The sequence below is a fragment of the Xiphophorus hellerii genome, chromosome 6, assembly GCF_003331165.1.
Source record: "Xiphophorus hellerii strain 12219 chromosome 6, Xiphophorus_hellerii-4.1, whole genome shotgun sequence".
Taxonomy (NCBI): domain Eukaryota; kingdom Metazoa; phylum Chordata; class Actinopteri; order Cyprinodontiformes; family Poeciliidae; genus Xiphophorus; species Xiphophorus hellerii.
Window position 1 is genome coordinate 17,113,973 of NC_045677.1, and position 144,179 is coordinate 17,258,151.

Below are 144,179 nucleotides of genomic sequence, written 5' to 3' on the forward strand. Positions count from 1 at the left end.
TCTGTAAACTTATGTGGTATTCTTGGAATATATCCTTTCTTCTCTTCATCTGATTTACATATTTATTGATAACAGTCAGGCAAAAATAATAAAGCTAAAAGCTGGATTTTTTTTTTTAAAGGAATAGTTGACAAAAGGAAAAGTGGAACACACCACTTAAAAAGAGATTTACTCTGATGAGTTCAGCTTCACTGGCCAACCATTACTGATTTTTCCTTAAGATCTTAAAATAAAAACATTAATCATATATTTCAATTTTCTCTCTATGAGCCACTGTTAAATATTTCTAATTCTATTAGAGTAGAGTTGATATCACCTTGTGTTTAAGAAAGAGAATGTGTGGTAGTACAAGGGTTTACTCATTTTTTAAAACAAATCATTATAAAGTTGGGATTCTCATTTGTCTTTGGTATTACATATACTTAGTGATAAATGTTGGAGACTTTAAGGAATAGTCTCTATTTATAGGGAAGGAAAGTGTAGGTGAGAAATGTGGACTCTTACCATCACTTGGAGATTTCCAGATGGTTGCCTGCATTTCCAAATCAAACATCTCACATAAAAAAATTAGGTCAAAAAATCTGTGAACCACAACAAATTTGGAGTACTCCATTTCATCATATTTACTGAAGCTCTTGTTCTCCCTTATCCATCTCAATAAACAATCAATATGGACCTTTGGAAACTTAAGTTCCCTATTAAATATAAGACTGAATGAAAGTTTAAAGTTTTTTATCAGAAGTAGGAATGTTTGAAGAATTTTGTTTTCAGGAAACATTGACATTTGATATGGTATTGAAAGAGAAATAGGAAGAAAGGCAGTTGTAATAAGAAGTAGGCTGCAGTCCAGACAGACCTGGTGTGGCCCTTTCTCACTGACATCCTGAGCAGGAAGCTCTGCTGCTTTGGCCCCTGTGTCACAAACCCTCTGAGACGAGCTCCTCATGCAGCACTTATTAACCTACTGCTTTCTCTTTCCTAAAATATCTTCAAGCCATTCAAATTTACTTTGGTCTCTAAGTCTTCCATGTTTGCTAATTTTTCTTCCCATGATTGCCTTCCATTCCATGCACTCCATCACTTATCTCCCACACCTGCCTGTCATGGTTCCAAATGTATATCATACACCAAATACTTGCAGGTATCCACCAGACGTGTAGGATAATGAGCAAAGGGAAAATCCCATCACTAGTTCAATAAATCACCATTCACATGATTGTTCCTCAAATAGTTCTTAACGAAGCTCTAAGTGAATAAACTGGCTGGAGCATTTAAACAGCAGTAAGATAAAAACCTGTAATAGATATGTTAAGGAAGGAGTGTGTGCGGGTACCAAGCACACAGTGGTAAGCGACTCAGTTTAGCATTACAGCGGTGGCTCCCTGTGGGCCTTTCCCTTGCTATAGCAGCAACCTGAGGAATTGCAGGCTCCAAGAAAACGCTGGAAAAAGACGAGTAAGAACAAAAGAGAACCAGGCTGCGCCACTGAAATATGCTCACTGCAAGCCCCTGAGAGTAATTTACATTCAAACTTGAACAAATTTTAAAGATTGTTGCTGAGAAATTAGACATTTCCTATGGATTATATCTTTTACTAATACATTAACCTGTACTGTGTACTGTTTTTACACCCATGTTGTTAAAATTGGCTTGGCCATCAAAAACTATGAGGAAGCAGGAGTAGACATGACTGCCATAAATTGTTATTTTGCTTTCTGCTTTTACTCACATCTATTCATCCTCTACTGTTGTTATCTCCCCTCTGCATGCTTGTTTAGCACAGCAGGACTCCTCTGGGAGAACAAACCCTCACCGGAGGGAATGTAGCAGTCCCACAGTCCACTCTCCTTCCCCCACTGTGTCTGCCCACTTCGGTTCCAGTGCGTTCCTGCCTCTGTGTGCCCCGTCAGTCTGCCATGTGACCTGGTGGCTGATAAGACCAGAAGCCCCCGCAGTGCCCACTGGCTGGTGCCAGCACTTCCCGTGCACACAAAGTCAGTTATGTTGTGTTTCACAGATGGGAAAGGTGATCAAAAACAGCTAACTTACTTAAAAACAAAAACTAAAAACGGAGACAAAAGGTTATGCTGGCTGCATAGCTTCTTGTAGCTCTCTTACCTTGAGATTAATTAAGACTTAAGACTTTATCCTGATTTTTGCAAACTAGCAGCAAAATTATAATGCTTCTACAATATTAAAATTCTTGACCACAAGGTTTTATACTATAATTTTGTTGTAAAATTAAGAATTTATAAGATACGTAACATCAGATAAATGTACAAAAATCAAATAGCAGTAAGTACACTTTCTTTTTTGTTTTTGTTTTTTATTGTGAGGATGAGAAAGCTTTACGTTTTACTTTTAAGATTGTAAAAAAATATAAAATAAAACATACATATCTGTGTATTTATTTTGTCAATTACTACTATTACCATTGTGTGCAATGCACCTGGCACACAGTAGCAGCAACGTCCCACCACGTTCCTGATGGTCAGTAACTGACCTACACAAATATGCCATGCGAGTGCGATGCACATCCATAGCTACAAATTTTACTATATAATGAGAAAGGAAAACAAAACCTGCCTACTTAAAGGGAACTTTCCTCTTGCCTGTTACCAGACTCGGGTCCTGTGTCTCTGACATCCAGAGGAGTAGATGGAGTGACAACATTTGATACATTTCCACTCTTTCTGGTAAATGTTGCAATGAGATTCAAAAGTTTGAAAGTCAGTTCACTCATTTTTCAATGAACCAATCAAACCATCTTTATCTTTATTTATTCATTGTAAAGTAACCAGTGTGCTTCACAGGTAAAACAAGCAAAATAGTGAAATTAAAAAAATAAACACACAATGAATGAAATAAGAAATAAAGGCAAAAGAAAATGTAACATAAGCATCTTAATTTTAATTCAGCTACCCAGAATTAAAAGCCAAAAAAACCAGATTTGTTTTTCTTGGCTTTTAATTCTGGGTAGCTGAATTAAACAAAATTATTTGTTTATTTGATTAAATTGATTGAAATTTAATCAATAAACTAATTGATTAAATTTGAGTTTAGGGTGTTTGTGCATTCCCTCATATAGATGAGCTCAGATGTTTGTTGTTGTTTTTTTTCCCCTAAATTTTGTTGACAATAAAAGAGGAAAAAATCAAAAGTAAAGTGATTTGAATGAAACATTTTTTTTAACTCAAAGGAAAATCTCAAGGTACGCTCAACATGGACACCTACAGTTTCTAGGCAAGTATGTAATTTTTTTTCTTCTTCTTTTTTAGAGTTAGTGGATACAGCTTATATTCTGCTGTACTCAGTAGTGTGGAAATTATGAATTACCTCAAATCCAGGAGAGAACTTGTACTGATTCAGACATGTTTTTAATGTAGCACATTCTTGTAATTTCATAGCTGTAGTGGGTGTATACAAATATAATTAATTTACTGATTTATTTTCCTGACACATTTTCAGTGTAAGATTTAAAATGAGCATTTTGTTATGAGTAAAACATATTAAATGTTTTACATTGAGAACAAAATAGGCCACTTCTAAAACATTTTTACATCATACATGTGTTTACATACCACCTCTTTTATTCACCTAATGATTAACTCAAACATTACCCCTGTCAGTGGAGTGCGTGCGCTGTCTGGCACAGCTGAGAATATTCCTTGTTACCATTTGTCTGGACGCATGTAAAAAGGCTCATCAATCTTCTTTAGGAACTGCTCAGAGTTTGTATGAAAAACAGCTGGGCTTTGCCAGGCTGACTCATGGGATGGAAACAAAGAAAAGTTGCATGTAGTCAGTCCAACACAACCTCACAGAGACAGAAGATGGAGACACAGTCAGGTTCATCCAGAGGGGCTCTGGTTGGCTGCCTGAAACGTTTAGAATATGAGACCTCTGCTGTGGCATGAAGAAGGAGCGATCGAGTTTAGCACACTGATTTCTTCCGGCCAACCCATAATAAAACATTTAGAAGTTCATTAGATATTTGAAGGTTGATTTGTGTGACAACAGCAAAATGCACGGTGTGTAGAAGATAAGCTCATGACTCACTGTACAATCCATCTTCTACAGGGAAAGTACTGAAGGAAAACATTGAGAAGTCTCAGCAGCAAGACGGATATTGACTTCACTTTTGATCCACCTTCCCTAGCTGTTCTTGGCTCTGGAAAATAATTAGGTCAGCTACCATAACAAGAAAAGGTGAGACCTAAGTTGGACTTAAAAGTGTGTCCATGTTGAAAGCATGATATAATTCACGAGAGGAAGGAAGAACTGGCATTCTGACTGGTGTTTCATAAACAAATTCCGGGGCAAAGCTGAAGAAGGAAAGCTGGTGAATTTTTCCATGAGTCCCACCAGAGCTGACAATGTGTGCATCTGAGTGTAACGGAGAATTATGAGTCTGTGCGCATGAAATTACGTGTGTTTGTGTGTGGCTGAGAGAGGTGCTATGACCTCGGTCAAGTCACTTGACTTCTCTGCACCTCAGCCTCCCCCAGCTGAATCAACACATCCCCCCTCTCAAGCAGTACAGGCAGGCGGTGGGTCGACAGTGTGTCAGGAGCTTGGCTTCAGCCCATCGCACAGAAACTGACTGGGTGTTTGTGTGAGTTTTAGGTGGAGGGCATATAGGATGGTTGCACCCTTCACCACATCTCCACTCTGCGGAATTTAGCTTATTCCTCTCCACCCTCCAGCCCCCCATTGGCAACCAGGCCCTGAATAAACAAACAGCTGGGGTCAGGGCCAAAAGCAATCAGCACCATTGGGTTCCTCCTAATGGATAGCCCTGTTTGCTGACAGGTGGTTTATTTGTGCCTTGAAATTGATGTGGAATCAGCGGAAATCATTTTCATGAATTCCAGCACCATGGCTGTTTTACCCATAATTTCATTTGATTTAAAAGTTATGTGGTATATACAGCAGTTACACAAGCAAGAACAGCATCCAGCATATTCAAATCTTCTACGTAGCTATTGGCATCAACCAGTTGGCAAAGACAGAAGCACAGAAGCTAAACAATGTTATGCACTCTTAGCTACAGAAGAATACAGAAACTCGTGCCTCCATTGAAATTGATGCTATTTTCAAATCTTTCATAATTAGGAGCTTAACTAATTTAATTAGTGAGATTTCAGCATTTTTAGGAGGAATTGTTCCAAGAATGTTTGAGATACTACAAAGAAAAATAATCTTATACATAATATTCTGAACATATATGGACAAAATGACAACATGGGGATACAAATTGGCCAAATGATAAATTGAACCAGACCAACTAGACAAATGTTACTTTGAAGAGAAATCCTGTGTCATTTAATTCCTTCAGCAACTTCTGCCGTAAAATCTATTCACACACCATTAAAATAAACCAGGAAAAACTGCAGTTTCATTTCTTAGCGGAATGCATTGTTAAAAATTGTCAATTATTTAAAGCAAAATCATATAAACTTAAATGATTTATGACTTTCCCAAAGCTGAACATTAAATTAAATTCTTAAGTGGGAATATAAACAGCAAACATCAAGAACTGGGCTTTCATTTGGAAAACAAATTAAATTCCTTATTTTTTCCATCAAATGTCTTGGCAGTTTGATGCTCTCTTCTATTGTATTTTTTCCTGGCTTATTACACAGAGAAGCCGGAATAGGATGTGGGTGGAGAAGGATAGAGTGGAAAAAGTGCAGCTTGAAAGATGTGGTTGTCTAGACAAAATGCAGAGATGGACCTTATATCAGTTTTTGATTGTATAATGAAAACATTGAGTCAAACAAATTACAATGTAGAAAAAGTGGAAAAAAATACAATTACTCAATTTTTTTCCACATTTTCTCCTCTAATTTAACATATATGAGATAAGGAGCATTATTTCCACTTTCATTTTTGACACAACAGGAAGAAATTTACTCACTGCTCTTAAGTATCTGTTAAACAGCACTGCATGATTCATTTATTTCCACTGGGTTCTATTTTCAGTGGATTTTAATGTCAAAGCCCTTGTGCTTTGACATTAAAAAGAAAAAGCGACTTTGCTAATCCTCACTGAATCTTTAATATCTCTACAGCAGCAAATACATCTTGGAAAAGGAAGAATGAATAAGCCCCTTTGTTTTATTATTATTTCTGGCGCAGGGAAGCACATATGTCTGTGCAGTGCTGACCGAAGGTCTATACCCAGATGGCAATGGTGCTACGACTTATTGTACAACAAACACATCTTTCATGCTTTCTAGCCAGCAGCAGCCTCAATGTGGCCTGGGATCTTGGCCAAACAATGCATTACCTCTCACCGCATAACTTGTACTGCTTCCATTTCTTCTTATTTAGCCCTAATCTGAACAGGAGAATTCCAGTGCCTGGGCTGATTTACTGTCTGGGGGACACCTCGACCTTATTGCCATGGAATACACGGAAGTAACACTAAGATAAAGCACAGACAGATGTTCTTCCTCACAACCTTATTTATTACAAAGAAAAGCCAAAATCAAAAGCTTGTAGAAAATTATGTGCTTGCAATTGAAAGAAACATTTCTAAACTTTGAAGCCTGGGGGCCCCTGACTGGCTTGGGCGTGTGGTTCTGTACAGTTTGTCTTCTGACGGCTGGCAGAAGGGGAAAAAAATAACCTGGCACAGGTCTGCACTCCACAAAAAAAAGCAGTCAATAACAGGAACTCAATCAAACTGCACTGGTTTCCGGTAAGCTATGCACTCTGGACTGCCTGGTCTGACAGACCCTGGCTTGCTGAAATACTTTTGGCAGCAGCTTTCCCCCTACCACAGCAAGGAGAGCTTTCAGCTGTCTGTGTTGTGCCACACTCATTTGTACCTCGTCTGATTGTGGTTTTCTTGTTTTATTCAGCTGGGTCAAAAAAATTTGCCTATTGCGATGATGTCTAGTGAGGCCGACACTCAAGACAAGTAAAAGGAGCCATACGTTTTTAAACTGCATATACCGTTATTTACACAACATTTCCACAGTTATGTTCAGGCTGCAGCATAATGCATAGAATTATTTCCATGTTCGAAATATGCAAAAAAAAAAATCAAGAACAGAACAGGGTAGGCACAAGGTGGGCCAGATTGAAGCCGAAAGTTGCCAAAATGTATTTGGAATCTGCAGCAACACATAACACATTGTGCACAAAAGACAAATGTAGTGATTGTAACGTCTCCTTGTTGAATTTAAGTGTAGAGTACAGATTTATATGGACGTGTGCACTGCAAAAATACAAAGTCTTACCAAGTATTTCTGGTCTAGTTTCTTGTATAAATATCTTAGTACACTTTAAATATGACAAAATTGACTTACAAGTAAATTTTCAACGTGATATAGGAGGCTGTTTTATTTAAATAATTCCTTAATATTGGTTAAAAAAAAGTAGAAAGTGCTTTTTCATCAGAATTGAGGAATTATTTATTCTCCCATATCTTGCTTAAAAGATAATTTCATGTTTATTTTGTCTTATTTCAAGCATATTTGCACTAGAAACAAGATCAAAAATACTTGGTAGGATTTTATGGTTTTGCAGTGTACCCAATTAAAGAGAAGGAAGTCGGGAGAACTGTGGCCTGAGCGCAGTAGCTAGGAGAACAATCTGACCAATTCTACAGTGGTGAATGTACAAAGCCTGACATTTAAAAAACAAATTACTGATGCTGCAAACAGAATCCCTGCTATGGCTGTGACCAGAATTGTTACTGTGATGTGGGCAGAAATGTGCAAGCACATCAACTAATAATCTAGTTTGATATTAACAATTCTTTCCTACAATGCTACTAGTCTATAAAGAATTTTTAAATAGTAAAATAAAATATTCACACCATTTTTCCACAGTAACTTTCTCTTTAGTGATGTGTTAAATACATATATAGTGATATATATTAAATAATATCTAAGCTTCTCTCATACCACAACCGTGCTACACCTCAAACATTTCCACAACATCTTAGCATGTTCTTGTGCAGTATTTAGCAGCGACTTGCAAATAAATGATTTTTCTCTTTCTGGTATCAAAAGCTGAAGTTTGTACAAGGTGGAACATCATCATGCATAGCATTTCTTTACATGAAAATTGGAGGTCAAAAAAAGGTTTTAGTTTCACTTGGAGGTGCCCATGGCAACTAATGTCACAGTCAGTAAACCTCTAGATTGACAAGCAATGTTGGTTTTCCATGCTTGGTTTCCAAAGAGTTTGTCATCATCTCCACCTTGTTTAGTCTACATGTCACTGTCTATCAGTTCACTGTAACACCTAAATATCCCTTTTTTTCCACAGATGCCATTCAAGAAACCGTGTTTTCAAAATCAGATGGAGCTTGCAGGAGTGTTTTCAGGTGATGAGGAGATGCAATAACTGATGGAATCTGTTAGGTACCATCAAAAGGTCATGTAATGGGACGTTATAACTAACGAAAAACTATGTGTAAGATGAAAAGCTGTCTTTTATGTTTATATTTTTAAACTGCTGCATTATTACATTTTACTGTGACTTTACAAACTGTCCTTACAACAAACTCAACAAATGTACGCCATTCATTTAGGATAATAAACTAAGCCTATTAGTTTGTGAATGATAATAAACTAAGTCTATTAGTTTGTAAATGATAATAAACGAAGCCTATTAGTTCGTAAACATGATGAAAAACATTATTATTATTACAATATTGCATTTCTTACAAATAGTTTCAAAAGATTTTGATTTAAACTTAATTACACATGTTGGTTCAGTAAAACTTTTGGCTATTCTCATTCCTAAAGTGTAACTTCCCCCCTAGGCCTGCTTCCTCAGGCTCCCCCCTGAAGAAGCATAATAAATTTGATGAAGGTTATATAGATTACAGATCTTCCAAAAACTTTCAGCTCCTAGTTATTATAATCAGGGCTTTGGGCATGGACTCCTGAGGCTCTTAGCAAGTTCCAGAAAGTTAATTACATCTACGCATGAGATGTATGTAGGCGCCACCCTCTGGCAGAACAACTAATCTGCACTTAGCAACAGTTTAATATCACCAAATATTTTCCAGCTACTTTCATGCTGTTGTACTTTGATTCCCACTTCTTCCTTCCAACACGATAAAAGAAACATAATCAGTCGACCAGAGGAGATGAAGATGGGATGAAGCTTTCACAACTGCCCCACCGCATCACCTCCAACATACACAGACATGTGGACCACCACCCTTTCTGTGTACACTTTCTCACACTCTTTCTCGCCCTGCCGTGTTTACAGCCTGGGCTTCAGACTAATTGAATAAGCAGCGACCCAGTGGATGGCCTCTCCAAGGGATTAGGATATGATCTCAAAAGAGCACTCCTCTGAGGGCAAACACAGCCAATCTAGAGCCATTTCATGCTCTGTGCTTCAGCACGCAAATGACCTACACACAGAGAGAGAGAGAGAGAACCAGAGAAAGGTAATTCATGCATGCTTTAAATTCTGGTCTGACTTTTATGAAACACAGCTGTTTTTCTTCTATGTCTTCTCTTTGCCTCCCAAAAATGTTGCATGATACTATTAAATATCGCACGACACCCAGATTCAACAAACATTACCAGTTACATCTTGCATATTTTGAATTAGCTTTTGTATTAAATAATTACTTGAAATGATTAATTAAGTGGAGTTTTTAGAGCAACTACAGAGTGGTTTTATACCTAATCACCTAACTGGATGCAAACATCCTAAAAGGAATCATAATTTTGTTGCAAAATTGTGTGTATTTAGAACATGAACCCACTTATTATACCATAGCTATACACAACTAAGGTGGTAAAAATGAATTCTAAGATATAAGATTTTTTTTTATCTTAACTTCATTGTGAAGATAGTTTCAATCTAATCATTGTCTTTTTTATGTTTCTCTTGCTGTTTCTCACCTGTTGCTCCAGATTGAATTCAGAAACATTGTGCTATATTTAAAATAATTTCTGTAAATTGTTGGACTTACAGGAAGTAACAATTTACTTCCTGAGGATCAAATATTATGAAATGTTATGACATGTATATTTGTGTATATTTTCATCTAGTTTGCCTGTAATATAAAATGAAGTGTTTTAAGTGTATTGTAATGGAGTAAACATTTTTATTGCTTCAATAATCCTCTTTAAGCAGAATTTTATTTTTGTTCACTTTTGTTGAACAAGGGGTTCCACAGGGTTCTGTTCTTTATCTTGTAATTTTATGTATGTCATCTCTAAATCCTTTCTCTTCCTTTTTTCTCTTTGAAGCACCTTGGACTTTTTTGACATGTTTTGAGGTGCTATATAAGATTACTTACTTTCTGTAAGTAATTTACAGAAATTTACAGAAATCTCTTGCTGTAAAGGAAGGAAGATTTATGTCTGCCTTCCTTATTTCCAGCTGTCTGTTAGGGTTGTGGCTTCCCATGCAGTGGTGAATCCCTCCCCCTCCCCACACCTTCTCCCCCAACCTCTCAACAGGAAGCATGCCATTAGTCTACCAGAACTACTGTTGCTGTCAAAATGTGAGAAGGGAGTACATCTATTAGATACATATATTTCCTAATAATCTTTGCTTTCTGTTTTGGCACATTAAATAGAGACAAAACCCAGATGCCTGGTTCTGAATCTAGGAAAACAAGGACTAAGTATGCTACACTGGATGTGGATTCTGAACGAAAATAATGAAAAAGTAATTGGTGGAAAAAACTTCTTCTCAAAGGACAATTCAACTAAAGACACAGTTTCCTGTTGTGGTTAGCTGTGGCTGCAGTTAGTTTTTTCATTTGTTTTGACTGCTGATTTTATTTGTTCATATTGGTTTTTACTTTATTTGAACAGTTGCTCTAATGAGTGATTTTTTTTGGAAGCTTTCAGATTATTTTTCCTATAAACAAAACACATTTCTGTGAGTCAGTTACAAATTCTTCATGTTACTTCACCCCATTTATCTTTATCATGAGTGTTGGTTGGAAGCTCTTTAGCGGAGGGGGTCTCTGTTCCCCACAGAAAGGCCTGTTTGATTCCTTAAGTAGCAGAGGGAACAGTGCAGGAAAGATTTGTAATAAAACCTACTCAGGTAAATCACTTCTCAACCTGTCATCACCCCCAGGGTTAATATTATTGGAAACAGGTCCTATGTGTAACATGTGGATATTTGCTGCTCATTTGACAGTCCTGTTAGCTCAAATTTTATTTTAGAAATGCTTCTTAAACTATGTTATTTGTCAAAAATAGTTTAGGATATTTCATCAAAATGATCAATACTTTCCTGGAAAGTCTTTCAAACAGATTTAAATTTAGAAAATGTATATGTGCCAGCACATTTACAAAATGTAGGTATTGTGCCAACTGTATGATTTCCACATGGATGTATGAGAAAGCATTTGCCCAACTATTTTGTATGATTTTGTTCACATTTTAATATCAGACAAAAAAAACCTAAGAAACTACAACACCATTTTTAATTATAATTTTATTTATTGAGGTAAGAAACTTGGACTTATGAAAAGTAACTGTCTGTTATAGTGTTTTGTTTCACTATAATAAAATCTGCCAGGGGTATGAATAATTTTGGACCTGTATGTAGGTAGCCATGTCACACAGTTAAGAGTAAGTGCACATCTTTTAAAATACTGAATACTGCTTTAACAAATTAATAACAAATGGAATTCCTATATCGTGTAATCATAAAGACACTCATTGTGTGTGTTGCTTATCTTAAAAATAGTAACGTTATTGTCACAATAACAATGCTCCAAAAGGCTGCTGATGTGGTTAGCACTGTTTCTATGAGCCATTTCAGAAAGAGACATAAAGATTTTTTTTTTCTTTAACGGAATCATATTTTGAATTTACTAATGTTTCTAAACAAAACTTTCACCTCTAATGCATGTGCAAAAAATTCTAATACTAAATATTTAATTGAGACAAAGAGGAGAAACTATCAGTAAGTAAATCTCAGATTCTTTGAAACATCATTCTACAGGATTTGTATTAATTATTATTATTATTATTATTATTATTATTATTATTATTATTATTATTATTATTATGTTGGTGCTTGAAGGTAAGTTTGGGGATAAGTGAATAAAACGTGATTTTTGGTTTCAGCAGTATTCATTCAGAAGACATTTGAGTAACTTTTCTGTCTGGCCAAATGCCTTACTCACTAAGCTATGTTTCTGGGCAGTCCATTGTTTGTATGAGCTCTGAATCTGCAAGCTTTAATGGCTTTCCTCTTTCCCTAGGCAGGTCGGAGAGTCTGCTGACTCCACATTCTCATCCCTCGATCCCCTTTCCTTCATCCCTCCATCTCCCTGTGTCCTGTTTACTCTCTGCAGGCCTGCGGCCATACCACCTAGAGACTCTTCAGACCACCAAGGTCCTGGTGGCAGCCCTGGATTGGTCACTGAAGGCTCTTGCCATGGGAACAATAGAGAAAGGTGCTACACTGGGTGGGGGAATGGTGCTGCTGGCGGCTTTGTGGTGTGTTTTTTTAATACATATTTGAATATACATTGCTTGACGTAAAGTATATGTTGCTCCACTTTGGGGAGAATTGACCTCTTATGGTTTTTCTGCTCTGGTATTTGAGATTTAAAGCTTTATGGTGACTGATAACCATCTCAGATCCATCAAACCATTATGAGAAATAAATCGGATTTTACAGGGATGTTAGAGAAATCTAAAGAAGATGTTTCGCCCTCCAGTCACACAGACATTGAGTAAAGAAAATCTTCTTGTGGATTCTAGTGTTACATTTAGTTTTAGCTCTTGTTGGCAGGAGGTTTTCATACCATCCTTCTTAAATTTCCCTTATACCCAAGAAAGTAATGGGAGATGTTATTTTTGACACTCTGAGAAAGCTGGAGGGAGATTACATGTTGGCCTAGAAATTTCCCTGGAGTCTTTTCAGAGCATGGGTCGCCCTCTGCTGGTCGGGGACTACTTTTCCCTCTTTTCCCTGTCAGCAACGATGTGGTCAGTTTGCGCCACAAAAGCAAGCATGGCGAGCGCCATCATGGCATTCATTTTGCATGGGTGGTCCTCCTTTACATTGTTGAACCCAATAAAAGTACTTTTTTTTTTTTTTCAAATGTGCAAAAAAAGCCCTACTCCAAATTTGGGCAATAAAATGATTTCTGCTCGGGTTAGTCTGTCTGTGACCCATTAAAGCAAACAACACTGGCCAAGCAGCACAGGCCGTTTGTGCTCTGGGGGTTTTCTTAAAAAGAACATTGGCAGGAGATTGTTTTCCTTCCAAAAAAGCTGCCATTGTGGAGAGCTGAGGGAGATGTTTTGGCCTTGTTGCTCTTTTAAGGAGTCAGACTGACTATGAGAAAATTGAATTCCTGGAAAACAAGGCATGGAATACAGGTACGTATGTTTTAGCCACAAGGGGGAAAAAAACTGCTTTACTAATTTTCTCCTGAGTTTTGCAAAAGTGAGATCCTGTTTAAGGCAGTCAGCAGGGTGTTTTCCCAATGCAGGATTGTGCTGAGGTGGCCTCCAGCTCTCCCTTTCTGACTGTGAAAAGGGTTGCTCATATACATTAGGAAAAAAGCAAAGTATACCGCTTAGACTTAAAAGGGTTCATTAAGGATTTTTAAATGATATTCTGTAACCAATTGTAGACAACTGAAATTGTGTATTCAGTAGGAGCAAGTAATAAATCCAGATTAGTTGAGTAATGCTAGCAGGAAGTCTAAACTGGATTTTTACAAATGTTTAGCTTGGTTCTTTGATCCATAAATTATTCTATGCTCTATATTTGTTTCCATTTTTTTAATGATTAAATTTTGATTGTGTGAGTTTTGTACAATTTTTGACAGTTGGCGATGATTAAGGCATCACTTGGGACCACTTCTCATTTAAATAAATTTTTTATTCATTGGAAGATGTTTGCCCCATGGTCTGTCATAGAAATGTCAGACAATATATTTCTCAAATTTAACAGTGTGTGAGCATTTTGTCTTTTGAATTCTACTGTCTTAAAGCACACCTATTCTGGAAACTAACATAGCAGTTTATATAAACACTATATAATTAATGTTTCTACTGTCATCACATTTGCATATGGAAGTTATTTAGAAGGCTAAAGAAATACAAAAGAGGTAAAGCTGTGGGTGGTGCGATAGTACCTTCCTGGATGAGACACATACTAAGAATGTTGGTTGCAAAACATTTTCAGTCAAAGTGACACAGCCTTAAATTTATATCTGGTTGGACATACTTTTCTGGAACCAGAAACATGATACTGGAACATGATACTTATGTTGCAGTATCATGGTCTGACTCAAACAGAAAAATCGTTGGTGGCACAATTCCCCCACCCCCATTCACTGTGTAATGCTTGCCTTCCATGTAAGTACCTACCCAGCCCAATGCAAACATGACAATGGTTTTGAGGTTTTATAAAGTCACATCTGCTCATAGTATTCTGTCATTTTTCCAAATGGTATTGTTTTAAGACAATTGAAATCCATATTGACTCAAGGTTTCCTTCAGCCACCTGGATTTGTGTCAAATGAAGACACTAAGAAAGGTATCTCAGCAAGTAAAATATTACCTACTCATGAGCTTTTAGTAAATCATCACTTAAAAATTTTTGAACTATCCCTTTAATTTATTTGTTTGTATTTAATGTGAGGGGGAAAAAATCCTATTATAGAACTTCATAATTGTTCAGCATAACATCAATTTTTGGTTAATTTATAATCTAAAATCTCCTTTGTTTACCCTCCAAGGAACAGGGTCAAAGTGTATGTTGGTTTAAGATTTTGTATCCCCACCAAAAGAAGGAAACACAAAGTAAAAAACAAGAATCTAAAAATGGTCTTTTCAGTTGAAACATAGGAGAGTATTGCTTTCAAGTCTCTACAAAAAGGATTATTTTAGCTGAAACAAAACCTGGAACAGTAAGGGCAAAATGGGTGGCATTGTGGCTCTAAGTTGAAAGTGTTTGTGCACAGTCTTCAAGAGCTTGACAGGCACAGGATATATATGGGCCATTGTTAGGTTCTTCAAGTGCTAACTCGGTGATGCAGCAACCACACGAACCTCTGCCCACAAACCCACACATACATATTTCTCCATTACACTAGCACAAGTCAGGGGGCTTAACAACAAATATTTTTTTAAATAGTTTGCTTTAATTATTGTTGCTTATGATGTTTTCCTTTTGTAATTGCTTACATGGTAGAAATAAAAATAGATATAAATATAGAAATAGAAAAATCCTTTATTGTTCCACAGTTGGGAAATCCAATATGAGGTTAACTCATCATATTGTCAACACGAAAAAAAAACATTTTTGAAAGAAATCCACAAGATGTCAATATTACACTTTTATTGCATGCTAAATACACATAAAAACAATATTTTCCTTAATAGATTTTTTTTCTTCTTCTTGCTAGGCTTCATGTTGTTGAATTGTGTCAATGAAAAGCAAAGAGGATAAGGTGATCTACCTTTACAGGCCTATATTAAACTAGCTACATCTTCCTTAATAAAGCTAATTGCAATCACATCAGGCAAAAAGTGATATGTTAGCTGAATTAACTTTGACTACTTGTGTTTTTTTTAACTAAACTCACTTAAAGCTTTCATATTTATTAGTTCTCCAACAAATGATGTTGTTTCAGCTAAAACAAATTACATTTTGCAAAGTTGCATCCTTTACTACAACTTTTACTTTTGTTGTTAGGTTAAGTAAATTCAAATTTGTCATTGGGTTCCAGTTTTTTTATTTGGTTTTATTATTAAACCTCTTCTGACCTGGGCAGGTTATATGGAAAACTTTGTGTTGATCTATCAAGTCCAATCCCAGTAAAATCTGTAGAAGTTTGTTGTAAAATTGAGAAAAAGTTCAAGGAAAGACATTTTTTGCAAGGCACTGCAAGTCTTCTTACAACTGATTTTTTATTTATTTATTTTTCCTAATTTAATTAGCTTATTTATCATAACTCTCATTCAAAAACAATTCTTTAAAACATGTCAGCAAGAATGTGAACTACCATCCAAAGCTCCCCTGAATAGACACAGGCACAGTAAATCTTTCTTTTTTTTTTTTTTTTGCTTGCACCGTCTGCCACACAACACATAAAATTTCTGCCTGAAAATGGGCTCTTTGTGTGGTCAAGTGAATATGGCCTGAAGAATGAACCGCAGCACTGTGACTCTTTTCCTGTTTCTCCATTCTAAAAGCAGACTGGCCTTAAACGAAGACAGGCTTAGAATTGCCAAGACCGAGGGCAAACCACTGAAGAATTTTTAGTTTTGGTCAGGTATCAGTTATCTCAGAAAGTAGCTTATAAATCGATGTTTTTCTCTTAAATAAAGTAGCTTGAGAATGATGCAAAGGCAAATATGTTCTAATTCAATTATTGTTATTAATAATTCTTTCATAACTATTATTAATAACAATTAATTATCTTTTTTTTTTTACATTTAACAAAATACATCCATCAAATCATTGCATCTTTCACCTCACCTCTCTGTCTTGCCCTCATCTCTTAATTTTCAGATTTATGTCTTTTATCTCCTGTTTCAAACTCCACCGTGGGAAACATTTCACACTACAAAAGCAGCAGCCTTACTGGTTGCCATTTTGTTGCCTTTTTCTGTGTTTTTGTTGGCCAGACTTGCTGTTTTTGGGAGTCAGGCAGAGACCAGACCAAGGATCTTTTATCCCCCTCATTGCAGTCCCTACGGCAGGGGAATGGCAGCTTGGCCCATCGATCACAGTGCACTGGGAGGGAGGACAAACTCCGTGGGTGGGATGGGAGAACATAATTGAGAGATGTAGGATATGGATGTACGAGTTTTCATGTTAGCTTGAATGTTGTATAATATATGTGTGTGTATCATGTGCGGATTCTGTGTTCAACACAGTGGACAAGGCGAGGCAAGACTAAGGTGAGCCAATGAAGCGTGGCAGAAGCAGAAGAAGTAGATGTTTGCATGGACACAAGGTCAAGAGGGAACTCATTTGTCTGACTGCAGAAATTCAAACAGATAAGTACACAGGCAGCATGCTCTTACAATCATTCAGACACATACGCTTCGCATTCACAAAACGCACACATTTATTTTGTTTGAACAAGACTCTTGGCTCCATTTAGTACCTTCAGCAAAGACTCCCCAGTATGAGTTATTGCATAAAAGAGTGAATCACATACATACACAAAGAGTTGAAGCATCGCGCCTCTTCAGACAACAGAGGTCTCTCAGCAGGGCTGGCAGAATGAACAGAGACCCCATGCAGGCTGAAGGATGAACCAGAGGGATGGATAAACACAAATGCAATGGAAATGGCCCCACTGTAGGACCGCCTGTCCAGTAGTAAGGCCCAACCCGGAGGTGATATGAAGCCAAGCAGATGACCCAGCAGTGGGGGACCTCTGAGATCATTAAAGGCTTCAAGCGCAGCCATTTGATCAGAGTGGAAACCACTGAATGAAAACATTGGCTACAGCAAGTTGTTGTGCTTTCTCCCCTCGTCTGGGAATTAATCTGCAGGTGGGTGGGAGCTATTTTCATTTTGGAAGTCAAGCTTCACTATTATTGGGTAAAAGTACAAACTCCATATTGGCTGCATGAAACTGTACTAATGCTGATCATTTGTCAGGGTCTTTGTTTCAAAAACCTGAAATACAAAACTCTTTGGCCAGTTAACCAGGGCAAATATTTTGTCTCACAGAAACCTAATCGTGTGTTCAATAAAACATATATGTTCGAGTATGAGCGGTCAAAATGTGAAAGCATAGAAAGAGGTAGTGCATATGAACATATATTGATAAACCAGCTTTAACTTTGTTTTCAAGTGTATTTTAAATCTCTTATCTCTATTTTGGGGAATTTCCTTAAGGGTTAAATATTCATCTATGTGGAAATTGAGTTACATTTGAAATGCCAATGTCATTGTTCCAAGTCATTTCTTGTAAGCTTATTTTCTAAAAAGTTAAATCCCATTTTTAAAAGAAAACAATTCATAGCCTAAATCCATTGCCATTGAATAATAACCTAACTAAAAACCAAGTAAATAACAAAAAGCCAGCTGACATCTATGCAAGTGACAGTGTGACCCAAGTTCAGTGTTTTTACACTCCAGATGCTGCAAACAACATCTGAATGTTTCACAAGGTTAAATCAACTAACTGTTCTGTGTTTGGTGGCTATTTTACTATTGTTTTCTTCACGCATACCTGTCGTGAAAATTCAACCACACAAACCGAGCAGCAGCAGCTTGAAACTGTCTATGATTATTGATATTGATATCAGCGATAGCCAGGTGTGAATTCTCTCGGGAAAACTGTGAGAGGATAATTGGACGTTTTTATTGGCGACAGGCCTCGGCAGTGTAAAAAACAGATCAGTCACTCAGCGTGTTTCCACCACTGGATGTGATGACACGTGTAGTGCTATTAACTGAACATAAACGTGGTCTGGTCCCTACACCACCCCACCCTCCTCCTGCTCAAATCAGAACCACCTGCTCAGGGCCCTGAGAACTGCCTGGTCCTCTCTGCGTAGCTCCTGTGAGAGAGAGCACCGCTTGTTTGGACAAACGTCAGGGCCAGCTCCAGGGGCTCTCACATGAAACGAAGAGCACAGAGAGGGAATCTCGCCCTTCATGTAGCCTTTTTCAACCCCGAGCCTCATCTCTCCCCTTTTGAGCTGGACCCAATATTTTTTAATTACATCCAGGAAACTCCTGTTACAAAGGACACTTTCTTAGCGGGTCTGGTGGGAGGTTGTGTGGAGTTCTGGGGGTCACCCTTTACTTTTTTTTCTGAGTATGTGTGGGTGGTAGGTGTATCAGCTAACAAACTCTGGAGTTTTCCACCTGGAGATCCAGGTTAACACTGAGAACTTTATTTCCCAAACCTAGAAAGGCACCGGTTGTTGAAAGACACAGACAAAAATCAACTGCACAAAAATGCTGCAGCTGCTTCTCCACATTTCCTCTAGTCGCACTATGTTTTAATACTTACAAAATTTATTGCATTATGGAGATTTATTACAAAGAGTTTTGTTCACTTCTAGGTTTTTTGCTGTTGTGGTCTCTAACTGACAGGAACACAAGCACTATTTGTTATCTTTTGGTCCAATAAGTCCATCTGGTTTTGATTTGGCTCCTTGTAATCTCCCTCAGAGATGTGGATGGAGGGGACTTACAGGCAAAGCAGAGTGGTGGAGGGGCAGATCTTTTTTTTTTCTCCTCTTAAATTGGATTTCTCACCATTCCAAAGTGGGCCTTGGACCTGAGGAAGGAGCAATAGCTGGCACTTAGCTTTGAACCCTTGGGCTTAGCAGAAAGAAAAAAGCAGGAACAAAAGGAGAGGGAAAATTCCTCTGGATAAATCAGTATCACCTGTTTTGCTCCACAATCAGCATGTTCTGAGTCAGATTCTCTTTGCCGTTATTTGTTTATACAGGAATAAGTGAACTCTCTCTGAACCATCATAAACATGAAAGCTTTGGTTTCTGATGAATTAAATGATGTGTGAAACAGATGAATCCTAGACTAAACAAACAGTTACAGGTTGGAAATGTTTGTGGAAAGATTTAGAAATTTCTCCTCCCAGTGTTATATTAACATTTTGTCATAACTGTTTGTTTGCAATACCCATACACAACAGCAGGAGTCAGTAGATCAGTATAAACTTTGTCAGGGTTTGCAGTACGTCACTTAATTCTTGTAATTATCTGCAATTGTTTTGAGTCTGTTTGTAACAGAGTGAAACCAGTATTATTTAATAAATTTTAGCTTTCATAGGATTTTTAAATTTTTATTTTACTAGTCATATTTATTCACGCATTAAATTTGACTGTTTGTATCTCAGCTGCTTGCGTCAGGCCACCAAACACATTTGAAGTACAATAAGACTTCTACAAACTCTTTGACAACACGTAATTTCTTACATCTTCAATGCAAAATAACAAACAAGAAGCAGGAACTCAACAGATTTCCATCAAACCAAGACATTACTTATTTGCAGCACAAATACTTCAAACAAGGAAAGTTGGTAACCTCCAGTTTTATCCCATTTGAAAAGGTTTATGGGGAGGAACGCCTTCTGAATTTGTTTTTTTATGAAGAGAATGTAGCTCCCTATGATCTCCAGGTCAAGCTGGTAAAAATAAAGTTTATTTCATAGTAAGACAACAGAAAACAAGGTAGGCCTTTTCGGGTGAAACCTTAGGTATAATTCAAGCTTGACTAAACATCGACAGTAAGTCATAAGAATGATTATTAATAATTTAATGAAAAAAACCTGAATGGTTTTGGACAAATATAGAATATAAGTCAAAAAGTTCTAATCAGACTCAATCTGATTATAATGTACTGTATATTGAATTATATACATCGTCCTAATATATGTAAATTAAACCAGTATTCCCATATCTGGGCCCCACGGCGGTATATAGCAGCCTAGTTTTTGTCAGATTGCCCCAGGGCAGCTATAGTTACAATCAAGTAGTTGGCCAGCCACCATCAACATGTGAAGGGATGTGTGTGTGTATGGGGGGGTGTGCGTGCGGGTGTGGGTGTGTGTGTGTGTGTGTGAATGACGGGGTGTAGTGTGAAGTGTTTTGGTGCCCTCTGGACTTGATAAAATATACAAGAAGAGGCCATTTATTGTTTTTAAACGTCAGGTCAATTTTGAATTGTGACAAATTGTCCAAATCTGCAATATAGATTAAGCTCATGACAAAAATGTATTTTGTCTGGCAATATTATCTTCAAAAAATAAAAGAAGGAAAAACAAACTGTTTAAAATGGTTTGTTTAATGGGATTGTGCACACTTACAATTACATGCTGACTTTGTTAACACTCAGTGACGACACCTTTAATTTACAAGCAAATAGCGCTCTGACAATAATTAAAACATTCATCAAGGTAAACTAAAACTACATAAATGTTCTATGAATGAGTAGTGGATTATTTTTAGTTTGTGAGCCTTCACAGAAGGCATTTCGAATGTTTTGGGGGGTTTTCATACATAAATCTACAAAAGCATTGGTGCAACCAAAAAGACTCCAGAGGCAGGCTAGCCAGATAGTACTGTTAAAAAATAAAAGTAAAAAAAAAAATAATTGACTGTGTGAGTCACATTTAGACTTTAAAAGTGGGCAAAACACAAAGCTAGTCATGCAATAAAAACTAAACTAGTAAATTAAGGTGGTAAGACATAAACTGTGTTTGCTGAAGTACGTTTTCTAAAGTTACATGTTTGTTCAGAAATCAGACATGGAAGACATGAAGAGACTTGACCATACAATCTGTCCACCAAACAAGATTGGTGAATTATCGTTTAAATAAATAATATTATAAAGTGCAGGTACTACATATTCTGACAGCAGACATACAAATATCACCACAATCAGTACATTTTTAATTTAAGGGCCACATTCTTTTATTCTAAAATCATATCTACAGACTAAAAGGAATATTTATGATTTAGGTAAGTTTACAGTTATTACTTTTATACACAGCACACTACACATTTAAGGTTTGTAAAAAGAAAGCCTCAAAGTAAAAACTATCTTTTAATGCTATATCGTAGTCTCACAGTAAACTATTTGAGCTTTTCTTTTGTCGTGTCCTGATTTATGAAGATCGACACACATTGGCTTTACGTAAATGGAATGCTCACTTGTCTTGTCTATTTTGAATAGTGGCTCAGAAAAAAAGCACCTCCTTGTTGCATATATCGTTTGGGAAAGATGAAGTCAGGGATTCCTTATTTAAAATGTCCATCAAGTCCTTCATCACTTGATTGGAAAAGGGCAGGATAAAATTTTGAGAAATACTTTAGTTACCTTTTATTTCTTTGAATTGTTGAAAATATTAATGAATATTGCATTAGTGGTTGTGCTTAAGTCCTTTTTTATGTATTTTTTCCCATTGAACAACTATATTCATAGAAAAGGCTAGATTGTTCTAAAAGGTTTAATATGACCAACATACATCTGCCTTACTTCAATGGTATGTTCTTTCGAATTTTGATGAGTAGCAACAAGAGAGATCCCTCACTTTGTCACATTACATCCAAACCACAGGAAACATGATGTTTTGGATTACTATTTAAAGTCTCTTCTATGCTGTGATCAACCTAAAAAAATATATCAGTGTATAAATATCAATATACTCAAGTGTAAGTTGTACAGTAACAATTTGGTTACATCCACAAGATGTACTTTGATTACAGGTCAGATTTTCCTAATATTTGTCATGTGAAATTATGCTATAGCAACAAAAGATGTGCTTTTCTCAGACATACTTTTAGGGTTGCTATGTTGACAAAGGAGTTAAAAATAGATGTGCACTGTTATGCAGTAACAGCAATAGACCTTTTCTTAGCATGTCTAAGTCTTTTGCAAAAAAAAGAAAGCCACACAAAACATTTTTGCCACATTTTAGCTAGATATAAACCAAAGTAAGTAGTATTTGAAAGTGAAGCCTCAAGCCAGTCATGCACTTCTAATGAAAGCAAAGATGGCACGCAAATCAGCCTCAAGTATATAATACATAATGGTTCATCAGATACTTATAGCACCATTTTTTAGATACTAAAATAAGGACAGAAACTAGTAAAATTCATAAAGTACATCCCTATGGCAGATCCCTGACAACATTTTAGAAATGAATAAACGTTATGGACTTTACAAAAGCTGCATGACGGGAGTGTTTCCACAAATATCTATTTGAATAAACAAGAAAGGATAATGCGTGGCTTTACAAATTAGTAATGTGAAGAAACTAAACCAGGTGAGAGTACATTTCACATTCTTAGAACATACGGGATCACACGTAACCTGAAAATCAATCCACATCTCAGGTGCTTCAGTTGGATTTGGAGAAGTCTAGAAGATTTCACTGACAAAAAGGGTTGGTCCAAGTTGCCACATCAGGAGCCATCTCGTTCTTGTCCAGATCTAAAAAGAACCATTGAGAAGGTTAGTTTCCGGAGGTCTAGTAATGTCAGAATAAAATTTAAGAAATGCTTCCCCCTTGTGGATAGATGGATGGATGGATCACTTTCAACTTTACCTTATATATCAATCAGGGGTACGCATGATGATCTGCGTGATCTGCACATATTTTTCTGTCAAAAAATTTAAAAAATCGTGTAAAAAATATTTTATAAATATTAAGCAGCATCAAAGTGCAATATAAACACTTATTATAGAATTTGCTATGTCTCTGTCTTTTTGTCTGTCTGTTATACATATACATGTAAGCATTCCACATTTTTAAATATCATTTAATATTTATTCTTTTTTTACTAATCCATTTGTAAGATAATGATAAAAGTAATCTAATTTTGACGTAATCACCCGACACTCTCCATCTTAAAAATACATTTAAAGTCAAATCATAAGTCTTTCATAAGATTTGGAAGAATTAAAGATAATTCATGACCCACAGTTGTTTTTCAGTCATTTTTCTCTACCTTTGTAAAAAGACGATGATGTAGAACAGAGTCGGATAGCCATGGATGCCTTAATGCCTCACAGGCTCCCATCCTCCAGCTGATGACAAATGTAAGACAAAAATACGTTTCACATTTTAAATTCTCACCAGATATTAAAAATTCCAGATCATACAGAGACACAATGCACTTACGTTTTATTTATAACAAGGAGCCTAGTGATAAAGTCTTTTGCTTCCACTGAAGTATCTGCAAACTCCTGTTCCTCAAAGTTCCACCGACCAGCCAAGATGTTGTTTAAAGTCTGATTGTCATCATCGCCAAGGAAGGGACACAAACCGCTCAGGCTAGCATTTAAAGAGAAGGAAGGTTTACCGGTGATTTGAGCACAGCTGAGCATGAATTTGCGTCTTTACTTACAGCATGTAAGTTATGACACCAAGGCTCCACATGTCTGTGTTGAACGACACAAAATCGTAGTTGACGACCTCAGGAGCTAGAAACTCTGGAGTTCCAAAATTCACCTTTAATTTCTCCCGTGGTTTATATCTGAAACAGGACATGGTTTTTCAATCCAGGGACATTTTGCATATTCAAAATACCAATGAAACATTTAGTAAATCAGAAATAGGAACTTACATCCTAGCGAGGCCAAAATCAATTATCTTAATCTTGTTGGTCACTCTGCTCACACACAAAATGTTTTCTGGCTTGAAAGATCAGGAAAAGTAAAAAAGAAGACCTTTAAATTACTTCCAGTAAATAAAACTATGCCACAGACCTTTTTCTATTAGTTATTCATTTTAGCTAGAAAAGGAACAGTCATCGTTAAAAGAGCCATTTCTGACCCCATTTAAAAAAATAGAATTTATATAGAGCAGCAAAAAACATTTTTGATTTGACATAAAAAAAAGACAAAGTAAAATGTTTTATTTTGAAATCTAAGAAAATTTAATTTAGGTCTGTTTATACTTTCAGATTTTAGAACAAACTTAATGAACAAACTTTTGAAAGGATTAAAATCTTAGCATTTTGTAGAATGAGTCCAGCTGAGAGAGCCTTTTGCTGTAGTCTATATAAAATTATTATTTACATAGTTTAAAGTTAAGAAACATTAAATTACTTTTCAAAGCTTTGTACAATTAAGGACCATTGTAGATATTCTACGGAAATACTGCATAAAAACAAAGAGAACCACTTAAACCACCCTTTTTTATTGCCTTTATTAGTAAAAACATTTCTTATTTGGGTTTGTAAATGCCACAGAGTGGGAGCCAAAAAGCCATATCTGACTCTGGAGCCACAGGTTGAAGAGCCATGAGCTAGACATTTGATTTTAAATATCTTCTTAATTAAAGTAAATAAATGATGTGCATACTTTATAAATTCAAATGTAGTGACCCAGTGTATATTTGCCAAAAAATCTTGAATAACATTGATAATGCAGTGCAATCTTTACTATTATAAGGTAGCAGAACTTTTCCATAACAACATCTGTTTCTCAAAGTTTATGCAGAGATTCCTCACCTATATTGTTTGTGTTTATCGTTGTTACCTTTAAATCTAGATGCAGTATCGACATTTTGTGCATATGCTGAAGGCCCTCGCAGATCTGTCGGATGAACACCACAGCATCCAACTCCATCAAAGTGTAGTTTTCATCAATAATCCTGTCAAAGAGTTCTCCTCCACCAACACTGATAGTAAAGACAAATGCAAAAACAAATTACATATGCAACAAAAAGTGTAAGCATTTTGCTTTAAAAAAAATCCCTCAATGCAACCTATAGTAAATTAAATTAATAATTATTATATTAAAAATTTTAATATTGAGTTGGTATGTCCTCTTAATTTATACACATTACATACATGTACTGGAATTCTAAAAAAAAAAAAAAAAAGGTATCATACTATTCAAGTACAAGGATGATGTCATTCCTTGACTCATAAGCTGCATAGAGCTGGATCAGGTTGGCATGGTCCAGATTATTCATGACCTGGATCTCATTCTTCACCACGTCCTACCGAAAACACAGGCACAGAAAGATGCAGAGGCAGACAGGAAGACGCACAGATGCAGGACACAAACAGATACACAAACATAAAATGAGAGGTGTCAGCTGTTCTCTGCGATCGGAGACTAGGTCTGGTCTAGGTCAGTTATTTTCTCACTGTGGTGAGAAGTATTCCCTTTGCCTCTGTTCCAGGAGAGGCCTAACAACATTCTAGTAAGTACTAAAAACTGTAACGGCCCCCTGGTTTTTTTATATCACACGTGGCTTAGTTCTCATGGTAGGAGTTAAAATAGACTTGCTAAGCGTCATGGCAACGTGTCTCAGGTGTCGTACCTTTTCTTTCTGGCTTCGAGCTTTAATGACTTTTGCTGCCAAAGTGAGACCTGAGGAGTTTTCTACACATTTGTGCACCTGACCGAACCGGCCCCTGTAGGAAGAGTGGGAGAAAGAACAATTGGCTTCCTGTTGCTGCACAGACAGCCAGTTGTTCTAGGCCATGCAAATTATGCATTGCAGCAGTAAAGAATCACTTAATAATGGGACATTGACAGTGGAGTGCATCTTTCCCATGAGAAATCAAGAATTGATCTTTCCTTCTGGAAAGTGTTGCGGTTAATCTGCTATTTTATTCAAACTGAGCCAGGCCGCGCCTCTTCTTTGAAGGCCCGGATTAACACCTAGTGATTAGCTACCAGCTGGCGCTGTGGATCCAGTATCACATACCAGTCAGTCTTCGTGTAAAAATAACTGCCATGACTCTGGAGTTATGAACCATTGAGGAGAGGAAGAGAAAGGGTGGAGGAAGAGGACAATTACACAATGGGCCCTAAATCTGGAATTGATCTTTATATGGTTTTTGTTCAGCACTAATGCAAGATTTTTACCTATTTATTTTTGGTAAGTAGAAAAGAGGAGCAGCACTCACCCGCCTAGGACCTCTTGCCAGTTGATTGTGTAAAAGTTTCTGATCTGGTTTGGCTTAGCAGACACAATGCGATGATTAAAAGGAGCTGCAGGAGGAGGAGTGGTATCTAAAAAAGGCCGGGGAGACAATCAAAATTATATCTTTTTTCTTCTAAGTTATAAATAAGGCGTAACATACATGTCTCACTAATAATCAGCTGCTGTTGACTTTTTAAAGTATTCATGCAACCATTGTTGCACTGGCATATCATGTACAAATTTCTTGTAATAAATAATTACAGATAGAGTTGTTGTCTGTGTATTGTTTATGAAAGCAGACAGCTTGAATTCAGGTCTCAGGTTCCAGACTGTGCTCTTCTCTGAATTTCCATTTGTTGAACTGTAGAATCCAGATCAAGTGTGCTGGAAATCTCAGTGAAGAATCATTATTGCATTAATACATTGTAAATTTTAACCCAAAAAGTATATAATCAGATTAAAAAGATAAATATTACATATTACTGGATAAAAGAGAAAAATATATATTACATAATCTACTGCATTCAGATAGATGAATAGTAAATCCCAGACATTTACTACTGTATTATTTACTTCCAGAACCTTTAGAGATGCATGTCTAAATGTGTCTTTGGAAGTTTGTTTTCCTCTTTTTTAAGTTGTTATTTATTATTATTCTATTCCTGTTGTAAAGCTATTAAAAATTATAAAAGTTTATTTTAAGATAGCATTTAACCTTTATTCCAGAGGATAATAATGATTTATGAGTCAGAAATGAATGCTCCTGATCATTTTTTGTTTTTTTCTATTATTTTATTTAGTGCAAGATTCACATCTTGGTCATGTTGATATGCTTTCAGTTTTCACTTGAGGACCACCTAACTCTCTTGATCACTTGTGTAACTCTGAAGTGGTTGATTCAATTTTATTCATATCTTGTTTATTGACATATTTAATATTTTTGAAATCAAATGATAGTGACACATTCTCCCTTGCTTTAGTCTCGTTTCCACTTCCTCAGAGCTCAGTTTTACATTGCAAGTAGACTTCTACATCAATAGTACAGTTACTGTAAGCAAAATAAATAGTGTGCAAAGTGTTTTATTTATCGAAGCTTTACAAACAATATACGTCCTAACTTTCAGGATAATGAAGAGAAAGTTCTAGTCATCAGTCTCATTAGCACCAGCCTTCACTGGCATTGTCCTGCTATTTAAGAAGAGGGACGTGACTCACCGATGAAGAACCGCTCACTTTGATCGTCATCTGTCGTTTTTTCATCAGCATTCTCCAGTTTCCCCTTCTCCAACTTTTCTTTAAGGTTGAACTGGATTTGAATCCCATCTGCCGTGAAGCTAGCCCAGTCTTCATGCTCAGAGCTCTCATCATTATCCTCTTTCTGCGTTTCTTCTCTTTCCTCCTTCTTGTCTTGTTCTGTCTCAGTGATCTGGTCCTGCTCAGTCTCTGTGCATGGTGTTGCTTCTTTGAGGTCATCGCTGTAGATTGAAGTTGATGGGTTTTATAGGTTTGTTTAGTTCTGTGACTTTATATACTTTGCAAATTTAGATAAGAAAAATTGGATGCAAATGTGTCAAAAAAGCACCAAAACAAAACCAACATAGCCTCTACAGCATGAATTTGAAAGAAAAAAATGAAATAATGAAACTGGCAGGTTAAGGTTAATTGCAAACAAAACCAGAGCAGCAAAGAAAACATCTGTTTTAATCAGTGATTCATATCTGCATTCAACTATTTTGTTTGAGAAAACAAAATAGTTATAAATTGTTCTATAAGAAGGAAGTTTACCAAAACCTAAGACCCTGTGCAGAAATGTAGATTGACTTATTGCCACAGGAGTAGTGATAGGTAAATACAATCGTACCTGGTAGCAATCTCTTCTTTTTTATCTACATCGGAAGAGGGCATCTCGGAGACTTCTATTTGCTCTTCAGAAGCAGAAATATTTTCTTTCTGTTGTTCCTTGGGAACTTCAGGCTTTTCTTCTTCTGCTTTCTTTTGCACTACATCATCCACTGGCACTGCTTTTTCCTTAGTTTCCTCTTCCTCTATTTGCTCCTCAGTAACACCTTTAGCCTCACGTTCCTCAGCCACAGTAGCTTGGGAATCTTCATGCACATAGTCCACCAGGTTGCAAGCGGGGGCCTGTGGTTGCTCGTCTTTAGGGGTCACCCCAGACTCCAGATCCAGCTGCAGAAACAACTGACCCATTTTTTCTGTGTTCTCTTTGTTTAATTTCTGCACTTCTTCAAGAAGCAAAGCCTGCTTCTTTGGTGAAATATTACCTACAAAAAAAAAAAAAGAATTTGAATTAAGTGTCTGACTCACAGTATATAATTTATACCTCTTCCATAAATAAGGAAGTCAGAAATAATTTTTAATTAAGGTTGCACTGATTTTGAGATTGGTTTCTGAGCTAGGATTTGACTGCTGCAAGAATTAACCATTATATTCTATTTCTTTAAGTACCTGCTGCATCTGGCGGCTTCATCTTCTTTTGAGCTTTGAGGCTCTTCTGGCCCAAACATGGTTTTTCTGCCCCATCTTTGCTCTTGTAATCTTTCCCCTGTGAAAAAATAAATAAATAATTATTAGATCTTGTAGCCTGGACAATATCTGCACTACATCAATTTTGATGTTTGCTACTATGTTATTTATCTTTGCTTGTCAGATGTATGTTTGTCCAAAACAAAAATTCAGAAATCTGCCCTAAAAAGTTTTTCTCACTTTGAAAAAATATATTTTTTTAAGAAATAATTTTTTATTATATTTTTTTAAAACATCAAACCAATAATATCCAGATAAACTGGTGCTGAGCCTCATAACATTAAGAACTAGGCACCACCCTTTATGTAATCATAAATGCAAAAGAATATAGAGTCAAGCAATAAAAAGATAAAGACGTTCTAGTATATGTACAGTTTGTAAGCACAAAAAACCTACAAAGCTTCCACATTTACGTGATGCGAGGAAATGCTTTGGTCCATGGAGCTTTATCTTGTAATGGGGCTGCAGAGAACGTGGCTGACATGCAGGAGTTATCTCTTGTTTCCATTTACTGGCTTTGCTAGAGGGTAGTTTTCTAGTAAAAAGACAAGATGGAAATGCTTGGTAGGGTTGTAGCAGTGTACACAGAAGCGGTGCATTTATCTTATTTTTTTATATTGTTGCAAACAGAACAGGCATTTAACTGAAGCAGCAGTGCTGTAAAGAAGTATTTGACCTCACAGATTTCATTAGTTTTTTTTCTTTATATCTCAATTAAATGTTTCAGATCATTAAATATTTTTTTATATCTGACAAAAATAGCCCGAGAAACCTAGAATGAAAGAAATCACTTGATTAGAACCCAGCTCACAACATAACATAATAATCTCAAAAAGTCCCAAATGAAATATAGCTACAAAGTCATCCGCAAGACTTTGGTATTCCAGCAAACCAAAGTGATACTCTCTCAGGACCACTCATCCAGAAGGTCACAAAAAAACCTACAACAACATTTAAAGCAGCGCATTGCTCATCTACCTCAGTTAATCATCAAACAATAAGGAAGATCCTGGGCACAAATATTATCCACAGGAGAGCTTTGATTTGCTAGTACAAAAGTATTTCTGTTATCCCTGAAACATTTGGGAAAGTATTCCGTGGACTGATGAGACAAAAGTGGAACTTTTTGTAAGATATGTGTCTTGCTATATGCCTCCCTTCAGTTGTAAGTGCATAGGACAATGGTGTGGTATGGTTAGCCATAGGCGTTACACAACCAGTATTTTGATTGGGGGACATAAAAATGTCACAGACTGCGACAAGCAAGTGATACACTATTATGGAGTCATGCTATGATAGTGTTATAGACTTAGGGTTTAACCCTGCCTGCCCAGTCAGAGTCTAACCAGGCTGTGGCTTTAACCGATTCTTCCCCAATCAGCAGATTCATCTCTATTTGCAGATTCTGTGCAGTTCCTCCGCATTTTTTGGGAAACCACCTCAGGGCTGGTACAAGCTGGGCATTGTGAGCAACTCATTTGATTGTCAGCAGACTCTTTGATCTGTGGATGTATGTCACTGGATGAAAATTCCTCCAACATAAGCATCTCAACCACCATTTTCAATCTGCAACAAGACCGTCGTAGTTGGCAAGATGGTGAGCCACAAATCAATAAGAGAGAGACTTCTCAGACAATGGCCAAAAGGCGCTTGCCTGGTAAAAAATCAGCCGGGTAAAAACCAGCTTCTTGTCTTACACTGTGCTTCTTATCGAGGGTCTGGGCTATCAGCTGTTGTAAAACGATTGCTTCCTGGAGGTGTGGAGTGTGTTGAGGTTTTCAATTTTACACAATCTGCTAAAGTCTGCCCATATGTAATACGTAGTTTGGTGTTAAGAAGCTTATCAGAAATTGCCTGCATTATAATCAACCATCCTCCACTGCAGAGAGAGAGAAGTGCTGATCCAAGCGGAGTGGCTGTTCATGTCATTTCAATATTTGGAAGCATGGCCAAGACAGATTGAATTGCTTCGTTCACTTCCTCCACTGCCATTGCTAAAACTACAGACAGATTGCAATTCTAAAACAGTGCAGAAAATCAGCATAGTTGTTCACAACTACTCCTTCTGTTGGCTGATTGGCCCAGTAAAAAAATCTACCGGAGACAATTCGAGTCAAGGGGAGAAAGCCCAGACTGTGCAAGATTTTTTTTTCGAGCAGAATTGCCCAGGAAGGCAATGGCCTGGCAAGTAACACGCGCAAACAGACATCATCAGAGCATTATCATCAGTGACTACAACTTTTTTTCTCATAACCTAAGTTTCCACATTCAGGTCCACATTCTTCTCATATTCACACCTATAGTGAGGAACACACTGCTAATGGAGACACACCCAACTTAGCTAGAAACTATTAGAGTGAGACCTGACAATGGAGAAGGGGCTATAGCATACCAATCTTCACCGAGCCATACCCTGCTGCTCAGTGGAAGTGAGATATAAGTTAATACTTGAATCCAAGTGAGATACTGTCTCAAAAAAATACAGCAATATGCATGAAAGCAGAAAGAAATCTGTGACATACTTTTTCACAGCACTGACTAAAAGTAGCATACAAGTAACTGTATAGGTAAATAACAAAAAACTTGTTAATATGAAAGTTGACATAAAGGGCTGATGTTCTCAAAAACATAAAGTCACACTTTCAATAAACACAATATGACAAATTGCAAAGACCTAACTGACTTGCGGCCACAGTTACTGGACATCAACATGCACATACTGGCTTATATAATGGCATGCCTCTGCTTATTCATGGCTGATGGATAGGTAGCAGCAGGACAGTGAATTTATAGCTTATCACTTGTCGCACTCAACAGTGGAATGTGATGCTGACCCTGTGTGGAAAATATTACAAGCGATTGCAGGTTGTTCTCCAAACCTCCCAGCTGAATCGATGATACTAAACACTCTGATATCAGGTTGTGATGGAAAAAAAACTCATCTTGAACTTGAGGTGTCCCACATATGTTTTTCAACGATGAAGTTAACTGAGAGGGGATATGTTGCTAGTGTTAGGGTTCACTTAGAGACAGTTGTAAAGAAACAGGGGTAAAGAAATGTAATTGGAAAACAAGGGAGTGTATTTAGAGGCCAAAGTAACATAAAATAAATGTTAAATATTTCACACCTCTGGAGGTGGGATTGGATGAAGCCGCCACCTGACAAGCACTCTGACGACAACGGAAATTCACTGAAACACGAGCCACAAATAATTCAGATTACTTGGCAGTCATAAATGTTCAGCCAAAAAGAGAAAAAAAATCATTGGGAAGTTTTTTTTTACTCCTACAACATACAGTAACCCTTCTTTCTGCCAATGTGGTCAAGTTTTGCGTTGCTCATCTGTCTAACTTAAAAGAAAACCAGAACCTCTTCAGCTATGTAAGTGATAGCAGTGTGCACGTCTGAGTGCCTGGCTGCTGCCAGATAGCACTTAGTGACCCTTTAACAGAGACATCACAGTCTGCTTAATTACAGATAATAAAGACAGAAAGCCCAGGTCAGCTCTGGATGTGACTTCAGTGCAATGGGAAAGTGTTTTTGCGTAAAAGATTTTATTTTATTTTTTTAAATAGACATTGTATAATGCTTATACCTTTTAACTTCCTGAACTTTAAGTGCCTTTAATGAAATGCAGTGCAGTAGATTACATATGTAGGAAACACTGAAAGGTACTTTTAAGTGCATCCTCTGTTATATCGTACTGAAGACCTCTTTCGATGTTGTAGAACTTCTTTTTGATGTACAGTAAGTGTTCTGGCGTATGTCTCTAGCAGCTTTATGCCTGTAAAAAAAAATTGTGTTTTTGCTGATTATTTACAAAATAACCCGGTCTCAATCAGATTGGCTATGTAAATATAGATTTTCAAGTTTGGCCGCAGATTCTTATTTAGATCTTATTTAGATACTTTGTGAACTTTGAACACATTGAAATGCTACCTCTGGTTGGCAGTATCTTTAAGGTTGTTGTACTGCTGAAAGGTGAACCTCCAACCCTGTCTTAAGTTTTTTGTGACTCCAGTCATCTTCCTAATAGTTCTGATCAGCTTCCCTGTCCCCACAACACTAAGCAGCCACTATCATGTTTTATCATGGTGATGGTGTGGTTAGGGTGAGGTCAGCATTGCTTTTCTGCCACACATTGCATTTTGGAGCTGTTTTAGTTTGGTTTCATCTGACCAGAGCATGTTCTTCCATATGTTGGTCTTCTTATGCTCATCTTTTAACCATGCCATTCTTCTTGCCACCTTTTGATAAAGACTGGAGTGTACAACCAATAATTGTAAAAGTCATCAGATTCTTCCATTGAGGGACTATCGGGCATTGTTATAGCCATTTCATAACTGACTTGTAGCAATATGCTGTAAAACTGCCAGCAGAGCTTTAACTGGGGGAATATGGAGAGCTAGGACTGGTAGTACAAGCACAACATGTACAAAGAAATCTGAGTGAGTGAGAGTAATAAAGACCAAAAGAGAGAAGGTGAGAAATTTGACTCATCATGAAACATTGACACATGGTAAGCAGAGGGTGGGGGGGGGGTAAAATAAATACCACTGTTCCAATCAAAAAAAATCCAGGCCACTTGTATTTCAATCTAGGCTTCATGCTGGCTTTACCCTGGTGCTGCCAGGTTGTGCCCCTCTGTGCCTCATGCAAAGGAGGCCATGTTGCATCAAGCGCAAGGAGGGAGCCAGCAGCCATAAACGTGAGTTAAATGGGGACTTTATATATGTATCATGTTTATTGTGCAGTAGCAACATTTTCTCGTGACATAAACTATCTTTAATGCTTTACCTATTAAATGTATCTTGGAAGTGTGTACATGCCAAAACCCAGACGTGACCTTTTAAATCAGCCAATTATATAGAAAAATACCATACAAAGCCAAAGTTCATTAATGAGCAAAAACAATGCTGTTCAGCTTTGGTGCTGTGATCATTTTTACTTATCCTGCCAAAAAAAAAAACAGAAACTACTGAGTTATAACTTTATCTCAGTAGTTTCCACAGCATTCTGCTTTGCATGTGGAATGCTGACAAACACGAGATGAAAATAATAAATGGGCATGTAGAACCCCTTCAAGCATAAAAATTTTCTAATCTCACTTCAGAAGCTACTCTGTAAAAGCCAAAATTCAATTTTGATTAAGACCAAAGTCACCCAAAATTTGACAATGTATAGTAATGCTCTAAACTTAGGATTTTCTAGCTTCTCCCACCTTGTCAGGCTTCTTTGTAACCGTCTCTGTGGATGCTTTCCTTTTGGTTGCTTGCTTCCCTTTACTGTCTTTGTTCCTGGAGGTTTTCCGAGTTGCTGGACCTTTGAACATCATCTCCATCACCTTTGAACACTTCACCGTCTCACCAATGAAGCTGATGACCTGTTGCATGCTAAGGACCAGCTTCTCCATTCCTTCTAGCTTTTGGGCCTGCTGCTCAGACCGCTGGTTGACTACAGACATAATGGTGCTCATCTCCTGGCAGATCTGCCGCACCTCCCGCCCCATCACCTGGGTCTGGTTCACCACCCTTGGGGAGAGATGGATCTCCTCCTTGTCCACCTTGATTTGCTCCATATCCTGCTCAATATCATCAATTTCTTGTGACATCCCATCCAGTCGACTGAGGACCTTTTCTTGAATGTTGATGAGTTTGTCCATCTTGCCACTCAGGGATTCAATGTGGTTTTGGATTATATCAAATCCTGCATTACTGGAGTCTCCCATTGCATTTATGACTAAGGAACTCATAGTTTCCTGTGATACAAAAGTTACCTCAAGACACCAACTTGATACAAAAACTGTTTAGGTAAAATCCGTGAAACAAACAAAAATACTTTCACTAAAATCGCTGCCAGTTCTACAGAAAAGAAGAGAAAGCTAGAAAAGGAATCCAGAAAATATTCCAGGTACAACTCAGCAGGGAAACACTCAAACACAAGAGATTTTAAATCTTTGAAACTACAAGATAATTTAAGCAATCAGAACTATTATGAAGTCAACCCTCTGGTCTTCTCCTCATGATATGGTATTAAGAATAGAGTGAGTTGGGGGGGCCTAAATGTAAATGGCCGGCCTACGTCAGCAGGCTTCAAATGTTTTGGGAGGGAACTTGGCAGTGGTTGGGTTATGAGACATCTGAGAGGCTTTAACTGTTAAGCCCACCTCCGTGCACTTGCTTGGTAGGTGTGAAAATGATCACTGTACATAGTACTAAATGCTTAATGATTAGCCCACACTTAGGTGAACTACAGATTCATCGTAACAGGCAGACTTTTCTGTAAAGACAGAAATTCTGTGTAATGTTCAACCTGAAAAGCAAGGACATATCTACAGTAGTGATATGCTGTTGTAAATGAGGAGTAAAACTTACAGGCAATCCAGAGATCCTTTCAGGATTGCCTGTAACATCTACTCGCTGTCAAGGGAATTGAAAAGAAGCTTGACCTACAGTTGGACATGTAGCCTTCAGGCTGAAAGAAGAGATGGGTGACACAGATGATTTATGATGTGCTTACTCTCTGACAAAAACATCCTCTAATAACCTCCCGTAGGAGAGTAAAAGATCAATTTTAACTGACCTTGTGTAACATAATCATAATCCATATGTCTTATAGCTCAAATTAAGTGATCTATGATTTATCAAGACTACACTAATGTCAGCAGTATGGACAGACACAGACAGTTGTTTCTTGAACTCCCCCTGGCTTCCCTCTCCATCCAGCCCCCTTTTCTTCTTATGTTCCCACAGACTCATGCTTGAAGAGATCGTAATGATTCTGACAACACAAGCACAGACTGTAAACTGGAACAAGATGCCAAACTCAGCTCATGCCAGTTACTCACACCCATGTCTTGGCTTGAAGAGAGGTTCAGTGAGGGGGAAAGGAAGGAACTACATTCAAATTCAGATTTGCCAGAAGGTACCTCTGTCATTTCTTCTGTCTACAAGAAGAAAATTTGGATGTCCAGACAGTTTTTTAAAAAATCATCACATAACTGAGTTTTTTTTGTTTGTTTTTTAAACTCTAAAATATGCACTTTCTAGGAAGATGGCTTGGAGAGAGAACATGTTCCTTTGACAAGGCATAAACAGATGGACAGAAACCAGTCATTAATCACTTTGGAAAAGACATGCTTACACCTGTCTTTGAATGCCAGCAGATGACAGACTGTGTAGGTCGTTTCCAGCGTGCTGTAGTAGGGGATATGGACAGTGTGTCTGAAACACACACTTTTTTACAAAAACAAACAGAAATCTTCAATATTATTTTAAAAGGGTGAATTTCAATGAATTAGCAAAGTTTTACAATAAACACTTGAATGGCAGCATGCATGTGTTAGATAAATTTAGGGGACCCCCTAAGATTGTCTAAACCTGCGAGTGATAAACAAAACTTCAAATCTCTGAAGCTCATGCTGGAAGCGAACAAAGCCTTGCATCAACCTTTCTGCCACAAAAAAACTGGGAGATGAAATATCTTATTTTATTTATATTCCTATTACTGAGACTTACATGACCCATGTGAGGGCATTTGCTTGGCAACCACACAAGGCCAGCTGTTAAAAATGGAGCAGAACCTCCCTGGCAGAGAACACAATGTCCCGGGGAGTTCAGGGGGACATGCGCGGTCTGGTTACTGTCCAGCCACCTCTGATTATGTCTCCACTCACACTTCTCCCTGCTCTAGATACACTTTCCCTTAGTAACGTCAGGGGCTGAAATGTTTTTGCAGCAGTTATGAAACTCAAGCGCTCTGATCTGAAGTATGAGTGGAGTCCTTTCTCTTTCATCTCTCGTGCTCTCGTGGCCTATGACTACAGTGTTGAAGTGAAATATGAAGGGTTACTTGCTTTGTACTTTAATCATTCAATAAAACCCTGTCAGACAATACATTTCCATTAATATGTGTCTAGATTTTGTAAAAAAAAAAAAAAAAGAATGCTTCAACAATGTTAAAGTGAAGCATCAAACAGGGTGAGATAAATGTGTTCAATGACTCGTGTTAAAATACGCCCAGCTTATTTATTGGTTAGTCTGGTATACCTAATATGGGTAAATTTATTTTAATTTAATCTGGTTATGCTGAAAATATAAGCTAAATTGGCCTCCCAACTTGACTGTACATGCAAAAAAACAAATATTCACTGGTACAATTAAGGAGTCCAAGTATATTTTCATCACAGTTACAAAAACGTTAATTTAAAGGATTACTGTCATTCACCTGAGGAATGAATAATATAGCTCTAAAAGTGATATGTAGAAGGACCTATATGCTGAAGATGCCACAAATGGTGTCAAAGTCAGTATGAGAAGGCAAATAAAGCTTAGTTACATAGTTGTGGCTCTTCCACAGTAAACATTATGGGTGGATCTTCTGGATCCCAAGGGGGGGGACGGAAAAAGGAGAGGGTGAGAGGGCTTCAATTAGCCTCTAAGGTAAACCATTCCAGTATTACAGAAAACTACACAGCATGTGTATTTATAATCAGGCTTGGGTGCATGACAGCTTATATTTGCGTACTCCCAGGAAGACCTATTCCTAATTTACTGGTGTTTTCAACTGTCAAAAAAGATCAAACATAATAAATAAAATATTTTTAAATTATAGCAGGAGCTGCTGAAATCAAAAGCAAATGTCTGATAGAAAACCATCTGTGGATGATCTATCAGATCTGTTCTTAACTGATTTTAAAGAAAAAGCTAAACTGCAACACCCACTAGATGGCAGCAAAACAAGAGGTTATTAGGCATTTGCAAAATTACAGTGAAACTACCACAACTCACAGCGATACTGCTACCTATGTAATACTATCCAATTATGTAATGTTTTATCTTTTCAAGCAAAAAGCAATAATATCTCCATCACTGAGACAATAATTCATCATGTGTTGTCCAAGCTAATTCAAATAATTATGATATTTAGATGTTACATAAAAAGAGATGCTAAGGTTTTTCAAAGTAAGAGACTGGGATAAATCGTCAGCATCCCACGTATTACAATATTTGTTCACTCTACCTTGCAAGTGTTTTCTAAATCTATGACATAATGAATCACTAGGAAAAATCTAAAAACAATCCGTCTTGATCCTCAGCTTTCAATAAGACACCTGAAAGTTTGGGGCCAATGCTGTCTTTAAAACTATTCATACTTGAATTTACTTTGATATCTTTTATTTTAGTAATGGCATTCTGGTTGTAATGTGTAATCATAATGTGGAGAATAGGACATTGTTGTCACATGGAGAACATAAACAATAATTGTTGGACTGTACCAGCAAAAACTGTTTGCCTCTCAGCAGGTTTCTTGGCTAGTTTCAGCCTTGACTTTTTATTAGTTTAAGGGAACTACTCCGTTTATATATTTGGCTAAATATATAAATAGAGTATGTTGTACATTTAATTAAAATTTTGATGATTGCCTTAACAATGTTTTAGTGGATACGACGAGTCATGTTTAAAAAATTAGAATATCTGTTTGGATTCTTGTATCTATGATCAAAAGTACCTTGTAAAAAAAACCTTTAAGCTGGTATTAAACAGGCGTTTTTAAACCAACATTTCTGTATAAACAACATTTTTCTTCTTGGTCTAATGTAATATTCTAATATAATGCAAGATTGTATTTGCTGTAAGCTAAAACACCATACTGCGAAAGACTGGCGACCAGGGTGTACCCTGCCTCTCGCCCGGAACGTTAGCTGGACATAGGAACCAGCACCCCTCCCGACCCCACTAGGGACAAGGGTGTAAAGAAAATGGATGGATGGATAAAACACCATAATTACCAGAAATTAAGGTTTGGAAACATCAGTAGGTTAAATATGTCTTGGTGTAAGGATGTTCACTTACTGAACTGAGTTTCTGAAATAAATTAACTTTTCAAGAGTATTGTAATTTATTGGATCTAACTATACAATATAATTCCAGTTAGGAAACAATACTTTTTAATGCATTGAAACAAAATGCATTAAAATATAAGACCAAGGGCGTGCCGTGGTGGTGTAGCGGTTAGCGCGACCCGTATTTGGAGGCCTTGAGTCCTCGACGCGGCCGTCGCGGGTTCGACTCCCGGACCGGACGAAATTGGCCGCATGTCTTCCCCCCTCTCCTTCCCTGTTTCCTGTCAGCCCACTATCACATAAGGGACACTAGAGCCCACAAAAGACCCCCTGGAGGGGTTAAAAATATATATATATAAGACCAACACATTTGAATCTATAATATTTTACAAATGTTTACAGATACCCTTTTGATAGAAATAATATACTTTGCTTGACAATTTGCTTACATTCTGAGAAGCTGAGAGCACATCTGAGTAAAGTATTATGTTCTTATCTGCAGCTGCACAACAATAATATTTGACATTTAGCCTTCATGAAATTATTGATGCAAACAATAGTATGAGACATATTGAAAGATATTGCCGCAATTATTAAAATAGTCTATATACATTTGAACCAAATGCATTCATTTAAAAAAGTTTAAAAGTGTATATATTTTAAATGTGAGAGTAATTTATTAAATAGGCGGTTAAGACTGATGGATAAAACAAAAATATGTCTACAAAATAATTAAATAAAATAAATCCTTATATTCTCAACATCTCATATTTAAAGGAATCCATTGTGCATAAACACTTGTAAGACACTTAATCCACAGAGAAAATGTTTTTAAATGTTGTTAATACTGACAGCACTCATGCTTGGTTAATATCCTAGTTACATATGATGAGAAAAAGAAAAAATGTGTTAAAAATTTTTTTGCTAATGTTTGATATTGTTCCATGTGTCAAAGTGAGCTGTAAGTACCTGGTTGGCAAATGCTGTGTGCCTCCTCCTGTAGCAGAGTAAATCGAGCAGTTTGCCCCAGAGGTAGGAAATAACCAGACACATGTTGTTGACTAGAAAAATGTTTCCCACTAAGACCAAGTTCTCCATGACTTTCAGTCTACCTCTCATCCTACCTATAGCCTTCCTTTACTTCCTATCTTTATCCAAGAGGGTCCCTTGGAGTTTCGGCAGAGGAGCCTCAAGAGAAGCAGACGTCAGTACCTCCTCAGAGTAAGGAACACCTCATTAGGACTAGATTATCCTCCACAGCCTCTGTTAATTCAGTCAACTATCCACTTCAATTTGACACTTTGCAGCCAAAGGGACGGTCAGCATGTCCTTGTTATAAAAGAGTGACAGGTGCCAGCAAAGAGTGTCGGAGACACAAGCTGTTTCACCATCCTCAGTTCATGTTAGCCTGTAACTGTTACATTCTACATGCAGACACTTTGTGAACTGAAATACTTAATTTAGCACTGCATGAAAAATCAAAATAATTTCTGTTCTTGTCTTCCTGTCAGCAAAGGCAGTCAAAGATCCTTGTAAATAATCAGCTTTCACTATTTCAATACTACTCAAATCTCAAACTGGCCACCACAATGTGCCGGGTAAGGCCCCAAAGCTCCACCGTGGAGTTTCAGTCCCCACCCGAGCTCCTGCCACATAGACCACCAATCTCCCTGGCCTCTCCTACATACACATCTCCAGTAAGACTGTGTATGCAGTCTTACTCATGGTGTAAGTAAGACTAACACCAGCAGCAACTAGCAAACACTTGGTGGAACTGTGCTTTGGCTGAGCTTATCATACTGGCATCAATAGGGAGGCCTGGAGAAACATTGTTATGATGTCACCGTGAAGGGGAACGTCAGAAGTTATTTTTGTTATATCAACAAAGAATTCTCATAACAACTGAAGATAACATATTAGCTGATTGTGCTATAAAACAGTATTATGCACCTGGAAAATACATAATACCTCACCTTTAATCCCAAGTGTTTTTGATTGCTACAACTAAGAAGGATCAAAAGCTCAATGTTCCAGCTTTTTATTTAAAAGACTAAGTATTGAAATACTAGATCATATTGTAAGAAGTGATACTTGGGATGAAGATGTGAAGCAACAGTGCCATAAGTTTTCATGCAATCTAATTTGTTGGCATGTAAATTTTACATGTACACAGATTATATTACAGTGATCTTTTTTCAAGACCTTTGTACCTCTTCTAAAATGCTACATGTGGCTTTTAAAGATCAATTTAAAATCTTCCTCAGGCTTCCAGGATGGAGATCTACAAATTAAATGCATGAAGTAATGGTCCCAACTATTCATGTCTTTAATGATGAACTGCATGTTTCATTAATGTGCAGTTTGAATTTGTCAAGAAAGTCAATAAGAGCTATGGCAGTTATAATATTATGGTGAACTAAGGTACACATCAAGCTTATATGAAAGCTGGAACAAATGTGATTTTGTGATTGCTTTGTCTGCTTGAAGACAAAGGCTTATTTGTTTTTATATGGACGATTTTGTTTGAAATGTAGGCATAATATAATATAATATAATATAATATAATATAATATAATATAATATAATATAATATAATATAATATAATATAATATAATATAATATAAAGGAAATTAAATCCTTAAAAATAAAATTAAGTAAGGCAGATTTCTTATTCATTATTCACTACAGACAGTATCTTGCTTATATTTGAGTTTATGCATTCAGAGAAAAATAGGGTGCGCACCATTTGTCACCCGGTGTAAATTAGCCTTGACAGCAATTACCAACAAAACAAACGCGGTTAATTGAGAAGGACCTGATACTTGGGTTAATTTACGACCCAGGTCTAGTCTCATGCCGTTTCGTCATCATCCCTACGTACCCACTGTTTTGGTCACGTGAACTACAATTCGCGGGAACCAACATGGCGGACGAGACCATTTCGAACTCAGTTCAATGTCCTGTTTGTTTCCAAAGACTTCACACCTGGGACAATTAACGGACACCTGGACACATGTTTGCTGAGCAGCGCTGCTGACAGTCCGTCCACCGCTGTTGAGAGCTGGCCCTCCAGTGAAGAAAGTGCGCGTTTCGGAGCCTGTCAACAACTGTGTTTCATTCCTCCTCCGCCGCCATGCCTGGGACTCAGTCCTCTTCGTCTGTTTTCTCTCTGTTTCAAGCCAACAAGGGCAAACTTGACGCTCAGCCTGACAGAAGTGCTGTGTTTACGGGCAAACGAAGTCCCGTCAGTGCTTTCAATAAGGGAACTAAACGTGTGCTGACTGAGGCTGTGTCGGGATCAACAGGGACAGAGACTCCATCTGTGTCAAACAGCGAAACTGAGAAGAACATCAATCACTTACCAGCACGGACCCTGTTATCATTAAACAAACCTCTGGCGGAGGTTCTGAGACCGAACACGCTGGAGGATTACTTTGGCCAGAACAAAGTTGTAGGCCAGCAAACTCTCATCCGGTCGCTTCTGGAATCTCAGGAGATCCCTTCTCTTATTCTCTGGGGTCCACCGGGCTGTGGAAAGGTGTGCAGGTGATAGCGATAGGATACATTCAAACTGGTGCAACACCCAGTATCTCATACAATTATTCTGTCTCTTTCATCCTGTAGAAAGTACATCAATAACCTTAGGGGGAAAAAAGGGAAAATCAAATATTCACTCCATTTGGTATTAAAGCTGGCAAACATCTCTATCTCTTGGGATGGAACTGTTCTTCAATCACCAAATCAATCAAACCGATTTGTTTAATTGCACAACTATATCAGTGCGCAAAATCTCGAATGTTTTTCTAATATAGTGCAGCTCTAATAACACAAAGCAACTACTGCTTTCCTCTAACACTGGCAATAAAAGATAAATATATATCTTTTGCTTTCCAATTGATAAGCTTAGCCCATTGTTAGTCTAAATGGATGTGAGTAGGCTTTAATTTTAGTGTTTGCTAATAATTCAATACCAGTTCTATTAGAGTATCTCTGTTTACATTTTTAATTAACTTTCCTTTGAAAAAATATCACAAGTTTATATGTAAAAATATAATTAAATATATAGATTTTGCAAATGATAAAATTGTGAATAAATGCTCTTCTAATAAACACCTCGGTTTAATTTGATGTTTCCAGACTTGTCATGTCCTGTGTTTTTTCTTGACTTGCTTTATTTAATTTGTCTTTTTGTCTTCAGACGACCCTAGCCCACATCATTGCCAGCACGAGTAAAAAGAAAGGATCGGCTCGTTTTGTCACACTGTCGGCCACCAGTGCATCCACCAACGAAGTCCGAGAGGTGATCAAGCAGGCACAGAATGAGCTCAGGCTGTGCAAGAGAAAAACCATCATGTTCATTGATGAAATTCACCGCTTCAACAAATCCCAGCAGGTAGAATAACTACAACAAAGTAGTTTTAGTTTCATAGATTCTTCAAAAACAATATAGGTCCAAGCAATGAGCCCTGTGGGACTCCACACTAAATCTATTTGCTCTCTGATATTCTATTATTAAATTGTTCTGCTTTCTAAAAACTGCTCTGCCACTTACAAACTGTTGATTATCACTAAAACTGGTATTTTGAAAGGAATATATGGATCCTGCTCCATTTTAACACAAGTGACAACACAAGAGTTGGTGCTGTTGATCATGTCTTGTAAGGTTTTGTTTAATATTAGATGTTTTAAAAAGCTAAACATAGCAATTAAGTCACTTTATTTTATTTGTTGATCCAAACTTGTAAATCAGGTGCTAGACTACTTCAGGATTCATATTTTCATCTCTGTTAACTTCTTCTTTCTCACTTTTTGTTTGTATGACCAGGACACCTTCCTGCCTCATGTGGAGTGCGGTACGGTCACTCTGATTGGAGCAACCACTGAGAATCCGTCCTTCCAGGTGAATGCTGCTTTGCTAAGTAGATGCAGGGTGCTGGTACTGGAGAAGCTGTCAGTCGAGGCAATGGGCTCAATTTTGAACAGGGCAGTGGCTGCACTTGGGATCCAAGTCCAAGGACAAGATCCAACAAATTCCTCTTATCGAGACAAGACCAGTAGCTCTGAGTAAGTGCTATCTTACAGTCTCTGCTGATTTAGATCAGTTTTTGTCTTTTTTTTTCCCCCCCCCCCTGGATTTTTCTATATTCAAAATGATTTAATATTTATAAATATTTTTAGAAAACACATAAGTTGTCGTGGTATTTAAAGGTATTGGTAGAGAGGGATTTTCCCTTTAATGGATGAAAGTTTCTCCTAATAACTTTCTCTTTGCTAGCAGAGCTTGCTTTGAATTTGTAATTTTCTGTTGAATACTTTCAATTTTCAAGTTGTCCGCATCCCACTCTAATTGGCTTCAGATTAATTTTAGAGGAATTTAGCACTGTCAGTGCTTATAATTGTAATATATATATATATATATTTTTACATCTCAGGAAAATTAAACTATTTTGAACTGCTTTATAGACATGATTCCATGATGATATTTAGAAAATAACTTTAATTGCAACAGTCATATAGTGAAATATCTGTTATTTAAAGTCTGTCATATTCTGATGCTTTATATATTTTCTGTATTCTTGTTTTAGACCTGCTGTATTAATTGAGCAGAAAGCCTTGGACACCATAGCCTACCTTTGTGATGGCGACGCAAGAACTGGACTCAATAGTCTCCAGCTGGCTGTTACAAGCTCAGATGAAATCCCCACAACCGAACCAGTCAACACAACACGGATTTCCTCAAGAGATCGTGGTGACGGAGGAGCATATCAAGGAGGGTCTCCAGAGGTCCCACATCCTCTATGATAAAGCAGGTGAGCTCATAGCCTGCTTACTGTTAGTGTCACTGGAGAAAAAACGAGGGTCTTTGAGCCAAGTATCAAACTTTTTGTTATTCCTTCTTAGATTTAGAAAGGTCCGCTTTAAATTTAGAGTTTGCAGTTATTAATAGTACACCTAGAGCAATTATCTATTTAATTAAGAACACATATTAATTACATCATATTAACAGATGACCATGCAGTTTAGCATTGTAAGTAATGTTCTGCAGCAATTTTATACTCTTTGGCAAAGAAATGTTGCTGACTTCTGCTATCTTCTTTTGCTTATTTATTAGATTTCAGAAAGGTTTTTGCAATTGACCTCAAATATTTCTACGCTTAGCCTTCACACATTTTGCCAGTATTTCTAGGATATTATGTTATATTTAATGTTTTATGATAATTACAAATATTTATTCTCAAACACAAATAACATCAAATCTGTTGACTTACTGTGAATCTTTGATTTACATTTGAAATTACAATTTAAGAAATTAATACAAGGTTAATAAATTAACAATGAATTACAAAAATGTTTAATATTTTATTAGCAGTGAAATTAATTTAGCTACTTTACAAGTCAGAGATTTGAAAAATAAAAATGGCAGTTGTTGAAGAAAAAACAGGTGGATATTTAAACTTGATTCATGTAACAATGTTTTGTTTAGCCAAAGAGCCCTGTCATGGTACATCCTCAAGTTAAGGCCAAATGTTTTCATACCTCTTGTCAAGTTTAGGTTTACAGTAATCTTTTAATTTGACCAATTTTTCTTAAATTGAAAGTTATATTAATATTTTAGAGTGGCTCGGCCAGAGACAATACTAGAATTAAAAATAATTGTGGGCTTATCTGTGATACTTGTGTGAACTTTATGAGCCTTTTCTAGAAATGTATCAAATTGCAGGAGCTAAACCAGTCACAAGCAAATAAGGTTTGAGGCCACTTTTTTGTGTGTGTTTTTTATGCCTAATACTTGACAATATTATTCATATTTATCAGGACATCAATGCCCTTTACAAAACTAATTATATAACGCTGCAGAGTCCAGCTTTTGCCATGCTGTGCTGTATAATTTGGCACCTTCATAACTGTGGCAGCTAACTAATGCAGAGATTAGTCGTTCCCCATGTCCTCATAATCACCATGGCATCTATCACGCTATTTATTAATAGATGCGGTATTGAAAATCCTCAGATTGTAGATGTTGCTACTCCAACCATTTACATATCACGTCTCATCACTCGTTCGTCCTTTATGTTGACCTTTGATGTTCAGCTGTCTGAAGGACTTGCTGTTCCTTGCTTCACAGGGTGAGGCAACTTGTGTTAATATGTGTGTGTAATTTATTCATAGGTGAGGAGCATTACAACTGTATCTCAGCGTTGCATAAGTCCATGAGAGGCTCCCATGAGAATGCCTCCCTCTACTGGCTGGGCCGCATGCTGGAGGGCGGTGAGGATCCCCTCTACGTGGCCCGCAGGCTGGTCCGCTTTGCCAGCGAGGATGTTGGTAGGTCATTTTATTTATAGCATTGTCTTCAATCAGCCCCTTCCATTCCATCCTTTTATTCATTCATTCAATGTTTTATTTACCCGTTTGTCCAATTGGCCATTTGAATTTTTGCCTATCCATCCATCTTTCCTCATCCATCCTGTTTGTCCAGTCGTCCATCCGTCCACCTTTTGAGTCTTTGCCACTTTTCTTTAATCCGTCTGTCCTTAGATTTTCCTGATCCATATATTCAAAACGTGACTTCTGTAGAACTAGTTGTTGTAAATTCACCATAAAATTTTGTTTTACAACAAAATGGCTAAAAAGGGTGAGATCTCTGGAAATATGAATTTGGAAAAGTACAGAAACATATCTAGAAAAAGTACAGGAATCCCTCCAAAGTGCTTTTCCACAGTTTCTTATCCCCAGTACCTAATCACTTTTTTTTAATTGTTCATTTTATTAACATCAATACTCTTGATATTTGGTGTGTGTTTTTTATGCCTCTATTTCTGCATCTTTGGATTTTTGAAAAGTGCTCTGTTAATAAAATGTGATTGATTTCAACATGTCTCCCTGCTTTTTGTCCTCCAGGTTTGGCCGACCCCTCCGCTCTCACTCAGGCTGTGTCTGCCTTTCAAGCCTGTCACTTCATTGGTATGCCTGAATGTGAGGTAGGCATGCCTCACCATCATAGATTGTTTTGTAATTTTCCACCTTTCCTACAAAGATTATGTTTATCATTTTCTTTCAGGTAATCCTTGCTCAGTGTGCTGTCCTACCTTCGCACGAGCTCCCAAGTCTATAGAGATCTATAAGGCCTATGGCAATGTAAAAGCATGTCTGAGAAATCACAAAGGTCCCCTTCCTCCTGTCCCCCTGCACCTCCGCAACGCACCCACCAGGCTGATGAAACAGCTGGGCTATGCTAAAGGCTACAAGTACAACCCGGAATTTAGCGGCCCGGTGGAACAGGAGTACCTGCCTAAGGAGCTCCGGGGTGTTGACTTCTTCACCTGGACACCATCAGACCCTTGAGTGTTTGAGTTACTCAGCATATTGTGAAGCTAAAGACCAAATCTACACAGCTTTGTACTCCAAAAGCTTGTTTGCAACCATTTAAAATATTCCCTGAAGGCTTATGGATTGTTTAGTTCTCTACCCTGATTATTTCAAAATAGTTAAGTTAGACTATATTCTCAAATGAAACCACATTTTCCTATTATTACTCAATTTCTTTGTACACAAGAAATTGAGTAATACCACTCTTAAAGGGTTTACAGATTAAGCTTTTATGTATTCTTATCCAATTTTTCACCTATGTTTAATGATAAGAATTAATACTGCAATTAAATGATATTATATATCTTGTATAATAAGTTTAAGTTTTCAGTGATGAACACAATAAAATAAAAAGTTAATCAAACTGTTTATTGCTTTGTATTGCACCACTGTTGAAGGTTTCCTCAGTTTTGGGCCATTGTCTGTAAGAAAATGCAACATGATTAAATACATTACTGTGAAAGTAAAATTATTTTCTGTTTTGGCTTTGTGTCACTCTTAAATGTCAACAGATTAGACAAAAATAATCTCAGTATAACAGAGTTACCATTTTTAAATGGCAACTTCAAAATTTAAGGTAAAAAAAAAATCGCCCTGATCGTATGTGAAAATAATATTATGCTCTTAGTTAACTCATTAATGAGCTTTGATTACCTACTGTGGTTCAGTTTTATTAGCCATCTTCAGACCTGCAATCTTCTGAACAAAATTCTGGTCACTGGCTTAAATTCAGTCAGTCTTGGGTTATGCAGCAGAACGAACAATTTGAAGAGTTCATGTTCAAAACCTTCAATATGGCTGAACTAAAGTGCTTCTAGCAACGAGTGGGCCAAAGTTTCTACCCAGCACTGTAAAAGATTACCTGCCAGTTACCTCCAACACTTGATGGCAGTCATTATTACCCTTACAGGTCGACACGACCAGTTAGTAGGATTGAATAGCCTTAAAGCTGTAAAACTGTATTTATCTTTTATACTAAAGTTTGATCATTTAAAACAAGTAATGAAACAAAACAATGAAGACATCAGGAAGGGGACAAATCCTTTTTTCACAGCCCTGTATATACACTTTACTTTGTATGTACCGTAAAGTCAGATAAGTTTTAGTATGTGAATTGATTCCCTCACCTCGCTGATCCCATGGGATGAAAGAAGCCACCCGCGTAAAGACGGTGGGCTTTTTAGGGGTATTACATCCACGACCATCAACAAAGCTCGTCACTCCTTCCACATACCATCTGTTGTCACGGCCCTTACAGTTTAGAGGGCCCCCAGAGTCGCCCTGCAGGTTTTAGGCAGTTTCTTATTCAACCTCTAGGTGGTCTGTGTTACATGAACACAACATTAAATTATCTGGATGTTTCTCACATGGCATGCCGATTTGCTGTTCTCCACCTGCACAAACCATTGTTGTCTTCGCTGAACTACCCCACCAGTCGCTTTGACTGCAGACGCTGTGATCCACCACAGGAAGCAGCGCCTGCTGTAGTCTAGTTGCCCAGGGGTCCACCGGCTGCAGAGAAAATGAACAACATGAATAGTGCTCAAAAAAAAAGAAAGAAAGAAAAACAGATGATTAGAACCATGTCATATTTTAAACAGTTCGAGTGAACGGCAGATCTTACAGTAAAGTCGACCCCAGCCTGTGATGTAACAGGGCTGGTTGTGGGTCAGAGTGGAGCTGTGCTCTGGCAGGCAGGCAAGCTTAACTTTGTCATTGAGGTCAGCACTTTTCTCCAGTTTGAGCAGGGCAATGTCATTCCTACAGAACAAGAACAAAACTATTTAAATGTCTCATTTTTGTGGGCTACCATCACAGGTTAGAAAAGTTTTAGTTATATTGACATTTCAAAGTGTCTTTTGCAAATTACAGCTCTGGTGAATTATGTCATTATTCCCTACTGATGTGATTTCTTAAACCCAACCAGATATCCTTATAACTATGAGTTCTCTGTGAACTACTGAAAAACATATAATTGATTCTTGGTAATTTTCCAAAGTTCTTAGAAAATAATCATTCCTCCAAACTTTGTATTGTTGAACATACCCACAAGACACACAGTTATCATTCCATTTGGGATGAATAAACATTTTTGCGACCATGATGGACTGTTCAGGTCCCTCTTCCTTGTCCATATCATGCTCAGCAAGAACCACCCTGTATGTGTGGAATCTGGATTGGAAACAAAAATGTTGTTTATACTTTCCAAAGTAGAAGATTAGAAAGCTCCCTGATTTATGTAGAGGATATACTTTCACAAAGTCAAAAAGTAACCTCCTTTTCGAGGGGGATTCTTGAAATTGGATATACATAAACTGCTGCATATTTTGTTTATTTAATTATTTGGAAAATAAAAAACAGTCAGAAAATTGACACAACATTTCAAAATAGCCAGTAAACTCTAACAAATGGCTCAAAAAAACTCTCACGTAATGCAGTGTGCAGCTGTCAAGACCCAGTCTGGAGCAATAAGTGTTCCTCCACAAGTGGGGTAAAAAGACTCCAACTGAAACCTAAAGGGTTAAATAAAATGAAAACAATTATGCTAATATTTGTAGCACATTTCTATTACAGATGACAACTGCTCTGGTACAATCCATGTCTAAACACTGTATGCCCAAACAGAGATTATTAAGTACTAAAATCATATTAATGAGTAGAAAATGAAACAATTCGGTTTTTGCACATTACTTTTGTGTATGTCATGATTTTTTTCCCCCTCTTCACTCACTCACCTGCCACGGCCAGCTGTATAGACGAGCCTCTTCCCCATTTACTACTCGACTGGTGTTGGGCCAGTAACTGGGCACACCACACCCAGACACTAAAGCAGTGAGAGGCAAATTAAGGCAAAGTTTCAAATGGTACCCTAAGTGAAGGTTAAATCCCATTTTGATCCAATTCAAGACTAATAGCTAGCTTCACATTGATTTTTGGAATCAGAATGATCACATTTTAACTTTGAAATTACCAGATGTGACAACCAGCAGGAAAACAAGTCCCAGTTCCATCTCTGTCTTTTTTCTTCAAAGAAAAGTGACTTATCAAGCAGCACTGTTCATGGGAATGAGTCCAGACAAGACCAGACAAACCCACCCTGGGAGTTTTCCTTCTATTCTGCAGGTGGCTGGACTAATGTTTACCATTAAACTGCATACAAGCAGCTTGACACTTATGTTTTCAAAGCTTAGATATTTGGGGTTTTCCTTAATCTTACACTACTATGTGGTTTTAGTGACTGACCATTTAGAAGTTTGCAAGACCCTGTAATAAAAATATGAAGCAAGTATAAGTTTAATGTTTAAATTGTCCTTCATGTATACAAAGTAGGGATATTTTATTTTAAAAATTATATTTTCACCAGCAACATACATCCTCATCTTGTTCTTAGAAAAGTTTACATTTCCAAAGCTTAATACTAAACCGCTGCTCTGCTCCAATAGTGCCTCTCCATAAGAGTGGCAGCTGCACTATTCACTCTTAGTGAAAAGTGCTGAATGGCAATAAATAATAATTTATGAATAATTATTCTCATTAATCTTGACCTTTGACCGCTGGAGATTGGCACCAGCACCTCTGGCGACCTCAATATAGGGATAAGTGTGTTAGAAAATGGATAGACGAACAATCTCTGAGTTAAAAGTACGAAGGAACCTAAGTGTGTCAATCAGTTTTACATCCACCCAGAAGAGGGCGCCACAAACAAGCCTACCCCCTTTCGTCACTCCAAAGAAAAAAAAGAAGAAGAAGTTGTTTAAAGATGGCGCTACACGGTGCCTTACTCGTGAGGCTAAGAGAGCTTTGCAAAGTGGCCAAATGTGCTCATACAGCAGGAAAAACGGCATTCAACTGGGGCGGAGAAATGCGGTGGCATGGGACAAAAGCGCAGAAGTTTCACGAGCACAGCGCGTCATGTTTCAACAGTAAACCAGGTGAGTAAAAAAAATGCCGGTTAGCTGATAGCTGACTGTCGCAGCAGCATATAACCTCAAGGACATCCAGCATAAAAAAAATGTGATAAATATCATTCACGCTTCCAGTTTTCAGATCATATTTCAACGTATATTGGTTTGGTTAGAGTGCCGAAAAACAGCGTTAACGTTTCTCTGTGTCTGGTCATTGTTTTTAATTCTTAGGTAATGGTATTCCACATCTTCTGAAGGAGTTTCCAGATCCTAAAAGCCTCCTCAACAACACCATTTCCCGGTCACTAGGAGTGAATGATCTGTCCCAGCTCATCCAGTACACCTGCACGGAACATGCTGGTGTCAAGGTCAGCTGAAATCCTCACCCATCATATGCCTCCTGACATGTAGAGGTTTTGTGTTTGAGACAATTGTATTTTGTAACCATGCTCCTGCAGAAGGCCACTGTCACGCTGCTGTGGCCCAGCAAGATTAAAGAAGAGGGCTATGCTTCCAAGAAAATTGATGCAGAGCGATTTGCAGCTGCTGCAGCCTGCCTGAGACTCAGGGTAAGCTGCTGTAAAAGAAACAAAAGGAGCTGCACAGTGACTTGCTAAAACATTTGTACCACTAGATTGTTCACATCTTCTCACTTTACAACTCCAAATCTCAGTGTATATTATTGGGTTTTATTATTGGCGTTGATCAACACGACGTGAAACATACTTATGGAGTGGAAGTAAAATAAAACAAAGTTGTTTATTTAAATCCAAAAATCTGCAATATGTGGTTTGCTCATGTTTTCAGATTCTCTGAGTTTGTATAATTTTTGCTGCACTTAGGCTGTAAAACACACTTAACAGCTGTATTTATACTAAGATTAAAATATACACAGGCAAACTAAATTTTAATTGGGCATCTGCTGAAGGCAATAGGTTGCTGAATAAAAATGGTATCTGTGTTTTTGTTTTTTTTACCAAAGGAATTGGGTGTGATTGGTCCTAACAATCAGCTCCCAAAGAGGAGAGCTGGCCGGATGAGCGGAGGGCTACATTCCCATCTTTATGATCCTGAAGAGAACTGTCTGATAAACTTTCCCAACTCCAGAACCGATGAATTGTTCCCTCCTGTGGAAGATGCCTCCAATGTCTCTGAAGCTCTTTCTCTGTTTCCACAACCTAAATCTCTTCTGACCAGAGTGATCCAGGTGGCCACTTCATCCAGCAGAGTCAGGGTTGGTCGAAGTTTTTTACGTTTCTACATTCAGAGCTTATCATTTGTATAATGTTCATATCTGAATGTATTTTATTTTCCTACAGGAGTTAATGCATTTCAGAACAGCAGGTGGAAAACTGAAAAAGTGCGAGCTGACTCTACTTTGGCCGGAGAACATGATGTTCAGAGCGACGGCGGGTAGCCGAGTGATGGCAGAGAAAAAGGCTGCAGCACTTGCCTGCATGAAGCTGAAGGTGGGAGGAGATCTGGTGAACTGAAGTCCATTTAGCTGCAAGTCATAATTATGTTTAAATATTTCTCATGCTTTTGGTGCAGGAGCTTGATCTGCTAGATAAAGACAATAATCCACTTACTCATGCAAAGTATCATCGAGAAAAAGTAAAGGAGGCTGGAGAGAGAGAGAGGCGTCCATTCCCACTAGAGATTCCAGAATATTTGGAGCAACCCATGAGAGACTACCTAACACAGGTCAGTTCCTTTTCCATATGTCTTGCTTATTTAGATTCATGCATTAAGAAGGCCAAATGTGTGGACAGTAGCCATGCTAACTAGCCTAAGCAGTCCACAACAACAGGTTGTGGTGTGGGGAACTGGTTGTAGCCTAGAAGAGAGCAAGAGAGGGACATGAGCAGCGTGTGCATGATTGACGGCACTAAGACCCTCCTTCTCTCTGATTGGCTATTCCTGATCTGAGTGGCGTATTTCTGCAGATGGAAGTAGGTCCCCAGGGAGAAAGCAGGAGAGTGTGTCTTCTTTTTTTTTCTCTACAGATCATCTGTGTCATATTATACTGTCAGGACATAATATGGAAATACAACACATTGGTTCTGAAAGCTGCATACTGCGGCTCTAATCATTAATGCTGAGTCATCTTCCTCACAGTACCCGGTTGCAACAGAAGTACAGAAACTATGGGAGAACGAAGAGGCAAGAGGACAACAGACTGGTGAACGAGGAGGAAGAGGATGAAGAAGACTATGTTGCGGATGCTATCACCAGTAGGCCATACAGGCCGATGTCCAAACATCAGGCTCAGTGCCTCAGTCGCCACCTACAGGAGACATGGGAAATTGCAAACCCTGGACTCAGCGTGGAACTGCCTGTCGACGCTCACCGACAGCGCGTGGTCTCAGCCGTGCGCTCCTCCAGGGTGGTTGTGATTGCCGGTGAGACGGGATGTGGCAAGACGACGCGGATCCCACGCTTTCTGCTGGAGGAACAAGTGAGAGACGGGGAGGGCTGCAGACTGCAACGTCCTCGTCACACAGCCTCGTCGGATCAGTGCCGTGTCTGTAGCTCATCGAGTCGCTCACGAGATGGGGCCACTTCTGAAACATCATGTCGGATACCAGGTGATGGTTCATTTTTAAGTGGTTTTTTTTCTTGCATAATAAATTTGTGTTTTTTTTAAATTTCTTACAGAAAATTATGTAATTTGGGATTGAGTAATACTTAAAATTCTCACAATAATTTCAGAAACATGTCATACATCTTTATGCTTATCGTTCCCCTTCACAATTATGTAGTTTGTTTTGTAATATCATACAAACCAAATGTTAGTTGTAACATCATACAAAGTGAACCCAGTTCATAGCATATAAATGACAGGTAGAAATTGCTGTAGGGAGAGGAAACTAGTGTAATATCCAACGCTGACGCAATAATTCCTCTGTGCATAGGTGAGACTTGAGAGCCGCCCTCCTGAGAACAGCGGGGGGTCCATGCTCTTCCTCACTGTGGGCGTCCTACTGAAGAAGCTGCAGTCCAACCCAACCCTGAAAGGAATCAGTCATGTCGTTGTGGACGAGGTTCATGAGCGAGATGTAAACACAGACCTGCTGCTGGCGTTGCTGCGCTCGAGCTTGGACGAGAACCCTGACTTGCGAGTTGTTCTCATGAGCGCCACAGGGGACAACCAGAGGCTGGCAGAGTACTTCGGAGGCTGCCCTATCGTAAAGGTCCCGGGATTCATGCACCCTGTGAAGGACAGGTACCTGGAGGATGTGATGCAGGAGATGGGACGCTTGGCTAAGATCCAAAACAGGGTGGAATTAAGCAAGGTGAAATTTTGCAGCTCTGTTACAGCTCTTTACATTTAGATTTTTTTCTTTTTCTTTAAAAATGTTTATCTGATTTCATTTGAGGAGGGGTCAGACGAGGCCGCACCAGATCTGGACTTAGTAGCTGATGTAATTGAGCACATTGACAGATGTGGAGAGCCAGGTAACTAACTAATGCATACTTTCATGCAATAATTCTGTTTTGTGTTTCATATCTTTGCTTCACAGACTTATTTTTACATTGTTTCCCTTCCTTCTGCAGGTGCGGTGCTGTGTTTTCCTCCCTGGGTGGCAGGACATCAAGATAGTTCAACAAAAACTGGAGGAGAAACCTCACTTTTCACCAGGCTCACAAATGATTGTGCCATGTAAGACTGAACACATTGATAGACACGTTTTGGTGTTTGGGGGGTTATTGGTAACTTTAAGATGGCTTTTCTGATTTGTTTTTCTTAAATTTCTTTTTTGTAGTGCACTCAAGCTTATCAGTAGCTGACCAGCAGATGGTGTTCCAGCGTCCCCAAGCTGGACAGAGGAAAATTGTGCTCACCACCAACATAGCGGAGACCTCCATTACAATAGACGATATAGTTCATGTGGTGGATACAGGAACTCACAAGGAACAGAATTATGACCAGCGGACAAAGGTTTTTTTTTGTTGTTGTTGTTTTTTTTAATGCGTTTAACTTCTGTTTCATGTTGGAATCTGAGATCTAAACCATTTATCTTGATAAAACTAAACTTTTTTTTCTCTGCAGGTTTCTTGTCTGGACACAGTTTGGATATCTCGCTCTAATGTCACACAAAGAAAAGGGAGAGCAGGACGTTGTCAGCCGGGGCAGGCGTACCATCTGTTCCCAAGGAAACAGCTGGAAACCATGACGCTCTTTCCTGTTCCTGAAATCCTGCGCACACCACTGGAGAGTTTAATATTGCAGGCTAAAATCCACAGTCCAAATTGCAAGGTACTTTAGATGTTTCTTTGCTATCTTTTTACCACTTTTTTGTGATGACCATTTAAAAAACATTATAATGAATTGTGTTTATGAACAGGCTGTTGACTTCCTGTCCCAAGTACTGGACAGTCCAGAGCCACAAGCTGTGAGAGATGCTGTCCAAAACCTCCAAGATATCGGTGAGGGACTCAGATCCACCTAAACATCTGCTGTGACATTGATGTTCAAATTCATATCTGAACCTCTTTGTTACAACACATTTACATAATTTGATTTGTGACAGGGGTCCTGGACAAGACGGAAACCCTGACTCCTTTAGGAGAGCGTGTTGCCTGCATGTCATGCGACCCACGGCTGGGCAAAGTCCTCGTCCTGAGTGCCATGTTCAGGTGTGTTCTGCCCCTGTTGTCCGTAGCTGCCTGTCTCACCAAAGACCCATTCCACAACAGCCTGCAGAACAGAACTCTTGTGAATAAGGTGAGTTTTGTTTTTAATAAATGTATTATTTTATTTTTGTTGTAATTTTTTTTTTTTACTTTAATGTAAAAATAGTGACAAAGGTAATTATAAATTGTGACATGCATCACTGGATCTCAGTTTTATATTGTTTAGATGCTCAATTTACCAGGTTTACAAAATGCAAAATGTTTCATAATATTTAAACCCCTTAGTAGCAGCTTTGAAGAAACCTATCATAATAAGTCTGTTAAGCATAACTGTATTGGGGACTGCACTCGAATCTATCCATCCATCCATTTTCTGTACACCCTTGTTCCTTAGAGGGGTGCTGGTGCCTATCTCCAGCTAACGTTCTGGGTGAGAGGGGGGTACACCCTGGACAGGTCGCCAGTCTGTCACAAGGCCACTCGGATCTAATAATGCAAATATTGATGATTTGTTAACACATCTAAGGTCAATAGGTCTCAGAGTTTATCTGAGTCCTTGTGTATATTTTTCAAGTCTGTTAATAATGAGAAAATATGTTCAGCAAAATTTTTTAAAAGAAAACCAGAGAATTTTGGGGAAATGATTATTATGACTTAACTAATTGTGTTTTGTTTGTCTAGGCCAAAGAGGAGCTGAGCGGCTCCAGCTATAGCGACTATCTGGTGTTCAGTCGAGCGATTCTGGGCTGGAGGAAAGTCCAGCATGAGGGGAACAGAGAGAACAGAGATGACTATTTGGACAGATACACTCTGTCTAAAGGCAGTCTCCGATTTATCAATGGTTTGTCTGAGCCACTCACATTCAGATAGTCTTTTCCAGAATTTTGGAATAAAGTTTCACTTTGACATAAATCCTGTTCTTGTTTTATCCCGTGGCAGGTCTCATCTCCCAGTTCAGTGACAACCTGCAGGAAGCAGAGCTGGTTTCCCGTGCCAGTGAGTGCCAGCGGCAGACTTCTATCTACAATGAGCACAGCAACCAGGACGAGCTGCTGAAGGCCATACTGATGGCTGGGTTGTATCCCAACCTCATTCAGGTATACAACTGCATACTGGCTTTTGTTAGTGCTTCTATGCAATTGCTATAAGATAAATAATCCTGCATTTGGAAAAATTTTGGGTTTGATTCCAGCTCTATCAAATATCAATGTGCCTTTGTCACAAAACACTTAATGCCATGTTGCCTAGCAATCTGTGTGAAAGTGTAAAAGAACTGAAGAGGTTGGTTTGATTGAAAAAGCAACAAGTAAGTTTAGTCCATTTCACTTTCATACTCTGCTTGGCTCAAGATTTCCAAGTAAAAGATATTTAAATGATAGACTGTTCTACTCTCAATGAACATTATATAGCATACATTCTTTCTCAACCTAATATCACCAGCTTTTCTTCTTCTTCTAAAGGTAAAGAAAGGCATTATTACCAAAGGGGGGCGCTTTCGTCCCAAAAATCTCGCTCTGCGCTCACTCAGCGGTCCGGTGCTGCTTCACCGCTCCTCAGTGAACAGGTTTGAACATGTTCAGACCTTTTCCCCAACAGAATGACACATTCTGCGGGATAATGGTCATGTTCACTTTGTCTCCCTTTCTGTTGCAGAGGCAAAGAGGATCTCCCCAGTCGGTGGCTGACCTTTTTCAGTGCGGTCAAGTCTAACGGGAATGTTTTCATCAGGGACTCTTCTGCGGTTCACCCCCTTGGCCTGCTGCTGCTCACTGACTGTGACATTTCAGAGACAGGTAATGTTTATCACGGTGCATGTAGGGAGCACGAGCGTTTGGAGGTGACTGTTGCAATCATTTTTCTCCTTAATACATTTTAGACTTGAAGACAATTTCTTATTTAATTTAATTTTATTTTTTTCATTTTTTGTCAAAGGGTGTGTGCTATTTGGAGAATGAAACCTACATGCCAGCTTCCTTAAAGTCTTGTCCAAGTGTGGCAAAATTGTTGGAATGAAATCTCCCTTATTCATTTTTTTGAAAGCTCAAATAAAATGTATCGTCATGCCAACATTACTAATCTTATGGAAACTCTCTGCCTCTGCTTTTATAAATTGAATAATCTTTTCTATACGTACTCTGCAAAGTCAACTCTTCTATTAATTTCACCTTTACAACTACATTAAAAACTTCAGGTGTTCACCTTAAATTTCTTCTAAGGTTTTTGCTCTTCTATTAAATCTCTTTTGTACTCGGCCTTGAACTAGTGTACTAAGGGAAAGCATTTTCACAGGAAATGCAATTTTTCTGGTTGTGTTTTAAAGATGGCCTGATATCCACTGATTAAACATTTTTCCTCACCTTCTAAAATCGGCAAGAACTTTTAAACAAATCTGTTTGCAAGTCACACATACAGGTGCATCTCAATACATTAGATTTGTAAAATGTTTATATTAGAAAGTCAAATTCACAAAGAGATGCACACATTGATTAACAGATTATCTCTATGCCTTTATTTGTTAATTATGATTTTCTACTGACCCGCTTATGAAATAGCGGCATTTAGAATTTCTAATAGAGAAATGTTGGTTTAATGAAATATGTGTAATACCGGCTTAAAGGTTGTTTTTAAAAGGTACTTTTTAAATATAATAAATGAGTCTTACCAGAATGCATATTCAAATTTAATAAATGTTTTTTCTTAGGTATCAAAAAAGGTGATCTTATTTCGTACTTGAACTAAAGTTGTCATCTTTTTTCCTGCTGTTTCAGTAAACGGCGACATGGTGGAGGTATCTTTTCCTGGCCGCTCTCTGGTGCGCTGCGAGGTCCCAGTTCAGACATGGGATCTTCTCTGGGAGCTTCGCACCTCCATTCAGACCATGCTCTACCGCAACTTCAACAATCCCCGCAACGCCAACATTTCTCAAGATGGAAAACTCATATCCTTACTTGTAGAGCTGCTGAACAATACAAAGTCAAACCCTTTTGTTGAGATGTCTGGCACAGAAAGTGAAGTAGATTAAAAGCTATATGTTTTCTGCATGTGAGGTTTGACTCTGTGGCAAATTTCGAAATCATGAAGCATATTTTATTTCGAAAGCACTTTTGTGAAAATGATGATCGCAACAAATTCAAATCCTCTGGAAATTGTGTCCTGCTTTTTCTTTATAAATGCTTAACTCCATCACTCCTATCCATACGATGGAAAATCAAAACAGGAAAATCCAGTTTTGACCTTTTTCTTTGTATTTCAAATGCTTCATTGCTTTCTAAAGGAAAACGGGGTAGGATTTTACTCTGAGTAAGGACGGGTCATTGAAATTGTGAACATTGTCAGGTTTATTAAAACAACAAAATGGCTAAAGTCATGAGTTTTGTTATTTTTACTGACTGCAATGTCAGAAGAGACTGTTTCCTGTTTTCATGCAAACTCCCTCATAAACTGTTTGTGAAAGGCGCTCAAACGTTTCAGTATTTCTTCCATGGTGTCTGTGGGGGTCATGATGCAAAATCTGCAAAGACAAGTGGGAGTGTTGAATACCTGTGCTGTGTGACGTTAACTTTAATCATTTTATGTTAATTTAAAATGGCTAATTATTTCGTCAAACATTCAAGATTTTGAGTCTCACCTGATGTGGTAGGTGCCCTCCATTTGTCCATATTCAGTCCCAGGACTAAACAACACTCCTGCCTCCTCCAGAAGTCTCATGCAGTAAAATGTGTCTGGTTGCAGTCCAGCCTCCTGAAACATCCAAATAAATCCGCTCTCAGAACAAAACAAGGACCTTTGGCAGTATATTATGAGTTGCATTATATTGCTCAATGTGCATTTATTCTGAAACCTTGGCTTTCGCAATGGCTTTGGGTGGAAGAAACACTCTTGGGAATGCAAATGCTCCTCCTTCCAGTGATTGGCAGCTAAAACTAGGGAAGCTGTTGATGACTTCTTCCACCCTCCTTCACGTTTTCAGCTAACGAGGCCCTGATGTGCTGTGTCTCCTGCACAATGAAGATCATGCCGACAGCTTAAACTGTTAGCATCCCCAGTCGTTATGGTAAATAAAAAATGTCTCACCTTCAAATAGAGAGGGTATGAGGGGTCTCCTGGTTGTGGAGGATTCACCATCACATCCAAGGCAACCTGTCCCAAAACGGGACAGGAGTTGGTGGAGAATAGATTGTTGATGTACTTCATTACAGCAGGGTCAAGGTTCACAAGCTCAACGTACCCAGTACGTAGACCACACCTAATACAACAGACTTATATGAAGTGCTTAAAAATTACCGTTCAATCAATCTCTACCACTTAAGTTATTTATTTCCATAAGATCTGCAAAAGGTATAACGATATGTTGAATGTATGAGGAGATTTGTGTGAGGTAAAGGCATGCCACTAACTTAAATGTGACAGTTTATGCATTTTCTACTAACCTAAACTGATAGTCTACCTATTCCTCTTCACAAGTTTATGGTAGCATGAATTAGTAATGAGCTGCAATTTCATTATAAACAAATGTCTGAAGTTTGAATGGAGCATAGAGTGGGATAGGGGTCTGTTTGGTATCAATGTGGTTCATACCTGAGCTGTCCATATGGCAGAAGTGTAAACAAGCATGGATGAAAATATTTTTAGCTCTTGGTATTTTTAAATGAATGGTAAATGAATTCCTGTTTGTCCAAATGTTAAATCATCATCTTGCTCTTAGATTGGATCAGATAACTGCAAATAATATGGTCTGATCAATCTAAGGAGAGTGTTATCACAAGCTAGCAGTTGAACAGTCCATGGGAGGGCTTGGTGTGGCTCTGGGTCATTTTGCCCCGTCAGTTTTTAACAAATTTCAAAGCTACACATTGTTCACCTCTTCCTACTTTGTTTCACACCTGTAGACAAACCCTCTGGCACTTAATTACCTTAACCATGATGTGTCATTTATTATTTATTTTCAGTTACGTATTCTTGTAAATTATGGAGATAAATTGGTGTACAATGCTAACATGCAATTGAATGAAATTCCTCAAGTCTTTAAGCTTGCGCTCTATTCCTGTTTGGGATTTGGATCTGGTCCCTGTTTGGGCCAGCTGATTCAAAAATATAATGATTGAAGATCTAATATACATCCAAAATAAGTTAAAGTGAATTCCTGCTACTAAATTTGCTGACAGTGGATAATGGGTTAGAAGTAGAATATTAAAAAAAAACACTTTAAAATGTCTGTTGTTGACGGGGTGTGAAATGTGCCCTTGGTGGTTACACATTGACATATGATCCCTTCGACTCGGTAGAAAGCGACAAAAATAATAAAAATACAAAAATTCAAAGGGATGAATAGACTAGTATCTCACCTTCTGAATGTTTGCATATTCACACAAGATGTCTTATTGTGAATATGTAAACATTACACTTCTGTAATAAAGCAACACATTCCTTTCTGTTTTTTAATTAAAGTAAAAATCTGAAATAAATCCTCAATGTGAATTTATTTATTGCAGATTTACACCACACCTTTCTTATTCAATATATATACTTTGCAGATCTATACATTTTTTTCTACTTGTTCATTTGTTTAGCTTGTTTGCGATTACGCAAACAACATTTTTCCAAGAGTTCCTGGATGTTAAGTCAGTGTAATAACTTATTAACAGAGTTGTATTTTCTTAGAAACAACTTTAAATTAAGGATTAAAGTGGGTTTAGAGTGGCCAATCACATACAGTAGCATGTGGGGGAGTTCAGCCACTTTCCATATTTGGAGCGAGATTTATCTGGGCAAACTGAACAACCAAAGAAAAACTTGCGTCTCACTCCAAAAGAGTAAACGTTTGTAACTTGTCATAAAAAGAGGAAATGCAGGTTAAAAGTTTTTTGTTTTTTTTTTAGTTTTTATTTTCTTCATATTATTGACCCACTTACTACTAATGGTAATACTTATACTAATACTTATATGCTTCAGTACTTTCATTTCTCTTAAGTTGAGCTTTTGTGTTGGGTAAAAGGGCACATGTGTCAGATAGTGTGATTGCATACTCACTCTCCCATGAGGCCTTTTGAGGCCGTGTGGAAGGATGCTAGTTCCACTGTGTCGGACAGAGGAGCCCCAATCTCAGCCAGAGCTCTTTTATAAGAGACAAACTCACTTTCCTTCCCATAAACACAGTCCTGATACACCTGAGGAGGAAGAAGTTGCATTACACAGGTCCAGAATTTCAATATTTTGTAAAACTCTTGACTCACTAACCTCATCAGCTAGAAGAAAAAGCTTCTTCTCTGCAGCAAAATGGATCACCTCTTGAATGCATTTCCTGCTTTGAACATAACCTGCAGACATGAAATAAAAAGAAAAATCATATCTGTTTCAAATTCAGTGACAGGACACACAAATCATATTGATACTGCCTAGATTTTGCTACCGGCTGGGTTCCCAGGGTTGATGATATACAGAGCAACCGGGTTGCAAACTCCCTTTGCAGAGTCCAAAGCTTGCTGCAGCTTCTCCACCTCCAGCGCCCAGCCCCGCTCCTCACTGAGGTAATAGGGAACCGCCACCGCTCCCAGAGCCGTTAGGGATACAATCGTGGTGGAGTGGCACGGCACTGGGATCAGCACTCCAGTTCTGGGTGAGGCCTCAGAATTCACCAAGACCTTTAAAATGTTCTGAAGAGCCCAGTAGATGACACGCTATGCTAACCAGGTTACCAACAAAAGGAAGAGGCAGAATGAATTGTACCGGTGCTGTTACCGTGAGTGCCCACTGTGAGCCTGAGGGTGATGTAAATGTTTTCAGGGTGACATGGAACCCCTCCATCCCGTCTCAGAATGTATTCGGAGACGCTCTGAATTATTTGTGGTATTCCTGCTGTGTCAGAGTAAGAACCTGGAGACGTGACAAAAGGTTCTTTCAAATTCACAGAAATCATATATTAAAACATGTTTTAGATTCTTCTTGGTGGTGATATGGAAGCTTTCATCTTTTCTGTTATGTTTCTGTCATAAGACCGACCCAATAGACAGTACCCTCCACAATTATTATTATTACTGGCAGCTTTAACCACATATTATCTCCTCAAATTAGTAGCACAATTTACTTTCTTCATCCATGATTTTGTCTTCAAATATAGTGAATCTCATACTGGACAAATGCATAAGTCTTACCTACACTCCCTCCCGCACATGTTTTCAGCAGTCCGCTGAGCCCTCTGCTTGACATCCACCATCAGCTTGTCTCCATCCATAAGCTGAGGGTAGAGACAAGCTGCAAGAACCTATAAGAGAGGACAGCTAACAGTTATTTGGACAAAACAATTAAATAAGTGTGTGAACCTTGGTTCTAAGTTGTCTCATACCTGTCTTACAAAAGAAAGAGGTTTCACACCTGCCCTGTGTGGGTCACCCCAGGAGACATCAATCACCTCTCTGTAGGACTTTCTTACTCCCTGTGAATTGAGACATAAAAAAATTAAAACAGAAAGACAATGAATATTTTTAATTGTTTTTTTTTTCCATTCACGTATTGCAAATGTATAGTGTCTACGTTTTACCTGTCTGAGCTCCTCCTTTATCTGGTTGGTCCGCCTGAACAAAACAAAGTACTCCATCTGTTTTATATTTCTTACATTTGAGCTGAACTCCTGCAGGACAGACATATCTGTGATTTTTCCTCTCTGACCAACACAGTGTGAGCAGGACGGCTCCTGATGTCCTGAGCAGTTTAATGGAAGTGAAACTAGACTTCTTGTTAAATATACCTGATAAAATGTAGCAATAGGTGTTAGATTAACATGATGACCTGCTTTTAGCTGCGGCTGTTTCGACTTACTCCTTTATTAGATAATCTACAAAAACATCAGCTGATGTGAGATATATTCCTTTTCTTTGTTATTTGTTAACTTTGAGTTCTGATCTGGAATGACATCACTAATCAGTAACGTATTTTTCAGAACCTTCTAGCTTTGGATTTGTTTATCTGATTGTACAATGTTTCCTAATGTAAATGTGGAAGACTACATTTCATAACATTAAGAACGGAATGAGGATATATAGAATTTCTGTACTTTAATGCCTGACCTTAAGCAGTTAAAAGAGCATACCACTCTGTTAGTCAGTTATAGCATTTACTTAACCCTCCTGTTATGTAAAAATAAAAGCATTACCAAAGATCAATTTCAAGGAAATTATTTTTTTTTTGTGTCTAGGTTTTTTTCAGTGGACATTGAAAATGTAAATTGCATTTTTTATGTCCAAATGAGTAAATGAATAGGTTGTCGTCGTTGATCCTTAATTTCTGAGAAATAAGAATTAGAATAAGAATCATTGGACAAATATTGATTGAAATGGTTAGTATTGGAGTTAATAATCAGATACAAAAATGTTTTGGAGGAATGTTTTGGTTTCTGACACTAGTGCATGATTAAACACTCTCGGGTCAAATTGGCCCACGGACATTTTTGCTGTACCCTAGAAACAAACATAACAGGAGGGTTAAACATGCCAGCATTGGAAAGATATTATAAATTAGTCATACAAAAAATTAACCCATGACCCATTTCATAAGTAAATCATTATGTATACTTCTGCAAATTATATAGTGGTGGTCAGAAGGCCTGATGGGGAAGGTGCAGTCAGACTGCCAGCCTGAAGAAGGCTGACACCACCATCAGTGTGTGAATGTATTTGTGAATGGGTGAATGATTGAATGTAGTGTGAAACCCTTTGAGTCCTTTGCTCTAGATAAAACGCTGTACAAGTACAGGACACTTGCCATGTTGAACAAAAAGTTATGTTTAAATAAGCAATTAATAAATACAGAATGAAATTACCCACTAAGGAATTATTATTCTTTTCTGGTAGTTAACAGTTAACACTCCTTTATAAATGTAGTAATGCAAAGACTATACATTGCATGTCTGAGAACTTTTACACAGACAGACATAGCCTAAATGTATTTATTAATTACAGCACAAGTTAAAATATCACTAAAAAAAGAGTTAATTATGTCAGCAACTTTATATAAATAGTGAAACTCGTTTCAGATATAGGTCCAATAAGAGCAATGCATTTCAAGCACATGTTTCTGGCTATTTTTGATTAAACTCGATAAATATATATGTATGTTTTAAATGTTATACTATCCAAGTTTCCTCTAATTCATTATAAGGTGATGGCTATGGGCAGGAACACTCTCCTGTTGCTCATATGAATACTGAAGTCACTCTGCTGTTGTATTACACAGTTATATGAAGAAGATGCTCAGGATTCTGTTATGGTTTTTATTTTAGATCATTTTCAGATTGGCGACTCTGTTTCTCCCCGGACATAAATAACAGACGTGCCGTTCTTCTTCCTGTTTTGTTTTTCTTTCGCTCCCCATCTGCTCGGTTCAATAGAAATGGAAGAATCTGCAAGGCAGATACACAACCACAGTCTACCCGTGAACATACCACGTCTCTTTAAACCGGGCCGAACCGTGTAGACCCTACGGCAGAAGTAAAGACCCTTCCTCCGGTCCCGGTGTCCGAAACATGGCACTCAGCTCGGGTAGCTGGGCTCTCCCAGCCCCCGTGCCTGCCTCGTCCCAGCAGCCTGCGTGCAGCGGCCCCAGCCCGGCTGCGTGCTGCAGCACTGTCCTGATGTCAGTCCGCGTCTCGGTGTCCCACTCCGGGATCAGACCCCTGTGCCTACCTGGAGCGGGCAGCGACTCTCTGCGGCTGCAGCTCAGCATGGACCCGAACCTGGCCGGAGAGTTCCGCCTGGCACTGCGAGATACGAGCGGAAACCGCAGTGTGGTGAGGTTCCATCCGCATACTCGTTTGTTTACCTGCAGAGCTGTTGTTAAACGCTCAGGTGTTGAGGAAGCGCCCATGTTCCTGCATCTTTACATCCCTCACAGCAATGTTGGCCTGGACGGTGTAGGCCATCTTGAGCAGTTCAGAAGCGGATTCGATATTTGATCTGCTTTTACAACTATTCTACTAAGGTTACATTCAGAATGATAAAATCAGGAAAATAAAATCATACAAACTTTAGATGCTTCTCTTCCGTTTGGAATTTGAAAGCAATTCAAATCCACTATATGCAGACTGAGCTGCATGTTACCCACCACATTTTGAGATGTTGCACAGTAACTCTCATCACTCCATTATCTTTTGAGCCCTTTTGGAATCTACCCTTCAATTTACCAACATACACCAGTTAGACATGTCTTTTGAATGACTGCTGCCAGCTTTTAAATGTGCCACTCTCCTGCTTTCATTAACGTGAAGTACTCCTACATTAGTTCTTTTGTTTCTTTTTGGTGTATTTGCTCAGTCTTCTCAAAGCCCCAGTCGGTCCCGGCCTCTCGTGCTCAACCAGGTCCTACTGAAGGTTTCCTCCTGTTAACGGGGAATTTTCCTCTCCACTGTCGCTCCATGCATGCTTGGTGTGAGGGATTATTGTGAATTTAATGACGCAGTGTAAGCAAATCAACGACTCGTAATCTGCTGGATTTCCTTAGACAGAAAACTTGTAAAACTAATTTGAATAATAAACTGAGCTTAATGAACCGTGTGATAACCAAGGTCAACTAGAAAGTATGTGTAATTTAGTTGAAATGACTTAACAAAGTGAACTGAAAATACATTTGTTGTGAAATGGCGCTATATAAATAAACCTAATTGAACTGAAAATTGAATTCTGCTTACCAAGTTTTGGTATTTGTGCATCGCTGTCCCCAGATAGCTTCGGTCAGACAAATTTGGCTTTCTCTGTACACATAGTAAAAATGTGTATTTCAGCCAGCTGATTGGTAGCTATATTACATCCAGAAAAACGTTGGGTCACTGTTACACTTTTCTCATTAAAAGGACTTTAAATCACAGCATCTGCATGTTAACTTTTTGAAAACTTGTTAACTGAAAAAAATACTTAAGACAGAAAGTCTCAAAATTTGATTAAAAAGCTAAACAAACAGTTTGGAGCACACTGGGAGAAATATTAAGATCCTATGGCGTCTTTGAGTTGCTGTCAGAGTAGAAATCTTTCAGTCATCCTGCAATTGAAGGTCTCAAAAATGTCACACAACTACAGAAGGTAGCATGCTATGATTATTTACTATATGTTGTCTGAGCAGTCAACTAATTATATTCCAGAAGTGTAGCTCTAAACAAGCTGTATATAAAGAAAGGTAGCTCCATCCTTTTCCGTCTCTTCAATGACTTAATGATCCACTTTCTGGCCATAATAATGTCTTTCAATAAGATCCTTATGAGAACAGAAAAAAGATTTCAAAATTTTCTCTAAATATATTGAGAAAATAAAATTATAATGAGAAAATAAAAAGTAGAATAACTTTAGGTAAAAAAAAAAATACAACAACCACAAATTAATTGCTCTCTTTTTCTGCGTTTCTCATACATCAGCGTGAAGGAATTCGATATACTTTTAAGGATAAGAAATTGTTATTTTAAGGTTTTCACCCTGCCAACATGTAGACTTCACTTGGCTCACTGTATCCAAACACAACTCCCACATCTGTCCCGTGTTTGCCAAGTTCGCCACATGACGTCCGCCTTAACCCTCTCAGGCTCCAAATCTGCTTTTCATTTCTGAGTAAGACGTTTTCCCCACCGACAATTGAGACGCTTTCTGATTTGCATGGCTTTACTTTGATCCCCATTTCTTTTAGATCATCTATAAAAAAAAATGTCTCAGTCATTTCAAAGAAGTCATGGATGTCGTCTCTCTCTCTGGCAGGAGGCAAAGCCCTCTTTGCCTCTGTGCTCTTATGTTCCCTAAAGAGCTGCAGTGAACTAGTGTAAACGGATAATGTTGAAAGAGTAATCTCTGAGGATTTACACAATTTCTGGCAGATTCTAAAGGGGGTACTTTCTGTTTTCTTGTGCAAACTGCAAAGTGTACACTTCTCACCACCAGGTTGAACTGTGCTTTTTTAAGTTCATGTTAACTTATGCTCAAATGTGAGTATGAGCGAAAAGAAAAGTTTTTGGAAATACTTAAAAATACATATTCCTCTATAGATTGCTAAGCTGTTTTTATATGTATATTTATTCAAGCCCAATCACAAACTACTGAAGAGGAGAAATAATTTGTCCAAGCATCCACTCTAATATGCATCTACAAATAATCAGACCAGCGTTCTCTTTAATTTTCATCTCACTTCTAACTTACCTAAACTCATTTGTTAAAGCTGTTTTGTCACAGCATGTGTTCTTACCTTCAGTTCATTGCAGAGTTTGACCTGCGCTCGGTGCAATACGAGGTCAAATCCTCTCGCTGCCATGAGATGCGTCTTGCTGCTTCACCTCACGACTGCATCCGCTTCAACTTCCGCTGCGACCGCGAGGCCGAGGCCTGGTCCACCGTGGTGATATCGTCACTGAGAGAAGCGCACAGAGGTCAGTTTGAACAAAACTCCTGATTTTTTTTTTCTTTATAGCCTCAACATTTCTGTTGAAGATGCTGGAAGATTATTATAGAGCAAAATTATTCATCCCTGTTGAACTTTATTACAAATGGATCCTTAAATGTGAGATTTCACAGGTAGAAATCTATAAATTAGAATATCATTAAAAATACTGTATATTATTTAAATAAAACATTTATTGTTTTCAAAATAGATTTTTCAGCTCTTTTATCTTTTGAAATATATCCGTCTAATTTCCTTTCAGAAACAAAATATTTTACTTGAATGACAATAAATCAGAAAACTTCTGAATAATTGCGGGCTGAACGGTATGTTAACCACCACATATTGAGATGTTACAGAGTGACACATCTCGCTGTTTTCTCTCTGACAGTGGCAAACATAAACGCCTGTGAATCGGACGGGAAACACGACTCCGAAGCAGCGGTGGATCAGAGGAGCTCGACCTCTCTGACGCTCTGTGGTGAGCCTGTCGCTCTGCGCCTGCGCTCGCAGCGGGCTCTGGAAACGTCACCTTGTCTTGTGATTTTCAGAGGAGCTGTGTTCGGAGCTCTCCAAAGTGATCGAAGCAGGCGACATTCAGGCTGCCTCCCAGCACGCGTCCGCACTGGCTCGACAAAAAGCGATGCTGACGATACAGCCGTCCCAGAAAAACTACACAGATGGAGAAATCAGGTCAGAATTAAAGCGGGTAGGTTTTCGACCCAGTCCGTTTCACTTATATTTGACTTATGCCGTGATCCATGTTCATTCCAGTTTGTCCGTGGTGGTGGAAGATGCCTCTTCTTCTTGTTGCGTCACAGTTATAGTCTTTCCCTACATGTCTGTAGCTACACTCAAACAACAGGTGAGAAAACTGTGAAATTGGTGAAACAGCAAAGCTTCCGGTGGCTTTTATCCGCAAACTTCCATAGCTGTGCTTCTCCAGGTCTTTCTAGAGTACGGTTTCCATCCTCGTGTGCAGCGCTGGGTGATCGGTCAGTGCCTGTGCTCTGATCCGCGGTCACTGGCTTCCTACGGAGTTCAGAAAGACGGCGATACAGCATACCTGTACCTGATCTCTGCCAGACAAGCTCGCATTACACGGCAGCTGTTCCAGCAGGACCTGGAGAACTCCCTGACGGCTTCGGCGCTGCCCCCCGGAAGCAGCCTCACCTCACAGGTCTGGAGGGGTTACAGCACACTGCCCTCAAAGCTTCCCCACAACAACCAGGGTGAGTGCAATAAAAGTCACCATTTCCTAATTTGGTCTTCTATTGTCTTTCACCAATGCCTTGTTGCAAAATTCTTGTTTGTGAAAACAAATAATTAGACTGAAAATTTCACAGATTTCTTTTGATGAGAGCTAATTAAAAAAACACGATCCAGTTGTCCTCTTAAAAAAAACTCACTTTCACACATAAGCCATCTTGGAGAGTTTGTTCGGGATGTTTGTGTATTCTTGTGGCGTTCTTGTCATGTTATGTTTTGTTTTTTTTTTTTTTTTTATTAGAAGATTCTCAGGTAGTTCTTCAGATAGCCATCTTTTCAAGTTTTTGATTATTTCTCTGTCATTAATCTATTTTTAGCAGAAACAGGTGGAGGGAATAACAAAGCAGGAGACATCAAAGACGTCCTTGATTTGGAGAAGCTGCAGCTGAACGATCACTCCAAGGCCAATAAGATGCAGGTATCTGAGCCATGCGGTGTTTTGAATAGACCACGGATGGAGCAAACTAAGGAGTTTGGTTTCACGATGGAGGAATCTAAAGTATTTCAACTTCTTTCAACTTGCAGCAGACGGAGTGGGCCTGTCCTTCGTGCACTTTCATCAACAAGCCGTCTCGCCCGGGCTGCGAGATCTGTGCCACCGCCAGACCCGACGTGCAGAGCTGCATCCAGCAGGTACTCCCACACGTCTGAGTCCAGTAGAATCTGTCTGACCGGCCGCCCTCACACAGTCACCTCCTTTCTCCATCTTTCACCAAGGAGAAAGGACGGAGAGAGGATCGCAGAGAGTCTGGTTTGAGCCGCAGCTGACTGCCTGTCATCGCCGCCTGGATTTCGTGTCTCGCTCACTTCCACACGCACATACACACGCCAAGAGTGAGCAGTTTAGATCTGAAACACACCTGTTGGCAAAATACTCACAGAGGGAGAACAAAGTGCACTGATCACCATCTGACTGGAGCGAAGGCGGTGCCACTCAATCCTCTGACAGAGTTCTGTCTGTTTAAATATGGACACCATGACATGACTGTGACATGCATCTCATTTGGCCAGACATCTTCGCTATTTGTTTTAGAGGGGGTGTCTATGTGTGTGTGTGGCGCAAGCAGCCTGATATTTATTTTAGCAGAGAAAGGGAGTGAAGTTGTCCAATTGCAGCCGAAAACGAGGGGACGTTGGGTGCAGCGTCCCCCAGATGCGGAGAGGGCAGAGATGATGCTTTGTGCAGTAGCCTGGTAATCTGTTAATCTGTCACCTGCAGCAGGAAGACAGATTAATGCCAAAAAATTGTTGGAAACGAGAGGCATGCGCCATGTACAGGGTTGTATTTAGTGTAAGATTTTTACTAAAATGCATTAACAATGTGATGTACATTTCAAATAGTGGTTTAATTGTACTTGATTTCCTCTGAGTTGTGAAAGCGAGGAAAGATCCACTCTCAGTGCATAATCTATATATAAAGGAAGGAATCGGATTTGAGTGTCTGTCTGTTCTTTGCCATTTCCTGCAAGCATCTTCACAGTTCCTCCGAAACAAAGAAATGTCATTTAAGATTCAAACTGGAGAGCTTGTCTATGAATAAAACTATTTTTTAGTTAGTTTTCACTGTCATACACATTTGGTATTTATTGCATAACAAAATTACTATGAAAACATTAATTGCAGTGTCTTTATGTCCATATGCAAAATAAGGAAAAAAAAAAAAAAAGACAAGAGGGTCATGAACCAAACATAAAAGTCCAGGTGATTGGGCTAAAAACATCCTTCAAGGTAGGAAAGATGAAACACATGTAACATTATAAAATATCTCAACTAAGAATAAACTAAGACACCCATAAAAACATGTGAAGTATAACCTAAACTAAAATGTAATTTAAAAGTCAGCAGTATGCCAAGTTCTTTTTCCCCATAATCAAAAAAGAAATGTTAATTAGCTACATATGAATCAAGAGTTTCACTTTAAGCTGAATCACTAAAATAAGGTAACGAAATTGTTTTGCAGTGCAGCTTTATCAAGTCAGGACAGGAACATTTAAATTAAAATTTTAAATAATTTTGAATTATCGCATGGAGCGTTCCATTCTAGTCTTCTTAAGTACCACAAATAGCCCACTGCTACTTTTATAAAACGATATGACCCAAGTCTGCATTTGCTGGTATATTTTGACCATCAAAATAAATTCCTACCCCTGGCTACATAGATCAATAATAGAGGTACGCAAGAACAACTCAAGATTGGGCTCTTATCATTTATGCAGATCTATCTGTGCTGATCTAAGCTCTTGATTTATTGTTCCACTACATTCTGACCATCAATGGTCAAGACCAAAAGAATGAGATCCTGGACAGCAAGTGGTTGAAATGTTGGTTGGCTGGGCTCAGCCTTGACAGATGTGGTGTAGATCTCCATCACCTGTGGAGCCACTGCTTCTCTGCATCGGCTGGAGTCAGCAGAGGTGCTTTGAGCATCTAAACAGGACGCCAATGGATGGAGAACCAAGTCATGGTCAGAAAATGCTGAAGGGAGTCACCAGCATGAGGAGGAGAGAGCCGCTGTGGAGAGGACCTTCTAGGCTGAACGGATGCTATAATAATTTACACCTTTACAGTTTTAAAAGCTTGAAAGAGAAATGAAAGCAGAAACAAACACAACACAGAATCGGTTTTAAACATATTTAACGTTGTGAGTTATAAATACGAAACAAACACGTCTCACTAAGCAAAAATGACAAAAACAAGTAGAAAAATATTGGTGGCAGCTCGCTTAACAGCTTATCCACTAATAGCGTCATAATAATGATCAGGCTAATATCTTTACCATCCTGTCCCTCAAGCAGTTTTTAAAAACAACAGTGCAGTCTTTTCTTCAAGTAGCACAAACCAAACTATTAAAAAAGAAATCAACTTTCCTTACCAAAGAAAAATTGTATTCATGTCCACTATTACATGTCCCCCTCCCTGACAACTGTTAAAAGTTATGTGAAGTACAAACCACTTTATGCACCGCTTAAAATGTTCAAGATGGCCAGAAAATGGCTGCAGTCTCTGGAAGATGAAATACAAACTTGGAGTAAAAATGTCAAACCAACAAAAAACACAGAGTCATTTGTTTCTCGCAATGTAAATGTCCTTGTTTAACTCTCCAGTGGATCTAAGCATTTGTTTTTTGCATTTCCCCAAAATCAAGTAAACCTGAGATCATCCCAAAGTGTTGAAGCCTGCAGCAGACTTGCAGACTACTTCCAGAAAAGGATGTTCCAGAAAAGCAGCCAGCACGGATAAACCATCAAGGCGATCAGTGGGTATACCAGAGAACCGTACAAGTAGTGGTCCAGGATTCCCTGCGAAATAACCGACAGGTACAACAGCCAGCCATCCTGGAAGCTAACAGGCATTTCCTCCAGCTCTTGGAAGAAAAACACAGAGAAGAGGAGCGTGAAGGCTGGGCTGAGGATCACCAAGACGACAGCTGACAAAGTTCTGAAGAGAAAGAGAGAGGAATAAAACTGATCACAGTTCAGATTTATTTTGGTGAGACATAAATGTTGATCAAAAAATGACTGTCAGTGAATTACTTTGGCACGTGGGGTGTAACAAAAGCAGCCACAGGCACCAGGGTGAGAGCCAGGATGAAGCCCAGGGAGAAGTTAATGAGGGCAGTGCAACCCAGTAGGACAGCCAGGTAAAGAACAGCAACTAGCTTCAGCACCCTCCAGCCCTGCTCCGTCCCCTCCCCCGACAACAACCTGCAACACAACAGAAACTGTCAAAGTGACAGCTCCACTTCAGTGGAGACAGCTCCTCAATATGGAGGGAAATTCATTTTTACCTGAGGCATGACTTTCAGAAATCACCTCAACTGATCCATCTAAGCATGTAGAGCAGTATGTAGCAATGATCAGAGTGTGATCAGAAGAAGTTTTTTTTTTTTTTTTCAATGTTTGGGATACAGGAAACATGGCTAGAATTGAGTCAGCATAGTGGTAAAAAGTCAGATCTAAATATCAGAATTAATCCAGGCAAAGCTAAATATTTATTTAATCCTATTGTTTGGTCAGTTCTTATGCTGGGATGTTTGGATGACATTTCAAAGTATCCACATATTGGTTTGAATCAAGATTACATAAATAGGTGTTTGTTTTCTGTTGCCCTTTTAATTTTGTGGCAAACAGTGTCGTTCCAGACACTGTTGGTGAACCTTAACAGTGTTTTCATTTTAAAAAGTCTGGGTATAAATGAAAAAGTGCCATAAATCAGAGGTTGTGTCATTCGGTACCTGTGTGTGTTATGAGGCAGAGCCAGGCCTGCTGTGTAAACAGCAATGACTGTGAGGACGACGGCTTCAGTCTCAGAAACCGGGAAGTGTTCGACAGCGATCTCCTGGAAACGGGTTGGGAGGATGTACAGAGCCGCTCCGGTCAGGTGGCTGATCACCAGAGGAGTCAACACTGACAGAACCCCAGGGCTGGACTGCTGCACTCAGGAGGGTTTTTATGGGTGAGTGAGCAGGAACAAATGCTTTCATCTCTCATCAATTTATCAGTATTTATTTCTAACCTGAGCGATGTCACCAACTCCATCCGCTGCTATGGCAGGTGGACTGACAAGCTGCACCCAAAGGTCCAAGGCCTAAACTTAAAGTCAAGGAGGAGAAATGGAAAGATTGCACAACTAAGATTCAGTCAGTAATAGATTTTTTTAGGCTGACTTCAGCTAAAAAAAAACAAAAAACAAGTGAAATCATCATCAGAGGATACACGGAGCAGCAGGATGATCGCAAGGAGGCCAAAGGCGGGCATATAGTATCCAATGGAGACAAAGTGGGAAAGTGATGGCATGAGGTAGAAGAAGTAGGACTGGTGAAGGCGTTCCAGAAGATTATTCAGTTTTCGAAACATTCCTTCCAGGAGTCTAAAACGCAAAAAAAAAAAAAAAAAAAGACATCAGAAATGCTAATATTTCCAGATATGAATTTAAATTTCATTGAAAAAGTTTTAGAAAATAACATTTAATCAATGAAAAGACTTTATAATTCCTGATAGCTACCCTTCATTGAGGGGGAAGCAACAAGTGATTGCATGCATGAGGTGGTTGGTCAGTGTGCTATATTCAAGCATATTAATGGAAAATCAAGTGGCAGAAAAATGTTTGATATTACAAGGTTATTCAAACATTTTTTATTCTGGATGACACAGAATTTTTTGATATGCACATAAACCTGTACTACAACATTTTCCTTAATATTCTTGTGATTTTAAGCTATACTTTGAACAACAATGTAAAACTTATGCAGTTTAGGAAATTTCTAGAGAACAAATTGGAGAAATAGCACGCTTAACAAAATTCTTTGTATCCTCGATGCCTGAACATCTGATAAAGAGATATATGTAAGAAAAAGATGAATATGGTTATTAGTAAAAAAAAAAAAAAAAAAAGAAGATCAGCTGTCTGTGGTTCTGACCTGCCGACGGTGGTGACGTCTGTCTTGTACTGGCGGAAGCTGTTGATGCCCTTGATGGTGGCCGCCTCTATGTGGTAGCGCAGGAACAAACCGTGGTCTCCCCACGGCCGCCCGCTGGCCTGCTTCATTACCATCAGCATCATGGTCTGGACGGCATGGCTGTAGCCTGACACGCTGTCCCAGTCGTTCCTCTGCAGCTACAGAAGCATTCGCAAATGAAAGTAAAAATTATAATCATTCAGCTCCGCTAACCGGATAACGCTGCATGTGTTTACAGGCCTTTACCCGGCCCTGGATGGTGCAGAGGACTCCTATCTTCTGGCAGAAAGCATAGAAGAGGTTTGCCAAATCCAGGTTTGGCAACTGGCCATTGAGGCCTTCCAGTATTATGTCCAAACTGGTGATGACGTCACTGCTGAGCTCCAAGGACAGAGCAGCCTGGATTGAACCACCGCGACCTTGTAATGGAGACCAGTCCATTCCTAGAATAAAAAAACGCACCAAGATGAATTGTTTTTGACTAAATCAAGAACATATGACGTACGCCTTTTACTCAAGAATCTCTGCTGTTTATTTTTGACCAGATGATCACCTGTAGTGTTGGTGTGGTGGTAGCTCTCCAACCAGGCCTGCATACCAATCAAGTCATGCTCGTTCACAAGGAAAATAATGTCCTTGGCCCAAAAAACCTGACCTGGTAACCAAAGACGAATTACTTGAATCATCGGCACTGAATTTAAGTGTCAAATCTTTTCAAGGTTTTCCCGATTGTTGTGGAACAGTCAGAAGGTGCACTACTCACTGCGGAAGTAGTGAGCCAAGCCCAGCAGCAGGCCCACAGCCTGGTTGTTGTTGTCGCCGGGGCTGCAAGGAGCACTGAGCACCAGAGCTTCAGTTCGTGGAGCTCGAGGGGCACGAAGGATCCCGTAGACGTTTGTACCTTTCACCATCTATTAAGAAAGATACAGTCAGTCAATATTTGAGAGAAGTAAAAAGAAAGGAGAGTGAAAACGTACGAAATTAATTCTGGTAATAAGCTTACATATCTCTCTTTATTTTCATCTGGAAAGGGCAGCGTACGAGAGAAGCTCTGGGTGAACACCTCCAGCCCTCGAGCCTGCATCGTTTTCACCAGCCAATCCACCGGCATCCCACTGCAAAGATGTCAAACAAACCAGTAGAATATTATTCATCTCATGCTGGGATTTTCCATAAAATCAACAGACAAGAAAAACAATTAAAAAAAGAAAAACATACCCAACTTTCTTCTTGTGAGCAGCAAACTCTTTGCCTGTGGCCAGAGCTCTTTCTCCAGAAGGGAAGCGCTCCTCCACCATGGTGGATCCCATGGCATTCTCCGACATATATGTCCGCAACGTGAACGGCTCAAACGCTAACCCCATAAACCAGCACACACCGGCAAAGTAGCAAAGTGCACTGGCATGCAGAAAGAGAAGAAGGAAAATTATTTACAAAACTGAGCCAAAATGTAAAACTGTAGTCCTGTTTAAGAACAACAGGACTATTTCTTATTTTGAAATTAAAGCTAAATTTTAGAGGAACTTAATAACACTGAAAACTTTCAGCTAAGGGATATAACCTTTACTCAAAGGCAGCACTTCTTAACATTGTTTGACCTCAAGCGTAATATGGATCTAAACAAATTATCTATGCAATGTGCTCTATAAATAAAACTAGGTGATGGATTTAATTCTTATGTTTTACATGGACCTCAATGTATATAAAAACTTTTAGACGGACATAAAGAGATCACAAGACAGTCTGGATCCTATAAAAATAAAGGATGTTATTAAAATGATGAAACACAAAACAAAGCTGAATAGGATCCAGCTGCGACTGACACTCACCAGATCGGAGCATTGAGGCGGGTCAACAGACTGATCAAAGCCCGTCTCCTGTTGGGATCAGACAGCAGTCCCATCTTGTCGTTTCCTTCACCGGGTCCTGCAGGAAGCGCACATACACATCGACTAAGAAATATACTTTAATAATCTTTATCTTAAGAAGTTATAATGTGGAATATAATCGCATACATTACTGTCACATGCTCCAAAACAAACATACATATTATTTGAGTTTTCATTCATTGCTCAAACTCTGTTGTCTCAACAGTATTCATGACAGCCCTTCTGTGATTAGCCTTATGCTAATCAGTTACCAGGCAAGTTTTCGAAGTTTGTAAATTTCCCGAAACGCGTATTCATCCTCAAGAAGGATCTGTTTTAATGGTTACGAAGATGTGTCTTACAACGTTTCAAATATACAAAAACGTACCTCAGAATAGTGGTCACATCCACCTGCAGAGGCGAGGTTTCATAAGAGCAGCAGCTGGTTAAAAGTCGATGCTATTTCCTTGTTTTAGTGGGAACGTATTTACCGCGGACCGACTTCCGCTAAGAAAATGCATCGAACTAAAATGGAAAATAAAAAAAATAACACAAAGGTAATCTTTAAATTAAATTTTTATAGTATGAAATAAATAAATAAATAAAAATAGCCCCCATTTCATTGTTTAGAAACCTTTTAGTTCCTCCCAATTTAAATTGATATCAGGAAAACGATCCATCTGTTTAAAGTTGCATACCTCGATTTAATTTTGCACACAAGTCAAAATAAAACAAAAACCCTATAAATTCAGAGTAGTATGTACACTTCACTGAAAGAACAAGGCATTACATTTATTGTGTTTCTGCAACTTCAACAACAAAGTACAACCCCTCTGGATTAAAAGGACAGAGGCAAAAACAAAATACTTAAAAGATCAATTCCTGCCTCAGCAAACTGGCACAGAAATGGCTTTGTTGGCTTGAGGAAGAGCAAATAATAAACTGACAAAAATATGACTACAAGATAGCTGTAGATACATTTTTTTACGGCATTTTCAATTGCTTCTCATACCGATTTGAATTTTGCTCCCGTCAATCTAAACAATCTCATAAAACAAATTATTTATTCAGAGATCATATACAAAAAGCAAGCAACTGACTTCTTAATTGTTAAGCTTATTTATGTACAAAAGTATAAAGAAATGCTTCTAATGAAATAAATGAAAGCAAACAGTTTCTTTCAGAATCCCAGCGCAGATGTTACTCTCTGGAGAGCACCGACGTTTCTTGGAGGTGCTGCCTCACCACCTCATCCAACACCTTGCTCACACATTTACAAGCAGTCATTGCGGCTTCAATCAGAGTTTCCAGGTGGTCCTGATGCAGTCGAGCATCCATCTGAACGAGAGCAATCTGTCCTCCTCGGGGCAGCAGCGCCAAAGCCAGAGAACTCACTCCTCCGCTCTCCTCAGCATAGCAAAGGTCGGCAAGGGGAGTCTCGTCGACAAAACCTACAGTGCAGGCGCAGACATAGTCTCTCATGGGGATGCCTGCATCAATGACTGCCAATGTGGCTGCATTCACACATACACTGTAGTTCCCTCCATCTGACTGTAGAATCTGGAAGGGAAAACATATTTTTAATACAACCCAGCTGGTGGGACTTGGCAAACCTTCAGTTTTTAGTTTACCTTCACATAGATGTCTATCTGAGAGCGTGGGAAGAGCTGGGTCATCACAGCAGCTTCAAACGTCTGCTTCAGGTGGAGACTCATCTCGGTGGATTTGCGATCTCCGTGTGGTCTCCTCTTCCTCTCAGCTGTGCTGAACGTGGCCATGCTGTACTGGCAATTGATAACAGCTCGATCGTGAAGAGCCCGACTTCTGGAGCCCCGCATCTGAAACAGACACAGACAATAACATCAAATAATTAAAGCCCAGCTACTAAAGGTACCATAAATCAACCTAGGGATGGTTATAATATTCAGGAAGGACTAAAGAAACAACAAACAAACTCAGAGATGCCGAAACACCAGTTTCCTTGCCCACAGAGTATATCACCATGTTACCAAACAATCCCAAACAATATGAATGAAAACTGATTTTGGAACAGATAACCCACGCCAACAGTAGAATGTTGGGTTAGTATCAAATATCAAGTCCCAATTATCCCTGGATCTTATTGATGCCCAGAGAAGGGTGTGGTTTCTCTGCAACTTTAATATTAAAGTTGGTGAGTATACATACAGCAAATAAATGTAATTAATATTAAATGAGTTGTGCACCATTCCTTCCCAAATTACCATGGCATATATGCTGATAATTCACACTTCTGAGAGTAACGGCCTCTAGCTAAATATCTTTATCCTGGATAAGTAGATGTTGAACACATGATTACGATACATGTTTTGTTCCAATTTTTGATATTTTATAAGAATGTATTAGAATTTATAAAACAAAACTATTTTAATTCAGCAAATACCAGAACTCCTTCACTTTACAACATAAAAACATTCGGTACATCTGGAATCTGGAAGAGGATTAGGACCAAAAAAACAAAATTATGACTTTTTCTTATTCTCAGGTTTCTGTTTTGTTTCTAGTTATTTTGATTAGTGATGCAAATGAAATGACAAAAATGCTATATATTAAATTAGAGGGAAGCCGTCTTTACACATGTAAAGACTAACTGTAAGAAAAAAAATCAATCTTTTAATAGAATATGATTGGATTATTTAAATAAAATTACGAATAAAACCTTTTTTTAACCTTCATTTTAAAGTTACGGCCTTCTAACAAGAGGTAATTTCTTTAAAATAATGGAAATGTATTTAATTACTCTGCTCTGCAGTGCCATTCACGTCTCCAGATGTACTTACCTCGTGCGGACCGTAGACCACAGCCAGAGCCTTGGTGTTTCCTTGCTCTAAATAAGCAGACCCGTCAGCCTGGGCAAACACTCCCATACGGGCCTGAACTTTCCGTAGTTCGGTGGATTTTCTTCCATCCAGGCGGTATCCTTGATCAGAGAGCAGCTCCAAGCCCGCCATGTTTCCGTAAGCTTCACAGCAACGCTATACAACCCACGTGTTTTTGCTACTACCCTACATTACCCATCAAGCACTTAGGGGAAGAGCTACGGCAAAGCCAAAGAGCCAAAATCCTAAAGACGCGAAATCTTGTTTACAAATGTATCTTATCCACGTGAATATTTTTGGATAATTTATTTGGCGAAGGGTAGATGGAACTTATTTCATAAAACAAAAGCTCAAAATAGAATATGTTCTATTAATATAAGACATTACAATTTGTGTGTGTGTGTTTTTAATGAACATTTACAGTGGAACTTAAATAAGTTTAGGTGTGAATTTAGTAGCAGCTTTGAATAAATTGTGACTAAACAATAATTAGTCTCTGTATAGTTAAAGATTTATGATTTTGTTTCCATTTATAATATGGACTAATTGTCATGAAGTACAGGTAAAATTAAAATGTATTTAAAATTGAAATTATTACTAAAATGGGCAAATGTGGTTAAAAAAAGGAATAAAAATATATACTAACAAAATAATTTAAGTATTTGATTTATATTAGCATGTATGGTTTTTTTTTCTTTTTATAAAGGAAAAATATGTTTATCCACTAATTTACCACTAAAGCATATAATCTTTCAATAAGTCTTTTAAGTTTCTAATATATATTGACAACTTTAACAAACACTTAACTGTTTGCTTCACATATGCACAAAACGTACACTAAAGCTGCAGTTGGTGACTTTATAACAATATGCGTATGACTGCACTAAGACCCTCCTCCTGGCTCTGATTGGTTGTTTCTGACCAAGAGATGTATTTCTGCAAATGGCAATAGAACAACAGGTAGGAGGCAGAGGAGCTTCACAGATTACCTGTCTGATGTTGTACTATTGGGAGCTATTGATCGGACAATTATATTGATAGTGAGATATTGATTAAACAAAATACGTGAAAAAAAATCACAGTTTTTATGAAAGTTATATGAAAGTGAATAAATATATATGAAAGTAAATAAATATAATGAAACAACTAATTCTATACAGTAAAAAAATGTCAGATTTTTCTGACTTCCCAACACAAAAAACAACAACCCCCGCTTTTTACCGATTCCTCTGATAACTGGTATACAGCGTCTTGAACTCATGGAGCATCCATCCTTCAAAAAATAAAAAATGAAAAAATAGGATGACCAAAGCTGAAATAATATAGTTGTCAAACTTCAACACTGTTAAAAATAAAATTTATTAGCATCTCTAACGTGTATAAATAAAAACATATGAAACAATGCATATATGGATGTTATGAGCTTAACAGGAACATGTGATACAAAGGAGCAGTCTTCAGTTTAGCCGGTGTTCTGTGAGACAAACTTTGAAATCAAGCTTTCCAACACACATACCTAGGAGTTGCAAACCTGTCACAAGAATTAAACAAATTTATTTGGGGTGATATGTAATAAATATGTAATATATATGTATATTTCCCTTTCTCTCTTAAAATTTTAAAACATCTTCTTCAATACATGAAAAAAATATATATTAATAGTGCTCAGGCACAAAGCGTGAACACTATGCACACTGACCTTTTTGACTTAAAACACTTCAAATCCTCAAAAAAGGATTTTATTCATTTATATCCCTTTAATGAATATCCATTTTCCCACAGACTTGTGACAAAAGGTCCTGAATGAACCCAAAATTGAGGGGCAAAGACTAACTTTGAACACAAGAACAAAAAACAAACCCTGGCCAAAGCCAGCAAGATGGCAGAGTATATCATTTAAACGCAACTAGCCAACTCCAAATTCAGCAAACACACAGATGGACTTGCATTTTATTTAATGCAAGCTTTACCAGCTGCAATCTTCAAATGTGTGCAGGTGTGGGAAAAAAAACAACAAAAACAAAAGTGAGATCTGTTTGGGGGGTTGATTTGGCTTTCAGAGGCAAAAAGCAAAGAAAGGAAAGAACTTCTTTTTTTGTCAGCCAGATACTTTCTATTTGGTAATGCTTTATACACTCAATATTTCTTTGTTGTAAAAACTGCAATATGCACCAAATGGACCAAATATTGCTGGGTATGCTGCCTCAACTTAGTGGGATGTGGACATCAAAATTACGCCGACGATGAAAAACGAAAAGCAAAACAACCCACTCTACTGTGTGCCAAATGACCTCCTAAGTCAGAGTGTGGACTGTTACTGGCCACAATCTCAATTTTTCCACTCGCTTTCAAGAAATAAAAAATAAAAAACATATCACATTTCAGTTGGGAAAAAGTACATCCAAAAACTTACTGCTTTCAAAGTGACAAAAACAGAAAAGTAAAAACAAAGAGTGACTTGTCTGCTTTAATATGCAGGTGTTTTTGACGGTGAGTTAAAGTTTTCAACACTCAAGGAACACGGCGACCTCTTTCAGCCTTGTGGAATGAAGGGACTACGTAGATCTGAAAAGAAAAAAGAAAGATGGTCCTCATTCCATCCCGAGTCTTTTAGAAGAGTGCAAAGGACCTCATTATGATTCCCTGATATATCCATGTTCTTCTGTCTTAAAAATCTGCAAACTCCTTTGCGCATTTGTCCGTTAAAGAAATGCGGATAGGCTCCTCCTCGTAATCGTCAAAGTTGCTCGTGTCCCCAGGGCCTCTACACTTTGGTATGAATGGAGCTTCCACCTGGAAGAACAAGAGGATGATTTTGATGAGGTTTAGATTCCTACTCACACTGTCTGTAAGGACAACTAACTGGGAAGCTGTCAAATACTAAGTCTCTGTTGTAAAGTAAAAGGTAAAAACAGTTGAAGACGGAATTTTTTTTCTCAATCTTGATGAAAAAAGCAAGTGGAGAGAGTGGAGAATAGGGGTAATGAGCTCATGTTTGAACACCATCATCATGACTCTAGCTGCAGAGTTTTGAATGTACTGGAGTTTCTGTAGGTTTTTGCTAGAGATCCTGATGAGAAGTACATTCCAGTAGTCCAGTCTGGAAGAGATAAACAACATGGACCAGCTTTTTGGCGTTTGAGGAAGAGAATAAGGGGGAGTTTGGAAACATTCCTGAGGTCACAGAAGGAGGCTTTGCAAGGGTGGTTGACATGAAATTCAAGAGTGAGTTAGAGATCCATTTTTACACAAAGATGATTTGTGACTGCTGATGAAAGACCAGCTGTCACAAAAGATCCAGGTATAATTCTGGCTGATTATTGTCTGGTAAGTAACCATTTTAACTGGTTGCTTACCAGACAAAGACAGTTTTTAAGGCTTGTTCAGAAATGTTCAATAAGTCTGATGTCTGACGTGAAGAACACCAAACCTATCATAATGTGGAGCACTAGTGACATACCCACTGTAAAGTAAGTTTAACATCAACATGGACTGATTAGGTTATTACTTACAGTACATCTGGTAGGAAATTCAGGTTTCAGGTTTCACGTGCACCTTTAAAAATACATTTAATAAAAAAACGTGTTGATAAGGTCAACACCTATTTTAACCCAATATGTGATTCTGATTCTATTTGGATAACAAAAAAAATCCATAAATCCAATCCTTATGCCCCAAATAATTGGCAAACTTCTTTGAGTTGTTCCATATAAAGTCATTAAACCTCCAAAAAGAGACAGCTTTAAAAGACATCATTAAAACATGACATTAATAAAGATGTCATGCAAACTTTACTGACACTCTGCAATGGGGGAGCTGATCCTCTTGTTTCAGTAGCACATTTAACTGTCCCTTTTAGACATTTTATATAGCAGCATAATAAAAATACAACATGCTCAAATCTCTCTAAAAACCCCACTAATTAATGTCTTCGGGGGGATTAACTCTGATTAAGAGGCATCCAACTTACTCTGTTTATGTCCCTGAGTGAACGAGTAGTCTGCTGTGCTCGTCTCACTGTATGAACACTTATCTCACAAGTTCAAATTAACCAAAACGTTAAAGGGTGTTAACAAAATGGGCCGACAAATTAATCGAACCGTGGAAACAAATCTTATCTCATGCTCAGGCAATACTATTTCACGCTCACCATGTGGTAAAGCAATGCTATCAAGAGTATTAAATGTTTTTTTTGTTTTGTTTTTTTTACAATCAAGCTTCTGCGTGCATGTAGTGATGTTAGGTTACTTTGATGAAGAAAACAAATCTTTGTCTTGTGTGACTTGCTCCTCCACCAAATTATCTCTTAAACTGATTACTAAAACTCTCGGCTCGCATTCTTTATGCTCTGCATCATTATTTTCCCACACTGAATCTTTAAACACTCTTCTGCCTGAATCAAAGCAAGTCAAAAGCCAGATCGCACACTTTGAAAAACAAGCAGCAACTGAAACGTTGACAGTTTCTTAGCACAAATTGAAACATTTTAACAGACTAGTTAACACACCTCCATCAGCTTTATATTTACTAAATACCGAGTGTGTTGGCATATGACATGTTTGTGTACAAACTAAGAAACTGGAAGAGTGAACTACAAATGGGATTTCAGTTTTTGAAAATGATTAATTGATATCAGTGCAACATAATACTTTCAATCTTATTAAGAGTCTACAGAGGCCAGTTAAAAACTTAAGTTTTATTTGAAACATTAAGGACTAATATAAATCATTTCAGAACGTTTTCTATCTTTAATGTGACAAATATATTATCTTGTGAAATGTAAAAAAAATAAAATAGATGGAATAATCTGGGTGTATAAATCTGCAAACCCTTAAACTAAAACTTTGTTGAATCAGCCTTTCAATTAGTTTAAACCGTCAAAACGTCTTGAGAACACAACCGCAATACAATAATATGGAACAGCAGTCACATTTGTATAATTTGATTGTTCTCCATAATTAATAAAAATAAGATGGAAACTGGTGATGAAGACTACTAAGAGCTTTAGGGTGACGCCGAGGAACCTGCAGGGATTTCTGATCAGTACTGATTGTGTTAAAGTGACTCCTGTATTCTCTCCCTGCAGTCTTGTGGAGGAATGTGTCAGTCTGATAAACCAAAGTTAAACTTTTTGAACACAATTTCAAAAGGTTATTATGGCTACAAAAGAAATAAACACAAAGCATCAAATGAATGCCATACGTTCTAGAAACACCACATGGCATAATACCTAGAAAATGTTATGAGCAAAACGGCCAAAAAACAAACATGCATAATCAATCAGACCACACATTAGCCGACAGAAATCCTAGGTATATCGGTTCGATCGGATTCGTTCCTGCCATGTGGTGTCCAACAATGGGCACAGAATAATGGCTACAAGTCCAGTGAACTAATTTTAAAACCAGGCATTAATCAATGCTTTACTACAATCTACCTGCAATGCATGTGGCTAGTGTCAGCGTAAAGTCCTGACTGAATGAAAATCATTAGAACCTATTTACGTCACGTTAACGAAGAACAGCTGAAAAGTTACCGGGTGCGGTAGCAATTTTGCTCCAACTCCTCCTCTTGTCATTTCTATATTCTTTGCATGTTGAATAAACATTAATGTTGTTTCCACATATCATCTCCAATGTCCGCTGGACTTCGGGTTCCGCCGTTTCAGCTGTTTGGGACGTAATTTCCCCTCAGAAAGTGCTGAGGAGAATCCGCGCTTTCTGATTGGCTGCCTGTCACATTCAACAGGCTGTGTTAAAGCGCCCAGTCGGGGAAAACCCCTGATTTAGATCGGAGCGGCAACGACGATCTACGTAACACACCACACAATCTTAGAAAGATCAACGTTTTAAGATTGTTGTAAGGGGAAAAATAGGAGCAAAAAACCGTGTAGTGTGAACTATTGCATCAGGTAGTCGATGTGCCCATCTTCTCTATTTAAATCTAATTATTACTGAAGGGCAACATAGTATACAGACTTCATAATCTGCACTCTTTTGGTTGAATGCAGTATTTATTTCCACTTTGACTTTATGTTGTTTAGTTTTTTTTTTCAAGTGCGTTTTTTGTTAATGGAGACTGAGAATCCATTTTATTTTCGTTTTTGGTTGTTTTGTTTATTTTGTTTATCAGTTCCAGTGTTTAGTGTTCTTTTGAAAATAAAGTGTATCTATCTTTTGCAAGAAATCGCATGGATTATTATGTCATTTCCATTAAATCAGTGTAAAAAGGTCTTCAAACAATATTATCGTTTATCGCAATAATTTTTGAGACAATTAATCGCTCAGCAAAATTTGCTATCGTGACAGGCCTATCAATAAGCAGTTAACATGGCTCGGGCTCATAATGGTTATTATTGATATAAAACATGGCTTACCTTTCGCTCGTAGATTGCGATCCAGTCTGTTGTGGAAAACCATTTGTGGCCTTTGATGTCGTTGACGCCGTTCTTCAGGTTTCCATAGCGTTTGGTCAGGTCCACCTGCAGCAAGTTTCTTAACAGGTCCTTCAAATCAGAGCTGAAGTGGGATGGGAATCGTACCTGAAGGGAAGAAAAGAAAGTTTAAGAACTTCAAACTGTGGCTCTTCGTAAATCCTATATGCAATACTTAAGGTGCTATCAAGGATCAAACATCCTTTCCATTTTTGAAGTTTCTTAAAGTGAATGTACTATTCAATATTCAAATCTTGAGATTTTTAATCTTTTTTTGTTTCAGATTAAATTATTGGTGTCGTTTTGGAATTGCTAAACCCTGTTCAGTCTTTCACTATCTGTCTAAATTCAGACATGATATAATGACACGGCTGTAGAAAAAAATCAAAAAGTATTTTTAGCATAGTCTTTAGTTCATAAAACTATTTCATAAAATTAGCAAGCACTTTAAAGCAAAGATCGAGATTTAAAAAGTTTTAGTTAGATCCAGATCAGTTCTATGGACTACTCACTGAACATTAATATTGTCAAATTTCTAATTAAATGTGGAAATAGATGAGAAAAAAAACATGAGAAACATAACGTCAGTTGTGTTATGGGCAGCTTTTGGTTTCCTTGTCAAGATTTTTTTTTCCACATTCAGATTTTGTGTTTTAGAAATGAAATAAAGAAAAGAATATGGAAAAAATGTTATTGCTATACTCGACTTTCTTTCTGTCATACTTATCCACACCTGGAACGTACTAGAACCAAATTCCATATTTCATCATACTCTGCAGCAGCTCTGGAGTAGGTAAATTCCTCTCAAGGGAAATTTCTTCTCACCTTTCCAGACACTATCTTTTCATAGATCTGAATCGGCTGATCTGCAAAGAACGGAGGGTAACCAGCTGCCATTTCATAGATGAGAACTCCGAGGGCCCACCAGTCCACAGCTTTGTTATAGCCCTGAAACAGACCAGGCATATGTCTAAAACAAACAAGCCTTCTGACATCATGAAAGTTTGCATTCTTTGTTAGATCTAAATCTGATAAACACAGGTGTTAAACATCCCATGCAAAAAAAAAAAAAGATTGACCTGCGAATAAATAAACACTACATTTAAATGCTCAAAGGCATATATTCTATGTGCTCTGACACTTTATAAATGAGTGGTTACAACAACACAGTTATGTTAAAACACAACCATTAATTTTATGAAGTTTGAAGGAAGATTAAACTGGCTAAGGACACCAGAGGGCAAAGCAGCCTCAAATGCTGAGCAGAACCCTGCCCAACACATGCACAGGTGAGGTGCAGATGTTGGGGAGGATGATAATGTCTATTAACTGATCTAAAAAGTGTTTGAAATCAATGAAAAATGTTGTTTATCTATCTACTGGGTGATTTTTTTTGTTTTTTAAGTAAAAAAGGATTGAAAATTGTTTCTCCAGGGAAACCCACTGACTATATCTATTACTTCCAGCAGAACAAAGTCTCTCAGTTGTGTCAACTTTTGCTCCTTTTTTTGACTATTTTGTGCTGGAACATTCTAAACATTTTTTCTAAGCAAAGGAGCAAAGTGGTGTGCTTAGCAAGATTTACATTTATCTAAATCAGCAAAGACGGATGTTAACATCAGATATGAACAGGGCCAATGGTTGAGCTGGTTAAACATTGATGGGAGGGGCTGGAAGGGAATATGGTTTCATAATAACTCATAAGTCAACAAAAAAATGCCTTTACTCCCAGCAGCGAATACCAGGGTCAATGGGTATATGCGATGCTCGTAATTACACAGCAATATAATTTTATTGGCAATGCATAAATCCGTCTATTTTAGGCCTGAAACCGTTAAGGTCGTGTCTGTGAAGATGTGAACGTAACAGAGGAAAGAATTACACTTGGGAAGAACTACAAAGGGCAATTAGAAAAGTACTACAGGGGTTTTATGTTCTTTAGGGGAAAAAGTATATTATAATCAACTAAACAATTAAAATTCATACTTTGCTTAGAATGATCTCTGGCGCAAGGTATTCTGGTGTTCCACACAACGTCCAGGTTCTTCCTTTTACTCTCTTGGCAAATCCAAAATCTGTCACCTGAAAATTGTAGGGAAAATGCCGTATTACTGACCTAACCGTTTTGCAAAACACTCCAGCATCATAAATTCATGGTCTGCACTGTAGCTCACCTGAAGGTAGCCATGGTTGTCAATGAGAAGATTCTCAGGTTTTAGATCTCTGTAGATGAGGTCTAATGAATGTAGGTACTCAAACGTCAGCACTATCTGGGCACCAGTAAAATCGTGCATGTGGCTCACTGGAAATTGAGAGATGTGCGTTTAGCATAAAACATTTGAAAGAAAATGTAGAAAGAGTTTAATCTAACATAAACCACATAAAATAAAAAAGACAAGCCAAGACACCAATGGACAGCAACACTTAGTATAATTTACATTTAATCCTCACCTGAATCTTCCAATTCGTCTTAAGTGAGAGAACATCTCTCCTCCTGGAATGTACTCCATTATCATGTACAAATTGGAGTTGTCCTAGAAATGAAAGAGGCTCTTAAATGTTCCAGACGACCAATTAAAGGATTTTTTTAAAAATTTCTAGATAAGATAAGCAAAGCATACCTTAATGGCGTACTCGAGTCTGACGATAAAAGGAAAGCTCACAGCTTGTAATATCCTCTTCTCGTTTAATGTGTGTTCTATTTGTTTAAGTTTCACCACCTGCAGAGATAAGATCATCAATCAGATCCCGCCAATGGAAGAGTAAGAGGAACTCAAGAAGCCAAGACAACTTGGAGCTACTGATAATCTATTTTTCTAAAGTAACCCTGTAATTCATAATGTGAAGATATAAATGCCATTAAGTACAAAAGTGACTATTTTCTTGGATGTGATAAATGGCACTGTTTTACTAACCCTAAACGTTTTTACTGCACATAATAATACTTGTTGGAAAATATCAACTAAAGTCTTAATAAAGCTGCCACCAACCTTCTGCTTGTCCAGGATTTTCATGGCAAAGTACTGTTCTCTGTCTGTGTGTTTGACCAGCATGACTCTTCCAAATGAGCCCGTACCAAGAGTCTTTATCCTGTCAAAGTCCTCTAGGCACGTTGAGCACTGTGGAAACAACCTCAAGTTATTACTGTATGTGCCAAGACAACAAATATTACATTTAACAAACAAATCAGGCTGACCTGTGGTGGGTTTTCCCATTTCCGTAAGAAATCTTCTTTGGCTTTAGCCAGAAACTCTTTAACTAAAAGAAAAATGAGATGCACCACAGACAGAGTGAGCTGGCATACATTTAGTTTGTGTAGAAGCAATTTTGCATTCAGGTTCATCACACATTTGGGGCTTAACTGGATTTAGCAAATAGACCAAGGAGAAGAGGAGCAGGGAAGAAAAGTAGAAAATGGAAAAACTCAAGTCAAGGAAGAAGAACACAAGCAGAGTTAACTCTCATCTGGATATGAAATAAAAGGAAAGTAAGGAAACAAAAACACAAGACAACAATATCAAGGAGAGGACAGGCAGATGAGTGATGCATGCCAAGAAACTCAGTATTTCTGTTATTTAGTAGTCCAAGTCAAACAGGAAAGACATCCCTCAGAAACCACAGGTTATGTTTCTCTGGGCATCACCTTTGGTAGAACAATTTAAAGGAGGATGCTAGTCATTTCACCCCTTTACCATTACATACTTTTGCAGTTTTGGTTGATTTGTACCCCAACTTTTTCCAGGTATGGAAATAAGCCATCTGCCACTAAAATTCACATCAATTAGTACCCGGCTTTAAAAATGTATTTTTTAAATGCTTTGACAACCAACAATTGAGTGTTGGGTCATTTTCTGGTTTTGACTTGTAAGCTTTGAGTAAATGTCACTCATTATTAAATTAATATGGGCTCTACAATATAAGGAAAACAAGAAATTTTGATTACATTGCTAAATATTTGCAAAAATGACACAAATTTTGATTAAATAAAATTTATTTCACTTTGTCATTATTGTGAATACCCCACTTCTCTGTTGGAGTCCTTTCAGACTAAGGACTTAATCAGGCAGATGAAGTCTGTCCACTTGAACAAATATATGATTGATAAGTATGGTTGGAATGCATTGCACCTGGCATATAGTAGTCTACCAAATATTACCTGCAAGCAGTTCTTTGCACTTATGATTATGATGAAATTGTGATGATGAATATAACTGTTACATTATGAGGCTCTATTTTTGGTTCTAATCTGCCATATTTCACAACAGTTGTTTGGCCCATACAGAGATCAGAACCACAAGCCTTGAAAACAGGTAGTAAGATTAAGAGATGCACCGAAAAGGCTTTTCCTGTTCCGGGTTTCTATTAGGTCTGATAAATAATTGTGTTTAGGCCTATAAACATATCATTTTTTTTAAAAAGAGCACATTCTTTAGTAAAGGTAGTGCTTTTGAATCCAGTAAGAGCGCTTACTAAAATTTCTGTATTTAACTTTCTGATCACTATTTAGATCAGATTAAGAGAACATTGGCTGATTCTGGTCTCACACCTTTGAATGGTAATTATCCAATAAGACCAAGTCTTCAGACAATAACTCAATAAAATTCAATTTAAAGGTCAGACTGGACAATAAATCAATAATATATTGCAATAGACGTGATCAACATCAATAGATTGTATGTCTGATAGAATTTTCAATAATTCACTGAACTCCGATTCAGATCCACACAACATTCTGGGGGCTTGTAGGCTTTAGCCACACAACCTCTCTAGGCCAGCTGAGCAAGGTGGGTGACATAAACCAATTCACTCTTTGGTTACCTAGCAACAGCCTGTTGAGTAACTAGGGTATCAGCAGTTTCGGGTTTTGCCTCATAACTGCTTAAAAATTTAAAAGAACAACAGCGTGGAGTGAAAACTGTGGATAAAACAGGAAAAGTCACATCAACAGTCTGGCAGTATTTCAGATATTTAAGAAAAAAATTAATCAATAATTATGGATAGACTGACATGAGCCATATCATCCAGCTTTATTTAAAATTGTGTTATTTAGGTTGTGGGATCATTTTTCTTTTTGACTGATCAAATGACTTCAACACCAAGATAAATTCACTGATGCATAATGGTTAGGCACAGTGCTATGTTTACCAGTGAGAAGTGGGAGTATGTTAGGACGAGATGGCAACAGCTGGGTACAAAAGTACGAATTGGTGAAAGGGAGAATCAGACCCGGAGCCTTATAAGGAGTCTCACAAAACAAGCTTAAAATTTAAGCAAAAACAAACCAATGTATAGGAAACAGCGGACCGTAGATATCCAGATTGAGAGTGCAAAAAACAACAAAAAGAACATACAAAAAAAGAAAAAAAACATTATCAAATCACATCAAAAGCAAGCACGTCTAGCAAGTTTCCACAATGAACCCTTTGCTGCTCGGCTAGTCTGCTCTCTCTCTTTTTTTAAGCATACCAAATGTCTCTATAGATCACCATGGTTTTGCAGGAACAATCACCCACATGGATGGGATGATACAGAAGAGAAGACAGAGAAAAAACACAAGAGTTCAAGTACACCATAACAAGTATAGGACCACATCTACAAATGCCAAGTATATGTTGTGAAAGAAAAGCAACAGGAATGAGAACAAAGTTGACAATCATTTCAGGAATCTGAACAGAGACTAACTGTCTATGGTGGCAGTCGAAGAACTGCCACCATAGACAGGTGTACCAAAATGGAATGTAGCAGAAAAATCGGTCATGCACATTAGAACAGATCAAAAGGATAACACAGAAAAAAATGTGCTTGGAAGCAAAAATATTGTTCAAATAAAAATATGGCTTCTTGCACGAAACAAATTCGCTTCAAGACTTTATAGGAGAATTGCAACCAAGCCTTCAGTTAGACAACCATCTCTAATTCCAGTGCTAAAACTGAACTGAGCATACCATGGTTGAGTTATGCCGGCCTATCCTGTTACACTACAGTGTGAACATTGTACATGGAAGTACTGTGGAGCAAAATAAGTGTCGCAAAGGCAAGTGTTTAATCCTGCTGTCCAACTGTGAGTGTGTGGTGGCTCCACTATCCGTTCCAGTCAGAGACATCTTTATGTACAGTAAACATATACCACTGTAGGTAACCAGGTCACCACATCCAGAGTGGCTACACTCCAGAAAGATCTACAGCTCAGGGCACTGTGTCAGCGTAAACAGGTTTAAGAGTCAGGGATCGTAGCTGGATCCAGAAGGAGTGGCTGCAAGTTTAGATACTCTTCACTGATCTGATTGTCTTCTCTGTGAGTGTGTGTTTGTGTGTATGCTGCTGGTTGGCAGCATTCACCATGCCTGCCTGGTGTCTCTCAACAGGTCAATAAATCTCAAACAAATGTACTCAGCAGCATCATAAAGTGACTTTACTTTAAACAAACTCGGGCCATAACTACACACAGACGGTTTGTGTGTTTTCAAGATCTTGAAAGTGGGAAACTTTCCGTGAACTGCAAATCAAAACAACACCCGCACTACAAGCTTTCCAGTTTGCAACCAGGGTTATGATCTACAACATAAGCTCTTCGGCAATGATCGGGTGCACACATCAGGGTATAGGAGCGTAAAGCAACACCGGCCTAGGCCGAGTTACGTCAAAGCGTTCAAAGCTTGTAATACCCCTTATCCTCTGACGAAGGTCCGATGACAAGCTGCTACAGTCAATGACGAGCTGAGTGTGAGAGGTGAACCCTGATGGACTTTTACCACAGCAAGATTAGAGAAGAGGGGTTTTGAACAAACAGAAATGGCACGATTCAGTGTTTGCAAGCTTGTGCTGGGCAGACAAGAGCAAGGTCCCAGGTTTATGAATGGAAAGAGGGAATTTGTCATTTCTTCACCATATTTGGGCATGTTGCTGTACAGAGGGAGAAAGCTTTGTTTATGAAGCTAAGAATAAAAATGTGACAGCAGAGCCCTGGAGAGGGGGCAGAAACAGCCCCACACTGCCTTCAGAGAAAATTTAATGCCCATTTAGAACAATTATTCACAGCTCTCTGGTTTAACGCTGCAGATTGAAGATCATCAGTGCAAAGTTTCTGTCTGACACAGCTGGCTGTGTTGAAAAGCAGCCTGAGGCCAAACATACTATAAGACAACAACATCCTCCACCAGGGATGTTGAGGCAATGATGGGTTAAGGAGTTTTTTTTCTCTCTCTCTCTCTCTCGCCCATTTCCAAGTATTTTTGACAGGAAAAGACTGCACTGCATGGCTGCAACTGTAGAAGGCCTTTACTGCTAACACCACATGAGGGACAGAGGGGCCTACAGAGGGCTAATCCCCCCCCCACCCCCCCCATCCCACCACCACCACCACCATGCAGGCTAAAGTTAGCGGGCTAGCTAAGTTCCATGGGACACAAAAATCACTCCCTTTGAATTAGCTAATTTCAAAAATACAACAATAAATAACTTAAACAAATCCCCAATGCGTTTTAACTGCCCTTCTAAGGTGTTATTACTATTACTGGATTCCAAGACATGGAAGCAAAACGGCCTGGGCAACATTTAAATTACAAAGACACAACAAAATACAAGAAACCTGTATTCAGTCATTTGTGGCTGATAACGTGAGAATGTGTGACGAGTGAAATGTAAAGCGATTTGCCAGTTTGGAGTATTCTAAACATAGTTTAAAGCTAGATAGCAACTGGAAAGAGTTAAGGCAAACAGGACTTATAAAACACCACGGAAGCTGACCGATAGCTAGGACTCACCGCTCTCCAGTTCGTTGCCCTTCTTTGCGGTTGCAGCGTTCCCCATGGTGTGGAAGTCGCGCCGACTAAGAGGAGATGGCGGCGGCTAGCTAACCTTCCTGCTGGTGTTTTTTTTATTATTATTATTATTCTTTTTGGAGCTCTTTAAAACAGTTGAAACCGAATCAACGTAAACATTTACTCTCGTCGGATCAAATGATGTCCCGTATCCCTTCTTGCCCGTGCTCTCGCTCTTCTTCCTTCTGTCTCCCCCCCTCCTTCCCGCAGGAAGATTTCCACTGCTGCTACTTCAGTGATGTCTGCGCGGCTGACATGAAGCTAGCGGTCACTCGTATCAGGCTATAAGCTGCTGCTTCTACTCCAGCCCTCTCCGGCTGCTCAGCCGCATTCTGGGTGCTGAGCTCAGGGCTTGGATTGGCCCGAGATGTCGGTGACAAGATACCAGACCATGTTGGCTTCCGCGTCTTTTTTGAAGTAACATCATTGTGTCCACAGATAAGGGATGGCATGTCAGTTCTTTGACTTACGTTTGCTTGTTCTGTTTCAGTTGTATCAATAGTGAGTAGGGAAGAAATTAAAACGTTGCAGTTCCGCCGCAGGATATGATGACAAGTTTTGAAGTAAAGCATACTGAAGGAATATGTTAATGTTTTAGTATTTACTGCTTTTTAACAAATATTAAAAATAAATCAGCGTTGTTCTATCTACCGAACAAGTATGTTTTTACTTCAGTTTATTTACACAATATAAAAAAAAGTTCTGCTAAAGAAGCTGACTGTGACCGATATGCATATTAATGGAATGTTAAGTGGAAGGAAAATGTGTGATTTTAAAAAAGCACAAACAACGGGGATATTAGCAGCACTGACAGGACTAAACATAGTTTGGTATACCATAAGAATATGGGTAACATTTACAAGGCTGGGACAGCAACTGGAATCAGTGCCTCAAGAGTCGCCACATACAGATTAGAGGTGAACCGATTTATCGGCCAACCGATTTATAGGTGATCGGCCGATTTTTACATGTGAAGCCAATCTTATCCACTGATGTCATCAACCTTGGCAAGGTCTAAAAATCAGCCAGTGTGCTTTTCTTTTCTCCCGTGAGAGGTTTGACTGATAAACCGGCCGACCAGGTCATGTCTGCACATTTACAGTTAGCAATAGTCACCCCATTGTTGCCAATTCAGCAACTTTCTTGATATATTGAGCAACATTTCAGACAAAAAACTGGTATTGGCCAAAATCGGAATCGGTAAGTTAGGCTTTTTAAAAGATCGGTAATTGCCGACTGGCCAGAAAATTGCAATCGGTGCTCCCCTTAATATACATGCATACATATCCAGCAGTCAATCAAGTGAATCCTCTTTTCAGGTTAAAGTAAATATAACATAGCCTTATATTTAATCAATCAATCAATGGTCCATAGGATAAAAGTGGAGAGGTACAAACTCAATTTGCTTGAAGAAAACTGTGAAGAATTCACAGTCAGTGTTGACTTGGAGAGCAAAGTCATTAAAGGCTTTTTAAAATATAAAGTAAAAAAAAAAAAAGACATGATTTAACATTTTTATAATAAAATATCTAAAATCAAGTCCTCTGATAGTACAATGTTTAGCCGAATTTGTTTAACATATTTCAGATTAAAGGAGAGCATTTCTGAACATCACTTCCAATTACCATTGCTTCTCAATTGGATTTAGGTCTTGATTTTGACTGGATTACTCAAACAGATGAAATTGCTTTAATCTACTTTACTCCCTTGTTGATACTGCTATATGGTTAGGGTTACTGTCCTGCTGGACGGTGAACATCTTTCTCAGTCTCAAGACTTATACATTGTTAGTAGTGGGGGGGTTTTTTCCATTTCTTTTTGCAACACTGCACTAAATTTAGCTCTATCCAGCTTCTCAGCTCAGACCAGATTCTCTCTGTAGGGATGGTAATTGATTAAATGGATCCATTATCAATACCACTTATTGATTCTCATTGAGTTAGAAAATAAAATAAAGCCTTTAATTCAAAAAATGCACCATGTTGTATTTGATTCAAACTAAATTAAACTTGAAAAATAAGATTCTCGCTGTCAAACGAACATTTTGACATGAAATAAAAAATTTTCCACATCAACTGTTTTTGTGCAGAAACATTTGCTTGTTTGTCCTTTCGGTAAGGTCAAACATGCTGAAACTGATGAAATAAATTGTTATTTATTTGCTCTGTCGTTTTTCTTTCCCTTGCCTGAAGAGGTAGCTAAAAGTGTGCAAAAGCTTACTTCTGAGCCAGCAACACTCTGGCTATTCCCAACTACAGTCATATTCAATAAATTTGAATAATAATGAAACTTTCATGAATTTCAGTAACTCAGTTAGCAAGTTAGAGACATTATTAGCTCCACACAGACCGATGTTTTAAAGATTTTTTTCTTTTAACGATGATTTCTTGCTTACAGTTAATCGAAGCATGACATTTTAAGATTAGAATAGTGTATCAATCCAATAAAAAAAAAAAACATTCAAGTGCAGAAACGTGGGTCAAATGAAAAATATGTTTTATAATTGCGTAAGATTACTTTCAAAATGTGAAATCTGAAATGAGTCTAATCTGAACCATATTCTAATTTATTAATTATGACTGTTATGAGATGGAGATCATTCATAAATTATGAGGCTAACATTCACAAAATAACCAGGACTTGAAAGAGCTTAACGTTACCTGAGGCGTTCATGGCAGGTGTTGCTGTATTATCGAAGCTCCAACTGTCGCTAAGCAACGTATCGAACATTCGTACAAATCAGTTGCATTCTGTGCGGTCAACTGTTTGACGATGTTGGGCGTATTTCCGCATTTTATTGTGATTAAAGCTGTACACACATTACAACCTACCCTGGTATTGTCCCTTTTTTTGTGTGAAATGAAACCATATTTTGGAACCCGTCTTCCGTAACGCCATCTTGGATATTTTTCAAGTTGCGTAGCTTTTATACTACGTCATTACGTAAATACACCACACGTTCTTGGAACCGACTAGCGGAATAGTTGGACATGCAAATGAACCATTCCGAGGAATTTAATTGCTGAGAATTCCCATCCATATCCCTTTGACTGCTCAAGAAAAACATCCCCGCAGTATGATGCTGCCACCAATATCATCTTCCTCCATATGTTTGCTGTGTGCTTTAAAATGCTTTTGGCAAACTCCAAACAGGAATGTCTTTCTTTTAACAGTAGATTTATTTTTGCCGCTGTTTCACAAAGACTTGAGCTTTGGATCTTTGCAGTTTCCCCCAGCTCGAGTTAGCCATTGTGCTGGCAGCACGAGGGTATGAAGCTGTTACTCTGCCCTTCTAAGCAGGGTAACCAGAGGGTGTCACAGCGCCACCTTGGGAACTGCGCCCAAGGAAATAGGTAAGGTACGTAAGGTTCGTAACCACTGAGAACGAGACTTCATTCCACCACAAAATTAATTTTTATGGTTCCATGTTTTAAAAAAACAGTAAAATTCAAAGAAACACAATAGGAAGGGAATTGCACAGTACTGGGGCCTACCAGCAGGGGGAGGGCAGTCCAAATGTGGGAACTGGTTCCTAAAACAAATTAATAAATCAAAATAAATCACCCCAAGCACTTGTGAACAGACAGTCGATCGTGAAGAAATCCCAACACCGGTCACTCGCACAGCACACAGGTCCTGTTCCTCTGGATGCCCCCCCCCACCGCCTTCAGCTCTCAGCCTGGAGACAAAAGGGTGGGGTTGAACAAAGCAAATACAAAAAGCAAAAGACACTACAATTTAGACATGGGGTGCTAAAATGAGGTTACCCCTAACCTCCAAGGTATCAATCACTAAAATCAATGTTTTAATTAAGTAATATTAAAAAAAAACACAGCCGTTAAACGCAGCAGAGCCAGAGGCCATACAGAATAGGATAATGCAAAAACAAAGCAAAAACAAAGCAGCAGGGTCTCCAGCAAGCTGCAGCCGCTTTGTCAGAGCTGGATGACTCCACCTCAACCAGAGAGCCCTTCCGGCCCAACAGCAGGAGGATCCGCTTGCATGTACTGTACGTTCCGTTTTATGTTGCCAAGATTCACTGGGCAGGGTAAATTACACCCGCATCCCAGTATCAACAGGAGACTTCAGGCAGCTTTGATTTTTGAGTTTTGACCACTGCAAGTTAACCAAGTGACCTTCCCACTGAAGTGTGACCAAATGCAGGCATGAAGAAAGCAGGTGGGAGAGTCTGCCTTTATACTCACACCCACTGAGCTAATTAGGTGCCAGGTGTCCTCAATCTTGGGGCAGGCTTCATCCTGCTACAATTGGTTTCTCTACTAATTCTCTGAGTAATGCTATCCTTTCCTGTGTTGTCAGTTTTGGTGGACAGCCTTAACTCAGTATGAAGTCCTTGTCAAGGAGGAACAATTGCTGCAAGTCCATGATTCAATAATTTGGTGGGTTTGGTTAGATAGAAAATATTTTACTAATAAATAGAACTTTACTCCATTGTTTAAAAGCTAGGACTAAAATTTAATGTATATAGCTCACTTTGAATCTGTCTGGATGATTGGATTTATTTGACTGTTTTGTGAAGTGTCCTTCAAGAGACAATATTTACTGTGATTCTGTGTTATGTGAAGTAAAATAGAATAGAAAATCTCTTCACAAAGCAGATGTGTTTATGATTAAGTCATATTAAAATTTTTAATTGTATATGAGTTGCGTTTTGATTGATTTGAGTAGATCTAAACAAACTGAAAGTCTGATTCCTGCCATATTTAATAAAGTGCTCACACTTTATTTTCCGTGTCGAAGTATGACAACTTTCACAAATTCAGCTATCTATTCTTTGTCATGTTGAACTATATGTTTTACAAATTTGGTCTCTCACTTTATCCATGTATGGAGACTCAAATTTCCTGCATATCATATTATAAGCCATCATGTATTAGATTGCACTAAATACTCTTTAAACCAGAGCTCAACAGAAATTGCTGAAATTATCTAGATTACAACATGAAACAAGCAGGAGATGTCAGTTGTGTGTAGCTTCCTGTGCAAAGAACTTAATGTCATGAGGCATGACATTAAGTTCATGCCTCATGAAATTCCATTTTTATCAAAAACTAAACATTGACAAAATAAGCAACATTTTCTATTCAAAGACCTCTTTGACTTTTACTGATCAACTATAAGAGCTCAACAACAAAAATATTTATTGTTGTTAATCTGTAATTAATGCAACAATTTTTTTTGCAGCAAAGTGATATGACATACAGTTTTCAAGTGTTACAAGGAACTCCTAGGTCATTTATATAACTTATTTAAAAATATATATATATATTTCTTTAGAAGTGTGGACTGTGGGCACCGTTGGGGATGCATGTGCATTGAGATGGTATTTTAGGCTTGAAAAGCTTTGGTTATGAGCCAACATTCTTTTAGGTATTTTATTTCTTTTGTACATTTTCAGAAATAAGGCAATTCAAAGTGCCTTACATGAATTAGAAGTTGATACACACAAAATAACAAATCAAAGGAAAGAGCAAAAGAAGAAAAAGTTAAAAAACCTAAATATTAGTTCCCCATGTTTAAGAATCAGTGGTCTGTAATTTATACGGGGGTTTCTTTCAATTCTTGTTCTGACAATGATGATCTAAAGCAGTAAGGTGAGTACCTCTGGATTCTAAGTTTGTTCTAATTCCTGAAAGAATAGGTTCTTTGGAGTAAAGTATACAAACTAAATAAACTAAATGTCCCTGTTATGGAAAGTTGTTTCTCTGTATCTTACGTTTGTTCTTATTCTTTTTCTGTGTTACTAGCGAGAACTCCAAAGTTTCTAAGAAGTAATAAAAACAAGTAGGATGAAAAGACAACATTGGGTAGTACAGTATATTGCACATACAGTAAGGCAAAGACATACTGGTAAAGATGTTGAGGTCAGGGATTGTGTGTTTAGCACAGCTTGGATATAACAGTAGTATTTTCTAGTGTCCATTCAGATTTCTTTTTGAAGCAAAAGTTAACCTGTAGGCTAAGAGAAGTGGCGTTGTCGCCCATTGCTGACGTTTGCAATTGTCGCATGTGCATCAGGTATATGGGCCTACTAGAAACATACAAATTCATACAAGGATTCTGGCCTTTGTATGTAATAAAAATATATGACTAATGGTGTTAGAATTTTTAAAGTATTAATCAATGCATTAATGCTAATATTTATACAAGTGCAGCTAGTGGCAATGTGGCTCGTCTAGGTTGGCATTGCCTAAGGGGATGCAACAAGCTCTCATGAAAAGTAAATTGTCAGATTTTTCCAATAAAAGTTTCCAGTAGTTTATTTGCATATCCACTCTATGAGTGAATATGGATGGATGGTTATAGTGCATTGGTGTTTTGAAAATATGGACGCAGGTGATAGCCTTTGACACTAATTTACAGCTTCCAATTCACTACCAAATGTAGCTTTTTTCTGTATTTTTAAAGAATCAGACTGCACTGCAGTTGACCATTTCTAGATCAGAAATGATCTATGATCTGTGATCATTTCTGATGATCTATGATCATTTCTGATCTATGAGAAAACTCAGAAAAAATAGCATTTTTGATGTTTTGTGGGTGTTATGTAAACTCGGAAATTATAATTAACATGTCATATCTAGCAGTCTAAGCCTGGAATGGACTGATATTGATAAAAGATTCTTTAAAACACAGTTTTCAACTTTTATTTGTTAGAAAAAACAATGACAGATAGAGCATTTTGTGGGGGTCGTTAAGAAATTTACAATACTAAATCCTATTGACTTTTTTCTGTCTCTTATAACCTTTTATTTATTTTATTTTACCAAAAATCCTTCATTGAGAAAAGTTGTAGGTGTGTGGTGGTAGAAAAAGGACCTTGCTCACAGCAAGATTCATGAAAAATGTTGCTAATAGCAGCAAATTAGCACTTGGGAGAAAGTGAATTTTTGTATTTCAAGCACAACAAGTGCTTCCTTTCTAACAAACTGGTATGACAGCAAGGACATAGCATAACATTTACCTCTGGCTAAGACACGTGCAAGATAAAACACTTGTAAAATCTATGTACCATACAGCATCCTCAAAGTCTAAAGGATAGAGCTGACATAACATGCAATGTATGTGGCACTTGTAAACAACTGCTCTTTGGATCCAGGAATTTGCCCCATTTTGCAGACTGACTTCTAAGATCTTTTAAAAATTCGTCTTAGTATAGACACCTCAAGTTTATGCCTTCCCACTGTGCTTCTTCCAAAGGAAAAGGACGAATTGTTTCTAACCTTTGAAGTTTTCCCATCAGGTGCATTTTAGAGCAACTAAGGTCTTGGTAAAAAACATCCACAAGCATTAGTTCACCTCAACATGAGGGCCCGGAGGCTATAACACTGGGGAGCATGACCTGGATTGCATGATATGAATCAGTCTGCTGCTGCTGAAAAACAAGCCTTTTGTCTAACATAGCCTTGGCTTTCCTAGAGCTTATGGCATGTTTGCCCAGCATTAGCAACTCTCTTTCTGCATACAATCAGAGCTCAGCCAAAGTGAGTGATAGAATATTGATGCTGCCGGGACTATGACACGTTTATTAGAGAAAACACAGTTCTATGTGGTTTGTTGTTATGCTAACTTAGTTATATTTTAAGTAATTTGACTTTTTATTGACAAGTCTTTTACTTATTTTTCCAAATAAATTTTGGATTTTTGGATTGGGCTATACAAATAAATTTTTTACAATTACCACATAATTTAAACATCTTACATGGAAACGGACAGTTTTCTTGAAGAGATTTCACAGAAGACCAATTTCTTATTATTCATAATCAGAAACTGAAAATAACTAAGCTTCACCTTTAAAGAAGAAACATATTCGCTGTCCTCCCTTGTCCTTGGTTCCATGCATTTTTACAAAATGCATGAGGACAGCTCCTAATAAATGTGCTCTAGAGGTGGAAAGAGCCTCCCACTTGAACTACTGACTTATTTGTGCCCCATTCACTCTGGGAAATATAAAAGAAAAAGTCCCTGGCTTTCGTCAGTGCATCAGACATGACTGTGATTTAGTAAAGAACCTTTTTTTACTCAGCACAACAGACCCTTTTCATCAAATGAAGCTGACTCTTGATTCATTGGTAATGCTCGCCAAATTCTATTTCTCACATTGACTCAAGCAGACATTTACTACTAACACAGCATTCAGGTCATTGGATAGCAGAGGTTACTCTCTCAACTACTATGAATAATGTGAAGTTTGCCCCATACTCTCAAATGTTTGATGTTACTTTTTTATATATGTAACTTGTAATTTTCAGCACTAATGCCCAGACTTTGACCCCAAAATGTCTTACTTTTGGGGGCCAAAGACAAAACAAAGTGAAGAATTGGAAGAAAAAAGTTTCACTTTTTAACCGATGGTTCTAAACAAAGTTCAGACTGAAAAATATGTAGCAAGACTTAAAAATCTTCCTTGACAATCTGCTTGCCGATATCCTTGGCAATATTCTGCCAAGGATATCGGCAAGCACTTGTAGCTGTAATTTCTGCAAAAGAAATTTTTGAAATTATTAATGCTTTTACAAGACACTATGTTTTTTTCTGCACGGTTTAAATAGTTAAATTCCAGAATATTATATTATATTATATTATATTATTGATTATTAAGAACAATGAGATAAAAATTCTTTATAGCTGCATTCAAACTCCACACCCACATGAGTTGGTTGAGACAGGAGACTTCTCTGCTCAGCTCAGTGAGCGTATTATGAGCCTAATTATCATCACCATGTGGGACGGGAGGTCCCCTCTTCACTGATAGACGAAGCTGCCATATTGTGATAAGATGGCTTTTTGACTGGTTTCCAGCTTTCGTGTAAACTTTGTCACCCCTGGCTTTTGATAAATAAATAATGAAACCCAAAATAATAAAGTAATTCGTTTTAAGGTCTAAATAATAAATTAACTATGAAAAACATTGGGTGGTATTTTACTCTCCTACTTCAAATGACTAAAAACATTCAATGCCAAGCTTTTGACATTAACATTACGGTCCACAAATTAGAGTTACTCAATGGTCACACATCATATGAAGTCCAGACCAGTGGCAATGGTTAAGCAGAGGTCAAATTAAAATATTTAATATATATTAATATTCACAAATATTCTAAAGAGAGAAGGGAGCTCTGTTGAAAATGAACAAAGGAATGAAGAAAGCTGCTGGTTATAAGAACAGAGGACTGGGGGGTTGGTCATTCCTTCAGGCTTTTATTTCTTGGCCAATCAGCTCTGAACAGACACTTGGGGCATGTTACAAATATTGATATACTGTCTTGTTCTTGTTAGCTTTTGGCAACACAGGATAAAACCATTCCAACTCTTAGGTCACCCCAGATTTTCTTTGTAAAACATGACTTGTAGTTATTATATATATCATATAACAATTCATACTTTATTGAGGTATAGAAGTAATTTATACTTCTATACTATTTATACTTCAAACCTGGGGAGGTATGACACTTTGCAGTGCCCATAGAAAACAGAAACAAAACCATTTGCATTTGATGGAATAATTCAGTGTTGGTCTGCATTATTGAACATGTTTTCTGAAACACAGTTTACCAAAACACTGAAATTAATGCAAAGACAGCAGAGACTTCACTCAGAGTTAACTGTATTGACATGAGACCAATTGCTGACCGAAATCAATTTTTATGGAGGCAATTTTTATTATACTTAGGATAAACTGCAAATCAACCGATCAAAGCTAATGAAATTTAAATTAATCATAAAAAATAAAAAAAAACCTCATTTGCTCTGGGTTTATCACCCCCAACTAAACAAGTGTGCTCCTTTTATCTTAGTGATCCTTCAGTTAGCTCAGGTGAAATGCATTTAGAATGAGAGTTCAGCTTATGTCACTGTTATTCAGTGAGTGAAATAATACCTTTACTGGCATTGCACACTGAAATTAGGAAAGCTAATGCCATACATACATCATGCCATAAAAGGGGAGGATAACATTTTAAAGTACAATTACACATATACAAACAAACATATGCATGGCTTAAAAAATACATTGAAAATTAGTCACAAATTAAGAATAAATAAATAGTAATGAATAACATCCTGAGTATGTTATTTGAACAAAAAAAAGAAGGGATAAATAACACATCCTGTACATAGCCCACCCCCCTTCAGAAATAAAGTTATTTCCAGTAAGTGTGCATTGCATTAAAGTTTAATGCCTTGAGTTTAGTTTATTAATGTGATTTATTGTATTTGTTTAAAAGCCGTTTGAGACTCTTTTTGTTTTGGATTAGACGGAAGGGCAACGTCTGCCAGAGGGCAATACTTCAAACAGATGATGACTGGGGTGAGGAGAGTCTTTCATGATTTTATTAGCTCTGGAGACAATGTGACCATTTGCAATGTGGGAGTAGGATAGAAGAGGGCATGCGATTATTGTTTTTGGCAAACCTTGTTACTTTTGTGAGAGCCTTGTTGTCAGTAGCTGAGCACCTGGCCTTCCACACATCAAGTTGAAATGCTTTCCATACTGACTCTTAAAAAAGATCATTAGCAGACTTTTTACACAGATCTTTGTTTTTTAATCCTCTTCAAGAAACACAGTCACTGCTGAGCCTTTGCAATTACTTCAGTAATGTTTGCAGACCAAGGGAGACTGTCAGTGATGTATACACCAATAAATATGAATAACTGTAACCTATCCCCACACTGACCCTAGAGGAGAACTGACTGGTGATCTGTACAGTGTTTCCTGAAGTCTATAATTTATCAAGTGTCAGGTCATTTTTTTGAAAAATCAATGAGATAGTCTGAGATACTTTACTTCATGCCTGAAGGCAGGCTTTATTCCTGCCTGAGAAAAGTTTCACCAATGTGGTATTGTCTGTAAAATTAATGATTTAAAGATTAAAGATGTGGTGGATGGGAAATGGTAGTTGACACAGAAAAAAATGCATATTTTGCCTATGAGGCAGCGGAATCTGTAAAACCACAGTTAAGTTGATAAGTCCTTATATAAGCTGCTGACTATAACCAAGATGTTTATTTCTGACAGTAAATGAATCAAAGACATCTCAATAGGCAACACAACAATGCAAATACAGTATCAACTTTGAGGACAAAAATGGAATGGTTAAAAATTGCATGTGAAAAATTATTCATGACCTTTTCAACAATCAATGGAAAAATCTTTATTGGCATTAGAACAATGAAACTTATAACTGCTGACCAGCTAGCACCAGGTATCAGAAATGAATTTGAAATTTTAGTATCATGACCTCCTGTGTCTTGCCTATGTTTCAAGGATAATGGAGCACTATGTCATACATTAGTATACCGTACATTTAATGTATTTTTCAATAAAATAGGTGTTATTGATGAATAACAGCACAGAAGATTATGGTTTACCTTTTAGTCTTCCGGATAAAGAACCCATTTTGAATTTTTATCTGGGTTCTCCGAGCTTTTTATTCCAGACAGATAACTTGAGGCAACTCATGATCACAAGTGTATCTTTAAGCATAGATGTGATTTTGTGCTCCCCATATATTCTCTAAATTCAGATAAAATTTGTGGAAACTTTCTGTCATATAGCACTGAAAAAACACATCCATATCCCTTCCCACCTGGGTTGTTCTATAATGCATGATGTGACAAGAAACACATCTCATTCTTGCTCTCTTGAAAATCCATCCAGCCTGCTGTTACACTTTTCTCCACAAGAGTGCAGCAGACCTCTGTGGCATTTCCTTGCAGCCATCACGCAGGCAAATTCGGTGGTGCACCCATGATTTCCCTCTACCATCCTCTCAAGGAGTTGATTTAATTTCTTGATTTAAGTTCACTGCGGTCACTTCAGTGAAGTCTGCTCACTGGGTCTGTTTATATTGGATTTGGCTGATGTAAGTCCTGCTGGTTGTCTACTGTGTAAATTTAGAAGCTCAAGAGTTTCTCTTCAAAGTAATTGCACTTTTTGTAACAAACATGGGGACAGCGTGTCTAGTTAGAGTGGTGGCATGGCTGGTGGTTAAAAAGAGCACTCTGGATTGACAGCTACCCAAGATTTCTCTTTCCTTTTTCCTCTTCTGGAAGCATAAGTTACTTCATTTTGTTTTGCATGTAAAACCTATATCAATTGAATATTTGCTTTTTACTGAATGGGATTGTCATCTGTTTTCCTTAATTTATGCGTATGTCTCCCAGCTTTCTTTATTCCTTTCCATCAAAGAACAGGTCATGTTTATTCTCCTCCCCACTGACCAGCTGCCCTCCATATTAGTTTTCTTATGTTTATTGCAAACAGGCTCAGATGTGCTTCAAAGGGAATGATTCATGCCCTTAAACAAGTGAATGTAAGTCCTCATCCATCTTGTTTTCTGATTTGTTCTATTTAGAGCTGGAGCTTCTCCATTACTTCAGCATTAATAATTTGTATAGTTTTAATCACAGCAATGACGATTATGACATATTTTGCTGCCATAGTAGCAGACATGTTTCCACATGATAAAATAAATTCTGATAGTCAAAAGCACTTTTGAGCCTTTATTTGTCCCAGCAATTGAAATACTGGTCAGAGTGGCTGTATTCCAGACACGCCCTGCTTCACATTCACACAGGAGCTGCCTTGTACAACCACAGATTTCCTCTGTTGGCTACCGACCAGCTCTACTCTAGTGGTTAGGGCTTGAGTGGCTTCCTCCACAGCACATCAGCTGAATTTATAGGGAGCAGGGTGTGTTATATATTTGCAGCTCTCCTGCCTCTGGTTGTCGCACACTCCCTAAATTTCCTTCCACTTTTTGCTGGCATTCAAATGAACACGACTGCAAACGGCGAGCTCGCTGCAATCATTTCGGGATTACCAAGACCTGGAGAGTGCAATTATTGGACTCATTTTCCTTGAAACTTGTCTTTATACAAGCAGGTGGCATGAATTATTACCTTGGCAGCAGCAGCGAGGAGATTTATTTATTTTTTCTTCCTGAAAAACTAAATAAATCTTGTTGTTTTTTGTTTTTTTTAAAAGCAACCTCAAAGTAAGATCAGTTTGTGTTGCTTAACATGTTAATTTCTAATGTTATGACTTTATCAAAAAGAGGAAAAAAAGGCAGTTAATGTTGGTTATCTTCTTCTTATCAGTCACCAGCTCCTATTAGGAGGTTGCATGTGGTTCCAGGACATTACCCATTTCCTCTCCTGTATATCAAAGCTTCCAGCCCCCCCGCCTCCTTCTACCCTCTAATTCACTCCAGATGAGCACAACGGGACATTTGATTTAGTGTGCAAAGACATATGTATACAGCTGTGTCAGCTTGCCTCAAACAGCTGGCAGAGATCTCCAACACAACTTTTAATCATGCATTTGTTTATGTAATTAAGCTTTTTTTTTTTCTTTAAAACAAAAAAGAATTCAGAGGTCTCTGCTGCAATGTCCTGAGCTGCAGTCTGATCAGATATCTCAGTGTGATGTAGGTCCTGTCTTTGTTATGGTTCATATTGCCTGCAAATGCTCATGGTTTAATGACATGCAGGTGATACAAATCATGCGCACACTGCTGAAGGCCTTCCAAGTGTGTTTCAACATACATGACAGCCCTCCCGATGAAAATATTTCTCGTGAATATGTGTTTTGGACCGCAGACTAGAAGCTCAAATGACCTGTTGCAAAGAACCGTAGTCTGATTTTGTAAGTATATACTGGATGTTTTTGCTAGTCTTCTATGAAGATGTGAAAAACTTGGCAGAAAAGAAATACAAATGGAGGGAAAATCAGTAAAAGCATTCAAAACGATGCTTGTGTCCACCATTTCCGTTTTTCAGTTTTATATTCTGCAAGCATAGAGGTTTACTGTTGTGGGGGGATGAGGGGGTGAGTTTACCACCATTCTTTCTGTGTAAGCACTAAGCATGAAGAGCTGCTGCATATTTACAGCACACCCGTCCGGGAATGTTGATCTTACAACCATAAGGGCTTGTCACAGTTCAGTCGCTGTTCACTTTTACAGGTCCTCACTGTGTATTCACTTGGGACACAGCCGTGTTTCTTCTCCTTTTGTGGTCTCAACGGTACGGTGTAAGGCGGTTGCCAGTAATTTAATTTCACAGGTTAATATATTCTCTCCAACAGAGTATGGTCTAGAAGTGAGCAGACAGTTGCTCAGGCAGCTAATTTGGGGTAGCTGCACAATATCCTTTGAAGTTCTGCTTTTTCAAGAGGACTCTCAAATTCCTGCCTCAGAAAACACCACATAATAGCTTCTATGCAGAGCACAGATGCTGAGGGAAAATGTGATGCATTTGATTAAGTATTTCAGTGATTTAACAACAAAGGAAAAATACAAGAAGAAAGTAGTTTAGGTCGCTTTGTATTTTTATTTTTATACAGTTTTTTTTTTTTTTTTTTTGACAGGTTAGCTATTGTTTTACATTCTTCCAGGAAGCTTATTAACTAATTTCATCCCTTTTCAAATTTCTCTAAGATGCTTTCTAGTCTAGTTTAAACCATACCTCATATTTGAACCTTGTTTTAAATTATGTGCATTTTAACTGAGTTGCATCTAAAAGCCTGGTATTATTGTTTCAAAGAGCTGAGTTCACTGTATTGTTCTTTTAATTGTTTCTTCCTTTTTTAGTACCATTGGTCATAACATACCGATAGACTGGAAAACTTGATGACGTTGTTAAATACTGTGCAAGATATGTGTAAACAAAGATCTCAAATAGGGGTCCTCATGACTCCATTCTTAGGCCACTTTTACTCAATATCTACATGCTCCCCCCAGGTCAGACCACGTGATCACAACTCATTACCATGAGTCTGTGTATCCATTATATGATTTTATTTTTAAACCCGGTACAGGATAAACTGAAGTAATTGTTCTGTTATCCCATACTTAAGCATATAGCACTAAAAATGTTAAATATATTTCTACTTTCTAAAGGCAATGTTTTTCACTTAAGCTTCTTTATTTTACTGAAATACACAGATAAACTTGCCTTCTAAGTTGTTACGGGTTTTATTTATAGACAGGCTAATTTGTGATTTCAGTGTATAAGAGGCAAGCCAAGTCATTGTTCTTTTTTTCACTGCATCACAAAAGAGTTTTAGGGATGGCTAAGATTATAGGAGGATAACCCTGCACAACTTGGCAGCCCCAAAACCAGATCAAAGCGAAGACAATCAAAGCCACAGTGAAAGCTACAGCAATAAGCTCTTTTAAATGTCAGCCTCTGACTAAGTAAGAGAGTTAACCTCAACTGTTTCCATCCGTAGGCTCTTTATTTTGTAGGCCTTGCATAAGCCTTGAAAAGTGGACAGTGAAAGGGTCAGACATAAATCCTTCAAAGCAATGCAAACAGTACAGTAAATGACCTGTGATAATATGACTCAGAGTCTTTCTGTTGCAAACCGTACAATGCCAATACTGATAAGACATAACACTGCCATTATCCTTTATGGTGCGGATTTAGGTTTTATATTGTCATGGGAAATTGGGAATGGTTTAACATAAAACCAAAGGATTGTGCGCTGCACTGTCATAGTGAAGTATTTACAGCAATAACCCTTTTGATTTAACATACAGTAAATCTTTCAATTTGAACAAACAAATCCTTCAAATAGAATAAAAACACAACAGCATAATTCAAAACAGCATCATTGTTTCACATACTTTTTTGCAGATCCTGATTGGTTTATTCCTTTATTTTTTTGCCTTGCAAAAATATTCATACCTTTTGAATTTTCTTATATTTTGCAATAACCACAAACTTCAATGTATTTTATTGATATCTTATGTGATAGACCAACAAAAATTACCAAAAAAAAAGATTATCTTGCTCTTAGTCGTTTATCAAATGTCCAAAAATGTGAAGCAAATGTGAAAATTGCTTTCTGAGGAAAGTTTAGAAGTTTGTAGCGAACAAACAACATCATGAAGACCAAGGAACACACTGGGCTTATAGTTGTAAAGAAAATTCAAGCAGTGTTAGGTTATTAGGCTATTTTTCACATCTCAAAAAGCACTGTTCAATCCATTATCTAAAACTGAAATGCATATGGCATAATTGCAAACCTACTGTGACAAAGCCAATCACTGTTAAAAAATGTAAATGCTGGATATGGAGAGTAATAAGAGAGGATCAAAACCATGGTGACTAATGGAGCTGTGGACATCAATGTCTCAGGTGGGTCACTGGCAAAAAACGAGTTTTTTTGGAAGAATTGCATGAGAGAAAGTTATTACTGAAACCATAAGAAGTTCTTTTTGTATTTTGTCAAATGTGTGCAAGAAGATGCTCTGGTCAAATGAGATCAAAATTGAGCCACATGCAAAGGACTGTGTGACTAAAAAAACCAAACATTGCACATCACCATGAACCCATTATCCTTATTGCGAGGCATGGTGGTTGTATCCTTATACTATTTTCATACGCTTGTTGTACAGGAATAAAAAAGCTGGTAAGAGTTCATAGAAACATGAATGGGGCTAAATACTGGCCAATGCTAAAAGAAAACTTGGATACAAAAGACTAAAGATTTTGCTGTTGCTACCTTCCTGCAGCACAACTTTTCTAAAAAAAAGAATTGGGAGGTAAAGTAGAAGAGTGACACCAAAATTAGTGGTGGAACTCATTTAATTTTTTTTATTGAATTAATTGCAGGGCATATAATTAATCACAATCACATTTTAATAAAAAACTATAAACTGACAAAATAAGCATAACTTTTGATTTAAAACCCTGCTAAATTATTGATTAAATAGACATGAGCTGAAGAACAAAGATTAATTTTAATGTTATTTGGATTATTCAGGCATCAGATTGGTGCAAAATGCTACTATGCTATTCAGCGTTCAGTTGTTTCAGGAATACCTGATGATTCATGTAACGTCTTTGAAAAATGACTTCCTTAGAAATGTGGACTGTAGATGCTGACATTAGCGTTGGGGATATCTGTGGTTGTTGCAACATGTTTTCCATTCTGATGGCATTTTAGGCCTGAATTAGCCTGGTCATTGCCTTCCTGTGCTTGTGCTTGATTCTAATCTTGTTTTGCAACTCAGTCTGGTCTTTCTCCCATTGACTTTGATTCCTCTGATAGAATTTTGACCGGGCCAATCAGCGAACAGAAGGACAAGTTGTGAATGATGATAGATTTTCTGCACTGTTTTAAGATTGTAGTCTGCCTGTATTTGTAGCAAAGGCAGAAGAGAAAGTGAAAGAAGCCCTTCGTTCCGTGTTGGCCACACTTCCAAATTTTGAACTAACATCATCAGATGCCTCTTTCAGCTCAGCCCTTTTCTCTTTGTAGTTAGGGGATTGCGGTTTACAGTGCAAGCAATTTCTGGTAAGCTTCATAGTGTTGAATTGGCACATTGGATACATAATGAACAAACATTAAAAATTGGGTAAAATTTTAAATTTCAATGAGTCCACACCTCCAGGAAGCAATTGTTTCTCCATAGCAGAGAGAGTACAGACATTTTGTACAAAGCAAAGCATAGAACAAGGTTTTATGTTTTTGTTTGCTTTTTGTTTTTTTTAGATCGACACAGCTAAAGTCCAGGTCACAATCTGATCAAGAATCTGTGGCAACACATAAAAATTGATGTTGACAGATTCTCTCAAGCCAGTCTGACAGATCACTGCTTATTTTACAATGAAGATTTCTCGCAAGTCTCTAGCACTAATCTATTAGAGATCTTTGCCAAAAGACTTGAAGCTATAATTCTAGTGACAGGGTGCTCTACAAAGTAGTAATTTAGTCATCTGAATAGAATTCCACATCACACTTTTTGGATCTTTGTTTTGTGTATCATTATTCTTTCATTTTACAAATATTTAAATGTTTGTGTTAGTTGCATAACACATAAGCTGCGATTAAATGAATTGATGTTTGTGGTTATAAAGTAAATACTGTACATATCAGGAGCATCAGGATGTCAATACTTTTACACTGTAAATATTAAACACTCAAGAAGTACAGTTCTTTTTGAGTTCTAAATGTAATCGTCATGATGTTTTCATTCAATAGCGTAATAAGAATCATTCACAACACACGTTAATGAAACAATTTGGTGGTTTTAACTTAGGGGAATATTAGTGACACTCACCTTCTCCCGAATGTTATTGATGCTTGTTTAGATGAAAGCATATAAAAGCATAACCTTACATTCTTCCATAAAGGTCAACTGAAAAGAAAGATGTGCAACATTCTGCACATTCACAAACAAAACTATTGTAACTGCCAGTCTGGTCTATTTTGACCTTTACTATTTAGTTATTTTTGCTTTTCCCTGCAGGGTTTTATATGGATGCAGACTGTTTCTCCTCACAAGCAATTGCAAGTTTACATTTATTTAAGTAGGGTGTTACTCTACCCAGTCTGCCGAGAAGAGTGCTCAAGTATCAAGCCAAAATTATATCACAAGTGTTTGATCCAAGTGCCTTTGCTAAAGGAGATTCAAAGTAATATTGGTGTGGTCCACTGGAAAAGAACAATTGATGAGTTTTCTTGCATTGAACAAAGGCCATTACATTTAGGTGTTTGTTGAATTCTAACACAAGCATGCATCATTTTACCCAATGATGAGCTGATTAGGTGATCACCTGAAACTACCAACAATGTGGAAAACTGTGGAGAGCATCCCTAAGATGCATGAAAGCTGTTAATAAGAAAACATGGTCATTACACCAAATATTAATTTCTGAATTCTTCTTAAGTTAAAAGATTCAAAAGGTATAATTTGAAAATTAGTATGAACTGATTTTCTTTGCAATATTAAGGTCTGAACAATGCATGGACATTGCATTTTGTATTTTTATTATTATGACCTTTTGTCATTTTCTGCAAATGCTTGAAATGTAGTTCTATTTTGGAAGAAATGTTGCTGATATTTCATAGAGTAAAACAAAAATTCTAACTATTCAAATATATTCTTATAAATATTCATATCAGATGAACTTATGTTTACAATGGCCTCTTTATGTAAAGATTAAGTCTATGTGAATATCATAGCCATTGGTGAATTAGAAAACAACATCCAATAAGTCTAACTTGTTTTTAAAGTTTTGGCATTTTGTATGATCTTTCCACACTGGGAAAAGCATAGTTTAATTCTATCATTAAAGCCTAAAATTAACATAATATTCATGATGATGAGGGAATGTTTATTTGTGGCAAGCTTGAAATATATGTTAGTTCATCTTCAAATCAAAACATCTTAAAACCGTAGACAGTGCCTTCATATGAGAAATACGTAGCGCTTTGATCATTCTAAAAAGCTGCTGTGTTCTCGGGGAAATACTTGGAAGTTGCATTAAAAATACACAGTGCATAGAAAATGCGCAAAGCCTGGTGTGTACATGCAGAAAAGGCTGCACATTCTGCAGCTTACACTGCAGATGTAAAAGTTGCCTTTCACCTCAGGGACATCGGCAAAAGGTATACAAGGCACTGGGAAAAAATAAGATCTACTTCTGGGATCACCGATCAAATATCTTACACCAGACCTGCAGCAACAGGGGGACAAACACGTTTCAATTAGGAGCACAGCAATAATTATGAATAAGATCAAACACCCAACCTGGCCTTGCTTGTCAATTCCACAGACAGCATCTTTTGGAGTGCCTGTAATGTCTGTGAGAGCAGCAGAGATGAGCGTGCTGAGGGGGGAACTCTCATTTTGATGATGTTTCATCAATCTGTTTGAAGTTCTTTGGCTCCTTTTTCCCCCCTTTTTGAGCTGCTCTACTCTTGTTTGGTTTGCTAAAGCTTTCAGTCCTGGTGATAATATTCTCCAGTCCTGTATGCCCTTGAACATTTCTGACAGATGTAGATAAATGTTAATAAAGGCAAGATGAAAGATTTTCAAAGTGTTACGTGGAATTTAATGCGTCAGGGTACAGTTTAATTAGGCTGAGCCGCTGGTTAAGTGGTTTATTGGCTGGTTTGTGTTAAAGATCAAAGTGAAAGGTCAAACAGAGCAGAATGTATAGATGATATTAATCTGATCAGGCATATCTTGGACATTTTATTGACTTGACCTTAAGTCTGTATTTTTCTCTGAGTTTCCCCGTCACTCAGATGAAATTTCTTTATCTCCAGCCAGGCCTTGTATTACTTTTACTATCAGTTTTATCAACAGAGCTTCCGCAATTGTGCCAGTTCAGTTAATAACTCCTGCATTGTTCTATTTTCTCACTGCTTGGCTTTGCGAGTGCTGAATAAATTACTTTTTGGCAAAAGCACAACACACTGTAGCTGTGACTTTCCAGCCAATAAAATGTCAACTGCCTCTGCTCTAAATATTTACCCATTGCAAACACGCGCTCCATGCATTGTGTCTGCTTTAATAGGATGTGACTCTTTCTGGATTTAAGCTCGATTCACATTAGGGCTGTTTTCAAATAGCCCCAAATTTTTCCTTGGACATGGGAAGACAGTTTTGGCCGAAGGCATTGGTGTTCAGTAGGGAATTGGTTGCTAAATAACTCCAAACTGAGAAGTCTGCATGCACACACACACACCCCAACACGCACCCACCCCGACATGCAGACACACTGCTCAAGACATGGCTGATTCCAGGAGGGTTTGTGATCTTTCGGTATTCAACTAGACTCCAACTTTCCCTTTATAAATCAAAAAATGTGGGAGTGGTATTCTTAGCTCATCTCAGTCTTTTTTAGCTCCCTTGATAGCTGTGCCTTTTGTGTTCTACGTCTTTTTCCTCCAGCCCAGGTCTGCCTGCTGCACCGCTGCAATTAACGGCTGAGAATTATCAAAACAGAATAAAATGAAAGGCGTATAAAAGCACTGCTGATTTCAGACGTATGCTAGGGGCCAGATCAGTTACAGATTTAATTCAGATTTCCTTTGTTCCTCTCCCCTGCCTCACGAAAGGCTTGAGGTAGCTGAAAGACTGGTGACTCGGACTGACAATGTGACAGGTATTAAATGGAACATTTCCAGTTTCAGCTGTGTGGTAACTGAGGGCTTCAAAGAGTTGGCAGGTCTCCATGAAGCTTAGCCAGGACTATACATCAGAGAGTATTGCTATGATGAAGATATATAACATATGCTCTACTCAGATTCCAAACAATTTTTTCTCATATGACTTTGTGAAAATCTTCACACCCCTTGAGATTTTTCTCATTTCGTCATGTAACAACCACAAACTTCTGTATATTGGGGTTTTGGGTGACAGACCAACAGCATAGTCCACAAGTGGTAGCGAATCTTTTTCCAAATGCAATCTGAAAAGTGTGGTGTGCATTTGCATTGAGTTACTGGTATTACTAGTGCTGACTTGTGTGCAATTTGCTTTATTTTCAGATATATAAATGCTGTGAATGCTTTGGAAGCATTCAGAAGTGTGCTCAGAAGTTCCTTCTGAACACAACAAACTTGTAGCGGATATGGTTGTGGAGAAAGAAAGGTGGAAAGAGAAAATAGAAAGAAATGGAATTAGTGAGGCACAAATGCCAGTTTACAAAGACATGAACATTTACCTACACAGAAAGATTGAGAAAATGAAGCCTCGACCAGAAAAGTAGCCAGGGTGAACATTTAACTTTGTAGAAGCTGGAGAGATCCTTATCACTGATGAGAGAATCTGTTGACGGTAGAGTTTAAAGGGTACTTCATAAATCTGTCCGTTTTTCAAATAGTAAGCTAGATTGTTAAATTCTTGAAAGTAAGCAGCAATAATTTTCCTTTGACAGTCATGATTGGGGACATTGCAAATTTGTGAAATTCGGCAATCCAGTCAAATGAGACCCAAATGAAGCTTTTGGTCAACATGCAAAATGCTATGTGAATTTGTAGTATCTTTAAAAACCATCTTGACCATGGAGATGACGTGTTTTTTTTCATGAAACAGGGCAGTGGCATGACGATACTATTGGGATGTTTTTGTTCAGAAGGAATAGAGAAGCTGGGCAGACTTGATGGGAAGATGGATATAGATAATCACAGGCAAATCTGGGAAGAAAATCTTTTGAGGCTTACTTTTTAACCCCTAACATACCACCAGAACTACAATAGGAACATTAGATCAAAGCATATTCACAGCTTACAATGGTGGATACTTTGAGAATGTGTGGCATTACTTTAAAAGTGCTGGTCACAGACTCTTAATCCAAACTGGCTGCAAAACAAAATGGGCAAATATTTCAATCTCTAATTATTCAATTGTTGTAGATGTAAAGGTGTTTCAGCAAAGTATTGACTCAGAGGGTTAAAAATAAATCCACTTTTAAGATTTTACCTATAAAAAAATAAAACAAATGGAAGAATCAAATATGGACTATGTTTTGTTTGTCTAGTGCATAAAATCCTCTGAGTATCCTCCACTTTATTAAAACACTGTAGCCTGATGTGGCATTCACTCTTCACTCGTTATGTATTTGAGTCATGATGTGTTTCCTGAGGATGAACTTGATTTGGTGGCTGCTGCATTATTTTCCATTTGCTTTCCTTTTTTTGTAGTGGGAACCCACTAACAGGCTATTTCAGGTCTGTTTTTGTAAACATGGCAGGAATCACACTAACACCGCAAGTCAAACCATTCTGTTTGTAAAACCTGCTTGGTATTCTGGTCATTCCCCAACTGAGCCATCTGGTGGCGGTCTTCACACTATCCCCATGGAGCATTACTCTTAGCAGTCTTGTTGCCCTATCACTTGCTACTTCATTAAAATGAGTGATGATAATAAATCCCGCAAGCCATGTGAAATGAAATCATATTGATCTGCAAATGCACATATTTTCCTCCCATCTGTGCATACATATGAGTCTGACAACCAAGCTCCCATGCAGAAACAGTTCAGACCAGAACACAATTAAAATATTTTATTTCAAATCATTCTTTCCACAGTTCTTTGCCTTTGTAAGTGCCTTGTATCGAAACACTATAGAGAGGCTTGCTTTTGGGAACGCAGACCAGAGAGGAATATAAAAAAAGCCAAGGTCACTACGTGTTTCCATGCACGGCTGTTGACAGAGGTTCTAGGAGAACAGAGGGAAAGTTTCTCATCTGTATTCTCTTCAGATGGCTTGCGTTAGTCGGATCATGCAGATATGGGATTTTTCTCGCAGAATTAAAACCCAGATGTCATGCTAACAGACACACACACCCCTTTTACCGTGGTAAAATATTATTTGTGGCTCCGCAGCCAGCATAGCTAATGCTCATACTCAGCAGTCCAGTCACTGTGAACAATGTAAAAACTGTCTTTTTGGGTTTGAACTTGCTGGCGATAATCCAGTTCATGTCTGTGCCCTCCTAACTGATCACACACACTTGCACTTGAATGTTAAACATTAAAAGTCGTTCCATGAAAAACAACATCAGTTCAAGTGCGAATTTAAAAAAAAAAAAAAAGAAAAAGAAAACTGAGTGCAGAGAGTTTTACGGCATGCTGTCAGGCTGGTTCTTCAACAAAAGCTTTAGAGATCATATAATCCTTTATTGTAATGTTGGGTGAATGGAGAGAACTCTGCCTTTTTGCATTTGAATGACTCATGCAGTGTACAAAAATAGACATGAATAATAACTGGTGTCAATCAATAATTTCATACTGCTGTGGAAAATAAAATCTTGAATCCATATTATATGTGCTGCTTTTTCAATTTACAGTAGGATGCGCACCCATAATCTTTTCTTACAAATAGAATTTTAATGCCTTTCCTTGTTATTTAATGTAATATTATTATGAATTCATATTTGCACAGCACTACTGTGTCTGCAGATTTATTTGACAATGCGGTGTGTTCCCTAATTTCATCGCAAGAAATTTCACATCAATACTGGAGTGGCAACTGACAGAGCTGCAGCTGTCAAAAACTTTCTGCTATTTTGCATAAAAGTCAGTCTTTTCCTATAGATTGTGCATCAATAGCTGTGTTTTCAGCGGCGATGATGGCACATCAGGGGTGCTATCAATTTCACAATGCGACAACAGTGTTTGAGCATGCTAATGCACCAGAGAAATAAGTCATCAAAGATTATGCTAATATATCTGTTCTTTTACTTTGAGATTTTCTACTGGCAAAAGTATACACTGTTTGTGCTAGTTTCTTTTGCTTTGACAGAATTAATGAAAACATAGCTTTTTTTTATCTTGTAATCTAAGCATAATTTAAAACCACTGCAGGATCATAAAATGAGTTGGAGTGTGTTCATTCTGCCTACTCCGCCTTACAAAACAAGAGAGAAACACCGAAATTGGGATAAAAGCTTGCATACATTTTAATAACTTCCTTTGAACCTTCACAATGGAAAAAGAATCAAAATCCGATACAATATAACTAATGAGCAGTTATGTCATTTGAGAGAAAAAATATACTTCATTGAAAAGCTAAATTAGGTGTGGTTTGATGCCAGTTTCGCTCAGCACATTTTGAAGTGCTTTTAGGCAAGGCAATGAAACTCATAACAGCATGTGAACTTATTTATGTGACAGTCTGTGAATTCGACTTAATGTATTAAAGCTCTTTGGTCTGTAAAACTGAAGAAAACACACCTTCAGTTTAGCCTTAGTAAGGCTAAATTAAAAAGTAATGAAGTCATTTGTCATTCGCATACATGCGATATAAACAAAGTGGTGTTTCTTCTTCTATGTTATCAATCAAGTAATGTCTTCTTTAAAGGGGCAGTATTATGTAAAATCAACTTTTGATCTTTACATCATATTATGTTATTCTCTCATCAAAAACATACCTGAAGTATTGCATTGATTCTTTTATGCATATTTTAGAAATATCCACAGCAATCTCCACAGCAACCATTCAGCTGTACAAAATGTCTGAGTGAACCGAGTGTCGTCTTTGAGGTGTAGCTGCTCCTCAGAGTTGCAGTTTTCAAGCTTCTGAGCTTCTGCCTCCTTGAGCGTGACTGACTGGCTAGTCTTAAAGACCATGACTCCCTGTGTTAGAGTCCTGCTCCAGACTGTCCTACTCAACAAAAAATAAAGGGCTGTCCTTGCCTTTTAAAGACTCTGAAATGCAATGGGTCTGCTCCAGCTTAAAATCAGAAATTTTGATTATGTTATAATTTCATCCTGCCCCAAAGAGACACTACTCTGCCAAAGTTTTCTCTGCACAGCTCATTCAAACTATCGCAGCAACAGCAATTAGCAATTGGTAAACACCTGATGAAACTCTTCATCTGCTGTACATACTACTTCTTTGTCCAACACTCCCAAAAATGGTTGTGAATGGCATAGCGAGAAATGTTGTGATAATGTGGGAGGGTCTGAAAGAGTAGGAGCTTCTTAAAGAGACAGAGGTGAACTTCAGAGTCAAGTTTCTTTTAAGTTACGTTGGATATATACAGCACTTTTATAACAAGTGAAGGTAAGGTAGTTGCCCAACTGGCACTATGTACCCACTTTAAAAATTAATAAACAATTATGTACAAAATCTCACAATTCAATAAATTTCTTCCTTTAGCAGTAATAATGAACTACTCAATTTTTTAGACTAAAGCACATATCCCTGAGGATTCTGTGAGTGAAACCTTTCCGAGTTCAAGTCTCCATTCTTGCATCATGTCAGTGTAACTCTACACAATGGAAAAGCACTGTGGGCCAGTGGCGGCCGCCTTTACTTAGAGCAGAAATCATCAAACAGAGACATACCTGAAGTGACACAAAGTTGGCAGAGCTAAAATAGTTTCCAGATAGCTAATTAACCTCAGCGACTGACGCAGCCGTCCTGCATGGCTGGGCAGTTGCAGCATACGCATGGATGAATACAACCAGTCATGTTGTCATGTCAAAGTTCATATATGTCATTTATGTATCACCAGCCTTTACACTCTGTTTGGGGCCAAGTTCAGCAGGTATTTTCATCAAGGAGGGAAGAATCTACAGAGACATGATGTTATGAAAACATGTCATGGATCTGTCTCTCTCTAATTAACCAAGGTATGTATAAGATTTGTAGGGGTGTGCTTGTGTAAACTAGTGATAGAAACCATTTTAGGGATAATTTTAACAATTATATATTATTAAAAAAAAAATCTTTATTTTAAACAGGAAAAAAGTCACTTTCGTTTTACCTAATACATTCCAGGTAATTTTGAGTTTAGTGCTTGAGATTTGAAACTTTCTAACTCCTTTGAGTCAAACAATGCACTAGATAACTGCAATAAAGTAACTCATAAAATATCTGACAATTAACATTTGTAAATAAAAGTCTTTATTTTAAATAGTACAGGCAGTTTAAATCCACAGCTCAGGTTAAGGTACCTCCTGGCACATTTTATCAATCAGTACGAAGCAGCTAATCGGTTATTTCATACAAAATAAAATTATTTTTTATGCTTTGTAGATTTAAACACAGTAAGTAATTCTTAGGAAATCTTGCAAAAATATACTGATGTAATTTTTTGTAAACATTTTGTATAATGTATACAAAAGTGATATTTTGTTTTAAGTAAAATACAAGTTTTTTAATGATAATTAGCAGACTTAATTAGCAGTAAGTGCAAATTAAGGACAATATTCTACTGCACCAGATGGACACTAAAAATACATTAATTGAGTTGCTGCAGAAAATCCATGGACAGGATCCATATAGCTTTGGAGTTTATCGATGAAAACTGTATGTGCATTTGACTTATCATATTAAAAGTTGGTTACTTTTTATATATCCTATGCCATTGCCCGGGTAATGGCATAATGAAATAATATAGATAAAAAAAATTAAAAATTGGCCATGGTTCTGTATCCCTGCATGACACTGACACCTAACACACATCAAAGCTACTTTTGAAATGCATACAGCTGACTAACATAACCTTTTGGAATGGTGTGAACCACACCCTATTGAAAATGTATGAATTTTGCCAAGAAGACAACTAATTTAAATGAGTGTTATCATTTTTGATTATAAAAGTTGCAAAATATCCAGCCAGATTATACCACAAGCCAAATAATTGCTACAAACGATATGTGATTTCTCTACGTCACATTAAGTGACATTTAGCCTTTTTTTTGACAATGTGGTTCAGAGAAAATCCACAAAAAAATTGAACATAGCACACCCAGTTCTTGTTTTAAAAAATCAACATTATCATCCCACAATACAAAAAGAATCGTTCCTATACTATTGCAGATGATGAGTGTATCTCAATTTCTATTTAGCACTTTAAAATAAAAGAAATAGGTTGTGCATTTCTTTTGTCTTTGGCACTTACCAGTAAAAAGAAATATGGGCATTTTTGTTGCAGCTATTATTCCTTTGTTCCAGTGGTGGTTCCAGATTGTTCTCTGTCTTTTTTTTATGAACTTACAAAAAAAAAAACATGGTGTGAACATACCAGTTATTCTACTCCTTTTTGACATTCCAAGCACATTTACACATATTGATGGGAAACTAAATCAGTCAAACACTTTCTATTCCTGCCAGGAGCACCTACTGTCATTGTTGCATCAACTCAAAGTCATGTCAGATATTGACATTAGATTGTGCTTTTTATAATGGGGTATAAATTTTAATAAACAGTCACTGAACGCGGAGGACAGATTCTTTTTAAGCTTTAAAAGAGTAAAAAAATAAAAAGGGATTGCACAAAAATCTTACAACAGTATCTGATTACAAAATCAAATCAACTGTAATGGCCTAAATTTGTGTGCACAAACAAGGAATTTGTCTTTGATTCCACTTTACTCGCAGTTTTTAAATATCAATTAAAAATTTTGGAGGGAAATAAATATTATCATAAATATTTACTGAGAAAGAAAAAATTGTATGTAAACATTATTTTCACAGGAACAAGAATACAAGGTTGATTTAGTGCACAAATGTGTTGTGTCGATTCCCACCAGAGTAGCAGGGAACTCTGCTAAATGTTGCAGCAGCTTTTAATCTGCTGCAAGACTGGATTTACAAAGATCCAGTCTTCAGCATGTAGCTTTTCAATGGGGAAAAACAGTACTATACTGTATACTTTAATCAAAATTTTGCAAAACCTAGAATACTAATCTATGACTTCCTTTTTCCTATAAATATAATATTCTTTGAGTGCCATCTTGCTATTTTAGTGAAACCTTATTTCAAAACTGTTTATGCATTTTACTAGGTATGCCTACGAATGCTGCCGGTGGTGTATGCTATCATTAAACTCTTTGTCACCTTTAGAACAAGTAATTTTACATAAACAATGTTTGAATAATTTTACATCTGTCCGCGGTGGTTTCTGGGCATTTGTTTCTGCACAGTTTTAATAAAGTTCTGACACAGCATTTTAAACTGGGAGAATTCTTTTCAGCTTTGACAGGGGTGTCACATCATCTTAATTCTTCTCCTTTTTGAAGCGTCTGCTTTATATTAGTTGCATGACTTTTTTCAGCTCAGCTTTTTTCAGACAAATGCCACCCTGACTTTGAAACACTTTCGTATACAGTAAAATTCACGAGGTTGATGGCTGCAAGGTGCCCATTTTTGTGGCTGCAAAACAAGCCCAAGTCATCATCTCCCGACCACCGGGTTTGATTGCTGAAATGCCATGTTTGCCAGTGCCTTTATGGTCAAACATCTTCCCTTTGATCTCATCTGTTCAATGGACGCTGCTCCAGATGTCTTGTGGTTCATTCTGATCCAGCTTTGCAAACCAAAGTCATGCATTTTTAGACAGAATAAGCTTCAACCTGGCTTCCTTCCAAAGAAGTTCATCTTTTTTTAGTTATACTGCAATGCTCTTTCACATTTAACATTAATCTCATAGCACATGAGCTCTTGTGTTTTTCTTTTCTCTTGTATTTTCCTCAAGCATTGCACACTCTGAACTTGTTGTGATTCCTGCTCCTGGTTTTCTTTTTGGAAAAGGAAAACAGTAAAGACAGTACATGGATCAGGGGTTGTTGGCAGATATCCTAAACAGATTTTTGAGGCCCAGGTGGTACGGGACACAGTGATCGTGTTCCAGTAATTCCAAAGACTCTGTAAATATTGGTTCTCTTTGCACAAGTCAATTTACCAAAGTCTTCCAGCGCCAATAAAACAACTAAGGATTATACACATGGCATAGTCACCACCAACAAGGAAGTCGACAAAATAATATAAACTATTTTCAAACAACTAGGATTTTTGTGTGCATTCAGCTTTGTGGATGTTTGCCAAAATCACAAGACCATATCAAGTTGACATTACTTTAAAGAAAAGCAGTGCTCTCCAAATTTATTAATTCTCTTTGACTTTTTTTCCACATTTTGTCACAGCTAAAAAACAAGCAACCTATTTGCTTTGTTTATTCTTTGTGATAGACCAACACAAAGTAGTGCGTAATGGCGAAGTGGAAGGTTGAGGAGTAATGGTAGCATGTATTTGTAATTAATACCCCTGAGCAATTTGTTTACAGCTGTAGGTCTTTATGTCTGCAAGCTTTGCAAATTTCTAGACTGAAATTTCTGCCCATTTTGTCTTTGCAAAATGGTTGGCCTCGGCCTGATTGGGTGCAGAGTGTCTATGAACATTTAAGTCTTTCAAGTCTTTCCACAGATCCATCGTACTTTGTCAATGGATCTTACTCCAAGTCCCTCTCAGATGACCAGACTTGTCACTCTATCCTGAAAGGAGAGCCCAGACATCCTGAGGAAAAAAGCTAATTTTGGCCTCTTCTATCCGTTCTTTTGGTTATAACCCAAAGCTCCTGACTATAGACAAGGGTATCTATGCAGACACATTCCAGACGCAGCACTGTTCTGCCCGCTCCATTTTCCCTCATTTGTGAACAAGACCCCCATCATATTTAAACTCTCCACTTATGGCAGAACGTCTTCCCCAACCCAAAGAAGACACTCTACATTTTTCCAGCTCAGGATGATGAAATGAAATTTGGAGGCACTGATCCTCATTTCGTCCACTTCACACTCAGCTGCAAACTGCTCCAGTGAAAGCTGGAGTTCACAGTTTGATGAAGCCTGTAAGATAAGATAAGATTTATTTGTCATTGTCATCAACAGATTACAACGAGATTGAGATTTGCTCGACTCGAGTTAAAATGCAGGTTATGTGTATATACATAATATACAATATACATATACATACATACATAAAAAAGATAAAGAAATAAATAGTACAAAATGAGAAATAAATAGACATCAAAAGATGGCTGCAGCGCCTGGAGGTGTCGCAACAGAATTGACATTTTTTAACAAAGTGGTGTCAAGAGCAGAAGTTCTTATGCCTTTGAATTTAGTGCCATGATTGCCATAGAGTAAAAACTGTTTTTTAGGCGATTTGTCCTGGTTTTTATTGCTCTGTATCTCTTGCCTGATGGCAAGCAACTGGAAGAGACCATGGCCAGGGTGTGAAGAGTCATTTAAAATGTCCAAAACTTTCTTGTGGAGCCTGGAAGTGTAAATCTGTTCCATAGTGGGGAGGGGGCAGCCTATGGTTCTCTCTGCTGCCCTAACAACCCTCTGGAGCGCCTTCTTGTCCGCGGATGTGCTACTGCCGTACCAGACACACAGACTGTACGTGAGCACACTCTCTATGGAGCAGTGATAGAAGGCCTGTAGCAGGTCTGAGGGGAGACGGTTCTTCTTGAATATTCTCAGAAAGTACAGTCTCTGCTGTGCCTTCTTCAACAGCTCCTTGGTGTTGGTGCTCCAGGTTAGCTTGTCCTCCAACTCCATGCCCAGAAACCTGGACACTGGGACCCTCTCCACACAGGTCCCACTGATGGTGAGAGGCTGGATGTCCGTTTTGTTCTTCCTGAAGTCGATCACCAGCTCCTTTGTTTTGGAGATGTTGAGGAGCAGGTTATTGACTTTGCACCACTCTGACAGCAGCTTCACCTCATCCCTGTACTACCGCTCCCCCTTCCCGCCTGAGATGAGACCAACAACAGTCGGGTCATCTGCAAACTTTATGATCTTGTTGCTGAGGTGGTTGGAGACACAGTCATGAATGTAGAGGGTGTAGAGAAGTGGTCTGAGCACGGAACCCTGTGGCGATCCGGTGTTCAGGCTCAGAGCAGTGGAGGTGTGGGGGCCCAGTCTGACCCTCTGGGAGCGACCTGTTAGGAAGTCCAGGATCCAACTGCAGGTGGCTAATGGGAGCCCAAGGTTTACTAGCTTGGACACCAGACGTTGGGGAAGTATGGTATTAAATGCTGAGCTGAAGTCCACAAAGAGCATTCTGACGTAGCTCCCCTGCTTCTCTAAGTGGGTCAGGGCGGCATGAAGTGTAGTGGATACAGTGTCCTCTGTGGACCTCTTTGCTTTGTAGGCAAATTGGAGAGGGTCCAGCTCAGCAGGCAGGCCAGCGAGGATGTGACTCCGCACCAGACTCTCGAAGCACTTCATGATGATCGGTGTGAGTGCCACTGGACGGTAGTCGTTCAGGGTGTTGATGTTGGTTCTTTTCGGCAGGGGGACAATGGTAGAGGACTTTAGACAGGGAGGGACAGTGGCTTGAGACAGGGACTGGTTAAAAATCTTTGTGAAGATTCCAGCCAGTTGGTCTGCACAGTCTTTAAGCACCCATCCCGACACACCGTCAGGCCCCGCAGCCTTCCTTGGGTTCACCTTCCTCATCACCTGCCTCACGTCATACTCCTCTACTGTGAGAGCAGAGCTGCTGTGGACAGGCAGCTGTGGTAGGTGTCGCCTCAAAGCGGGCAAAAAAGATATTCATCTCCTCTGCCAGGGAAGTGGTTCCCTCCGTGCATGGCTGGTTGCTGGATCTGTAGCTTGTAATGTGCTGGACACCCTGCCACACCTGCCTGGTGTTGTTGCTCCTGAGCTGCTTCTCTATTCTCCCTCTGTATGATGCCTTAGCTTGGCAGATGCCTCTTCTCATGTTGGCTCTGGCAGAACTGTAGAGTGCTTTGTCCCCAGACCTGAAAGCAGCGTTCTTGGCTTTCAAGAGGCTCCGGACCTCCTTAGTCATCCAGGGTTTCCTATTCGGATAGGTCCTCATGAGTCTGTTCCTGGTGACATTGTCCGTGCAGAACCTGATGTAGACCAAGACTGCTGAGGTGTAGTTCTCCAGGTCCTGATGTGCAAAAACCTCCCAGTCAGTTCTCTGGAAGCAGTCCTGTAGTTGGTGAGAGGCATCCTCAGGCCAGATGGTGACAGTTTGGGTTGTACTGGGGACACGTTTCCGCAGGGGGGTGTAAGCAGGGATCAGTAGCAGGGACACGTGATCAGACTGGGCAAGGTGTGCTAAGGGTTTAGCCCTGTATGCTTGTCTGATGTTTGTGTACAGCTTGTCCAGAGTTTTATCACCCCTGGTTGTGCACTTTACGTGTTGATGGAATTTGGGGAGGACTGATTTCAGATCAACATGATTAAAGTCCCCAGAGACGATGTGAAGAGCCTCGGGGTACTTGTTCTGGTTGTTGCTGATAGTATCATGCAGGAGTCCCACGGCCGAGCTAGCGTTAGCATCCGGTGCTATGTAAACCGCAGTGAGTAGAATGGCGTTAAACTCACGTGAGAGGTATCGGGGTCTGCATTTAATTGTGATGAACTCCACGCCGGGAGAACAGTGGCTAACAACTACTGTGGAGTTCGTACACCAGCTGTTATTTACATAAACGCATAGTCCACCTCCTTTTTTCTTACCGGAGCTCGCTGATCGGTCCTGTCGATGTGCTGTGTAGCCTGCTAGCTCGATCTCCGGGTCCGGTATGGTTGGATTTAACCACGTCTCCGTGATCAACAGAATGCAGCATTCCCGGATGAGGTTGTCAGTTGCAATCCACAGCTTCCATTCGTCCAGTTTGTTAGCGAGAGACCTCACGTTGGAGAGAAAAATGCTTGGTAGCGGTGGTTTGTGTGGCTGTTTCCTGAGCCTCGCTAACACGCCGCTGCGACACCCCCTCTTTTGTTTACGATCTCTGCGCCGTCGCCCTGTAGTAGATACTGGGATTGTAATCCAGGGAGAGCCCGGTGTCCGTGCAATATCGACCGGAATGTTGTTGTGGACACGGAAAAGCTCCTGTGACAGACTTTCCCCGATTGCTTGACCAATGGCCAGTAAATTTTGTCGGTTGTAGGTGTTTTTAACCGAGCAAAGTGGAAAAGACAAACTTTGAGTCGGAGAGCTCAAAGCCGCTGCGTCTACGCGCGCCGCCATTTTGCATTATCATTGCATATATCATTTGCAAAAGGCAGAAATGCGAAAACTAAGGCTACCAAAAAGGATCCCCTCAACACTTTGACTGTGCCTAGAAATTCTGTCCATAAAGAATATGAACACTATCAGTGACAAACGGCAACCTGAAGGTAAGAAGTAATTGCTAATAGTAGTCTTGGTTGGTTCTTTGACTAAATTCCATTATGTCATTTGAATTGGATGGCTATGTTTTTTGTAGCATTGGGATCGTGTCCTCCTCCTTCCATTTTCAGATGATGCATTTAATAACACTGTCTCAGTGATGTGCAGTGAGGTTCATGATAGGGGAGGCACTGACTCCCCCAGAGTCAGTGGGGGAGTCCATTTTGCATATCCAATATAGAAACATTTAAATTTCGACCACAACTAAAGTATTTAATAATGCTTTTCTCAGTTCCATAATTCAACAATATTTAAAATAGTAAGAAAAATAAAATATTTAACATAAGGTCAAATTTGATTTTGATTTTTTTTTTAATGGGACTGTATTTTTTGATTAACCTCTCTCTTTTGTGATTAAAATTAAAGACCATGCATGATCTTACCTTTATTTTTACATGAAGTTCTTGCACCTGTCTTTTTTCACAAATGTCTCTGTGAGTCTGTTGTAAAAGTGTCCTTGTTTGACTCTCATTCTCCTTTCATTTTAAAAAATCTGGCATCAAAGAGGAGCGTGGCCTCAAACACTTCTGTTCCGACTGTATTTTTATATTTTTCTGACAGTTTTGAGTCTTTTGAATGCATAGAAGAAGCGCACCTGTTTTCAGTTGTGCCTATGGGGTTCAGCACTGCCCTCTATCAGTGAGGCATTCTGCCGCACCCTGTGCATTTTCACTGAGCATTTATAGCTGATCTGACAGACCAGTTATGTCACTCAGATTTGTTAAATATATTAGACATAATGTATAATTAAGCAAGTATATTAACAATGTAAAAAGAGACAGCAAATGGTAAGCGCCAACTGCCTGTTTCATTCACTCTGTGACACAGTGCCACAAGAGATGAGGCATAGCACTGCCCTGCCTCACTTCTATCATGTTTTTAAACAGACAAAGCATAAATGCAACAAGTTTGATCATAAAAATGTTGATATTACCAAATAAAAATTATACAAAAGTAAAGCCGACAAATTTATTTTCTCTCAACATTGTTAGAATCTATTATACTTCTCATGTACCTATTTTACTTTGCAGGATTAATGGAGAGACTCTGCTTCACCTGCCTCCCCTGACCACACATCTCTGCTCTTTCTGTCAGATGTTCAATGTTTGGGATATTGTTTTTCTTTTTTTAACTGAATCCTAATTTAAACTTCTCCACAACTTTATCCACAGCTTGCCTGCTGTGTTCTTTGAGCTCCGTGGTGCTATTTGTTGACGTATGTGGTCAAACAAACCTTTGAGGCCTTCACACAGCATCTGTGTTTAAACTCAAATTAAATCACACACAAGTGGACTCTATTTGCTAATTAAAAGACTTCCAATGGCAACTGGTTACAATGGAATTTATATAACAGTATCAGAGTAGACTGAATACAAAAGTGTCAAGTATTTTCCACTATGTATTGGCATATCATAAAATAAAATACATTTGTTGAAGTCTGGGGTTGAAAAGTGACATGTAGAAAAGTTCAAGGAAGGGGTATGAAAACTTTTGCAGTGCTCTTAAATAATTTGTGGCATGCACACATCCATCTTCCATTTTCCCTACGCAACATTTATGAGTAACAGATTCAAAAAGTCGCCTTGCTGTGATTTTATGGGGAGAAAATGTCAGACTTGAGGTGGCATCCCAAAGTAACTATTAACATTTATTGGATAGCTCATTCAGATTTTAATACTTCCATACGGTATTTCTTACCTCCGTTGCGCACGCACAAGCTAAATTTTAGATGAGTCTTGGAAAGGCTTTCACTCTAATCAGAACATCTCTGAATAAAGTGAGCATAAAACATCTGGTCAGTAACACCTCACAGCTTATGGAGCAAGAAAAAAGTTGTTGCATTTGTTGATAGAGATTGTATCTGTCAGGAAAATTGACGTAAAGTTGGTGGATTGAACCTCGTACTGAAACAGGGGGCGGAATGATGACACATGCGTGGCTGTGATTATGCAAAAGAATGGAAAACATGTGGAGTCTGCGTGCACCCACCCGCCTGAGAGCATCTTTTAGGTTTTAGGCATTTTCTCAGCAATATTTTTGTGAGGAGGATGTTCCTTTTTGATACTCACTTGCTTTCTTCGCCCAGAGCTTCCATATGGGCTGTCTAGAATATAACATTTTCAGACTCATTATCTTAGTTCAAATGTTGAGTGTTGGGACCTTTCTATGAAGACTTTGAGCATGGACTCTTATGTTGGAAGAAAATTCAGCTCACAAGACTTTTATCCTTAAAATTAAATTAGCTCGTTATGCAAATCCAGTAAGTTGATATCAGAGCAGAATATTACCATCGCTGATTTGTAGGATACCCCAGATTTCTTTATCCTGTAAAAGCTTCACATATGTCATACCCATAAGTTTACTCCCTGATGTGTCAAATCGTACCCTTATATTATGTTTTAACAGAGCTGAGGTGATTTAAGAAACCCTAACAGAAGAAGACATGCGGTTTGGATTCCCATGGCTGTCTCAGCTTAAATGTCTCCATGTTTTTTATGGAATGAATTGTAGGGAGTGATTTGCTGACTTTTTTTTTTTTTTTTTTTACATCGAAAAGGCTTTGCAGTCTCCCTTTTGGCAAGAACATCAGGATTTTGGAATTTTTTGGCAGTGATCTACATCTGGATTTCTACACTAGAGGGTACCCCACCCCCTGACTGCCTCCTCACAGAGGTACAAGAAACGATTTCTCTTTTTTTCAGTCTGATTTTATCCTGCAGGTCACGCAATTTTGAATGCATCCCGTCAGGGTTGTCTGTCACACCTATCACACTCTAGTAGTGTCCTAAAGCAACACTTCCTGACTGTATTTTTGCTGCTAATGTGAAGAAAAGGCAGAAGAGACAAACAACATTCTTTGGGTTTCTATTGGCGGTGCTGTGTAGCATGTGGAGCTTGTCTGCTTTTTATCCTGAGGCCCACACTGACTGGAACACAATGGATTGTGATACAGGCCCTTTGACTTTTAACTCACTCTGCAGATTTTGTGTTACACCGCCAGTCCAGCCAATCTGTAGCCCAGTAAGTCCCTTGATGTGTACACCAAAGCAGCTTTGAATTGAATCAGAAGACCATACGCTCCCTCATAACATACATCTACAGCAGGGAAAAGAAGCATTGAACCCCTCAGCATTTTTCTCTATAAATGTATTTCTAATGAGGCTTTTGACATGAAATTCACACCAGATGTGGGTAGTCCATGGATACAAGGAAGCCGAATAAATTAGTCTATAAATTAAGTTAGGTGTAATAAAGTGGAATGGCACACATGAAGGAAAAGAACCAAAACCAGAGCAAAACAAAAAACAAACAAATTAAAATCTGAAGAAATCTGTCAGTATTTCCAAAGCAACTCTGTCTCCTTTTGTGCTAATTGATATTGGCTCGTTTGGTCGTAATTGTTGCCTATTAAAAAGAAACTCTCATTCTCAAAGTATTGCACAAAAAGCATATGTTGTTGGGTTAAAGCAAATAGGTCTCTCAAGATCTTCTTAAACTCTTTGTTTCCAAACCAACACATACTTTTTTGATGCACACTTGCTGTGCAAGATAAAACATGATTATAGATTACATCAGAAGGTATTGAAGAAGCTAACAAAATACTTAGAGATTATGGTTTTGTTCTAAGTGACCACAACTGAACTCTTGATGTTATTGCACACACCATTTTGATAAAGGGAAAATACTGCACATCACCCCAAAAACACCATACCAAGAGTTACATTTTGAGGTTTGAACATCATGGTGTGCAGCGGTTTTTAAGCATATGGCACTGGTAGACTTCATTTAACTAAAGAAAGGAAAAAGGGAGAATGTGAGGATAAATTCAGGGGTGGATTTTCCAGAAAGACACGAATATCCTTAATAACTCTCAATGGGAGCTAGAGAAAGAAAAAAAGACTATTTGAATAATCTGGTATATCATTGACTGGAATCGAGTTCAAAATTAATGCCCAAAACTGAAGGTCATAGTTTACAGACAAGAGCCCCAAAGTTTAAAGATAAAGGAAGACAGTTTGTTTGGGTCAATATTCTTTCTAAGTCACAGGTGCAAATATTTTGGAATAAATTTTATTAAGCATGTTAAATACTTATTTCATCTGTCATTCCACTTTATTATACATACCTTAACTTTTACACTAATTTGTTTTGATTTCTTTTGATGTGTGGATTACAAGGTTGTTTCCAACATCTGGTATGCATTTCCTTTAAAAAGCCTTTTTAGATAAATGTTTACTGAGAAAAACATTGACTTGTTCAATACTTATTTTCTCGGCTCTATGTTTTCATCACTGAGATGCAGAGGGGCTGGGTTTACACAATATGAAAAAGAAAGATTCATTTTAGTTGGGAATTTTATCTTCTGCAATAGTTTAGCAAACCTTTTCAGCAGTCAATCAGTGAACGCTGCGCTGTGTTTCTCCCAGTGTAAAAAATAAAGAAAAATCTCATTGTTTTGTCAGTTGTTGAAAATAACGTAATTTTAATATACAGTCAGATATAGTGGTAGACACTTTTCCCAGTGTGTGCAATCAAATCTATATTTGTCTTTGTTACTTCCAGTCTGTTATTGAAGCATGGCTTTTCATGAGAGAACAAAAATGGACACTTTAATTAAAGAAAGCTGTAGGAATGAGTGAATGTCAGCCCTTTGAAAGCCCAGTTGTTCATTTGTCAAACTTTGAACCACCGCTCTCCAGACTTCAGTGTCTCCGTAGTGGGTTTTGAATGATTTTTCTTGTTGTAGCCACCGCACAAACAAAGGCACCCCAGTAGATTTATGCCTCATCCCTCTCTCTCATATTGGACTCTGAGGGCTTTAAGGCTGTAATTAAATTCCAATCCCCACTCTCACTTCTCCACCGACTGTCCCCGTCTCTGTGGGAGGCTGAGAAGCTGGGTTTTACCTGCCTGTTGTGGTTTGTCTGAGAGATCCAGAGATCTCTGGAAACCCCAGCCACTGCGATAGAATTCACACATGTGGTGCCGACAGAGAGAGAGGACGAGTATGCGCTTGTGCAAAAACAGAGAATTGGTGTGACATCCGGTCTGATCCAATGGTTGAAACATTTTAACATGTGAGCATTATTTTTACCCGGCCAGGATGTGTGCAATCCCCATTCAGTCAGAAGTTACATGCATGATGCTTCATGCATGTAATCTTGTTTTTGAGGTGTAAAGATGCCCGTATGAATAAGTCTATCATTGTGCCTCTTGGAGCCTTCCCCCCCCCCACTAGACGCCCTCCCACTGCCAGAGCACAGATTGCTGGTATTAGCCCATAGCAGGGCCAACAAACTGGAATCAGCTGCAGCAGCAGGCTGTCAGTTGGGACTCCTGACAGCGATATGAGGGACTAGTAGACCAAGCGAGTCCAGTCCGGAGGGGACCAGCAGGAGAGGAAAGATGAGTTCTGCACCAGTGATCCAGAGTGACAGTGATGGACAGGTTCAGAGAGGAGAGTTGATGGCCAAGGTTTTTCTCCTGTCTGGACAGTGTTTGAAAAGATGGACATGACGGTCGCAAGGCTTCGAAGTCCAATAGGGCATGTGTGCCTGACTGTGTGTGTGGGGGGGAGGAAAGGGGACAGCTTGCATTTGCATGAGTGCCCCCTTTCAGGGTATTGATGTGGATGCACAGGTGTGTCAAACTGTCAAGCAGAGCAGCAAATGTGAAAGTGACACTGAGACCCTGGATCATAAACTTGCTGATGTGCAACTTTTGTTTAATTTCAGATGAGAGTGTGAGACTGAAATACAGCAAAACCTATTTTTACCTAGTTCTATTTTTTGATTCTGTCAATAATTTATTTTGTTTACTGTATTTTTAACTTGGCTTATAATGGCTGAAGCTCTTACCATTTCTGTCATCATTTTTTATTTCCAGGTTTTTTTAAAGTAATTCACCCAATTGTATTTAGGTTAGTTCCTCCTATGAACTAAGGAGGAACTAAACTTAATCATAGGAGTTAATCATAACTCCTATGATTATATGTTTATTTTATCTTTATCCAAGTTTATTTAGACTAAGCAGTTCTATGTAGTTTGACTGACTGATATTAATGTTATGACTTATGGGAAAGAATAAAGTTTGAAAGAGTAAATGTCAGCACAAAAAAATAGAAAAATTGAGGAAAAGTATAATTTTCATAAATATATGCATGTTTTAGATGTTTTGCATTTTTTCCAAAAATCTTTTAAAAATAATTTTATTAATAAACAAAACAAGTCGATTATTGTGTTAAAATACATACATATTTATTAAAATGATAAAACAGAAAAATATATCATAGAATTTTCATGTACTGTTTATTTCTAATTTGGTTATTTTTTAGTTGAATTACTGTAGGTCAGTCATTTATAATATTTTCATTCAAAGATCTTTGAATGAAAACACAAATTCTTATTTGTGATAAAAAGTTTCAAAATAGCATATCATACTTTTTTAAATGCATAATTCACCAGTCAATTAAAGATATATATATATTTATATATATATACAGTATATATGCATTTATATTTATATAAACGCATATATAAATATATGCGTTTATATAAAAACATTTCTTTTTTTAAAACATCTTAATTGTTTGGTTGAAAGATAGACAACAGAAACAATACCCAAAACTTGTACTTAGTTGTCTATTTTAACCTCAAGACAAATTTATTAAGATGAACAACTTTTATCTATAAAAAAGGAAATGAAATAGAAGAAAATATTGATAAAAAGACACATGAAATGTCAACAACAAATTGTTGTTGACACAAATTGCTGAACAAAAACCCATCTACAGTTTGATAAAGGGTTATAAATAAGTTTTTAGTGAATTGGAAAACATCAAAACTCTCTAACATTCTCAGCGACCCTCAGATTCTCAGAAAGGCCGTTCTGCAATAAGAACATGACTCCCAGCCACAAGTTTCAGTTTTTACTTTGGATGCTAATAAAAGACCATTTTCAGAAAACCCTAGAGCCTGGGAAGCCCAAGGTGTAGGAAACTTTCCCATTGATTCAGGACCTGGCCCAAGGAATCCATGTTAACAAACGTCATAGTTATACCTAGACAAAGCTAAACATTTTTCAAAACTACACAGAACTCATTATTCAAAACTCTTTGAGGCTAGACCTCAAAGAAAACTGAAAATTGGTTCTAGCCAGAAAATGCCAGATCGATTTGTTTCTACTGTTTCTTTGAAGAACAAGGAGAAGGTCGAGCAAAAATCCTGTTTAATTCTTTTTAAATCAAGTTATATTTTGAACTAATGAAAACATTCTAGAGATTAAGCAGTGAGAAATATTGTGCTAAATAGTGCTATTTATGTGATGAATATTGTGAACTCACAAATATAATATTTTGGATTTTAATATCATTTTGCCTACTTCATGTTGTCAGGCAGGTTAGTAATGTCTTGGTTCTGCAAATCTGGACTTATAGGACCTGAGTGTGTGGGTGGTGAAATTGTACTCTGCTGTTCTGAAAATGTATTTAATCACAGTTAATTTAGGATTTTACTAAATTAACTCAACATGGCCTGGTTGAGTTGGATAGTTTTTTGCCCTCTATAAGCAAAAAACGTATATATATATATATATAGTATTTAATCTAGCTGTCTTTATCTGATGTTAGTTTTTTGCCCAAAAAATAAGATCAGAAAAAATCTGTGAATGGGGAAGCACTGTAAGGGGCTGATTATGGCCCCCAAAAATTAAACCGGTGTGGGTCTCATTTAATGAGGGTCTAGAGAACTTGTGAGGTAAAAGAAGATTAAATTAACGGGAGGGACTAAGACCTGTAAGAACTACTATTAAAGACTAATAAAAGCACTTTAAATTGATTTCTAAAACACACATGATCTGAACTTTCTTTCTAGTCCTTGTCAACATTTTGTATCTGAATTTTGTAGAAACTGTAGCATAGCTGCGTGTGGGGGTGTGTGTTTTTTTTTTTGTTGTTTTTTTTTTAGGAATACCAGACAAGCATCATCAGAGGATTAAATTTGCCAAATTTGTTCTCCCTGCTGCTGCTGTTGATCAACTCCGTCTTGTTAAAAACTTGAATTATTTGTCACCAAACACTCTGCTAAGCTGCTTGTGTTTCTGCGGGAGTCAGCGCTCTTTCTGACAAGCCGTTGCATCAAGAACAAACGCTCCCAAAGGCAGCAATTAATACTGAACTCATAACACAGAATGATGCCCCGGGGCACTGGATCTAATATGAACGTTGGCACCTCTTGTAGTGCATTTGCCCAATTGTCTGCTCAGATGACTCACATACTTGCGCACACCCTCTCATTAAGTTGTGTGTGCCTGTTTCAGTCACTCATACAATGTTTCTGCTCTGTCCTCTATTCTGCAAGCTGATGTGCCAGAGACAGACTGTGCGTTCTTCATACCCAAGGACGACAAATAGAAATCATATTTTTCCCCAAAGTGCACAGATTATTTAACACACACAATGGTGCACTTGAAGGATCCAGCTGGGCTAGACGTTTATGTTATGATGAAATGAATCTTCCTTGACTCGGACTTCCCCTCAAGATTTGCACTTTGTTGTGAAAATATATGCTCGGTACATCCTTCTTGAAATAAACTACAGTGCAAGCCTCCCTATTTCTCCGGGATGACTTCAAGGTCTCCGCTATATCTCATCCGAATCACCTCCAAATTTGAATTATGCTCTTAAAAAAAGTACATTCTTGGCCACAAGATGTTTTTAAGATTAATATTTGATAGACTTTATGAGAGAAATGAAAGTGAAGTGTCCACTGGCATTGTGCAATGTAGAAGACTGACATACAGCTTTTTGGAGTCTGGAGGTTTAGAGGACAGCTCCCTCTTTTTGCTGGAGGCGCTCAGGAACCGCTCTCAGGGTTTAGGCTTTAGGGCTTTGTGGGGTTGTTTAAAAATTGTTGCTGTTCACTTTTCCAGCTGCAGCCTTTTAACGATGCATTAACGACAGTGAGCCCCCCCACTAGAAATCCACCAGGGAAAGCCAAAAAATCTTGTCTGAAAATCAAGGGAGGGGGAAAAATATAATCCTCTGGCACTATGGATGTGCCCAGAGAAAAAACAGATACACTTTTAAGGCCACTTTAGATAGAAAAAAAAAAGAAAGAAAGATTATTGTGACCCCAAAAGTAATATAAAACCCCATCTGAAAAGCAAAATCACTTGCACTTAGGGCATCGGGAATATCTTTAGGTAATGTTTGGTGTTTGTTAGCAGATATAACCTTGATGAGGACAGATTTGATAGATTTACACATGCACTTGATTGTTATTAATTACAAACAAGATGCTCTTTTAAAAGCATACTCCGTAGAACTGATTTATTTCTAACTACATTTTTTATCTTTGTACAAAAATTATTTCCTGACACATTGCTATACCTCATTCATTAATTTTATATTTACTTTTACACCTCTAAGCTTATTAACTCTTGCATTGTAAAAGTTTCTTTTAGTGCCACATGTTAAAAGTACAACAGCATCTGGTCACCATAGATGCACATTACTATTTAAATTTAATACCTAAATAAATGTTTGTCTCTTAACTACAATAAAAATACATTACTATGCAGTTTTGATTTTAAATCAAACAAAAAAAACCCAAAAAAACTAAATGACAACTACTAATCTGTACAGGAAAAGTTAATTTTTCATCTTTTAAGATGTATGAATCGCCTTTTTGTCTTTTATGCTGTAAGTGAAACACAGCAGAACAAATGTTAGCTTTTGAAGTTGTTTCAAAAGAAGACGACAAAGACTAAAGAACATTAAAGACAAACACAACATAACACGGACTAAACACTGAGACCCAAAGTGTAACAAACCTTTGAGAAGAAAAAGCATTCAGACATAAAAATGACTTGGAGCATGCCCTGAATAATTACTTGTAATCTACTCATAAAGCTAATTAAGGACTTGATCTCAAAAGTGATTTATACATAGTTAAGATAACTATGGATAAAAAGAACATTTTATATATTAACAATAAACAATAAAAGCATGAATAAAGATATAAGTCTCTGAAACAGGATAAGTTACTGCAAACCTGCAGCTGCGTATTGCTTCCCATTATAACCATTATAATATGACAGGTCTAAAAAATGTATGTTTAAGTAGAACCCTATTAGGTTTAATCCTGTTGCTTTAAATTAAACTTACTCAACTTTATCACATAGAAATAGCCTTTAATATTTTTAATAAAATACAATCAGCCAAAATGGCATGGCATGGAAAAGGCATGGAAGCAAATGTAAAAGCTTGTGAAAGCTTGTGAAACTGACAAGTGTCTTCAGATATATTTTCTAAGAAGTGAATTATTGTTTTTTTTTCTTTCTCTTTTTAATTACTGGTAAAGTTATATTTAATAAGTTATAAATCTTGCAAGCCATAATGCAGTGGAAAAAAAAAGAAGCTAAATTTATGGTTGCCTGTAAAAGGAACCACACAGGATTACCAGTCAGACAGGATTTATTTTCAGGGGACATTTCAGCTGCATCTAGATCTGGGGTCCTTAACTCCAGTCCTCGAGGGACAGGGTCCTACACCTTTTAGACGTTTTGCTGGTTCAACAAAATTGAATCAAATGGCTGAATTACCTCCTCAATATGCAGTCAAGTTCTCTTGAATCCTTCTAACGACCTGATTATTTGATTCAGGTGTGTTGAAGTTCATTTTTTTTAGCAATAGTACTGGTCTGTCATTGCTTCCAACAATTTTCTGTGCACTTATGTTAGTTACATTACTATAGGTTGAAGTATAAAAGAGAAAAACCTTCTTTCTTATTCCTTGGTTCCCTTTTTATAAAGTAGTGCTTGTTTTGCTTGTTTTCTAATTATAATCTTAACCTTGCTTCATTTGAGGTTTTATGTTTTCAAAAGGACAAGTAATACATGTGTTTTCTTTTTTTCTTTTTTTTTTGAATAAAGAAGAAAAAAACGTCCAGGTCTCATTGGGGAATATTCTTCTTCTCAGGGGTCTCGAGTTGAGATGTTTCTCTGGTTTTAAAAACAGGATGGTAAGAAAAGGATCAGCAGAGGTCACACACAGGGCAGGAGTCTAATGGATATTTCTTTTTTTTCCTCCTTGACGTATATGTTCGACTGAAATAGATGTGAGCTCTTGAAATGGAATAATTTAAAATGCAAGTCCTCAATAAAATTTATATTGGAGTAAAAAGAGTGATGTAATGGAGGAGGGAGCTCGTATTGTGTTGTACTCTCTCCATGGAGATGTTGAAAACATGTGGAAATGTCAGTTCAGAAGTTAGAAATATTCATGTGATATATTTGATATATGCTTTAAGATGTGTGCCAGGTTTAAAGACCACTTCATTAATAAGGAAGCGTGGCAAATGTGTGCTGATGCTCTTGGGATTATTCCAGCAGGCGGTGATTCTGTCATGACCCTGGTTTCATTATGTTGGATGTTTGTGGTGTCGTTCTGAATTGAATACAAAATCGTTTCTGGTCTTATTTTCAATTTACCTTGCTTTCTAGTTCCCACACACCAGGGTTCAGCTTACTAAGTGGTTAACTATCACAAGTTGCTTTTGTCATTGTGTGTTACTCACTTCTGCTGTTAATGAAAAAAAAAAGTTTCCCCATCATTAGTTCACATTTGCAATGATATTTTTTGACTTTGCCACTGCAGTGCCTTTTGTTAACCAACTGAAAAGTTGGAAATTTTACTGAGATAAAATAGAAAGTATTTACTGAATGCAGTTCATTGGACAACTGTTTTAAAGAGAACTGTGAAAACTCCACAGACTGAGACGGAAGAAATAAGAGCACTTCTACAGATCCCAACTTTAAGACTTGTAAAATGTTTCTCTACATTTTCAAATCTAGCATTTTCTATGACAGACAGAGGGTGAAAGCTCAAAAGGATAACCAGAGCAACTTTGCTGTACGGGCTATCTTCCTGTTATCTTCTGAAAATCTGTCTCCCTCTAAATCTTTCACACAGTCTGAAAATACTGTAGTTATATTTTCTTTTAAATAGCTTTCAGCATCTCTGTGCTTCCTCTGACTTCCTCCATCTCACACATCTCACTGATGCCGAAAATCCCAACTTTGAGTCTTCTTTACCCAGCTGCAGTGTCAATAAGAACAGTGTTGCTGTATTCGCAACACAGTTAGGCTATTGTATGCTCTTGATTTGTTGACTGAATTCACTGACATGATGTTTTAGTACCGCTAAGACTTCATACAAGCAGTTTCCTTTCATGTATGGTAAAAGGGAGGCTAACATTTATGTTGCTTGTCAAGTTCTCTTAAATAACTCTCGACCCTGACTTGGAAAGTACAGAGCAAAGGTTTTACTGAGGTCACAAACAAAATTATGGTGATGTCATTTTTTTTCATACTTGTTTAACTAACTATGTATATCTATTTTTTAAAAAACAATGCTTTCTTAGCACACATAAGTTTTCACTTCTTTTTGTTTCTTTGTCCCTCTCTTTTTCCTTTCGCTTTTGTTCTTTCTTTCTTGTTTCTGTTCCTTCTTATTTCTTTGGTTCTAGTATTGCCATCTTTCCTTTCATTCACTTTCTTTTGATAATCAGCAATGGGGTCACAGAGGTAACCCATTCTTCGCCCCAGCAGTACTCCTCTGCCCCTCAGGGGAAATCGCAAGCTGGTTTCTGGGTAGAGAAAAATACAAAGTCGCTCTGTTGAGTCCTGGGTCGTCTTCTTTGCATTATTCATTTTTCCACTTAAACCTTCCACTGAGTCATTAAAATGTATTCCACTGTTTATGTCAGAGTAATTTCAAATTGAAGATATTTTTTTACAAACATACTCGGTGATTTTACCTAGTTTTGACTTGCTTATTTACAGTAGCTTCTGATTTTTATATACAGTACATTCATTTAGAGCAACTTTAAATGCTTGGATGAAACTGAACCTTGAAACTCTATTGTAATTTGATTTTTTTTCCTTTGTGGAAAATGTGTAAATATTAGTTCAAAATCTTAATGTATAAGATGTTTTCTTTATTCATCTTTGTCCAGTTTTTGATCCATCTTTTAGCTTTTTTGGCAGATCCTGCCCCTCATACTGGGAAATAACTGTGTCTAATCAATGGTTAGTTGTAGGAGCATGACTCTCATATTTTGCAGTAGAAAGGAAAAAAATTCTGTGCACATATTTGGACCCACTGTGGGATTTCCTGACATGAGATACACAGCTAAACCTTGCTTCAGGGCATATTTAATTGTTAACTGAGTTACCAAAAGGCCTTTCCTCTGAAATCTGATCTCTAAAAAATTAAGGTTTTTTTTCACTCTTCTCTCTTCACTCTGCCATAAAGTTTACATTTTCAAAACGATATGTCATTCTTAACTATTTTTGTTACTCTAAAATAGTTTCCATTTATTTAGAAATATTTAATGATGGCTTGGCTTTTTCTGTCTTTAGTCCCAAACTAAATATTTTGCTGAAGTGTAAACTATGTTGATGTACATGTAATACTTAGTAAAGGTCACTTCAGTTTCTTAAAAAGAAAGCATTAATAAAGCATTTCATAGCTACACACTCCATTAGGTTTCAGCAGTTCCAAAGCAGAAGCTGAACCCCCCTTTCCGAACCCGTCACTTTGATTTTCAAACCAATGGCTCAAGAAAACATTGCTTTGGGCGTCTTTTGACTGCAACTTCAAGCATGACATTGATTATCTTAGCTTCATAATTGTCTCCACATGTTACTGTACCACTGTGTTTCACATTCAGATGAGGCAGACTACAATCCTGGCTGGATGATTATACCAAACTGTAAGTAAATTAGCTGTGAATAACAGCCTTTTAAATAAGGGCACCCTGCAGTTTAATACTACAAATCGTCTCGGTTATCCAACAGTGAAGTTGGGGGCAACAAAAGCACAGCGCACACAGTCTGAAAGTGATTAATGCACAACTTTTGCCTCCAACTCTACAAACCAGAAGCGCCTTATTTCATGTTCTGTCGCTTATTGATTTTTTTGTGTGTGTGTGTGTGTGTGTGATAAATTACAAATGTAAAACAAATCCAGATACACAGTGCCTTCCAAATGTGTCGACAGCAATTGAACTTTTCCACACTTTGTCACATAAACTATACATATACTTGGGCTGACCTCTCATATATATATATATATAGTATATATATATATATATACATCTACAGTATATACAGTATATGAATTCACTGACATCTATCTATCTATCTATCTATCTATCTATCTATCTATCTATCTATCTATCTATCTATCTATCTATCTATCTATCTATCTATCTATCTATCTATCTATCTATCTATCTATCTATGCAGCAGAGAAGATTTATGCAAAGATTTATATGCATAAATCTTTTTAAATTGATCTCAATTGTTTTTAATTGTTTTTCTGTTATCTTTTTTCTTAAGGGTCTGTCAAAAAAAAGAAAGAAAAAAGGGTAAAAAAGTCTTAAAATGATGTATTATCTTTTTCCTAACATTATACACTCCTTTTGTTGATATAGCACAGAAAATCATAACTATATACATTAATAGCCTGTACTTGTACAGCACTTTATCAGGTTCAGAGGACCCCAAAGCGCTTCACACTACATTCAGTCATTTTCCCATTCACACACACATTCACACGCTGATGGTGGCAAGCTACAGGATTGCAGCTCCAGCTGCCCTGAGGCAGTCTGACAGAGGCGAGGCTGCCATGCATCGGCGCCACCGGGCCCTCTGACCATTAAAGTTTAGGAGTGTAATGCAACAAAATGTGGAAAGGTTGAAGGGGTGTAAATACTTTTGGAAATCACAGGATTTGCCTTTATTTTCATGTGATAAATAAAAGGCTCTTTCAGATAATAAAAATGATTACATTTATTGTTGCACATGTTCTTCCCACACCTGAATTGCATTTTTTTCCCACTTGAGTTGTATGTTTTAAAAAATTACTATCATTACATTTTTGTCTCAAATGGCTAAAAAAAAAAAAAAAAAGCTGTGGGAGCAATTGCTTAAATATGGAAAAATTCCTCTGTAAAGTGTTTGACTAATAGCAGCTGTATGTTATGTTTGTGTCTCCTGGGGTTGTATTGCTATTATTTTAACAGAGACAACCCAGCAAAAACACAGGCCTCTGCGGAGTGTTTACGGTGTAATGGGTGGGACAGGCTACCTTAGCCCAGCTCTGAGGTCAGTGCTGGTGTTTCCTACGAGGTATGACAGTTTTACAGCTGCCGGGCTCAGACTCGGATAGTTTCTGACATGTTAGGCTGCTGCTCACCGTCTGTCTCACAACGCGCGGGCCCCCCCTGCACCTCCTGCTTTCTCCCCATCTGCCTTTCTGGGTTTCTGTGAGAAACAATCACTTTCTTTTATTCCTCAAAAACACAAGCGGGTAAGAAATTATATCAAGCCCTCCCAGACTGACTGCAAAAGGGCTCCTGAGCATATTTTAGTCTGACGTCTAAATTTCTCACAATAGGCTTCATTCTTAAAGATGAACCAAGCCCATATTTCTTTTGAAGCAGCTCTCCGTTGGATGTGGTTTCAGATTTTTTTAGTTTTCAATCAACAGAAAGAGTTGGCAGCAGGAAATTTACTGCGTAGTAAATTACATAGTAAGTTGATCGGACAAAAGGAATGTTTTAGGGAAACATTTGGTAGTTGCTTCATTGTACAAATCCTTTTTTTTCAGCAACTAGTCTTTTAAAGTTTATATTGCCTTCTAAAAGTGTCGATGCCGCTTGAATTTCTTCTCATTTTTTCACATTGCAACCACATGCTTCAGTGAAATTTATTGGGATATGGGACTAAGTGATACAAAGTACAGGATGATATGCTATATGAAAATTCATGATGCAAGCCTTCTTATAAAATCTATTCTTTTCTGTATTTAACTCTGTTCAGCTTCTTAATAACTTCCAACCAGTTTCACTGTCACAGCATGACCACCATGCTTCAACATTGGGAGGGTGTGTTCGCAATGCTGTACTGTTTTAGGGTTACACAATCTGCATGTTTTTCCATTTATGCCAAAAAGTTCAATTTTGGTTCTTTTACAAGCTTGCTGTGTTCTCTAGATGGCTTGGGGAAAGCTAAAAACAGGACTTCCTATGACTGGTACTCTTCCATAAAACCCAGATCTGTAGAATGCACAACTAATAGTTTTCTTACCAATGCTCTTGGTAAGACAACTCTTTTTAATGCTCTTGAGAAGGAGTGGAGAGAGATGTTTGCATGTGCATGGACGGAATGCAAACAGATACCAACAGATACTCATCGTTAAGATAGATTTTTCTGCACCTCCTGCAAAGTTACCATATGCTCACCACATATTTTAAATTTTGTTCTTGTAAAACATTTTGAAAACAATGAATATATGTTTTTTTTTTACTTTTTGTTATAGTATCACATGGAATCCAAGTTAAAAATTCACTTTGTTAAAATTGGAAAATGTTTGAAGAGTGTGGCCCTTTTTGCAAGACGGTGTGCTCTTCTGGAGGATTCAGCAGAATTATGTCTGTTGCAAATACGAGTACCAGGCCTTTCCTGGAGCTCAAAATGCTGTGAGCCTTCTCAATGCTCTGTTGTTTGGTGAAATGATGGCAGCAAAGCAGGAGTGATTCAGATGCTCTTTATCTTCATGCTGCCGAGAGAAAGGTAGAGGAATGTAAGCTGAGGCCCTCGGGATATCTAATACTCCTCCCGCATTATGGTTTTGATAATGTAATTATGCATAGGTCCGGTACAAGCTGAAGAAAAGATCACTATCCAAGAAAGTAAACATTTTCTGCAAGGCTGCCTCATAGTTTTAATAATACTGTTATGTTTTCCAAAGCAAGACTTCGCCAGAGCAGGCTTAAAAAAAAAAAAAGCTGATTCTCTAAACATAATAATCATTTCAGTAAGTTCAGGAGATTTCATGAGGAAAAAAAAATATGTTTGGGTAAATTTCAGAGCACTGCAGTGCACATACTGTACAGAGCACACACATGCAGACACAAATAAAGCACATTCTGGTCCAGCCTGTGATCTGATTTTGAATGAAGCATCTTGTTTGATGTCTTTTTGATGATGGACTTGAAATAATGTCCAAATCACCAGGGGCTGGAGCTGGAACATCAAACAGCTCCAAATGA

The 144,179-nt window shown here is 38.0% G+C and overlaps 8 protein-coding genes, 1 long non-coding RNA gene and 1 pseudogene across 12 annotated transcripts; 4 read left to right on the forward strand and 6 right to left on the reverse strand.

Moving 5' to 3' along the window:
- Nucleotides 1-20,745: 20,745 nt before the first annotated feature.
- mylk4a (myosin light chain kinase family, member 4a) lies at nt 20,746-39,923 on the reverse strand. Of its 3 annotated transcripts, XM_032565958.1 has the most exons (15): nt 34,138-34,247; nt 29,329-29,450; nt 28,838-28,934; nt 28,233-28,653; nt 27,587-27,846; nt 26,355-26,460; nt 25,763-25,856; nt 25,326-25,435; nt 24,970-25,111; nt 24,054-24,124; nt 23,835-23,963; nt 23,609-23,761; nt 23,436-23,514; nt 23,033-23,087; nt 20,746-22,917 (listed from the first exon to the last, which is right to left on the reverse strand). In XM_032565958.1, the coding sequence occupies exons 2-14, from the start codon at nt 29,353-29,355 to the stop codon at nt 23,034-23,036; spliced, it is 1,743 nt and encodes a 580-aa protein (XP_032421849.1). In that variant the 5' UTR covers nt 29,356-29,450; nt 34,138-34,247; the 3' UTR covers nt 20,746-22,917; nt 23,033. The 3 variants fall into 3 exon arrangements, with proteins under 3 accessions (XP_032421849.1, XP_032421848.1, XP_032421847.1); XM_032565957.1 differs by lacking the exons at nt 29,329-29,450; nt 34,138-34,247 and adding an exon at nt 39,730-39,923; XM_032565956.1 differs by lacking the exon at nt 29,329-29,450 and having other exon boundaries at nt 34,138-34,955.
- On the forward strand, nt 33,529-36,811 carry LOC116721927 (uncharacterized). The gene is made up of 3 exons (XR_004339691.1): nt 33,529-33,624; nt 35,669-35,840; nt 35,966-36,811. It is a non-coding gene; the product is annotated as an uncharacterized LOC116721927 (long non-coding RNA).
- A 1,730-nt stretch (nt 39,924-41,653) lies between the features above and the next one.
- Nucleotides 41,654-47,601, forward strand: wrnip1 (WRN helicase interacting protein 1). The gene is given in 12 exon segments (XM_032565959.1): nt 41,654-41,732; nt 41,734-41,823; nt 41,825-41,877; nt 41,879-42,299; nt 42,960-43,154; nt 43,587-43,825; nt 44,347-44,443; nt 44,445-44,571; nt 45,932-46,087; nt 46,664-46,743; nt 46,824-46,850; nt 46,853-47,601. Coding segments are annotated over 12 exon segments (1,788 nt in total). The 5' UTR covers nt 41,654-41,684; the 3' UTR covers nt 47,108-47,601.
- On the reverse strand, nt 47,434-50,188 carry LOC116721926 (proproteinase E-like; annotated as a pseudogene).
- A 678-nt stretch (nt 50,189-50,866) lies between these two features.
- Nucleotides 50,867-59,131, forward strand: dhx30 (DEAH (Asp-Glu-Ala-His) box helicase 30). The gene is given in 22 exon segments (XM_032566415.1): nt 50,867-51,063; nt 51,268-51,404; nt 51,495-51,605; nt 52,019-52,270; nt 52,356-52,505; nt 52,588-52,740; nt 53,155-53,217; nt 53,219-53,512; nt 53,514-53,624; nt 53,952-54,332; nt 54,420-54,495; nt 54,595-54,608; nt 54,610-54,700; nt 54,804-54,979; nt 55,091-55,297; nt 55,386-55,467; nt 55,572-55,765; nt 56,356-56,515; nt 56,614-56,771; nt 57,135-57,238; nt 57,328-57,467; nt 58,443-59,131. Coding segments are annotated over 22 exon segments (3,480 nt in total). The 5' UTR covers nt 50,867-50,891; the 3' UTR covers nt 58,697-59,131.
- Nucleotides 58,989-63,776, reverse strand: LOC116722217 (alanine aminotransferase 2). Its single transcript, XM_032566416.1, is given in 14 exon segments — nt 58,989-59,185; nt 59,303-59,415; nt 59,516-59,632; nt 59,634-59,672; nt 59,749-59,920; nt 61,705-61,841; nt 61,912-61,991; nt 62,084-62,327; nt 62,413-62,436; nt 62,438-62,547; nt 62,826-62,856; nt 62,858-62,935; nt 63,017-63,106; nt 63,212-63,776. Coding segments are annotated over 14 exon segments (1,431 nt in total). The 5' UTR covers nt 63,317-63,776; the 3' UTR covers nt 58,989-59,094.
- Nucleotides 63,777-64,818: 1,042 nt separating this feature from the next.
- sharpin (SHANK-associated RH domain interacting protein) lies at nt 64,819-70,777 on the forward strand. Of its 2 annotated transcripts, none has more exons than XM_032565729.1 (9): nt 64,819-65,455; nt 67,891-68,065; nt 68,468-68,557; nt 68,628-68,769; nt 68,851-68,941; nt 69,023-69,308; nt 69,666-69,763; nt 69,871-69,978; nt 70,063-70,777. In XM_032565729.1, exons 1-9 carry the CDS (start codon nt 65,192-65,194, stop codon nt 70,111-70,113), a joined length of 1,305 nt encoding a protein of 434 aa, XP_032421620.1. In that variant the 5' UTR covers nt 64,819-65,191; the 3' UTR covers nt 70,114-70,777. The 2 variants fall into 2 exon arrangements, with proteins under 2 accessions (XP_032421620.1, XP_032421619.1); XM_032565728.1 differs by having other exon boundaries at nt 64,830-65,455; nt 69,663-69,763.
- Nucleotides 70,778-71,962: 1,185 nt separating this feature from the next.
- Nucleotides 71,963-77,187, reverse strand: gpaa1 (glycosylphosphatidylinositol anchor attachment 1). Its single transcript, XM_032565727.1, has 13 exons — nt 77,060-77,187; nt 76,633-76,729; nt 76,022-76,201; nt 75,807-75,918; nt 75,567-75,714; nt 75,357-75,458; nt 75,050-75,246; nt 74,765-74,961; nt 74,061-74,214; nt 73,861-73,932; nt 73,580-73,776; nt 72,879-73,049; nt 71,963-72,783 (listed from the first exon to the last, which is right to left on the reverse strand). Exons 2-13 carry the CDS (start codon nt 76,704-76,706, stop codon nt 72,540-72,542), a joined length of 1,848 nt encoding a protein of 615 aa, XP_032421618.1. The 5' UTR covers nt 76,707-76,729; nt 77,060-77,187; the 3' UTR covers nt 71,963-72,539.
- A 167-nt stretch (nt 77,188-77,354) lies between these two features.
- On the reverse strand, nt 77,355-79,701 carry exosc4 (exosome component 4). Its single transcript, XM_032565730.1, has 3 exons — nt 79,491-79,701; nt 78,303-78,509; nt 77,355-78,231 (listed from the first exon to the last, which is right to left on the reverse strand). Exons 1-3 carry the CDS (start codon nt 79,659-79,661, stop codon nt 77,872-77,874), a joined length of 738 nt encoding a protein of 245 aa, XP_032421621.1. The 5' UTR covers nt 79,662-79,701; the 3' UTR covers nt 77,355-77,871.
- A 1,168-nt stretch (nt 79,702-80,869) lies between these two features.
- On the reverse strand, nt 80,870-94,260 carry LOC116722227 (cAMP-dependent protein kinase catalytic subunit beta). The gene is given in 12 exon segments (XM_075074330.1): nt 80,870-82,322; nt 85,906-86,070; nt 86,788-86,910; nt 87,949-88,044; nt 88,137-88,241; nt 88,243-88,264; nt 88,414-88,496; nt 88,584-88,682; nt 88,953-89,081; nt 89,159-89,220; nt 91,429-91,437; nt 93,726-94,260. Coding segments are annotated over 12 exon segments (1,065 nt in total). The 5' UTR covers nt 93,772-94,260; the 3' UTR covers nt 80,870-82,196.
- Between the last annotated feature and the right edge of the window lie 49,919 nt (nt 94,261-144,179).

Excerpts from the sequence above, each read along its gene's own strand:
- mylk4a (XM_032565956.1), bottom strand. The coding sequence starts at position 34,668 with ATGAGTTCCTTAGTCATAAATGCAATGGGAGACTCCAGTAATGCAGGA. Across the intron at positions 25,857-26,354 it reads TGGCAAGAGGTCCTAGGCGG|GGGCCGGTTCGGTCAGGTGC; the intron begins GTGAGTGCTGCT and ends CTCTTCCTACAG. Across the intron at positions 25,112-25,325 it reads ATCATCCTTGTACTTGAATA|TGTTGGTGGAGGAGAACTCT; the intron begins GTATGATACCTT and ends CTTTACTATCAG.
- sharpin (XM_032565728.1), top strand. The coding sequence starts at position 65,192 with ATGGCACTCAGCTCGGGTAGCTGGGCTCTCCCAGCCCCCGTGCCTGCC. Across the intron at positions 68,066-68,467 it reads ACTGAGAGAAGCGCACAGAG|TGGCAAACATAAACGCCTGT; the intron begins GTCAGTTTGAAC and ends TCTCTCTGACAG. Across the intron at positions 68,558-68,627 it reads GACCTCTCTGACGCTCTGTG|AGGAGCTGTGTTCGGAGCTC; the intron begins GTGAGCCTGTCG and ends TGTGATTTTCAG.
- gpaa1 (XM_032565727.1), bottom strand. The coding sequence starts at position 76,706 with ATGGGACTGCTGTCTGATCCCAACAGGAGACGGGCTTTGATCAGTCTG. Across the intron at positions 76,202-76,632 it reads CGCCTCAATGCTCCGATCTG|TGCACTTTGCTACTTTGCCG; the intron begins GTGAGTGTCAGT and ends TCTGCATGCCAG. Across the intron at positions 74,962-75,049 it reads TCTGCACCATCCAGGGCCGG|CTGCAGAGGAACGACTGGGA; the intron begins GTAAAGGCCTGT and ends ATGCTTCTGTAG.
- exosc4 (XM_032565730.1), bottom strand. The coding sequence starts at position 79,661 with ATGGCGGGCTTGGAGCTGCTCTCTGATCAAGGATACCGCCTGGATGGA. Across the intron at positions 78,510-79,490 it reads TGGTCTACGGTCCGCACGAG|ATGCGGGGCTCCAGAAGTCG; the intron begins GTAAGTACATCT and ends TGTCTGTTTCAG. Across the intron at positions 78,232-78,302 it reads AGATAGACATCTATGTGAAG|ATTCTACAGTCAGATGGAGG; the intron begins GTAAACTAAAAA and ends TTTCCCTTCCAG.